General features: G+C 41.5%; 2 protein-coding genes and 1 long non-coding RNA gene across 3 annotated transcripts; all 3 read right to left on the reverse strand.

The window, feature by feature from the left end:
• Positions 1-18,640: 18,640 nt before the first annotated feature.
• On the reverse strand, positions 18,641-45,137 carry CYTIP (cytohesin 1 interacting protein). Its single transcript, XM_075117848.1, has 8 exons — positions 44,877-45,137; positions 40,028-40,077; positions 39,552-39,606; positions 32,648-32,750; positions 32,408-32,501; positions 29,717-29,786; positions 24,673-24,739; positions 18,641-23,929 (listed from the first exon to the last, which is right to left on the reverse strand). Exons 1-8 carry the CDS (start codon positions 45,045-45,047, stop codon positions 23,460-23,462), a joined length of 1,080 nt encoding a protein of 359 aa, XP_074973949.1. The 5' UTR covers positions 45,048-45,137; the 3' UTR covers positions 18,641-23,459.
• Positions 45,138-50,834: 5,697 nt separating this feature from the next.
• LOC142068447 (uncharacterized) lies at positions 50,835-55,056 on the reverse strand. The gene is made up of 3 exons (XR_012664278.1): positions 54,973-55,056; positions 54,102-54,169; positions 50,835-51,513 (listed from the first exon to the last, which is right to left on the reverse strand). It is a non-coding gene; the product is annotated as an uncharacterized LOC142068447 (long non-coding RNA).
• A 19,155-nt stretch (positions 55,057-74,211) lies between these two features.
• ACVR1C (activin A receptor type 1C) lies at positions 74,212-96,831 on the reverse strand. The gene is made up of 8 exons (XM_075117849.1): positions 96,607-96,831; positions 86,464-86,709; positions 83,341-83,571; positions 82,076-82,243; positions 81,003-81,159; positions 79,002-79,126; positions 77,994-78,124; positions 74,212-77,366 (listed from the first exon to the last, which is right to left on the reverse strand). The coding sequence occupies exons 1-8, from the start codon at positions 96,758-96,760 to the stop codon at positions 77,241-77,243; spliced, it is 1,338 nt and encodes a 445-aa protein (XP_074973950.1). The 5' UTR covers positions 96,761-96,831; the 3' UTR covers positions 74,212-77,240.
• Positions 96,832-105,973: the final 9,142 nt, after the last annotated feature.

The raw sequence follows: 105,973 nt of genomic DNA on the forward strand, positions 1-105,973 counted from the left end.
AAATCTTCTACTTTAAATGTCTTTTCATAGCAGTACTGTTACACCCTGACACCCCAATATTCACCACTGTCATGTAATTAGGATATGTCTTATACAAAGTATGCCTTGTGAGGTGTCATTCTAAATGTTTTGCTCTGCTAGACAGTAATAGCTCACTGGATTGTATGTGCTAGCATCGTATGTGAAGTTATGAAGTTTGGCTACATATGTGTTGCTGAAACATGTCCTGAGGTTGAAAACAACCACAAGCAGCATTTCAGGTATGACAGTAAAAAGGTCAAACAATGTTAAGGGCTTACTGAGGAAATGCACACAAGCACAAGGATTACCCCAGGAACTGTGTACAATAGAAATCTCTCAGAGATAGCACTACACAATGGGAACTGTTTGACGCAGGTCACAGCAAAAGAGCTTTCCAGCAAGTGGGGAGAAGATAAAAAAGGGAGGAAATGACATGATGGAGGGTACCTCACTCTCCCTACAACAACACACCTGGAAACGCCTGAGGAACAAAGACTGAATTGTGGGAAGTGATGGTCCCAGGCTAGAAGGATTTTAAGCCTGTGTATGGAAACCTGGGAAAGCCAAGGCAACTTGTGTCTTAAGAATCTGTCAGCCTGTTTATCACTCATGGTGAGAATTTGCTAATTTATATCTTACCTATGTAGTGTGTTAAGCTCAGTTTGCGGTTTTTGTTTATTTACTAAAGTAATCTGCTTTGATCTATTTGCTATCCCTTATAATCACTTGAAATTTACTTTTTGTAGTTAATAAACGTATTTCTTGTTTATAACATAACCCAGTTTGTGCAATTCATATCTGTAGGGGGGAGGGGGCAAGGAGCTCTGCACCTCTCTCCACATTGAGGGAGAGGCTGAATTTTTATGAGCTTGCGCTGTGCAGATCTTTCTCTACAGTGCAAGACAGTAGTATCTTGGGTTTATCTCCCAAAAGGGGTGTGCACGTGAGTGCTGGGTGAGTCCTCTCACACAGAGCTGACTTCAGTCTGTGTCTGCAGCTGGATGTGGCCCTTCCTGTGTGTGTGTGTGCTGCAAGAGGCCAGAGAGCCTAATTCGGCAAAACAGGAAGAGGGAATCAAGGCTGGTGGAACAGGAGAGGCTCAGTGAAATCCCAGTAGATCAGGTGGTATCATAAAAATGAGTTTGGTGTAAATGATTTGTAATTGTTTTAACTTTTCATGAGAGATGGCTACAGTATAAAATCTTGAATGTGGATTGAGCCTATGTGGGCATAGGTAGCTGTAAGGAAAGAAATTGGATACTTTGAAAATGGGTTGAGAGTGCAATAGGTCATTTAAAATCATACTCTGCTGTGCTGCTGTACCCCTGGAATTAAAAAGAACATTCATGTTTGTTCAAATGGCCTCCTTAAACCAGTGCTCTAATTTATGGCAATGAAATGTGACATGTTCTTATTTGGCAGTCAGTCTTGTTCCTAGTGCTTCTCTTAATGGGGCAACTCCACTGAACTGGAGGCAGAAATGGAGCTTACCTGAGCATCTCCAGTGTCTTGGTTTTCAAAATATGCTGTCAGAAGAGCAGTACTTCTCTGTACTAATGGACGAAACTACAGGCATGTCTTCTTCTGCCCACCTTTTAACATTTGTTCACTGTGATTGGAAAGGAACTATAGAGGTGGCCTTCCTCTTTCTCTGTTCTCTTACAGAACATGCTACAAGAAAAAAAATATATCTTCAAAGCTCTACAGCTATCATTTCTTGCAGCTGGGTCACACTGGTATCACTGTATTCGTATGGATGATGCCTGAGCTATGATAGGAAACACAGTGGCCTTGTCACTAGAATCCAGCCTTTTGCACCTCAAGATAACTGGGCACCTTGTTCAATTTGCTGGGAATAGTTGGCAACAAAGAGGATCCTGGTGGAAGTGAGAAAAATATTTGATAGGGCTGTAAAAGTTGCAAGCTTTATAAAAGGGAAGCTCAGTGCATAACCTCTTCCCTATTTTATTTGAAGAAATGGGGACTTGACATCATCACCTCCTTTTCCACACCAAAGTTCAGTGGCTTCCACATGGCAAAATTTTGAATCATGTGCTTGAGCTCAGAGAAGAGGGAAGAGTTTTCCTGGCTCACTGTGGCTCTCCCCTGCCCCCCCGGCAGAATGCTTGCTTGACCAGTATTGGCTTGCTCCAGATGCTTGTAACCAGAGCTGTGTTATAACATGGGTTTTCACCCTGGGGTCACAAACAGGAGTTAGAAGTTTACAATCACCTTTCCCATATTGCTAAATGGGAGGGAGTATTGGAGAGGGAGGTCCTGTTATGGAAAAGGTTAAAAACCACTAATCTAATCTATCTCTAGGATGCCAGTCACCATGGTATTTAGCAACACTTCCGTTGCCAAGGGCTCCAGGGTATCTATAATAACCACAACTGGTCAGAGGACTACAGGTTTGTGTCTGATAGAAATAATGGCCAGCCCAGCAGCACAGTGTGCCATTTCATTAGAAACACGACTGGCATCTTTGTAGTATCCTACATTTTTTATTAGAGCAACAGGTTTGATATTAGGAATGAGCACCCAGATCTGATTCAACAAGAATTGACCCAAACTTTTGTCCCAGTTTTCAACCAAAAACAAAAACCTTTTTCTAGGTTTCTAAAAGTTCTAGGAAGCCCTTTTACTCTTTCTCTAACTGACTGCAAAACTCCTATCCTTACTGAAATCCAACCTCGTGGCTTAGTATTTCCTGTACATTTTTATTATTAATTATTTTTATTATTATTATTTTCAGCAGTGCTGGTAGTGACTTCTGTAGTTAAGGTTGCCTAACACTTGCCATTTTACAGCCATTTTTCACTTGCTCAGATCTTTGCAAACTTTAGCTGTTTGGGCTGAAATTTTCCCGCACTGGCTGTCTGCCCCAGGCTGATTTTGTAAGTTTCAACAAAAATAGGTCAGCCTTTTCCAAGAATGAAGTTTGGGAATAATATGTTGTTTTGCCCACGTTAAACAAAGCTTATAACCATTTCATGGAGACGCTTTAGCAACTCCATGATTTGGAACAGGGACGTGAAATTTGACATGGGAATCGCCCTATTGTCTGGAATGTGTCTTTTTCTGTCCCAAATTTAACCAAATTATAAGTCTCTAAAAAAAAAATTAACAGTTTTCCCATGCTCAGAAAAGATTTATTAGAAGCTGGCAGTTCAATTCTCCAAAAATTCCACCCGCATTGAGCATACCTCCTCGCCACACATCTCCCATGTACCAACCATGTGTATATGCACATCCCCATAGAACGAATGAGCCTGCACCACTTAAGACATTGAGGGGCCTAGCAAGATCTCCCCTGCAATTGCCTCTCGTGGATGCCAGAGGCTGCTGTGTCACTGGACACCAGAACTGAAAGCACAGAAATCGTCTCCTCAGTGCATTGAGTGCCAGAATCCTGGCAGCCTGACTCAAATGTAGAGAGGTTGGAGGTAAGGGAGCCAAGGATAGGCAGGGGGGTGTCAGAGGCATAGTGGGAAAGGAACAGGAGTTGTGGAGGGGGAATAGGAGCCAATGGCAGAACAGAGGCAGGCGATGGGTGAGAGGGAAAATATGAACAGGAAGGTCTCCATAACTTCTCTCCATAACTTGGAATTGAACCCAGGAGTCCTGAATCTCAACATTCTTCTGCTGTCAGAAAATAACTGTGAACTCACTGGAAAAATGTGTGTTTCTTCCCCTCTACTTTCTGTTTTGTTCAGTTAGCTTTTTTATAAAATAGGGAATTATATTTTACAACTACTTTAAAAGAACGTTAAGTTGCAAAGTTGAGCACTCAAAACTTAGGAAGTGCTAGAATTAAAGTTGTCCATGCAACCTTAATTTGGCCCCCTTGTATGCATGCATACAGTGTTTAATTACATGATCACATATTGTTGTTTCCTCTGGACGCTTGCCTCAATCAGTGCACACTGCCTCATGGGTGGAGCTCACGAAATGACTCCGGGTTGTGTAGTGAAATAGGGTGGTGTCTGTAGGACCCCTGCTTCGTTTGTTGCAGAAATTGGAAGGTGTGCAGGGAATGAGACAGAGAAAGGATGATCTTGTGATTAAGACATTTGAATGCCACTCTGGAGAATTGGATTCTGTCCCTGCCTCTACCACAGAGTTCCTATGTGATGCTTGGAAATTACCTTACACCAAAATTTTCACAAGTGGCCACCAACTGTGTTCCTCATTCTCTGGGTGCCTGTAGTGTATAGGAATTGGATAATATCCCTGCAAATAGTTTGGGAGCCCTCTAGTGGGCCTCCCTGTCTTTCACTGCAGAAGCCATCAGATCCTAACAGAGGGTACCGTGACCATAGCTAGGCCTTGAATGTTGGATATAGTTAGTAAGCATGGTTATTTGGAATGCAACTTTACTTTCTTCATATTCTTAATGATGCATAGAGAGCTAAGAAATAGCAGTGCCCAACTTGAGACACTTGGGGCCCGATTTTCAGAAGTGCTGAGGAATGACTACTACTGCAAATGAAGTCAAAGGTGTGTACTTTAAACATAAAGTGCCTATAAAAATGCATGGTACTTTGAAAAATTAGGCCTTAGGTGTCTTCAGTTGGGCACCGAAGATTATGGATTACTTATGGCAATTTTCTCCTTAATCTCTCTGTTCCTGATCTCTAAAATACGGATAATATCACCATTTTACTGCACAGAGTTGTGACGAAGATATATGCTTTGATGTTTGTGAAGCACTCACATTCTACAGTGATAAGTGCCATACAAAACCCAGGAGGAAATTAATAATTCTGTCTTTGGCCCAGAGCCACGTTTACAGTATGCAATACTACATCATCACAGAGTCACTTTATAACTGTATCCTTGCTATGTGCTCAATGAAAAAGTGAGTATCTGAGTGTTCACTATGGACAATTCATACAGTGTATGCATTTCCTTAATTATAAAACCAGTTAGAAAGAAAGAAAGAAAGAAAGAAAGAAAGAAAGAAAGAAAGAAAGAAAGAAAGAAAGAAAGAAAGAAAGAAGTTTGGTGGGGCTTGTCTAGCTAAATTTCCAAAACCATTTGAAAGTTCACCCATCGCTACTTGTCACCAGTCTGACTAATAGCAAAAGGATACTATCCCACACTATTATCCTGGATTTGTGTCAGGAAGACACTGTTCTCATTCAAAGAACAAATTCTTCAGCTTCCTCTTTCATGTCCTCCCAGACAAAGCAATGACAAGATCATATTTTAACCTTCCCAGCTAAAGCATTTATTGCAGCACCTCTTAAATCTATTCAGCATTGCACTGTCGTTCTTTGTGAACCATTGAAAAGAGAAAAGGAGGACTTGTGGCACCTTAGAGACTAACAAATTTATTTGAGCATAAGCTTTCATGAGCTACAGCTCACTTCATTGGATGCATGCAGTGGAAAATACAGTGGGGAGATTTTATATACACAGAGAACATAAAACAATGGTGTTACCATACACACTGTAAGGAGAGTGATCAGGTGAGGTGAGCTATTACCAGCAGGAGAGCGGGGCCGGGGGGAGGGAAAGGGAAGGAACCTTTTGTAGTGATAATCAAGGTGGGCCATTTAATTGAAAAGAGAAACTCCGATTCCAGCTGGAGTTAAAACATTCAGCATTAAGGGCCTATTCTGACAAGGTGCTCATCCCTCTCTGCTCCTATGGACGTCAGCCAAGACTGAGGGAACACAGCACAATTCAGGAAGCTCTCAGAACTTTAAAGGGATAGTTCCCAAGAGCTTGTCTACATCCCAAAGGTTTCCAGAATAGTTAAAGCCTCACAATGCCCCCCTTCTCTCTCTCTCTCACACACACACACACACACACGAGGATAACCAGTCATACTGGTGCAAAGGTGCCTTATACTGGTATTGTTTATGCTTGTATGGAAAAGGGAATAAGTCACACTGGCATAAGGCACCTTTATACTGGTATAACCGTAGCCACTAAGGGTCGTACTAGTATAACTAGTTTGGTAAGAAATCACAGCTCAAACCGACATAGTTATACTGGTACAAAAGGTATGTGTACAAGGTGAACACCAAGGTAAGCTAAGAGCTCTTCACTTTCCTTTGCAGTGTTGTTGTAGCCATGTTGATCCCAGGATATGAGACACACAAGGTGGATGAGGAAATATCTTTTTTTGAACCAACTTGTGTTGGTGGACAGTACAAGCTTTCAAAACTCTTGAAAGAGCTCTGTGTAGCTCAAAAGCTTGTACATCCACCAACAGAAGTCAGTCCAATAAAAGATATTACCTCACCTTACCTACCTTGTCTCTCTTCATTTTCCTTTCATCTATCAAGGTGAGCCTAAAGAAGCTGGCCTCTGGCTGACCTAGCAGGATCTGTGGTAAGCTTGCCTCAGTACTTAAACTGGCAATTTGACTTAATGGGAAAGCCATTCTCCACCTTGAAACCAATCTGCTTTCTTTGCTCATAAATATTTCTTTTCCAGTCAATGACATTTGAAATAGAAAAGACTTTCCCATCTCCAGCTTATGCAGGATTGTTCCCTACAGTACATTCCCTAGTATTTAGTTCAGCCTGGATATAAAGGTCCCATGCAATAGGGATGCCATTTTGTGTTTCTTGCAAAAGGCTATTGTAGCACATTTAGCTATTTACTCGTGCCACCTGTTGGTGGCAACATTAATTCTGCCTTATTCACATTTCCCCAAATTAGAATATTGTATGAAAACCCTGTTTGAATGATCTCTGTTTACATTTAAATCTTTTTACACCCATCATTTTCTACTGGGAGTTTTTACCATAGGTGTATTTTGAATCTATTTGTTTACTTCAGAAATAGTCCCCACACTATGTCAGGTACTAGGACACTATGGGAATCTGAAAGTGGTACTCTTTCAGCTACTAACATAAAGCCAATCCTTAGAGTGGTATTAATCCAAACTCCTTTCAGGGATATTAAAACTAATCAGAAGGATATTTTGGCTAATTCTTTGATACCTGATTACGATTAATTCCCCCCGTCCCCAGCCCAATTTCTGGTTTTTGTGATAGGTTCTTAAAAGCAGCTCTTCAGTGAATCTCTCTAGGTTTTAAAGATCTTGCATGTTACCACACATGCCTCATCTGTGTTTGCTGAATATACCCTGGGAAAATGAGGAGAAGAGAAATAGCACCACTTTTTAAGTGAATCAGGGACATCTGTTGTATCATTCCTATCTGTACGTCCATAGGTTCAGTTTGTGTTCAGGGGATTTTCCTGTCTTGGTTCAGTGATCCCTGATCTTGGCTCCACAAAGCCCAAATATTAAGAAATAACAATGCACAGTGTACATCAGATAGTCATCCTTAGCTCTTCATCCATCCCTCAACAAGAGATCCACCAGTCTCCCAGTTTAATCCTTATTTTCTCTCAACCCCCCAACCTGCCTACAGCCCATCCCTTGCCAATTCACTCACTAATCCAAAAGAGATCTACTTGTATCTGCCCACCTCCCATCAGAAGTGCCCAATCTACAGCCTCATCAGTTCCATCCCTGACATTCCTTCCCCCACTTCCCACCATGACACTGGACTGCAACTTCTGGTCACAAGCTGAGGGTGTGGCTGGGAACTGGCAGTGGGAGTGAATGGCCAGAGAATTGGGAAGAGTTTCTAGCAGCGGGGAGACAGGGATTGCTGAAATGACACTAACACCAGACAAGATTCCTACCTCATCTCTCAGTTGCTAAAACTTACCATACCTGCCTTTACCCCAGTATCTAGATTGGTGCTCCCAGAAGACCTGTCTCCTAATGACCCAACTCATAGGTCTCAATGGAAAGTTTTCTGTTAATTTTAATGGGGGTTGGATCAGGCCATACATTCGGAAAACAGCAACTTTCTGAATATCACGTCCCTGCAAACTACTCAGTTTTCCAAGTGTAAAGATATTTGTCTATGGAAACCCTGTGCTTGGAGTTTTCCCCTCTGAGAGACTGTGATGTCGATGTAAAAATATAAGAACTGCCATACTGGGTCAGGCCAATGGTCCATCTAGCCCAGTAGCCTGTCTCCAACAGCGGCTAGTAACAGAGCTTCAGGGAGATGAGTGTACAGAATAAGGCAGTGGAAGTGATCCACCCTCTCTTCCCATCCTAGCTTCTGACAGTCAGAGGTTGCATCCCTGACCCTCTTGGCTAATAGTCACTGATGGACCTATCCTCCATGAACTTCTCAAATTCTTTTTTGAATGTAGTTATACTTTTGGCCATCACAACATCACCTGGCAATGAGTTCCACAGGTTACTGAGCGTTATGTGAAAAAAGTCTTCCTCTTATTTGTATTAAACCTGGTGTCTATCAATTTCATTGGGTGACCCCTGGCTTTTGTATGGTGGGAAACAGATGTAGCTTCTTTTAGCCTATCTTTAAGAATTTAGCTAAGATGCAATTCATCAAAGTGTAACGGAGGAAAATTCACTCAAACTCAATGGTCATAATAAATCTCCCGCCATATTAGAGCAGAAAAGATTACATTTAGATTGCTGGTCCACATTCACCTTCATCCAGCCTGTCTCTACATGAAATCACAGATTGCCTTTGAGGTCTGTGGATTCAGCTGCTTTATTTAATTACTCCAAACTGTGTGTTCTGGAGAGTAACACAATAATAAAAGTAGAGGAGAATCAATATTTCATTGCAACTCCTCTAAGTGGGACATCTCTCTCACTCTGTGTCACTAATGTGCTGTCACCATGGCACTGAGCAGTTAATAAATTCGGCTGTGAAAAGCTGATTGTTTCCTCTAAAATGGAAAAAGTTCCTGCATCTTAATTTACTCAAAGGAAGTTATCCCAGCCTCTTCCTATTAATTTTTTTACAATTCCTACAGATATACAGTAGGCTTTTGAAATGAAATATTAGTGCATTTCTGCAGCCATCTATTGCAAAAGTAAGGGTGATTTGGGGTTCACACAGGTATGCACCCATGAAGGTTTACTGTGAGGTTCAGTTTGGGTGAACTCAGAAACTCAAAGCAAAGTTCCACTGCTGAGTTTCACTGATATCAAGTAGCATGTCCCTGCTCTAGCATCAGCAGGGCAGAGAGAACTTAACCAGCCCTGCTCCCTTATGCTCAAAGAGTCCCAGGCGATGAAGACTGGGCTAAATCTCTCCACTGGGTCACAATAGGCCCAGGCTTTCCCTTACCTCAAGGTGCCTTCTTCGGAATGATGGGCTGGAAATTCCATCGTCTCTCTCAGTTTCTGTAGGAGGCCATGGCCATTCAGGGGATATCTGGTCTGTGTTTAACATCCTCTCCTCAATCTTTCCATCCCCCCTCAGTTTTGAAAATCTTCCACTCCCTCTTCACTCTGTTTGCTCCATTTTGGTTATTCCTTTTCCTTCTTTCTTTGTTTCAGACTTTAAAGCTTTCCTTCTCCAGTGCCGCCTGGATCACCACACTACTTTTTCATCTGTTCAACATGCCTTAAAGTGTGGTTTTCCTCATGAAATGGTCTCAGCGCAGATCATTTTGCTGCATCACATATTTTGTCCATTCTCTCCCCCATTACTTCTCTTTTACACTTCGGAACCTATTTGCAGGATAGGAGGATTTTGGTTTTCTGATGGACCCAAGGGACAACTCCATTAGGTAGAGATTGCCATAGTGCACTGATGCCCTGCCCTTTTCTCTAGCTTTGCCCAGTAGGCCAAAGGTCAAGAGAAAGGGTGGCACATTGACACTGCATCAGCCCTGTGTTACCCAGGAATTCCTCCACATTGGTGTAATTCTTAGGATGCTGGTTAGGCTGGCTTTCCCCACCATAATGGCACAGAGTGACTTAGGAGCATGCTGATTAGCTGTTCCTGGTACCCACTTAAAGGGCTTCATAAGCCTCCATTTGAGGCATAACTGATTGCTCTGAAACATAATTATTATGCATTAATAGCAATCAATGAGACATATTTATTGCCATAAGAATGGCCATACTGGGTCAGACCAAGGTCCATCTAGCCCAGTATCCTGTCTTCCGACATTGGCCAATGCCAGCTGCCCTAGAGGGAATGAACAGAACAGGTACTCATCAAGTGATCCATCCCCTGTTGCCCATTCCCAGCTTCTAGCAAACGGAGGGTGGGGACCCCATTCCTGCCCATCCTGGCGAATAGCCATTGATGATTTATGATGCAGAGCTGAAGGACACTTTTCCTAATATGTGGATAGCTTTAAGGATTCAGCTCATGCTGCTGCTCAGGAGTTGCAACTGGTGAGCGCAGCTTTTCAAAGCTCAGATCCATTAAGACATAACTTCAGTGAACAATTGCCTATCAGAGAGTGATATCGCTTGCTATTTTATCGCTTGAAAATGCCAGTGGCCAGTCTTTGGATTTCTCTGACACTGTTTCAGTTTGCGAGGGCAAAGGCAAGAAAAGGCACCTTTGGAACTAAAGGACAGGGTTAACATTCTAAGGCTGTCACGTACTGTAATAGTAATTAATACTGGGTCCACCCAATGTTGGTGAACAGTTCAATTGCTTGATGTTAGTTACATTTCAGTTAGTCTAAAAAGTTTCTATAAGCTTAAGAAAATGAATTTTTTGTTTGCTTTTATAAGAAATGAATAAATACAGATTTTCAGATCCTAGCATTCAAATTTATCGTCTTATATGACAGTGATAAATCATGCATGCAAATCGCACATCAAAGTCATAAAATAGGCTTCAAATGCAATAAAAAAGAAGGTAGATAAATCTTAACAAATGGGAGGGGAGCACCGAAGACATTCCTCGCCTGTGGCCCTCATTTGGTCTAGGGCTGGCTCTGAGCAAAGCCTTCTGGGGGTCATTAGTGCTATTTAAGCAAGGTGGCAATATGGACAACAAGTAGGCTCAGTGAGATCTGGTAAGATCAGGGACACTACAGCTGAACAGTAGGACAAGACATTTACCTGTGCTTGTTTAAACTTTTTACTCCAGCAACCAAACCCAAGTCTTGGGGGACAATTTTATCTACCCCCCTTTTGTCTTGTAAATGACACTCCTGAAGCAACGGGAGAAAAGGGAACCTGGGATTAGATTCACAAAGGGACTTAGGTACCTGAGTTCTCCGTTAGTGCCTAAGTCCAACCTTTAGGTGCCACTGACATTCACAAAACCACCATTCAGCAGCTACCTAACCTTGCAGGCACCTAAATTTCTATGGTGGGCATGTTCAAAGCCACCTAAGTCCTGACACCACCCTGCACTAACAAACTGCTCCAAGTCCTCGCTCAGGCCTAAGCCCTGTCAGGTTGCTCAAACTAGGTGTTCCTCTGCCTAGCTTACCTGTGAGACCTGATCTAGTAATTGTGCTCATAGCAAGCCTAACCCACACAAAAGGCAGCCAGAGGCAAGCAGGACAGAAAATTTGGGGGGTTGTCCAGGTGTCAACTGCCTATTCCTAGATTACTTAATAGCCTGGTGGTTAGGGCACTTGGGAGACCTAGGTTTGAATCCCTATTCTGCCTTGTTTGGAGCAGGGGCATGAAATTGACTCTCCTAAATCACAGTGAGGAATGGAACCAGAGAAACACAACATTCCTCCTGGAAATCATTGGTTATATGTTGTATGTTTCCATGTGGTTGCTAATGTAAAAAGTACAGCAGTTGTTTGTTTTGAGCTATTTGTCTTTGCCATTTTTACTCTTCAAAGTAACTTTGCACAGGAACTGATTAACTGTCCACCAGCTGGGTTTTAGTTGTCATGGTGACAAGTGGTAGGAAAGTTATGTTAGCACCTAAATATTCATAGCGTTATTAAACTCACATGGAGAAGTAGATTTAAGGTCTTTCCACCAAAAGTATTGATTTATAAAGTTAAAGGCTATATATCAGATCTATTAATAGCATAGCACTGCCAGTAGTTAAATTAGAATTAATTTAGAATTAAACAGATGTGTAGGTGCCCAAAGATGCACATAGGCACCTGGTGGGAGTCACAAAAACACCTAAGCAGGCTAGGCACCTAAGATGCATTGAAAGTCAGTGGGAGCTAGACACCTAACCTGCTTAGGCACTTTTGTGAGCACCATGAGGTGCCTGTCTTCAGGGCTGGCCTTACCATGAGGCGAACTGAGGCAGCCGCCTCAGGTGCCAGACTGTGGGGTGGGGAGGGCGCCACCAGGACCCAGAGTTTCAAAGTTTTGGCCCAAGTGAGCAGGCATGGGGACATCATTTGAGCTCCCTGCCTCAGGTGCCAAAATATTGTGGGCCGGCCCTGCCTGTCTGCATCTTTAGACTCCTACACACCTTTGTAAGTCTGGCCCTATATATTTATCAGAACTGGGTTGACTGGTTTCACCTAGGGTAAGCCCCAGACGCAGTGCAGCCTGATGGTTTAAGGAGGACACCTGAGACTTTGTAGGTTTGGCATATCTCAGGCTTCTTTAAGCAGGGTCACTTAGGGCGAAGATTTACTGTTAAGGCTGGCAGTGTTGTTCTGATCTTTCAACCCACAATCAGCAGAAGTGGGCATACTGTGGTGACACACATGCTGGGCTGGAATGGGAGCCTTTGCTTATTGTCAATGCTTCGCAATCCATGTAGTCCATCCTGTGATGGGGGTGGGGAGTGGCTGAAAGTAATATACATGAAATTTTAGTGTATCCCAAATGCTTAGAATTCAGAGCTGGCAAATTAGGGGCCAATCATCAGCGACTATTTCTTCTGGAATGCCAACATCGGAAAGTATGTCCTTAACTTTTCTATCACTTGTTGACTAGTGGGAAAAACATTTTCTACAAATCTGGAAAACTAGTCATTTCTTATCAGATAGGTATATTCCTTTCCATAGCATAGGTCTCATGCTGTTCTTTGTCAAAAGACCTGCTGATTATCTCTGTGAATCTGAGAGGTTGTTTGAGTGGGATTCTGGTCATTTTGCTCAGGGCTAGAAGACACAGTGGTAAAAGTGTATGAGCCCATTCTACATTGGTATTTCACCACTGCCACTTCACTGATGGTGGACTATGGGTCTGAATTTTGCTAATGTGCCATTTGCACCTGGGGATTTCTTCAGCTCCATTTTGTAGACTTAGGTGGACCACACTTGCTGCTCCCTGCTATGCACACAGTGTGGCTGCAGAAAGACTAAAGCTCCTATCAGAAGTGAAAGGACATGTGCACATTAGAATGCTCACTTCTCCATGTGATTCATTACTGTGTCATTTTTGGGTGGTTTCTTGGGCCATTTCAAATTATACTTACCCTGTATTCTTTCCAAAGTGCACATCAGAATGCTTTCTGCATTCTCCTTGATGGTGGATGAACATTTTGTGTGCATGATTCATCGCACAACTGCACTGGAAACAATTTCTCTTCTTTTCTGGCTATTACTGTGAAGATACAATTCAAGCAGGTTGCTGGCCAGTGTGGTTGCAACATTTTATGTTGCAGCAACAATTGGTTTTATTCCTAGAAACTGCAGAATTAGAGTAAGTGTTGCAGGCATATTGAAGCACTGTAATCTGCTGATTTGTGCGAGGTGATTATGCTGAATTCCAAAATAATCTCTAAGTGAGTATTACTATATCTAATGCTTGTGAATTTTTATATCTATAGACCATTGAGTGAAGATATCTGCCTGCCAAGTGATAGATGACTGTGTGTGGTACTTGTAAAACATCAGTACGAGGAAGGAAGTGTCGGGTGTTAAAGCCAAAATTAAAAAAACAGAAGTGAAAGCAGTAAGGTAGGTTATAGATACAGCAATCCATGAGAGGCAGGCATTTAAATGGTCACTGTAAAATGACGGCAGCACAATCAGTGGAAAACTGATATGGAGTAGCAACAAAAAATCTAGAAAGAAGTATACTCAGGTCTTTCAGTACTTCGTAAGATTGGATCTTAATTGTGGGAAGAGAAATAAATTTTTTTAGAAGAACATGTACACGGAGCCAGACTCATTTTCTGTTTGCATCCTTAAATGTCCTCATCAGAAGCCTGAGTCCATTTAGAGAGCTTTGGACAAACTTCAGTAATAGAGACAATAGACTGAAAGAGCCCAACAGGATCCGAGGGGGCTATGAGGGTCATGAGGAACATCCAGGCTAGCTAGAGAGAAAGAAGCTATTGCTGAGTGAAAAAAACCTGGGGACCAGTCTTATAATGGATCAAATGTGCTTGGGGAGCAACAGAAGGTGCTCTTACTATAGGCTTTGTCCTGTAAATTGATGGATGTCCATTACACAAAATGTAAAGACTCCTATTGACTTTAATGGGTTTTGGATGTCAGCAGAAGCTAACGTCCTGCTTCTCTTATCACTACAGAATGCACTTCAGCAAAGGCCTACCTGATGTGATACCATACAAATGTTTGATTTTGTACCAAGAAGGAAACCTTGTAGGGTGCTGTTCCTAAAAAATAAACTTTGTCCTCTGTATCCTTTAAATTTAGGCACTGATACTATTCTAGTCTGAGAAAAAGCCAAAAACTAATGTTTTGTTCTACAATCTAGCCCAAAAGCTTTAAGAACTGTCTATTCCTGCCACCTCTGGTAAGTCAGCCTTCTTCAGCCTAGTTGCCACCAAGTAACTGAAATCAGAGGCTATACACTATGATTCTGTCTCCCTCTCAGTTTTACACCAGGTTTACAAAGTAAAGTAAACAATGCCTTAGCTGAGGGCCAACAGGCTATAGCAGTTAAGCAGATGAGAACTCTTATAGGGTCAGGCATAGTAGCAACGAGCAAATTAAACAAACAAGTTTTCTATTTTATAGGGAATTTCATACTTTCAGACCAGCAGCTCTTATTTCCTTCTTTAGTAAACTCGAGTTGCCCTCTTTATGCGCAGAGGATAAGCAGAGTATAAAGTAATCCCTTAACTCTTAGGAAATCAAGCGAGCCATTAAAACCTATAATCAATTAAAGCTTCTCCTTTTCTGAAGACACACGGTGTGCCTTTCATACAAATGACAGCATCCTGCTGACCCTCTGAACTGCCTGGTCCTAATTCTTACCCCAAAAGCCAAGTAAAGAATCACTCACGGCTATGCGTTCTACAGACCTATAGCCAACCCCCATGCCACAAAACATTAACCAATCAGCTTAAACCTCTGGCAGGGAATTATAGGTGCAGTTCATACAACCTGTTTCTCTGGCATGCTCAATGGTTTTCCCCTGTGATTCAAGAAGTTAAAACCTTCACCCTAGCCGTTAATGCTTAACATGAAGAAAGTTTTCAATTTGGAGGTTCATTTGCTGGATGAATATCCCCTTTTTACAGCATCAACCACTTCACCTGGGTATTCACATCCCTGACACACAGGCATGCGTGCCCCTTTTTTTGCATTTGCTATGGAGCACTTGACGGCAGTGCTGGGACAGAATGTAGAATCCATGGTGAGAAAGTCTTACTGGTGGGAGAAAACAATGGGACAGTGTACTTTTTGTTTGATGTCCCTTCTGCTTTGTGTTTCTAAACTGGAAAACTGCTTTCAAGGTGTCATTATTATAAGCTGTTTTTGAGAACTTCAAAATAAGTTTTCATAAATCATAGGCTAAAGTTGGTTGATGGACTTCCCCTACCTAGCTCTCTACTTTGAAACTGCTACCACTATTTTTAGTTATGCTCTATGGCATTTTGTCTTTCATACCCCCTAATTCTTATATGGTATCTGCAAAGCTAGTTTGTCCAAACTATGGACATAGGTGAAAGCTGGTTTTGAACAGCTAGATAACCTCTGTTTTTTGTGTGTTCTGACAAATTCAAATGTGCTATTTCTCCACTATGTTTTCTAACAAGCTGCTCTTTTCAAACACTAGGGCAAATGATACTGAAAAGCTAAACAGGAATTGTCTAAAATGCATCACAAATAAAGTCAGCACTAAATTACCCAAATTACAGCTTCCTAAACTAAAGTTAGTATGCTGTGATACTGTACACCATGTGAATGTGAGTCCGTACAGCCTAGGACAGTGAATATGCCAGATCTCATATAACTGAGGTGGGTTATGCCTGCTTAGGACTTGAGCAGGAGATCTCCAAGGAACATCCAGCGTGTTGCAAGTAGTAAAAGCACAGTGGTGTTCTGCTCTCCGAGTCCATATTAATGGTGGGGGGAGCACTGTGCTGCTGGAGGCATTTTTTTTTTTCAAATAAAACTTAAAACCAAGGGTTTCGCCACAGTGATCTCATGACACATTTGAGCCAGTGAGCTCTAGTGCCCCAAGCTAATACCAATTTGGGTGATTATTATACTTTCTACCTTTTTCTCCTCGGTTTAAATAGAATAAATCAGGCAGGTTTCGCTTCCTATCCTAAACTGATGTCTGATGTTGCTAGGCACTGTTCACAGTGTTTGTGTCCCACCCAGAGGTGACTGCACTTCAGTAGTGGCTGAAGATGTGGTTCCTATGTGGTGTATGGTACATTGATCACTTGTTAAATGCTTTAGGATCCTAGTGAATGAAAGTCACTACTGTGCATACTATACACGCAATGACTATATATCAGTCATTGTCATTACCAAGTAACAGAGTTGCAGATGTAGAAGTAGTAATGTTTCTTGCAGAACATTAATTAACCTTGAAAAATTCCCTGGACTAGACCTTACCCACACTGATGTGACACCACCAGAGTAGAGAACAGAATGCCATTTAATATAGATTCTTTCATATTCAAGATATGCCAGATCACTTAAACTCACTCTGGTAGGTCAACAAAGCAACCATTATTTGCTCAGCAATCATTTATTTACAGATTAGTCAGACACATTAGGAAGAAGAGGAATGTCAGCAAATTTACTTGTGTTGTCCCCGCCTCTTTTAAAACACACACTACAGGATCTTTAACTTCTAACTTGGGAGTGACCTCAGCTTAAAGTATGGTTGCACTCTGAAAAGTGATGACACTGAGGGGCTCAATGCTTATTGTCTCTGAATGGCTCCTTATAAAACATGCTCAGTTTACAAATAAAAATATGTTTGTTTCTAATGGTCAGTGAGGAAAGGGCGGCACCATGGCGGGCTAGGTCAGGAAGGGAATTCCATGCATAGGGGTCAGCATGGAGAGGCTTGTAGGGGGAACAGACGATTTGGGTGTTCAGGATAGCATCGCTAGTGGAGCAAAAAGAGTGGGGGGAGTCAAGGAGAAAGACCAGAGAGGTAGGAAGAACTATGCAAGCCCTTGAAGTGGAGGGTCAACAGGGATGGGGAGGGATCCCAAGGAGAGATTCAAAGTGTGGGGTGATGTGGCCACATCAATGGGGTAGGAAAGCAATTTTAACAGCCACATTTTTAAAAGATGAGATGTGGGGATTGTACGGGGCACTGAGGTTTTCTGGGAGGCCAGACTGCACAAGGACAACTCTGCTAGCTGCTACAAAGGGGAACAGGCCATAGCTCTGCCCTGACCCCTCCCTGTCCAGTTTCATGGGGAAACTGGTGCTATGGGAGGTACAAGCCTGGAGTACCTCCAGATACATTGTACCCACTCTCCACAGAACGATGCCCAAACTAGCTCAGCGTGCTGGGGAATCCCAAGTGGCTCAATAGGAAGTTGCCTTTCCCTGTGCCCTGGGGAACAGTCCATTAGAGAAGTGTGTTATGCTTATAATAATTTCAGTAATGTATTCTACTGGCACATTACTTACATAATATAGGCTACAAACTCCTTCCAGATGCTATGAACATTTATGTTTGTGTGGGAATAAACAATAAATAGCAATACAGGGGACAGCCTCATGAAGAGCTCACAGCCTACGTAGAGAGGCTGCACTTATGTGTGTTTGGAGCTGAATCCTGAGCAACAGCCAGTTGGTGTGTGGCAAGTACTGCAGACTACAAGGGCAGTAGTGATCATGGGCTGCTTCTCTCTTTGTTCATGAGTATGTGTACTACTGGCCATGTTCCCAGGTCATCATCTTCATGTACCTACCCCCTGTTATTCAGTGCAAAGAGCCATTTCTGTTTTGTAAGCCTGTCAGTAGCTGCGTGAAGGTTCAAAACATGGGCTAAAATGCATTCTACGCGGAGAAACGTAGTCTAGAAAACATCCTTGTTTTCTTTGTTTTAGATTACATTTAGGTTACATATAGACTCTTTTTTCTTGTAATTGTCAGGCCATCTTTGATCTTCAGCAAACGCACGTAGGCAGCCTCACATGAATCTCTATCACCCACATCCTGTTTTTGATCAGCTGCACATCTTGTGGCCCTGAAGAGCTTGGTGTAAGTGTCAGATTGTGGTGAGAACCACCACCAAAGTTTGCTCACTATAGGCTTGGGTGTTTGTAACAGAATTTTCTCTTTCTTCAGCATGTTGGATTTCCTCCATAAGGCTTGGGTTGACTACATAAAAGGTAGACAATCATTAGACCTGCACAATGACATCTCCTCTGTTGCATCTAAAAGATGTACGATTAACCTTGCTTAGTTCACATTCAAATGCATATAAATACTATGGGCCATAGCGATATGCCAGTTTACAGCAGCTGAGGATCTGGACTTAAATATTTATGTCTATAGAATATTTTAAATAGACTTCTTTTTTTAATTATCATGCTGACATAATGCTTGAGCAAAACACCAAGCCTCTCCTTCTTCCCCCGCCTCTAGTCCGAATCATTCTGGACTTTGTAAATACAGTCAGAATGATATTTTCATTCAAAACATTGTTTATAAAAGAATTCTGGAAAAAGAGAAATAAAAATATATTTATTTTAAACAATTTCCATGGGTTTACTGTCTAGTCTATGTTCTTACAATACAAAGAGCTACAGTTTAGACTTTGAGGTTGCATTTGACTCAACACAAATAAAACGTCTGTTTATTGTCACAGGGCAGGGTTCCCTTATCTTGGATCCTTACTGCAAATAGTCCTCATACACACCAGTAGCAAGTTCAACACCAAGTGCTTTGTAAACATTTGTTCCCCACAGCATAAGACTTTTCCCCAGGTCTTTACCTAATACCAAGGCAAAGTGCAGGAGGGAGAGACAGATCTCACCTCTCTGAGATAATGGGCTCCTTTGCCCTGCCTTCCTCTCTCCCTCCTGTCTCTCTTTTAAACATCCTCACCTGACCAGCTGAATTCCCTAGCTGGTTGGTTAATAACTTAGTACTTAATATCTCGTCACTTTGGCTTATGAGGGGGTGCTTACCAAGTGCACACAGTCAGCCTTTAGCTACCCACATTATTTACAGTGCAAGGGTACAAATTTTCACCTTTAGGTCCAACAGGAAAGTCCGAGAACATCTGTTGCTTGTGGAGATGGTCTCAGACCAAAACCCTGGCTCCAAACACCCTCAAACCTTGGGGAGAAGGAGCTCTGATGAAGGTTGGGTTGCTCCATGTGGAACAACCTCTGAAGGACTTGAAATCCACAGTTGGATCTGAAATTTGTGGTTCTGGCCTAACTCTAGTTCGTCACTGCTGCTAAAATGCAGCACAGATTTCAGATCCATATGTTCTGTTAAACTGATCAAGCCCAAATTAAAAGATTGACTCAAGCCATTTTCATTGCTCTGATATATAACCACCAAGGATGCAGGTAAATCCCCTAAAGCATTCAGAGATCCACTGGGGAGAAGGGATTTAACTGCACAGGGTCATTTGTTCAAAGGGCCCCGATCCACGTATGTGCAAATTATCTTATGCAAAACCCACCTTTGCACATATCAGTTACATATTCACTACCTCCCAGTTTGCATGTACTTCAGCACAAATCAGAGGCCCTTTTCCTGCAACAATATTCTATGATTTTAATATAAAATGGTATTTATTACTTGAGAGTCAAATTTTAACACAGTTATGGAATTCCTGTTCCTAAATAGGGTGAGATCCTGGCCCTGTTGAAATCAATGTACTTCAGTAGAGCCAGGATTCCACCTACATGTACAGTAGACATGCTAAGAAAGAAAATATTTACTTCAATGCAGGATTTTCACTTAGGAACGTCCTATACTTAAAAGGTCTGATTTTCAGAGATGGCTTCTAACCTGGCAGGTGCAATTTTATATGCACAAACAACTCTGCCTGCATATTTGCACCTATACATTGGATTGTTAGATGTCTAGGTGCTACCATGTGCAACTGCAGTTATTTGCATGTGCAAGATGTGGGCCCAATTATTTGTATTTGCAAAATTGCACCTGAAAATTTGGGATCTAGGTTAAAGTGTCAGGTCCTATATGTTCTCAGAGTGGTATTATGGGCATGATTTTCAATCCAGCCTTCACTAGAGCATCACTGTGCCCACAGTCACACCTAAGCATCTAATTTTTCCCACAAGACCTCCTAGTGACATTGTGTCTAAAAATAACTGTGGGGAAAAACAAAACAAGAAAGCAATTTCTGAAAATACATGCGATGTATCTTAACTTTTTTCCTGTGATTTACTGTGTTGATTCAGAAATGGACTCCAGATGCAAAAATTAGATTGGATCAGGTGTGGGGTTATTTGAATCAAGGGGTTTGGTTTTGCTCAGGTTAAGGGCCAGTCAGAAAATTCAGAGCTCAGCTAGATCAAGGCTTGAACTCTGAACCACCAGAGACATGGGAGTGGGGTTGAATTTAAAACACATGTTCAATTTTTAACATAATAATAAACATATATGTTAAACTGAACAAACAAAAGAATGTGCTTCCTGTAATAAACAGAGCAATAAAGCTTCTCCCATGTTCATGTAATGTTTCCCTTCCCTCAACTTCACATGGAGAATTGCTGTACTACAATCTTTTTAATCCTCTTAGAAAAAAATATAAAAACTATCTGAAATGTTGGTTCACATCTCTTGTTGGCCTAGCAAGAGTTGGGTGATGAAATCACCTTGGAAGATGTGCCTTTGAAACAAAATTTATCAACTAAAGGAATATTGGGTACAATGGAGCATATTTCTTTGACTTTTTGTTTGTTTGTGGTGGCGAAAGTTGCTGGTTTGACTTTGATGTTTTAAACACAACTGAAATCTTGTTAGAGTAGAGTAAAGTCTGAAGTATAAACTACCTCTTAATGCTCTTTTTTTGTCAGTTAAAACCAAGTCATGTAAAACAAAAGATATTCTTAAAGATAATTACATTAACACGTCTTCCATCTATGCTATGTTTTGAAAAGTTTTGCCCACAGTTTAGAGGACTTAATTTGTGCTTGATCTATTATAAGTGTTTTGCACATATAATACCTGATATACACAAAGTGTTTCCTTTCCTTCCCATTCTATATCCAAACTTATTAAATAATTTCCTATAATCAATCTTGGGTAAACTATCCCTTCCATCTTCACTCCATATGCTATAGAAATCTTTAATCCTAAAAAACCTAGATAATTGCTGACCCTTTTGTTCCAGCAGCAGTACACCAAAATACTATATAGAGAGTTGTATACAGGGTTCCATGAAGTCCTTAAGAGTGCAAGCTTGTCTATGGGGTTTGAATCCCAAAAAGGCACTTCCCTGACACTGATTTGTAAAGAGTTTTCAAAGGTGAGACTGAAATCTTGCATTCCATTCAGAAACAAAACAAAATCCTATTGGTAACTGCAGGACATCCCATGAGAATGGCATAGGAAGGGATGTACTTATTTCTATGGGGCCTTGAAGAAGGAGAATTCATTTGATGTACTATATTTAGGTCTTGTTCGCTGATCAATATTTTCTCAAGACTGCTGAAATTCTGATATGCTTCTTTGACTGCAATAATCTCAACTGGTGACAGTGAAGAAGCATAACCTTTACATTACTTGTTACTGAGCCTGACATATGCACAGTACAGGGAAATATGTTTTCAATAAGCCTGATTAGAATTTCAGAAACAAGTGACAGGAGTTAGAGACATGTCACTATAAGCAGGGATAACAGGCCCACCTGAGCTGTCATAGCAGGGTCTTGAAGTGGAAGATACACAAAAGCAGTCAGACAATATCACTAGTTTCCCAGAACCTTGTGCTGCCATTCCATTTTTTCTTTCCTTTCCATTTTCAATCAGTTCACCCTGGAAGACTCCTTCTCATTCCAAACCACTGAAATCTATTTCAAACCTTTTGTTGCCAAACTACTGCAGTGGATGTTACTTTGCTCTGTACACATCTGTCCAGTATTTCTTTGGTGTTCACCATTTCAATGATCTTTGTCATCACTGCTGCTAAGTACAAGGCCAATTCATGTTACCGAAGGTAATGTCAATCCGATACCAGCAGCACCAGAAAACCCTTCCTCTCTCTTTCTAGACTACCATGCAGGTGCAGATCAAATAACATACCTCAGCTGAATACCTCCCCCAAACATACTCAATCACAGTCTAATGAGTGTGGCTCTGCAATCTCTCATATTTCAGATACCCCCTCCTTTTTTTAAGCCAATAATCCTTTATGCTTTTCTCTGCCGTTTTTTTTCTTTTTTCTTTTCTTTTTTAATAAAGAAAACTGAAATGTTTTGACTCCCAAGTTCATTTATGTTCAATGGCCCCAGTTTGTCCCCCACCCAGATGAATGAAACACACACACACACACGTTTTAAAAACTCAGTAACTCAGCTATTGTGGCCAGTCTAGTATAAAAACAACAGACAATGGTACTGAATGAGCTGCCATAGTAGAAAAGCTTTGGTTTGTTAGCTGAGGAATCATGTAAGTTTGTGGGTGAACCTTAGAGTTCAAATTCCCTGTGATGGTAAAGACTTAGCATGACATATCAGTGATTTCAGCCATGAGGAGCAGACAGGTCTGAAAGTGTGGGCCATAGGTCATGATGTGTGTTAAAATATAAATAGTATGAAGAGATAAGAAAAATTCCAACGATATCCTAGGAGTCACTGCTACGGTCCCTGCAGTGTCTGCATGCTGTCCTATGGGCGTGACTGACTGGAGAAACGTGGTCTCTAGCTTACTGACTGGAAATACAATTGCATTTAAATAAAAATCCCTAGTCTCTGCTACAGAAACTCAAGTATACCCTAGTCTGAGCCACAGCACAGGCAAAATATAAGGTTAACAAACATACAAGTAAATCCTTCAGACTTCTAGTTACTGCACTTCTTTTCACAGTTTTGTTCTTCTGTGGTGCGCACATTTGTATATGTGGGGCCTGATCCTGCTCACAATGGGACTTTTGCCAATGATTTCAGCAGCAGCAGGCCCTTTATTAAAGTTCTTTGAAGAATATAATATTTGGCTGGCTAACATAGGAAATAAATAGCTGTAACTCTCACACAGAGAGGACTACATTGGTAACACAAGGGTCGATGAGGAGGCACTGCAAAGCTTTTTCACATGCCAAAGTTAGTCCCTGAAAATCTGCTCTATACTAACAAAGCTGGGTTCACAATGTGCTAGCTGCATGTAGAAGAATGAAAAAAAAGCCAGCACTTTAACGAACGGCAATCCCATCGTAATGTTATGTTGGGGGGAAATGTGTGGCTGGGTGAGTCAGTATGAATTCCAGGCACCATGTGGTTTTACTGCTGAAGTTTCTGTCTATGGATACTAACACAGTCCTTGCTGAAGAAGATACTTAAGATGTCAGACCCGACTTTCTTCCTCTTCCACCGCTCGGTGAAGACCTGGAATGAATTTCAAAAGCTGCTTTCGGACACTTCCTCTCCTATTTTTCCGTGGGAGTGTTCCAAAAATATTTGAAAAACTGCCTCCCTCCCATGAGGGCGACATTGATCCACTGCTAGCCACACTAATGCTTCTGTTCCTCCTCAGTGAATATTTCCCTACTGCAGTATCATTGTCCCTTGAAAAGAAGCAATCGTCATCTGTGCTTGACTGCCTGCTCAAAGTCTCATGAGCAGAATCCTCAAAAACACCGCTCTGGTAGAAGCTATCCTCACTGTCCACCGTCATTGAGCTCAGACGGCTTTTACAGCTGCTTTCGCTGGAGAATCGGGGTTTAATTGGGAAGGCAGGCTTTGGTGAAGCACAACTACCGAATAAATTGGACTCCAATTCCTGGGTGTCAAACAGAGAGTTGTCATTCACCTCCCCTAGAAAAGAGATATAAAAGCAGCAGAATTATACAATGTAAATCACGTAAAGACTAGAGCACAGGAAATCTGTGTATCAAAGATAATCTACAACATCCCAATCTGAATTTCCCGAAGTGTCATTAGAGAGAGATGTTACTGGTAATTCACGCCTACATGTTTGGCTGATTGAAGAGATCTACACAAGGCACGTCAACGGTTTTATTTGGTCTCCCCTAGATTTCTCAGCCCTTCTCTGTTCTTCCTTACTGACCTGTCATCAGCTTTTTTCCAGCCAGGAAGATGGGGAAGACCCCCATGGATTTAGCATGCCAGTTTAGAACATTGATCTATCAAGTCCAGTGTCCTGTCTCAGGCAGTGGCCAATAACTGATACTTTAGAGGAAGGTGTATTAGCTATGTACCTATCACTTCCCCCTCAATAAACAGAATGAAGGCCTTTCCCTGGGTCAGTCAGTAAAGGAAGGGAGGAGAAAAGGGTGTAACCAATGCCAACTTCTGTTTTCTAGAATTCATGCAGATTACCTTTTGTTCTGCGCCAGCCAAGGAGACAGACATCCCCATTCATTAATCCCTGAAACAGTTTTTCCACCCAGTACCCTCATTAACAGGGAAAAAGAAGCCAAATGAAAACCAGACCCAAGCAAACACCTGCTTTCGACTGAGCACACAGAATTTCTGCAGAAGAAGCTGTGATGGTCATGAAACGTACTGTGGTTTCCTAACAGGAAATCAAAACTTACCATGCAGCAAGCGTTGTTCCTGTAATTGCAGAGATCGGTACTCCACCCATTTTTCCTGCATAGTTTGCTGTGAAGGGTAAATTATGAATGATGATTAGCACTAACTTTCACAATGTAAAGCTGGTTTAGAGAAATGGTGTATTCAGAAAAACTGCAGCTTAGTTCTAGGAAGCAGGTACTTTCAATAAAGCGTACATTCTCTTACCAGTCGTATTAACAGAGCTTGCTTGAAAATTAGTAAATTTCTCCCAGAAACAAAATTATTCTGTTAATTTTTGTTTGACTTTTGCTGATGCACCTAACACATGCTACTATGGAGTATTATCTGGGTTCTCTTATACCCATAGATATGATAACTCTAGTTATTGGAAGCCAGGCTTATCTCTAACAAGAAGAGTATGCAAAAGTTCAGAGGCATGATACTATAATTACCTGTACCAACAACATTTGAATACTATCTGCACATCCCATAATAGAAGCAGATAGCATCTTTGAAGCAAAAGCCATAACTGTAGTGCAGTAACTATGTAATAATCACTGGCAAGGACAGTATCTAGTGAAACTCATTTGCCAAAAGAAAGGCTGGGAGAGAGATTATCTAGTTATTTGGAATAAGAAGATCTTCAGAATTTCCAGCATTGGTTGCTGTATTCAAACTGCCAGTCATGTCACTGTGAGGCCAGGGTCATGGGCTGTTGGGCCCTGTGGTCTGGATATTAAAAAATGCTCAGCTACCATTTAGTCACCAAGTTGAAGAACCAGATTTTTCAAAAAAGCTCAGCAAACCAGGAGCCTAACGCTTTTCAAAATGTTGCCCTGTTAAGCGTCCAAGTGGGAACTGATCTCTTCTAGAAATCTGTCCCCAGTCGTGGGTGCTGAGCTCTTGAAAACAAGGCACATGTGCTTCTGTTGCTTGTTCTGCCATGAGCAATGTCCTGATGTCATGGTTAGCAACAACACTTTCAGTCTGATGCCTACAAAGGCTGGTCTATTCTGAAGTTGCTCAACATGCTGGCTTCCTCCCTGCTGCATGCTTATCTAGACACATCTCAAATGCAGTTACATATTTTAATTAAAACAATAAAACCTGTACCATTTTGCTTTAAGGTGGATGCAATACGGCCATCTGCAATGATATAAATGAACCCAGTGCATCTATAAATAGGTAGCTAGGCACGCCACTTCCTGGTTCACATATGCAGAAGCTTGATAGTGAATACAAATGCAGATTTTTGCTAATACCGCATGTGTGGAGACATTTGTGTGGACTGTTGTTTCAAGGGCAGTCACATTAGACTACCTCCTCCCTTCTTCATTACTGGAGCTGAGTGGATAACTGATTTTTAGTTTGGTGGCTGAACCCAAAAAACCCCAAATAAAATTAGTTTCAGGTCAACACAAACAAACTGAAAAATTTCTTTCTTGCTGCAGTGAAAAACCATGAGGAAAAAAAAAAAAAGTTTAGAAGCTTGCTGCTAACATTTCCAACTAGCACTACTGAACTTTTGCAAATGGCGATTTTCAGAGGCCTATAATTTGGCTAAATTTGGGTGAATTCTCAAGAGGGCAGCAAAAGACACCTTTGATTGATTGTTCAGAATATCCAAGATTTTCCTTATTCTCACTATCGCTACATCAGAGTCCCAGCCATCCCCTAATTATTGTTTCTGGCACCTAACTGAAATTTGGGAGCACTTGGACTCTCAAAAAATTGTTATGCATCCATCTGTTGCTGCCAAAATGTTAGCTAGACTTCTCTTCAGTTTGTTGGCCCAAAAGTTTAGAACACCTCTCAATGACAATGTGCTTACGTGTTCGGTCCCTGGTTCTGTAAAAAGGTTATTTGTATCAATCTGGCAGGTTATGTCAAAAACCCAAACAATTCTTAAACTCTAAATGTGCTTATTCTGTTTGCAGTATAGTTGTAGCCATGTTGGTCCCAAGATATGAGAGAGACAAGATGGGTGAGATAAAAGAGAATATCTTTTATTCCCTCACCCACTTTGTCTCTCTAATTCTGTTTATAATGACTCTTTATACTTGTAGTTACTTATCACATACGTGAGTAGAGTCTCATTTATAGAAGGCTTTTTGGGGACTGATCTTTTATAAACAAAAGTAGGTTTCTTACCACTGTAACCACACTAATAGGAAACCGGTGGGCCCAGGCCCACACTCTCACAATACTTTGATATATGACAACTATTTTGTGAGGTAGTGGTTTTGCACTTCTGGGAAACTAGTTGGTAAATTAACCCCCTTTTTGAAAACAGGGCATATGATTAGAGATGCAGCAATTTTGCTTTACCAGTGACTTAAGCTTAGAAATGCTGTGGTCTCTGCTGTGTGGCTCACAGGATGTTCAGAATGACCAGCCCTATTAGCACCATCATGGAGCATTACAATGTAGTCCGCACTGCAGCAAGGGGACTAGCCATTTTGGAAGCAGATAACTGCTTTAATTAAATTCTGAACGAGGGCTGAAAGATGGGGAATGGGGTTAGATTCTGAATCTGGAAGGGGAAAGGAGAGAAATGAATTTCATATTTTACAAATCCACTTAGCAGGGCTAGAGTTTGGCTGCTAAAACAGGTTGGGGATATTTTAAATCCATCACTGTAAAGTAGCTCTGTTCCACCTGCTGTTTGTCGAATCAAAATGTACATGGGTATATCACAAAGCAGAGTAACTTTATGATGTTTTTCTTCGGCTCAGATGCTTTTCAAAGCTTTTATCTGGGGGAGGGGGGGGAAGAGATCAATTGTCAGGCAGCTTATTCCAGCCTGTACAACTAACAGTAATGGAATCTGTAGCGGTACTAGTTACTGCCAACATAATAATCAACTACTGCAGTCTCAATCACAGCAATGAAATGCCTGGCTCCATGATTTGACTTAGTTCTAGTTCTTTCTGGACTAAGTGGTGGTGACTGCTTGCATACTTAGCTGATTTAATGAAAGTTGGGGTTGCCATTCCAATATTAGGGTCATTTGGAGGTCAAACTCAGGTGGTGGCCCCATGTGATGTAAGCAGCATGCTGGGCATGTATAGTTCCCCCACCTCCCTCTACCTTTCTAAATCTCCTAACACTGAGGAACAGGGCAGAACATGGTAGATTGCATAAAGGCAGCACTGTATATGAAGGAGCTTTGCCTCAGAGTCAGCCTTGCAAAGAACCACCTGGTAAATATTATTATTAGACTAGCTGCATTACATAACACCCAGAGGTCCCAAAGGAGAGTGAGAGACAGTCCCTGCCTTTATATTCTAAATGAAGACAAAGGAGAAACAGAAGCACAGAGATGTGCCCAAGGACACACAGCAGGCCAGTGGCAAAACAGGGAACAAAGCCAAGGTCTTCTGACTTTTAGTCCAGTACTCTATCCACTAGACCATCCTGCTCTGAGAATCCCAAAGAAAACCCAACTTTGCTGTAATTCATTGGGAGGTTAGGTGTATTTTTAATAGTTTTAAACAGGCGTTTTCTACTTACCACTTCTGGGACACTTTAAAAATTTAAATTCTTCACTAAAATTAATCTGTTTAAATTACAAAACACTTTAAAGGCCGAGTACTTTCCTTTTCCTTTCAGTGTCTCCACTGAAATCATTAGTTTCACTAGTGTAAGTGAGAGGTGAATCAGGCCCAGAATTGTTTAAAAGAAAAGAAAAACAGTAAAGAGGATGGGTCAGATTCTGCTCTCAACTACACGAACATCAACTCCAGTTATGCGGACACTAGTAAATAGTTTGACTACACCAGACAGGTATGTTAATTGGATCAACTTGATGTCTTAACGTGTACGCATAGGGTATGTCTACATTGCAATTAAAAACCTGCAGCTGGCCCGTGTCAGCTGACTCAGGCTTTCGGGGTGCGGGCTGTGGGGCTGTTTAATTGTGGTGTAGATGTTCGGACTCAAGCTGCAGCCTGAGCTCTGGGACCCTTCCACCTCACAGAGTTTTAGAGCCCAGGCTGCAGCCTGAACAAGAATGTCTACACTGCAGTTAAACAGCTGGAGGCCGACAAGTCCGCGTCAGCTGGCATGGGCCACTGCTCAGATCTGCCACGGCTCACTCAGTTGGAGTCAGATGTACGTACACACACACACACGCTTAAGTTCAGCATGTGGTTTTGTTTTGTTTTTTGTGGGTTTTTTTTTAAACTTTTTATGAATTCCATGGCGTGGTACAAAACTGCTGGTGGTATTTGCTAAATACAAATCAAATTAAAAATCATACCAACTCTGTTGATAAAGAATGAATCAAGGTCTGTGTCATAATACCTCGTACTTGCCCATTACTGACACTCACATAGCAGAGATTATTATAGGTTTACAGAAGTAGAAGTAATTCTATCATCTAGATATTTTAGGTGCTTATATGGCTCTTATCACCATAGTATTTGAATACCTTACAAAAGCCTGTGATGTAAGGAAGTGCTACTATCCCCATTTTTAGATAGGCACCTGAGACAGAGAGACTAAGTGACTTGCCCAAGGTACACAGGATGTCTGTGGCAAAGCGGAGTATTGAACCCCAATTCCCCAAGTGGCAGGCTAGTGCCCTAACCACAATACAATCCTTCCTCTCAATCAGTCTTGAAATCATCACCCAGCAGCTTTGGGCTATCCTGAGTCAGCCAACGTTCCTTAATTCTACTCCTCGCACATACTATGTATGAACAATGTCCCAAGCTGGATAACCTTACGCAGATGATGAAATGAGGGCCTAGGGTATTCTGGGGTTCCCCTTGTGGAGAAGCATCCTCTTCACAAAGATGGCCAACACACCTGGTATCCTCGCTGGCAGTAGAATTTGCAAGGTCAAAGACATAGGAAATGAACTAGCCTCTCAGCACTTGAGGCAGGAGGGGCTGATGCATATTGGCAAGGCAATGCGAGATGTTGCATTTCCATTGCCTGTTCCTTCTTTGTCTGCAGATAAATAGATGACTTTGGTCTTCAGGAAATCAATCTGGCACTTTTTACGTGCAACATATTTACAAGAGACATACTGCACTTAAAAAACACATATTAAATTACCTTCAATAACTGCAGCTTGGTTTCAAGTTCCATTCTCCTAACAATCCTGGCTCCATTAACAGTCTCTAATCTGTAAAGAACAATTGTTTTCATGACTGAAATGTACAATGACCATTTAAGCATGTATAGGTATTACATTACTACTATTAGGTAATGTTTATACTGCAGTAGCACACAGAGGAGTAGGCACAGTAAATACCCTAAAGAGTTCACAATCTAAAAGGCAAGTGGAATATGGAGGTCTGGGGAAAGGGATGCAGTTAGGATGTATTATCTCTCTTGAATCAGCTATTTTAAGGAGTGATGTATTTCCTGTGTTACAGAGGAATCAAGCCACTTGGAAATTTCCAAACACATGAGTGTGGAGAAGCAGGAGAGGGTGAAGAGAGAGTATTGGGCCAACTTCCAAAGAATAGTAAATATAAAAAAGGGGATCCTAGGGCCAATGGGGACAAGGAGGTAGGTGTCTGTCTTGACCAATTAGTGTTCCTATATGTTTTATGTCAACAAGCACTGAGAAAACTAATACTACTTACCATAAAGATCAAAAAGTGTGAGAGTGTGAGATGAGAAGGTCTTGTAATGGCCTGGGAATTCTTCCAATGTATCATTCTATAAGTGCCTGTGATAAACAGCTTTTTGCTGATCCACTGCAAAAACCTACTTACCTCATGCTCAATAGTGCTTGCAAGAGTAGGGTGACAAGATGTCTCCTTCTTAAAGGGACTGTCCCGTATTTAAGCCCTCCTGCAGGTGTCCTGACTTTTTCTTAAAAACAAATTGTCCCGTATTTTCTGCCTTCCCTCATCAGTATTGGCAGGTCCTGCTGCTGGCCTGATCCCTGCTTGCCAGTCACCCTCCCACCAGTGGTGAGTGGAGGGGTCCTGTGGCCAACAATAGGGGTGGGTGTGCAAGGCTGATGCGGGGGGTGAAGATTCAGTGTGTGGGACCAGCTACGCCCCTGGTGGTCTGTTAGTGCAGCCCACACTGCATGCTGGCTCTTGGCCAGCAGGGCCCTGCCCCCTGTTCCATTTCTGGCCAGCACTGCAGTGGCCGGCGAATGCGGGCAGGCACCAGGCAGCGCCTGGTTACATGTCACCTGTGCTGCCCACCCATCGGCCCTTTACATGCTCCCCCTCTCACTGTTCTCTCCCAGTTTTGCCCCTTCTCCCAACCCCGCTGCTACTCCATATCCTCCCAAGTGTCCCACTCCCAGCAATGTGCAGAGAACCAGCCACTGGTTGGAGCGCTCAGCTCACCAGCAGCCTGGCTGGCAATACGGTGACCAGATTTCCCAATTTTATAAGGACAGTCCTGATATTTGAGGCTTTGTCTTATATAGGTGCCTATTACCCCTTACCCCCTCCCGATTTTTCACACTTGCTGTCTGGTCACCCTAGCTGGCAGGCTCCTTCCTTCCCCCACTGCCTCTGGTTGGGCCAGCACCCCAGGAAAGTCCAAGACCCTCCTGCCCTGGGTCCTGCCCCCAGTGGGCATGAGGCTGCTCTGGCCCCTAGGCACCCTTCCCTGCTGACCCACATCTCTGGCCGGGCTCTGTGGCTGCTGAAGCCCCTGCAGTCAGGTTGGGCCCTGGTGCACAATGCATCCTTAGAGCTTAACCCCTTCCTGCCCACGCTATAGACGGGGGACAGGAGATGGCTGGGTTATGTCAGTGGCCAGCAGCAGCCTGGAGGTGTGAGCTGCCTTTTGACACTGTGTGGGCAGGAAGGGACAAGCTACTTCCAGCCACTGGGGATGGAGGAGAGAAGAAGAGATGAACTCTGCAAAGACACAGGCCAGGTCGTCTCTTCCCCGTCCACTCCTCCTCCCCTGCTGCTGGAAGCAACTCCCGTCCCTTCCCTCCAGCACAGTGCCAAAAGGCTGCTGCTGGCCACATTCTGGTATGAATCCTGGCAGAAATCTGGGGAGGAGGGGCATGGGACCCTGAGTGTTCCCCCCCAACGTGTTGCCTCAGGAAGATGTGGTGCCAGGTACCAGGAGAGGCGGGTGTGTCCCGAGGGCCCAGCCAGGCAGGGAGGGCAGAGAGTGCCAGGCAAGGAGGGGAGGGTCAGTCGGTCACCTGTCCCCCACCGTACATGAGAGGTGTATGGGAGTATGTGCACGTCACCTCTCCCAGTGTGTGTGTGGGAGGGTAGGGATTTGTGTGTCACCCCTCCCTGTATCAAACCTAAAGTCTTAAAGATAAGAAGATAAATAAAAAGACTCCAACTGCTTAGTATTTCTTTTTTAACAGGAGCTCAGTCAACTTAATGTTAATTTGAACATTTTTACTGCATCATTCTGATTGACTGCCGCTGAACTCCTTTGAATACGAGTAATTTTACAAGGTGTCCAATATTCAGCATAGGGAAATATGGTCACCCTATGCTAGAGCAGGGTTCAGTTCTAATTTGGGCAATTACATTCTGCATATTTGATGTGCTATGGTAACTTTGCATGTCTTGTCCTAAACTGTCGTGTAGTGTGGCTCTACGATTTTGAACTTGCTATTGTGTTCCTGCCTACAGGCAGAACTGTGGATCTTATTTCATCAGCAGAATTTGATTTAATCCTTTTTGTCTTTGCATCAGAAACAGCAAACTAAGCATCAGGAAACAAGTGAACATTTCTTCTTAGGCTCATAGTGTGAGAAGGGATTAAACTAAAATGTTTGAAAAAACACTTAATTACCTTAAATAATTCCCTGAAGATTTTATCAAGTCCACCATTTGCTTGTGACTAAAACCTTCAGTGTTTACTCCATTTATATTGGCTAGAATATCACCTGGTAAATTTAAATAAAAGTAAAATGAACATCTCAGGTACACACCATTCTTTCCACAGTCTCTAAAAACAAAAACTAAATGACACAGAAATAAATGGGAAAAGAAACAAACAGAGCCACAAACCATAGAAAAACATGATAGTTACCTGTTTGCAGGCCAGAAAGATGGGCAGGACTTTCTTCTTCTATTTTGCAGACATAAGTGCATATTTGCAGGGAACAAGCATTTTGGTGTTGTAATCTACGTGTCTATAAATATCAAATTGACAATGTTACCAATATTAAAACTTCAAAATCAATGTAAAAAGTTAAATATTGCCTTACAGCCCAATCAGTGTACAGTAAACGTTCATCTTATTTTCAAAAGGAAAAGGAGGACTTGTGGCACCTTAGAGACTAACAAATTTATTTGAGCATAAGCTTTCGTGAGCTACAGCTCACTTCATCGGATGCAAATGAGCTGTAGCTCACGAAAGCTTATGCTCAAATAAATTGGTTAGTCTCTAAGGTGCCACAAGTACTCCTTTTCTTTTTGTGAATACAGACTAACATGGCTGCTACTCTGAAACCTATCTTATTTTCAGTGTTTTCTTATTTTTTGTATTGCATATGTTTTTTTCTTACTTTTGTTATTATCGTAAATGAGAAGTCAAGAAGCCTGAGACAATGGGAATAGGATATTTCCTTCTTAGGAGAGAAATGAGTGGAAACAGAAAAACAATTAATAAATTATCCTTGTTCATTTTATTTACAATATGTACCGTTCCTACACAACATAGTTTTAAACCAAGATGGCTCTTAAACAGCAACAAGAAGAGTTTAGGCCTATTTACACATTAACTGTAGACAAGAACAACTTTCTGGTTCTAGCCTACCTGGACATAGATTATTCTCTTGTTTACACTACAACAATCTACCATCTTGTAGGATCCAGTTATAACACGGTAGAGTCTGACATAGCCTGGGAACACGGTTTTAAAAATTTTGGGCCCATCTATGCTACCGTATTTCAAATGTCATTTTAACCATCAGGTAATATTAGATGGGACAAGAGACTATTATGAGATGACTGAGAAGTAAGGAAAATTGAACCTGCTCTTGTCCTAAGTCATCTTTTAAGCTGTAAAAGCTCTGAGTCCCAAGGCATAACATTGTGTCCACACCTCCTCCAAGAAAAAAATAGCTGCCTCTTTTTTATTTTGAAATGAATATTCACTAAATAATGAGGAAAAATCAAGCAAAATCCATCATCTGTGTCACATGTACTTCGAAAAATAGCCAGACAGATCATGCAACTGTAAATACCTAATCAAAATCTCTGTTATCTCGTAAAGACATAAGAAATAACCAATCCTGTTGGTTGCCTGGCAATATCAATATTTAACCGCATCTTCCTACCACAAGTCAGGACTGGGGCTGTGCGAAACGTTAATAGTGAAACAACAACGACACTACCACTCACAATTACCATGTCCACTTCAGGGAAAAAATTGACTGTGAAATCCTTAACAAACCTCGCATCTACCATGATTTCTCCACCACCAAGAGGACAGCTAATCTAATCACCAGAGAGTGATCAAACAGTAGACAAAGGGGACACCGTTGACGTGGGTGGTGGATATAATAAGGCCAGGGGAGGCTCTGCCATGGCTGCTGGATGCCCAGTTGTGGTGCTTTGGGGGGAAGTTTTTGCTGTTTGAAGTTTTTATAGACATCACCTACTATAAAGAACTCAAAGAAGACCCCACACCACAATTTACCCAGGATATCATAAAATCCTTCCCCAAACAATTCCAAGCGTAACTCTACAAACTCATTTCCCACAAACTAATCCCAAGGACCTCCTACATGCTTCCCAAGATACACAAACAAGGGAACACAGGCAGACTCATCCTCTCTGGCCACAGCACTCTTACTGAAGGAATATCGGGACTCATAGGAAACCATCTTCTAACCACTCACCACAAAGGGCACAACTGACTTCCTTCACAAACTCTGCAACATTAACAACCTCCCTCAGAACACCATCCTTGCCAACACGGATGTCACTTCCCTATACATCAACATGCCTCACAATGTCAGCATCATTGCCTGCCTCAAAATATTTACAAGATAATGGACTACCCTCAGCTATCCACTCCAAAGTCATCAGCAAACTCATCCATTTCATACCCACCCATAACAATTTTACATTCAACAACACACACTGTGTCCAAACCATGGGAACAGCCATGGGTACTAGAATGGTCCCCAGTATGCCAACCTCTTCATGGGCCACCTTGAAAAAGAATTTTTGGACAAACAAAGCACAAAACCAGTGATATACCTGATATTTTCATCTTTTGGACAGACTGTTTCAACTCCCTCATAGATTTCCACCACCCACCCACTAAACTCTCTCTGGAACACTCCCATACTAACATCAACTTTCTGGACCACAACCAGCTTCAACAATGGAATCCTACAGACAACCATATACAAGAAACCCACAGACCACCACACCTACCTTCGTAGATCCAGTAACCACCTCAAACACACCAAGAAATCTTATCTACAGCCAGGCACTCAGATACAACAAAGTATGCTCTGAGGAAACAGCCCAGGATATATACACCTTAACACACTTAAAACCATCTTCACCAAACAAGGACACTCCACCAGAGAAGTAGATCAATCATGGAACAGGCCACCCAAATGTCCCAAGAGAATCTGCTTCAATACAGAAATAAAACCCTCTCTGACTGAATACCCCTAGTTGTCACCTGTCACCCTACGCTGGAACCCAACCGGGGTATCAAACAATTACAACCCATACACAATCGGGATCCCATCCTGAAAAAATACCCCATCAAACAGCCCCTCAACCTCTCCAAGCTCATCATCAGAAGCAATTTCCCCACAGACCGAGATACACCAACTCAAAGCAGCACCAGACCCCACCAGAACAGATGCAAAACCTGTAGACATATCTCCACAGCTGTGATGATCAACAGTCCCGACAACACAACTTTCAAGACCCATGGGTCCTACACATGCCTATCACAACAGGTGTTGTACCTCATTCAGTGCACTAAATGCGCGAACAATAATGTGGGTTAAACCAGATAATCAATACACTCTCAAATGAGCTCACCCAGGAAAATGCTAAAACACCCCATCACCTGTGGGTTAACACTTTTCACAAAAGCGGCAAAGAGTCCTGTGGCATGCATGCATCCGACGAAGTGGGTATTCACCCACGAAAGCTCACGCTCCAATATGTCTGTTAGTCTATAAGGTGCCACAGGACACACTGCTGCTTTTACAGATCCAGACTAACACGGCTACCCCCCTTTTTGTCAGAAGTGTTAATGCGCCACTTTGTCTTGACTGGTCCCTTACAATATGTGCTAACTCCTTTTGCTAAACAATGTGTTCCACCTTGCATTTAGCTGTCACACTCAGACAGTGCTTAATTTGTAATGAAAGAGATACTGGGGCTCAAGCAATTAGGTACCAAAGCTTAAGCAATTTTTTTACATTCACAACTGATGCAGCAAGCCCAGAGGTGCTGGGACTATGAACTGCCAAGTCTAGAGGTGCCCGGGCTCAGTCCTGGCAAGCCCTGGCACAAATTAAGCACTGCACTCTGTCTCAGAGTGCCTTTCTCAGACCTGAAGAAGAGCTCTGTGTGGCTTGAAAGCGGTCTCTCTCGTCAATAGAAGTTGGTCAAATAAAATATATTACCTCACCCACCTTGTTTCTCTAATAGTGAAACTAAGACAGCCAAAACCCACTCAATTTTGAGTTTCGTTACAACCCTAAAATCCTCGGCAGATTCACAAATCTTTCTAATCACAACATGGATCAAATGATGAGCAAATCTGGCATGAGTTTCTAGCAAACCTGGGCTGATTTACTTATTCATGAAGAAACTATGCAACTCAGTGATTTCAACATTAGGCACAACTTAATGCTTTCAGCTAAACCCAATATTCCAGAATCACACCAGTATATGCCATTTAACATTTTCCTACCAGACTAAAAGTTTATACCAGCCTGAGTAGTAATATCTAGCTATTTAGGCCTCAAACTTGCACATACATGTACGTACATTAGTAACTTTTTAGGCACATGCATGGTCCCATTACAACAGTAGTGATTGCTGTCATCTGATTACAACAGACTGAGGCCATAAATGGGAAGTACTGGTAGAATCAGTCAAATGGGCAGAAACTTTCAAATGCACCCACTGTAATTCTCATAAACCACCTGCAAATGGTAGCATAGAGAGATTCATATAGTCCTATTCAGGGATGTCTAAACTCATACTATAATAATGAAATAATCACATCTACACAGTGTAAACCCTTCAGGCCAGATTGCTTTTTTAAAAGATGCTTAGGTGTTGCTCCAGTCAGCGTTGCAAAGCCTAAGGGTATGTCCACACTGTAGCTAGAGATGCAATTTCCAGTTCAGGCAGAAAAAACACATGCTATCTCTAATCAAGCTACCGCACTAAAAGCGTAGCGGCGGTGGCAAGACAGACAAGCCACCCTGAGCACAATCCCATCTGAAACCCTAGGTATGTACTCGAGGCGGCTAGTCTATCCTGTGGCTCATGCTTCTACAGCTACATGTTTATTTTTAGCATGCTAGTTTAATCAGAGCTAGTTCTAGCATGGGTGTGTCTACCTGAGCTGGAAGTTACTCCTCCAGCTCAGACATGGCCTAGCTGGCATAGAAGCAGGAGTGCTGGGACAGTGGGGCCAGGGGGTCATGGCCCCATCACTTTTAAAAAGCCCTCCCACTTTTTACTGGCTGTAAAGGAGAGCCAAAGGGGGAGGGGGCGGAGACGAGTGAGCATGGGGTGAGGCCTCAGGGGAAAGGGGCAGCATGGGAGAAGTCCATGCTGAGGAGCCTAAGTCTCATGTGCAGAAGCGATTCGGGCTTTTAGGAGCCTACGTCTTATTGAAAGTCAATGGGATTTAGGCTTCCTAAGAGCCTAAAATCAATTCTGAAAATGGGACTTAGGTAGTGCAATGGCAAGTGGAGTTAACACCTAAATACCGTCAAAATCTGGAGCTAAGTCAACCTATTTCAATACCAAACAGATACTGGCTTTTTATAGACCAGGCTATCAAGTGAGAGGCTCACAGACAATGTACACTCAGGAGGAAGATATGCCAAGAATAATTATTTTTAATCTGAATGCCACAAATAATGAAAATCTGCCCTCTCAATTCATACAAAAGCACAGTAATTGACTCAATTATCTTCCCTTCTAAAAGCTCTCCACTATTCCTGACCCAAATACTTACACACTCATTAGTCACAGAACTAAATCAGAAAAAGTTATGCGTCTCCTAATACACTAATTTGGCTGAAAATGTTATTTATTCTCTGTGCATAAATTTGAGAAATGTTTCAAAGATGCACAACAACAGCACTGTAAATAAATGTGTGGTTTCATTCCTATGTATTGCAAGTGGGGAATCAGATCCTTATGTCCTCAAATAAGCCTAAAAACCTGATGTTTCCTTGAGAACATTTCTAAATGTATTATTTATATACTCTGCTAAATATCTATCTTATGTATCTCACATTGTTAACATCAGTGATTTATTTTAAAGCTACAACCAAGCCACCCAGAGTAATTATGCAAAATAATAAATGGACACAGATAAAGACTACCAGTATATAAACAAATAAATACTGTACAAATGTGTGTCTGTACAGATTAGAAATACAGTATGAGGAAGTGTTCTATAATACTTGTATTAGACAACTGTCCTGAAAATTGCATCAGTTTTGTTTTTCTAGTCATCAAGGTCAAAGTATTAAAGTAGTCAGCTGAAAGAGGAATAGCAAAGATTTATATCTCCCAAAATATATAAGAAATCTGCAAAGGCCTGCCCCTGTAATCCTAGAGTAAAGGTTACAGGATCAAGCTCTTGACTTATTATGAACCATAAGTAATTTTATTTTTATTATTTGATGTGTTAATATTAACTCTTGTATGTGTCTCTCTCTCCCTCTATACATAAAAACAGAGAGAAAGAAAGATACACACATGCATACATTGCAAATCTATATATACACACAGTTACTTTTCATGCGATTTACTTAAAAATAAAATAGTTGAACTTAGTAAATTCATTATTATTTAAAAATTTCTTAATGTATTTCCTCTGTACACTTACTTCCAAAAATATATCTACTTAAAGTTTAAAAAGATTTTAAAAAGATAGTACAGTGTTTTTAGAAGAGAGCATGTGTGTGTTATTTTCCCATAATGGACTCAAATATTTATATTCTATACTTGTTCTTTATCCCTTCCAAGTTTGCATTGGGCTCTGTATAAAGGACTTTTTGCTTCTCCCCCTCAATGTCCATGAGGAAATCCCATACAAGTTAGATACACTACACACATTGAAGCGATCCCTGAGTTGGGTAACATAAGTGTCAAGAATACTTGTATAGCAGCGTTAATCTAAAGCACTTTAAAACCATTAATTCTCACAACATCTCTATGAGGCAGGTAAGTGCCATAGTTACCCATTTTTCAGATGGGTAAACTTAGGCCAGCATAAATTATATGACTTGTCTAAAGTTACTCAAGAAGTTAATCACAGGGGTGTGAATTGATATCAGGAGTCCGAATTGATATCAGGAGTCCTCTTGCTTTCTAGCCCTCTATTCTAATCAGCTGACAACACCCCCTGCTTTTGGCAACAAGAAGCTTATTGTGGATTCAGAAGGAGGATTAAAACAACTATGTCATGGAATAGGAAGAGCCATGGAAGTTGAGGGTGTCTGGATCTAGAGTTTTGTTTTGGCCCGTAATAAAGATAGGCCCACCTGCAAATTTTGGATCTGGATTCAGATCTGAATCTCTCTGAAGTTCAGGTGTAGTGGCGGGTGATCATAGGGTTTGGTCTGTGTCCTTCTATATTTGTAAACCCTTTGAAGTCCATCATATTCCAGGTCCATCACTTCAATTCATCATGAACACAGACCTATCATAGTCAGTGAATTAGATAATCTATATTCACAGTGCTGAAGTCTCACCTCAATTTCAAATCCAAATGTTTCATTATCTTCTTTGACAATAGCAAGAAGGCGTCTGTAAGAAAAATACATAAATCTGCACATAAAGAACACAGCACCCTATTTGGGGGGGGTTATTTATTACTAAGAAATGCAAAATGCCGCTATTTATCCAACTGTGACATATCAACCCCATCAACAGTCTGGATTCATGGCATGCACATTTACAGACAGTCATACATCTTAGGAGCCCTTCCTCTCAAAATTCAAATTACTTTTTAAACCCACCTGCTCTACACTGCTCACTAGCTACTGTGTACGAACGAACCACCATTCTCTGCCTGGTATCTGTGCTGTACCTACTCTTGCTGTTAGATTGTAAGCTCTTCAGGGAATGGCTTTTATTTCATTTTCTGTTTTATCTTTTTACTATCCATACATCTACAGCACAATATAAAATCAGAGCAAGTATCACAGTAAAAAGCAAATCTCTTTACCTTTGTGGCCCAGAAGAGTCACCTAAGGAACTTGATCTGGTTAAAGCAAGCTGGAAACAGAAATAAAGTTTGCCATTGTTAATAGGTCCATACATTTAACTTTACGTATAAAATGAATAAAATCAACAAGTTAATAGAAAAGTACACCACAGAGAAAATTCCTTGAACCTTTGTGTGTTAGTGAATGTCTATTCCCAAGAGAATTATTTTGGCAAAGTTGCTATCACATGAGCATCGTGTGAAAAACCTGGTGTGTGGTGAGGGGGGACGGGGACAGAAGAAAGTGACACCTGGTAGAGTGTTTGCGCCACTTTTCAAGTGTATATAACTGCTGAAGATACTCTCTCGCTGACTCAGCAAGGTGCAAATTATACCTCCACTCATACCAGCCTGGCACTCTGTACCCTCCGGGAGAACAGAAGGTGTTACTGCTGTCTAACCTCCCTTGGTGTTCCCCCTGGTGTAGGAGCAGGTGCAGTGTTTTTAGGGGATGTGCTGAATCAGGGCATCTCACATCCACTCTCTCCAGCCATTCCTGGCCACTTGGGGATAGCATTGGCTGCATGCAGGTTCCTCAGTAGAGGAGAGAGTTTGTAGCCACTTTGCACTACTGCAACCTCTCCCCAGCAGTCTTCATTTTGCGGGTGCTGTACCTTAGGTAATGCCTAAAAGAAACAATATAAGCCTCAGATGAATCTAGTCCTAAAACTATATTGGGTAAGGGAAGACCAGAAAGGGGTATGATAGAGAGGTCCCGTTCAAGGCCTTGGTACCACCATCCTATGGTTGGCACTTGGGTGGTCTGTTCAGCATGCATGAATTCAACAGCAAGGTTCCATATTCTCCATAAATCTGTTATAAACAAAATCCCTCTGATCTTCCATACCATTCCCAGTCTCTGTGTCATTTCCAAATGGAATGATGAGGAAAGAGACATGTCTCTGGGATGTTTGGTAGACTGCATAGTGTTGTATCAGTCAATAACAAAGGCACTTCTGATGCCACAGTAATAAATACACAATGGCAAGTGGGAGCGGGTTAGACAGAAGAGATTTAATTTTGTTAAGCCGCCTCCAGGTCCATAGTGATGGAGCTGAATGACAGAAAGGTAAACTAAACAAACTGGGTTTAATTTGAAATAAAAGTTTTAATTAAACAGTAAATCTGGTCAACCTGATGAAAATGACAACTGTAGAACATCAGTTTTAGAAGCTAAATATAAGATTGTAAACCAATTTGCATTCCTCTTCAAATCCATCTTTTTAAAGCTGGCTGGCTAATTCTAATTAACAACTGTCAAATTAACAACTGTCAGTATATAAACCTGTCTGCTTTCTAGGGCTGACTTACCATTTCATGTGCAACACTCAGTGGTTTTACAGGTCAATCATCATACATTGTTTCAGTATTGTTATGATACAGAAAGTCACCGGTAGGAGCAACATTTCCAAATGGGTGTGAAAGTCACTTAGTATGATCTTTCCAGACCCTCTGATACAAAGTGGAAATACTGCACACTTTCTGAATCTACCATGTGAAAACATTTTGCACCTGATATATCATTATGTGACTCCAGTGTTATGCCACTGTAAAATCTGCAATAGTCCTCCACTGGAAAACTGCAGTGAATCAAGCCTTATTTAAAAAAAACTCTCCAATATCTGTATGGCCAAATGTCAGGCATGATCCTGCTGCTAATAGGATAAAGATGAAACCCATTGATACATTGCATTACCACTGGCCAATACAAGAATGAGGTAACTCACAGCACACTTTTGTACTGGGAATGGCACTTAGGACCTTTGTAATCCACTTTCAAAAGCTCGGGAACAGGTGCTCTAAAAACCAAAGCCCTGGAGGGGTATGTAACTTGGTTAAGCGATGACTGTGATACCTGCTGAAGAGTTTGAAGGCTGTAAACATAATGGAAGGGGTTGTTTAGGGTAATGCAATTGGTTGTAATTAAAAGTAATGGGGTGAGTCTATGAAGAGGGAAAATTGAAGCTGAATAATAAGAAAATCTTTTTGAGAGCGAGACTGGTTGACTGTGGATTCCACCCCGTAATTGAAATGCTGCGAATTTAATTTCTTGGAGCATTTTAAACTGGAAAGTACAATAGACTATACTCTGTAGGGGGAAACCCTGCACTGGTCGAATAGCTGAAGTGTTTCCTATGATTCTAGAACCTAAGAAAGAATGCCTTGTGACGGTATTTTGTGGAACTTTCAGATAGAAGACACTTAATGTTCACTGATATTGTGGAAGCTTTACTGCTGTGCACTATGGAAAATGTACAGCCTGATCGAAGTCTGAGCTGTGCAGGTCTGAACCCTGCTCTTTGTAATCAGGCACAGCCTAAGCCTACGCATGGCCGGAATCTATGGGCCCCAGACATGCTACCTTACCTCTAGGGGGCTGTAGGTGTATCACAAATGAATAATTTGGAGTGATGTTGGGAGGGAGGTAGTTCTAATTAGAGTTAATATTTTTATCGTGCCAACAGTGTATGTTAATAACACAAATACTGTTGAGCTCTTCTTCTTTTCATGGGCAGTTAAGTATTAATGTTTGTAAAATGCGTTCAAGTTCTCTACTGGAAGGTGCCAGAGAGGTGTAAAAAGTGTGTCTCTCTCACCAATACAAGTTGGTCCAGTAAAAGTTATTACCTCACCCACCATATCTCGCTCCGTGAGAAATTCAAGTAGAATGATCCCTGTTTTACAAACCGGGAAACTGAGGCAAAGAATTAATTGACCAAGATCACACAAGAACCAGCTGAACCTGCAGTAGGACTCAAATCTTTTTGACTCCCACTCTTGTGCCTTTACCGCAAAGCCACTCTTATCTCTGCCAGCATTCATCCATGAGTAGCCAAATGGGCCTGTTACTTTCTCCACTGACACCAACGAAAAATAAGATACAGCAAGAGAACAGACCACCTGGGTTGGGATTCAGAAGCCCTCAGGTTTGGTCTAACTCTGCTCCGATTGAAGTCAAATTTCCATCGTCTTCAACTGGAGGAGAGTTAGGCCAATGCAGAGCACTTTTGAAGACCCCACATTAGGAGTATTGCATCCACACAGCGGTACTTCCGGGAGTGCTGTGATACCAAAGGAAATGCTGATTTGCTAATGCTAATTCCAGCATTTCTAAAAGCAGACCTAAGTTTCACCGGGCGTTATTGGGGTGATTATTCCTGTAACGATGAGCGGTGTCACACAGACCCTCCATACCTGCTCACGCATGAGGATTACTCTTATCTCTATGCATGGTGGAATCCAACAACATACACACATTCACAATGCCAGAAAACCATAACTTGATATTTCAGGCAAATAGAAAAGTATTTAAGAAATCAGGAAGGATTCTGAAAAGGGCTAACATTAATTTTAAGCAAAGATTCTTGCCAAATGTAGATTAAAAATGAGGAACTACTGGCCTGTATCACAAAAATGTCTATGGACTGCAAGTTAATATAATAAAACATATGATACACACTTCAGAGGGATAAAACTGTGCCCCATTGTAAAACAACCATCTCTGTACCACTCTTATTTCAGAAACATGTATTTGTTTTTGGGGAAGAGCATTAGATGTACTTATAGCAAACTGTAGGCTGTTTGTGAGAGTTAAATATGCACATAACTTTAAACTGATCTACTTCTCTAAAGCGTCCATCAGATATGTAATTCTTTGCAGAGCGTGGTTCTCAGAGCAAATACATGTGTTGTAATTTATTTTTAACAAACATGGTCATGTCACAACCATTACTGTAGATTCTCTCTCTAAATCAGGCATGATTGCCATAGAAAACCGTGCCTATCACAAGCACTTGTAACTGAACAAAGAATCAACAACAGTATTCCACAGAAATACATTAATCTGTCTAATTCTGGCTCTGCTTTATCTTCTCCAGGATTGTACAAAGAGAAGGATTAAGTGCACTTATATTGTTATACAAAGTGAATGCGTAAGTGCACAATCAGTATGTACAAATTCTTTGATAATTTGTGTTAATATGTCTTATGTACTTTCAATTTAGACTGCTTTACATTAGATTGTTAGATAGATCCTATAAGTGCCTATTTGCCAATTCACAGCATTAGCAAGAACAGAAACGGGCTTTCTTAAAAGCCAATTGCAAACAGAAATCTGTCATACTCTGAAAGAAAAAGAAAGAAAAACAAAGAATATTGTATTGAGAAACAATTCAAATCAGAATCGCTTCTAGCAAAATACTTCAAACCAGATGGACACAACTAATGAGAGGTGCTTTCAGTCATAGATGGGGAAGGCAGTTCATGAGGGAACCAAAAGCCCAAACAAGCCATTATACTAGAGCAGAGTAAATTAAATGATCAGAAACACCCAGAAATCAAGAGAGTCTTCTCAACACAGCTGTAAACAGAACAAACCCTAATGCAGCACAGCTAGTGACTTAGAAGTTAGTGACTTCATGCATCCGATGAAGTGAGCTGTAGCTCACGAAAGCTTGTGCTCAGATAAATTGGTTAGCCTCTAAGGTGCCACAAGTACTCCTTTTCTTTAGCTGAAAAAGAACTTTATGTTGCCCTAAAAACTTGCCATTTTAGTGTTTTGTTTTAAAGGTTTTATAATCACAATCCAAGAAAACATGCCGGGCCAAATTCCCCCTGGTGTAATTCCACTGACTGTATTAAAGTTAAATCAAGGTTGAATGTGGCCTGCTACATTCTACAACAACCATTAAAAATCACATGTTGATAACCTTGTAGCATACATTTAGAAATAAAAAAAAAACACACAGAAAAACAATTATCTGTCCTGCAAAAATCGGACCTTCCACAATGTCAAAAACTGAAAACGTACCTGTTTGCGTCCCCTGGGTAATGTCCCCACTGTGTTTGCCAGACTCTGAACTCTTCTATTATCCATCTGGGGACTGCACATTGGATCCAAGTAAGGTGTGTAACTTGGACTAACACAGTAGCCCACAAAATTGGCATTGCGGTTTTGCTGAATGAGCTTTCTTAAGGACATGTTGGATGAAGGGCACTTAGACTGGCATTGCTAAAGAACATTGCTTGTAGAGGAGGTTATAGTTTGTTTCCTCAGCCAAGCAATCAAAAGTAGCAAACAGAAAGAGCCCATGTGACTTGTGGTTTAGGTGCATGTTACATAAATCACTTCTTGCAGATCGCAACATTACTCAATGTTTTTTTTAAGCTCATGGGAGAGCTAGGAAATGCATTTTGCAATTAAAGAAAACAGCTTGTTTTTCCACTCCTGGATACAAGCAGAACTCACATCATGCAGTTTTTATGTTCTGTGATGGTTTGTGTTTAAAAGACCATCTTGCTTTAAAAATGTCCCTGAATTTGACATTCATTCTTACATTTGCTCTGTGTCCCTTCATATTCCTCAAATTATCATTGACAAAAAAAATCATGCTTTTGCAAATGACGACTTCAGTGAAGAGTTAGGGACATCAGAAAGAATTAAAAGGACTTGTCAGAAAGTATTCACTGCAAGAAAGCACTATTCCAGCTCAGTGATGCTCTTAAAAGAGAAATTGCATTTTGCTTTTAATTAATTATCAATTCTGTTCCAAAAAGAAAAATTAACGTAATTCCAGGCAAGCAGAAAGGTGATACCGGGTAGCCCATAGGCAGAGCCATGAGGGGAGGAGGAGCATGCCAGTCAGTTCACAGTCAGAGAGGGCCATGGCATGAGGATGAAGTGAGGTATTTCACAGGTGACGGTCAATTTGCCAGTAGGTGGGGCCTCAGAAAGATGGTGACACCAGGCAAGCCAGACAGACAGACAGACAAGGAAGTCAGAAAACTGTTCCAAATTGGTCCCCCAGCAAGTGGGCTCAAATGGACAGGCAGCACGGTAGCTGATAAAGGCACTCCAGAGGTCCCAGAGGCAGGGGGGATGGAACAATTTGTATAGTGAGGGTGCTGAAAGCCATTGAACCAATCTATAAAACCTGTATGTGATGGAAACCACTTCAAGCCATCGGGTGTAACAGCAACCCCAACACCCCTAGTTTCAGCACCTCTGAGGAGGTTCTACCACACATATCACCCATCAGTCTGTCACTACACACACTGCATACTCACAAGATATTGAGCACCATATTGCAAACAATGGGTCAGACTCTCTCCCCTGATCTGACTCCTTTATACCTCTCTCGTGATACAAAAGGGCACGATACTGGTTGTATGTGGCCAGATGAGAATTCACCTGATAGAGAGGATGTCTCCGCTAGTGTAAAGTCAGAGCAGGACTGGGACCACCATCCATTCTTACGTAGGCCGCCACACAGATGGTTGATTTTTATAAATATCCATAGCTCGAAGATGGAATTCTATGACTGGTTCCTTTTCCTTGCACATTTTCCCTGGTATTGTTTCCACTTGCTGCTGGGACATGTGAATGGGTCACAGCTGTTTGGGGGGTTTTTGTTCTCTTTGTTGTTGTTTTTTTTAAAGGTCTTAGGGCAGCTTCTTCACTGCTTGGTTCTCCAAATATTTTATTCTATGGGCAAACAAAGAAGTCCATAGACCACAATTTCAGAAGTATGCCACAAATAGAAAAGGGGCAAATAATAACGTGCCATAAATCCAAATTTGAGAGAGAGACCAGCTACCATTTGGCTACAGTTAAACAGTTCAAGAAGAGAAAGGAGATAGAATACAGGAACTTTCCAAACACGCAGCTCTTTGTGTTTCTTATAGCTCCTGTATAAAAGTTGACATTACCACTTTCAGACATCAGCAAAGCAGAAAGATGGAGTGTGAAGATGCCAATACAAGTATAACACAAGCCTGAAATGCTTGCCAGATCCACCAGCCTCACCTCCTTTGACCCTAACAGCCTAAAATGAGTGAGAGAGAAAACAAGGAGTTACCTATGCTTCAGAGTTCTGAAGCTGATTAACACAAGAAATCCTATCTAGCCTGCCAGCACAGAACTGCTGCTGCTCTGCCAAGAATGCCATTTTCTGATGGCCAAAACCAGCCTCTGGGGGAGTCTGAATGGTCTGATGGAAGTTCTCTGAAATTCACTTTCATTTTCATTCAGTATATGAAGATGAACATTTGAGACTCATGAATGAGTGTCAAACGAACATTAAAGTCATCAGGATTTGTCATCTATAGTGTTTAGTACAGGCATGCTCTTGAGATCTTGAACAGAAGATTTAGGGCTTCAGACTATCACAGAATCTCAGAAGTTATATATATTTATTTCTCAACATGTCCTTCCTATGTACCTTTAAAAAGCTATATATGTCTTGAATTCCCAGCCACCAAAAGGAAATTCCAGCACATAAAATCACAGGAGTCATGGATCACACAGAATATGGATAGTGGTGGATATGGATAATTAAAGTGCAAGAAAGTTTAGAGGACCTCTGCCAAAACTTCAAAATAGGGCAGAAGTTACAGATTCTAATTCCTCTCATCTTCTGCTAGCCAGATGGATTTTCAGTGCGTTCTTTTTAGTGTCCATATTATGCAGGGGGGATAGGATACAGATCTGTTTTGTACTTCCCTTTTACTTGTTCAGTTTTAGTAAAACACCCTGGGGGTGGGAGTGGAGCGAGAGTGGAATCTCTCAAAAAGATAACTGACTCTAAATGATGCACTGTGGAGTACACAGCAGCCATATATTCATTTTTAAGCAGAGACCTGCTCCCTTTATCATCCTGAAAACTAGGACGACAAAACAGAAGCTTATAATCAATAACAATGTATTTGGGAAGTGGTGAAAGGGGCCCCCCTTTCAAAAATATAAAGCAAGTAGAATGTAATTGCTAGCACAATTCATTTTCTTAGCTGTTAATCTCTTTTCAGATGTAGAAGTCCATTTTCCCCCTGATACCGAACTCAGCTGTTTCCGGTGTCTAGCTCAAAAGGAGATTTGCCTTAGCTCTGGTTTCCTGTACAACTGTGAATCAACTGACAACTGGCCACAAGCACCAGAGCGTGAAGAGCAGTAAGGCCGCCTTCAAGATGTTCTTTGCACGGCAGCATGTATGTGAATTCTTCAAGCTACTCTAACACAGTGGTTCCCAACCTGTGGTCTGCAGACCCCCCAGGAGTCCACAGACTAATGTCTAAGGGGTCTGTGAAAGATAGACTGAAAACTGACCGAACGGAACTCAGCTCCACAGACAATAGATTTTCAAAGGGGTCCACACCTCCATTTGAAATTTTGTAGGGGTCTGCAAATGAAAAAAGGTGGAGAACCATGCTCTAATGGATAGCCAGGGAAACATCTACTTCACATAATCACCATTAGGGTTGCTAGGGAATATACTTATTCTAATTTTTAAAAAATAATATAGGGCCTGATCTTGCATTCCTTCTCAAGCAAAATTCCCAGTGACTTCAGGACAACCCCACAGTGTTCTGCAATAGTAGTACAAAACATGGCAGGTTACAAGTGTGTCGTTATATACTTTTGGACAATTACTGTATTGTTTTTAAAATTTGCAGCAATGTAGAGCACACAATCTTTTGTGCTAGGCAGGAAACATTGAATGGCTTGAAGTATGACCTGCACTACCTAGCATTCATTTTACGTACTGAAGAGGTTTGAAGCCTCACCCAGCCACTTCCCAGACATTATTCTAAAGTCCTTCACATTCACAAATCCTTTCCTGTGGTGCTTGTATACTGGTGCTGTTCAAAACGAACACCAGCAAAGGCAAGTTTCAGAAGCACAAAGTTTTTGAAAGGCAGGTGGTCAAATCACCAAAATAGGTCACAAAACCGTGAAATCAGATTTCAGACCCATAGGAATTGCCAGACTGGTAAAATTACCAGTGGGCTACAAGCGGCCTGTTCCTGATGCTTTGGAAAAAGGTGCCAGAATCCTCACAAATTGACTTTTTTATTTAAATCAATGTAAAATTTCTAAAAGGGCGAGATTTCCCAAGTACTAATAGCCTACACAAGACCATCCACACCCTTTAAAGTCCCATGCAGGGTCTGCACATCAGCTGCAAAAGGTGCAAAGCAGATCCCTATGTGCCATGGAAGAGGTCTTTATGCTGGCTCCAAACCCGACCCCAAATTTGTTTTTAAATGGTGGCATTATCATGACATTTGCTGCCATATTATTATTCACTCTGCTTGTGTGTTATACCCCTTCCCCCGTTCTGTGTCTGCTACTCTGTGTTTATATGGTGCCTAGTACAGTGAGGTCTGGATCTTGGTTAGTCCCTAACACTGCCAAAATAAACAAAAATAATGATAATGAATCTGCTCTTGACCCAGATTCTCCACACAGGTCCTGCTGTTCCAACCCCTAGGTTGAAACAGAGACCATGGAATAACTGTACTACAGTACCATGGCCTGCCCATGAGTTGGGGGTTGAACTCCATCATCCCAGTCCAATGTGAATTTTTCCACAGACTTTCCCTGGCATTGGATCAGGCCTTAAGTTTCCTGCACAAGCCCAGATGCTGGATCTGCACAGTGGTGAAATCCCACCAATTACTTGTGGGGTTTTGTTTTTTAACCAGTTTCACAAAATTATGCCCAAGTTTGCAGTTTTAATTCAGAACAATGTGTGAAGCAAATCAGATATTCCCCAGGTGCACGATACAGCTCATCTGTTTCGGCCACTTCATAGTCCCTGTCTTCTACAAGTTCCCGCTCTCCCAGCATTACAAAAGGGTGACTGTGTCACAGAAACCCTTCCTGCAGATTTAAGTTTCTTCATGGTGTTCTAACCTTGGCATTGTTGTACTTGGCGCAGATGGAATCTTTTCCCTTTATGTATAATGTGGAAAGAGATGGGCCCAAATCATTGCCCAGAGCAGAACACAGAACTTTGGTGGGGTTACAAGCTGGATCCAGATTGGATTGAGTTTTGCAGTGAACCCTTATCTCCATAGTGGGCTATACAAGAACCGGACCCAGATAATAACCACTTCATTCTCCCATCCATTGTCTGGTTCATATATTTAGACTGACAGCTCTTTGGGGCATGGACTTTTTCTTACTTGCACAGTGCCTAGAACAATGGTACCCTAATTTTGGTTAGAGCTGTAAGGCTCTACCATAATACCTACTACTCAGTAGCATAGTGGTAAAAGCAGCAGCAAGTAAATTAACCTAACCTAACCACCACATTCACCAAATGAGAAGTGGGTAAACTCCATGTACTCCAAACTCCAGAATTTAAGTGGTCCCAAGTAACAAACATACAGAACAAAGTAAGTTACCAAGCAAAATAAAACAAACACACAAATCTAAGCCTAATACATTAAGAAACTGATTACAGATACATCTCACCCTCACAGATGTTCTTCTTTCACAGACTGTACTCCTTCCTACTCTGGGCCCAATCCTTTCCCCTGGTACAGTTCTCGTTAGCTCCAGCTCAGGTGATAACTAAGGGAGTTGTCATGACTGGAAACTTCTTTGTTCTATTCTACCCCTTTTGGCACAAGGTGGGAATCTTGTGTCTGTCTCCTTCTAAATGGAAAAGCACCAGGTTTAAGATGGATTCCAGTACCAGGTGACATGGCCACATGTCCTGTGAGACCGCAAGCCTTCATTCTTCCTGGTCTGACTAACAGGAAGGCTTGCAAGTAAACAGAGCCATTTTCAACCAATTGTCCTAGTTGATGGGAGCCAACAAGATTCCAAACCACCATTAATGGCCCACACTTTGCATAATTACAATAGGACCTCAGAGTTGTATTTCATATTTCTAGTTTCAGATACAAGAATGATACATTTATACAAATAGGATGACCACACTCACTAGATTATAAGCTTTGTAATGATACCTTACAAGAGACCTTTTGCATAAGCATATTCCAGTTACATTATATTCACACTCATATTTTCATAAAATCATATGGAGTGCAATGTCACAATCTCTTTCACGGGTTTTATTTTTCATGGGTGCTTTGGTGACTGGAGTCTAATCCTTGAGCCACAGGCAGATATTGCAGGTGGTGTTGGAAGACAGGGTTGGGCCACGACTGCTGCATGAGAGTAGTCGGTCCTTGCTTTTCTAGTGTTTTTCTGCAACCAGGGCAAGGTGATTTTCCCCAAAAGTGGATGTTCCCTCTCTGTCTTTGCCAGTTATCCCTATCCTCGGCTGCTGTCTCCCAGTGTGTGGTGTCGATGACATTGGTTAGTCTCTAAGGTGCCACAAGTACTCCTTTTCCTTTTACATCTCTTGATGTTTATCTTGAGGATGTTTTTAAAGCATTTCTTTTGGCCTCCCTATTTCCTTTCTCCTTTGGTGAGGTGGGCGCACAGCAGTTGTTTTAGTAAGCGTACATCAGGCATGCGTACATGGTTCCCACTCCACCTCATTCGACGCAGGATAATCAGGGCCTCAACACCAAAGATGTTGGCCTCTGTGCGGATACTGACATTAGTGCGGCGATCCTCCCATTTTATGTTGAGGATCTTCTGAAGAAAGTGCTGGTGCTGGCATTCCAGGTTTTTCCACGTGTTTTCTATAGGTCTTAGCATAGTATTAATAGTTCAGATTAGAGAGATTTCTAGCAGTCTAAAAAAACCAGTCCTTTTAGTGTTCAGTCCTTGCCAGTGGACCAACAAAAATCAATGATAGGATGGATCTGAATGAATGCTGTTCTCTCAGTAGTGCTGGATTCTACAATTATCTAGACTGTAACATCTTTAGGGCAGGGACTCTTTTTGTTCTGTGTTTGTACAGCCCCTAACACAATAGGGTCCTGATCCATGACAGGGCTCCTATATGTTATCTTAATACAAACAGTAAATAGAAATAAATGAAACACTGAAAAATAACCAGTCAAAAACTAGTGGAAATGTAGGTCCATTAATGGCAGCAAACTGAACTAACAAATCCTGATTAGATCTTAATTTATCCCAGAGTACAAACATTTCATTCAGTTTAAAACCCATTAGATAATTAACCTGCTAATATTCTAATACAGAAGTGGCCTTTCCCTGACTATACTCTGAAAACAAGATGGAGACAAAGGGTACATCTGTGATTAAGATACAGCACTAGAATGCAGAAGGAGCGGAGGTCTGTTCCTGGCTCTGCCACAGTTTTCCTATGCAACCTAGTCAGATTTCACAAGTGATGCAGGATTAGAACAACTCATTACTTGGAAAACTTCTAACGGTCCTGTCTAACCTGTATTTTTGTGTTAATGTCTAACTCATAGGAACATACAAATTCCCTTACTGACTCAGATCTGAGATCCAGCTAGTATCAGTTCAGTATCTTGACACTAACAGTGGCCAGCATCAAATGCTTTAAAGGAAAGTGCAAGATAACATGCTATAGACAGATTTTAAATAATCTGTCCTCCAGGAGAGTCTCCACTTAACCCTTAATAGTTAGAGATTGATTTAAAACCTGAAGCATATGGGGTTTTATTCCTGGATATTCTTATTATCCATATAAATGTCCAATATCACTTTGAATCGTGCTAAGCGCAGGCTTCAGCAACATCCTATGGCAATGAGTTCCAGAGTCTAATCGTTTAGTGTGCATAAAATCATTTCTATTTATTGGTTTTGAATTTGCTGTCTTTCAATCTTATTGAATTTACTAATTTGATTCTAAATGCAAATGTAACACTCCACAAAGGTTTGTTCCTAGTTGAGAATCATCCTCATGCTTAGCTAGGGCCACATGAACCACAGACCCACAACAAATCTGCGTGTCATAGAACTAATGTTTGTAGACTGTCTACAATAGTGCTAGTTAACTGGAAATCAGTTAACTGGAGATAAAACATGACCAAAATTCTAGTCATGACAGGGCCTAAGGAAAACCCAAGTTATAAAGAAAACCGTGTTGGTGATTCACTAGATGGAAACAGAACTCTTCCCTCTAAGTCATTGCCAAAATAACATTCCAGATTGGTGTATGGAGGCTGTGTGCTGAAGGAAGTGCATCTCTCAAATGAAAAATAAAATTGAAGTCCTTCCTGTGTTCATTAATCATCCTATACATTCTTTTCCCAATACCAGGGAGTTAGCCTTAGTCTCCTGATCAAGTCCTAGTTTAGATAATTTTGCTTATCTAAATCTCCCTGAAGCTCCTATTGGATATCATTTTCTTCATGTCTTTTCTTAAAGGTTTATATAGTATTATTCTACATTAATAAGTTGAGGCGGCCAGAAATATGGTTGGTTTCCAATGGGAAATTTTTACAGAAATTCAAACAAACAATTTCAACTGAAAACCTAAATATTATGTCCAAAACCCAAAATATTTCAATTTGGAAGTGCTATTGCAAGACCTAGTGGGAGTTATAGTTCAGATCCTTAATTCCTGTTCTTCTCTATACACCAGGGTTCCTGGTCAAACTACATCTCCCAAGAAGCACTATGGGCTCCCTTTTGGAGAGGGGAAATGAAGTACCTTGGAGACCCTGGTCATGGTGGAAGATGCAGCCCAGCCCATAGAGGAGAAGGGGGAACATGAGGCATCCAAAGTAAAACTCCCCTGAGCCACTGCAGCTGCATTTCCAAATTGAAATATTGTTTTTCAGGTATTCAATTTTTCAACCAAAATACCTAATGTTTCCATGGAAAGCAGACACTTTTCCACACACAAAAATAAATTAATTTAGTCTAAATCCATTTCCTGTCCCAAAGCAGTTCCAATGGAACATTTTCAATCAGATTTACAATTCGGTGGTGGCTGTGTTCAACCCTAGAGGTTGCTGCATTTCATTGTATATCAATAGGCTATAAAGTGTTTGAGATCATTCCAAATGAAAAGCACTGTATAAATGCATCTGGATGGCTGATCAATGGCTGATGTGTAATGACTCACTGTGGTCTCTGTCCTTTTTCTAGCGGACAAGCGTGCACGTTATACAAAAAAACAAAATAAAATATCAGATTTAGGCCCTTCACCCCAGAAAAGGGAGGTGACAGGTATTAGGAGTAAGCATACTTCCCATCTCTGAAGTTGTTTCTCTAGATCAAGATTGGGGTTGAAGGGGTGAAACAACTTTCATCGTCACTGTCCATGCTGGCCCTATTCTGCGGTTAATAGAGTTCTTCATCCTAGTTCCTTTCACCAGCACTCATTCCACTTACATTTATTAAGAGCAGTTTACACATCTTCCAGTCTTCCTCCTCCACACCACTTGATTAGATGAATGCAGCTAGAGTAAAAGGAAACAAATTATGATAGACCAGAAAGAGCCTGTTTCTCTTAATACAAACTAGATAGTTATCTCAGCAATGACATCTCTTTACTTATCTTGCTTTTAGCATGTAATGTACAGTTCCTCTGTGACTCAAACCTCTTGTATTTTTCCTCTTTGTCATTATTTTGCTGATTATCTCTGCAAACAAACTGCATTTCAGTTCCTTAAGTGATTTTGTTTTATTTTACCTTTTTAAAACCAAGTGACTCATCTCCTGACACACAGGAGAAAAAAAATTAAGATCTGCCACCAGAAAAACACACACATAAGTTAGGTCAACTTGCAACTCTGGCAACTCAGTATTAACGGGAGACAACAAAATGCCCAGTAACTAAGCAACACAAATATACAGACATTAAGATTTTCAGAATCATTTAGTTTCATTGCTGTGTGTATGTGTGTGTTTGCGCACACACATGGTGGATCCTGAAAGAATTCTCTTTTCTAGAAGTTTTAGAAGCAAATTTCAGAGTAGCAGCTGTGTTAGTCTGTATTCGCAAAAAGAAAAGGAGTACTTGTGGCACCTTAGAGACTAACCAATTTATTTGAGCATAAGCTGTAGCTCACGAAAGCTTATGCTCAAATAAATTTGTTAGTCTCTAAGGTGCCACAAGTACTCCTTTTCTTTTTACGAGAAGCAAATTTGACATCTTAGCCCTGATCTGGCTCCACAATTAGTTTGTGTGTGTTGTTGCAGATTCCAACTACAGAGAAAAATCAAAATCAGTCACAAACATGTTTGTTTCCCCAAGCCTCACCCATTAACTACTTCTCTCTTTCACAGAGATCTGATTCTCCAGCTACACTTGTCTGGATGCTCCGAGGTTGTGTGCGCTCTCCCCCACGCCCTCCAACTTCTCTCTTCTCTCCACAGCCCTGGCTGTTTCACACTGTTTCTGCACTACCCTACTTCTTCATAATGATCCCTGACACACTGTGACCTTCCCATCAGTTCAGGCTTCTCTGAGTGTGTCTTCTGTGTTCAAAAGGCTACTTGTGATTTTTGTCATCTCCTGCTGTCCCATCTAGTCCTGTTTGTGGCCACTCCAATTCCTACAATCACCTGCAAGTGTTGCTAGCTCCTCAGGGCTCCTTAGATGCACTTTAAAGCAATTTCTTGCATCTGGCGCTTCCTGGGCGCTCCAGATAGTCTGAAGCTTTAAATCCTACAGACTCTGCAGTGCCAGAGGTCAGAGTCCAGTCAGTTGCAGGACCAGCTCTGATTTCTGTAGCCAGCCCTATTTTGGAGGGTTGGGGGCCAAATATAATCCTGGTAAACTATGGAATCTGAAACCTTTGAAATAATCTGATATTGACCAGTAGCCAGCTGCAACCAGCTGCTGCTCTATCACAAGTATATCAAAAGAACTATCATTTTCTTTCTCTGTACCATTACTTCTAGATCAGCTGCCTGTATTGTCCCATCCATATTCTATTTCTCGCTCATCCTTTTCTTTCTCCAGTGTCCTTGGTCTTCTTTACTGAGCCTTATTTCTAGTTGTTCCTCAACAAAGCTGAGAAATATTGGGACATTAGAGGCCAGATTCTGCATTAAACTTCTTAGGTGCAACTCCCATTGACTTCAGTTTGAGTTGTACCCTGTAACTGAAAGAACAATTCAGCTCCTAAGTGATCTTATTGGAAAGGTAAAATAAAAATGTCCCAGTTAGTTGGTCTAGTCTGAAAAATTCCATCCATTGTGAAACAAACAGTCTAGTTTTGCTGCAGTGGATATATGCTGAAAACTGCTGTGTAACATCAGAAAGATATCTATTTTCCATGTATCATGTTCTAAATGTAGAAAAAAAAAACCAACAGAAGTGTCCTATAAGGTTTTGTCTATGTATAAAATCTAAACTCAAACTGTCACATTTCAGCTTCAGAAGCACATTTTACAAAAAGTGGTATCTCGTCTCTTGGACCACAAAATTTTCCATCTCATAAGTAACATATGAGCTATGCAATGACTCAGAATAACGGTTTAAGTACCTAAATGAGTAAGTCAAGTGGCACGCAGTTCAGGCCAGAGCATGCCAACTAATTCTACAACAGATATTTAACATCTGCAGCCATATCTTCTTTCCCAATCAAGTTTAGAACTTTTCAACAACAGATATGAGTCAAATAGCCAGATTTTCAAGAGGCACAGAACACCCTCAATCTTATTAACTTAAATGAGAATTGCAGGTGCTCTGAAAATCAGGTCACTAGTCTCCACACAACTCTAGTTTATGTTTACATCTCAGATTTTCAAATATCTATAAAAGTACAAGCAGATGTTTTTGTCAGGTCTTTTATGGTAAGTGAATTTTAAACAGAGCTTTACATTTAAAAAGAAAGAACCAAGTCATTTCAAAATAAATCTAAGACGGGGTTTTACCAAGGGCTTCAGCAGCAATTCACACAACCCGTGTAATTCAGTTTTAAACTAATACAAACCAACTCAAGTGCACAACTTGGAGAAATAATTAAACTTCTGGATGATTTACACCCACAGGCAACAGCTGCATCAAAACGCAACCCCCCAAATCCCCTGCTGGTATAAATTGGTGTCACACCATTGAAATCAATCGAGAATCTAGATCAATGCTGCAGAGTGAAAGCTTGATCAGTGTATCATGATTTCACAATTCATAAATGATTTTAGAACATCTCATAGAAATTGCCAAGTAAAATATGTATAAAGCTAAAGAAAGGCTTCCAAAGTGGAGCAAACTAATACTGTAACAAATCTATAGACACATAGGAACTTCATGATTGTTGTCACTATGCTGCACGCCATGGCTACGTTGAACTTCAACAGAAAGGACGAGAGATTGTAACCATTTTGTTAACAGCAGGGATAGAACTTAGATCCTGGTCTAAAAGCACAGCTCCCTACCACAATCCGTGTTAGCGGTTGGCAGTATAGACCTACTGACACATGGCTTAACAGTTCTGATTCCACTCAAGAGCAGGCAAGAGCATGTGTGCACATGTACACCCCTCCACACACACATTAGTTCATTGCAATGTTTACTCAAGATGAATGTCATGAGTCAGTTTCAGTATTGTTGTGTTATATATAGTATCTGTATATTAATGTTTCAAAAAATATTTTCCTCTAGTGTCCACCTTCTCCTATTTGTTCTTGCAGTGTTGTCACAGCCCTGTGTCCCTGACATTAGTTCAATGTAAGAATATAATCTAATGATTCAGCATTGTGACTTGATTGAAAGACAAAACAGGAGAAGTTGAGTGATGAGGTGGAAATACAGTAAGATATGGGCCATGAAAATGATGGCAAAAAAATATCATGAAACATCTGAAAGGTAAATAGATTTATTTTTAACTCAATATATTTGAATTTTCCCCTGCTATGAAAGTCCATCTGAACTTGAATTTCATACCAACCCCAGTAATTTTTCATGTAACTTTTCTGCACCCCATCTTTCACTTCCCATATAAGTTTTTTAGCTGTTTCCTCTCCTGTAGTTATATTTTCTAGCACCTGCTATATAACACAATATTAAGAATAGAAAATGTGGATACTCATTTTCATTACTTAGTGTAGCACTTTTAAAAAGAAAAAAATTGCCCTCCATTTAGTCTCCTAGTCATTTGAAGTTTCACTTCCACAGCAGGAAAGTTTATATTTGTGTCTTAGCAAATACCTACCAGATACTCAAGAAGGAACTTGGAAAATAAAACAGGATCAGGAAATTGAAGATTTTACCATATTGTTAGGAGTCAACTGAAGGAGGAAATAGCTTTGTGTTCATGGGCAAATGCCAAAAAAATGTTTTTCATATGGTGTTCAGGATTTCCTTACCTGCTGTAGTGTACCTGTTAATGTTCTTTTCTGTTGCTAGTGAATCAGACTCAGCAATTCTGGCTTAATACCAAAAGGTGTTTGCCCTTTTATACATATTGGATCTTGGCTTATTTGACCATTACCTCTATTCCTTTCCTTGTGGGGTTGAAACGAAAAACCACATTACAGTCCAGCCTGTTGATGTTATTGTGGGTATTCAAAGAATGTTAATACCATTACAAAATGCATAATGAGCATGACTGTGCACAAGCCTTGCCTGTCTCATCTCACTTCTTTCCCTGTTGAAGCTAGTTTGAGCTAAACTCTTCTAACTTCTCTGTATAGAACTACTGCTGCAATGCCTGGGTCAATCCACCAGATGGCCTGCAGCTATCTAACCCTACTTTTTTTCCTACTGACAGGTTTCAGAGTAGCAGCCATGTTAGTCTGTATTCGCAAAAAGAAAAGGAGTACTTGTGGCACCTTAGAGAGACTAACCAATTTATTTGAGCTACAGCTTACTTCATCGGATGCATAAAAGTGGAAAATGCAGTGAGGATGTTTTTATACACACAGACTATGAAAAAATGGGTGTTTATCACTTCAAAAGGTTTTCTCCCCCTACCCCACTCTCCTGCTGGAAATAGCTTATCTAAAGTGATCACTCTCCTTACCATGTGTATGATAATCAAGGTGGGCCATTTCCAGCACAAATCCAGGGTTTAACAAGAACGTCTGAGGAATGGGGCGGGGTGGGGGGGGGAAGGGGTAGAAAAAACAAGGGGAAATAGGCTTGAATAGAGACTGGGAGTGGCTAAGTCATTATGTAAGGTAACCTAAGTTAATTGTATCCAATTCGCAAATGAATTCCAATTCAGCAGTCTCTTGCTGGAGTCTGGTTTTGAAGTTTTTCTATTGTAATATCGCAACTTTCATGTCTGTAATCACGTGACCAGAGAGATTGAAGTGTTCTCCGACTGGTTTATGAATGTTATAATTCTTGACATCTGATTTGTGTCCATTTATTCTTTTACGTAGAGACTGTCCAGTTTGACCAATGTACATGGCAGAGGGGCATTGCTTGCACATGATGGCATATATCACACTGGTAGATGTGCAGGTGAACGAGCCTCTGATAGCGTGGCTGATGTTATTAGGCCCTGTGATGGTGTCCCCTGAATAGATATGTGGGCTGAAGGTGACGGCTAGTGGCGTTCTGTTATTTTCTTTGTTAGTAGAGTAGGGGCATTAGGGGACGAGAGCTGAGGAAGCGTTGTTCTAAGTCGGCCATAAAAATGTTGGCATACTGTGGGGCCGTGCGGGTACCCTTAGCAGTGCTGCTGGTTTGAAGGTATACATTGTCTCCAATGTGAAATAGTTATGGGTGAGGACAAAGTCACAAACATTACCTGAACTTTCAGGCTTTGTCCTCACCCATAACTATTGCACATTTGGAGACAATGTATACCTTCAAATCAGCGGCACAACGCTTCCTCAGCTCTCGTCCCCTAATGCCCCTACTCTACTTGCGCTATATTGATGACATCATCATCATCTGGACCCATGGAAAAGAAGCCCTTGAGGAATTCCACCATGATTTCAACAATTTCCATCCCACCATCAACCTCAGCCTGGACCAGTCCACACAAGAGATCCACTTCCTGGACACTACGGTGGTAATAAGTGATGGTCACATAAACACCACCCTATACCGGAAACCTACTGACTGCTATTCCTACCTACATGCCTCCAGCTTTCACCCAGACCACACCACACGGTCCATTGTCTACAGCCAAGCTCTACAATAAAACCGCATTTGCTCCAACCCCTCAGACAGAGGCAAACACCTACAAGATCTCTATCAAGCCTTCTTACAACTACAATACCCACCTGCTGAAGTGAAGAAAGAGATTGACAGAGCCAGAAGAGTACCCAGAAGTCACCTACTACAGGACAGGCCTAACAAAGAAAATAACAGAACGCCACTAGCCGTCACCTTCAGCCCCCAACTAAAACCTCTCCAACGCATTATCAAGGATCTACAACCCATCCTGAAGGACGACCCATCACTCTCACAAATCTTGGGAGACAGGCCAGTCCTTGCCTACAGACAGCCCCCCAACGTGAAGCAAATACTCACCAGCAACTACATACCACACAACGGAACCACTAACCCAGGAACCTATCCTTGCAACAAAGCCCGTTGCCAACTGTGCCCACATATCTATTCAGGGGACACCATCACAGGGCCTAATCACATCAGCCACACTATCAGAGGCCCGTTCACCTGCACATCTACCAGTGTGATATATGCCATCATGTGCAAGCAATGCCCCTCTGCCATATACATTGGTCAAACTGGACAGTCTCTACGTAAAAGAATAAATGGACACAAAATCAGATGTCAAGAATTATAACATTCATAAACCAGTCGGAGAACACTTCAATCTCTCTGGTCACGCGATTACAGACATGAAAGTTGCGATATTACAATAGAAAAACTTCAAAACCAGACTCCAGCAAGAGACTGCTGAATTGGAATTCATTTGCAAATTGAATACAATTAACTTAGGCTTGAATAGAGACTGGGAGCAGCTAAGTCATTATGCAAGGTAACCTATTTCCCCTTATTTTTTCCTACCCCCGTTCCTCAGACTTTCTTGTTAAACCCTGGATTTATGCTGGAAATGGCCCACCTTGATTATCATACACATTGTAAGGAGAGTGATCATTTTAGATAAGCTATTTCCAGCAGGAGAGTGGGGTGGGAGGAGAAAACCTTTTGAAGTGATAAACACCCATTTTTTCATGGTCTGTATGTATAAAAACATCCTCACTGCATTTTCCACATTTATGCATCCGATGAAGTGAGCTGTAGCTCACAAAAGCTTATGCTCAAATAAATTGGTTAGTCTCTCTAAGGTGCCACAAGTACTCCTTTTCTTTTTTCCTACTACGTTTTTAATCCTTATGTCTCTAGAAATAAATTTCTAAACAGGAAATTTAATGCTGTTGTTGATGCCGCAACATACCTGTGCCATGAGAGCAGTTTTCAACAGACCATCCCTCAGTTTCTCAGACTGGCTTGAGCCAAATCCAACTTCAAACACTTCCCCATTCCCTAAGGCTGGATCTGGATTCAGCTCTGAATTTTTCAACTCAGTGGCATCATGATTATTTATTGAGTGCCAACCATGTGCTCAGAAACCTGCCTTTGGGAGATTATTCTATTAAAAAGGTAGGTTGTGGCATATTAAAAGAACACCTTTGCAAGACTTAATATATAGTATGTGGAACATTGAGTTAATTAAGTTATTACAGATTCACTTAATCTGGAAGAAATGAATATTACACTTTAGAAAACCACAAGTGTAGAAAGATTTTAAAGAAAATTCCTGCCTTCTCTTTCGAGTTAGTTTTTATTTCTTCTGGTCCCAAACACGGGACAACTATGGGCCAGATCCTGCTCTTAGTCACACCGGTATAAGTGAGTGCAGGATCTGGTCCTGTCCCTGAACTCTGTTAGTAAGTGACCAAATCTTAAAATGTAGTCACTCGACTCTAACTTCCAAAGTCATAGGAGAGTGTACTGGCCCAGAGACAAATTCATAAGTTGCTGTCTTGTGATTTATATTGCCGGAATAAGTTAAATTCAGCAAAGGATACAGAGGCATTTATAAAGCCCATAGTGAAATGCTACAATTCATTTAAAAGCAAGTGAAATAAATTTTGAGGAAAGAAAATTGAATCCATATCCAGAGCACAATAAAGACATCGTATAGACCCATTGGTTCTGGATAATTCTTGCTTTAGTTCTGCTCTTTTGTCCCTTTGTATTTTCTTTGGAGGTTTACGCCTCCTTCTTTTGCTGGCACTCTTAAGCTTGCACACTTCCCTAAATCCCACTATCCATCAGTCCCTGAAAAATCCTGAAAAATAAACCATACAAATTAAAAGAAAAACAAAAATGGCATTAATAATAGACAGTTTTTAAAACCTCAGGGTCACTGACAAATACATACCTGATTTGTGGTTGCATACACTACTTTAGGGCACACAATTGTACACAGCCCCTCAGCCTTTTAAAAAAAAAGCCTCTCCAACACCTTCCATCACAAACACTTTACATGCAGAACCATTAAGACCAGGTCTATACTTAAAACTTTTGCTGGTATAGTAATGTCTGTAGGTGTATGATGGTTTTTATGACATTTTTATATAGGCAAAAGCCCTCACTATAGATGTAACTATCCCACCAAAAATGTTTTTTCCAGTATAGATTATTTTGCTTTAGGAGCTATACTCATAAAAAACATTGTACATACATACATACGCTACAACAGCGTAGGGCTTCGTTCCACCACCGGCAAAGCTACTGTTTTTTCTTCATGGTAAAAAAAAATCTGAAAGAGAAAGAATTTACACACGCAGCTAAAGGGCAAAACTTGATTTCCTCTACACACAAGATTTTTTAATCCATCATTAACCCAACAGCAGTCTGAAAACAGATAGGATGACATTTTACTGTAGTCCAGCAGATGGCAGACTGCTCTCACTAACAAGCTACCAAAGGCAGATTAGACTGTTCAGAACTCCCATCTCCATTTAAGAACTTAAAAAACGGTTTTTAAAACAGAGGCATATATGGCAAGCAAAGAGTTCCCTAAAATATGTAGGGTGTGATTATTACTATGATTGTGTGGAGAGTGCCCAGAGCATGGTTGGCATTTTCCAGATATCAGAGAGAGCTATGTCCTGCCTTTTTGTTTTTATATACATACATATAAATTTGTAGAGCTGGTAAATATACAGACATACTGTGGCAAAATACCTTGTTCACCTCAGTAGGCTCAGTCCTTTTTAGCCTTGGAGACTCGGGTTTGGGGCAAGGTGAATCCTTATAGGTGGCACAGGGTTCTGCTACTCCTCTCCTCAGTCAGTCCCTTGTGCTTGTTTTCCTTCCCTTCTGGGGAGCAAGTGCAGCCTCCCTGCTAGGAAGGTTTGGTGTCTTGCTGCAAACAGCCCACTGGCAGCTCCCCTGCTCCTCTCACTCCCTGCCTTCTTCCACCCAGGGAAGGGTTTAAAAAGGTCCCAAGTAGCTGGAGTCAGCTGAACCTAATTGGTTCCCAAGCAACCCCTTTTCCAGCTGAACCTTATTGCCCCTTGGTTCTCTCCTCAGTGGATAGGGAAGGGTCTTTTAATCCCCTGGGACTAATTACTACCCCCCTTTTGTAGGTGTTTGTCCTGGGTTTACCACAATACATATTTACACACACACACACACACACACACACACACACACACAAGCTCTACAAATCTGAATTAGACTTTTTTAAAATCATGGATAATTGCAGCCAGTCACAATAGTTACTTAGGGGGAAATTTTCAAAAGTACCTAAGGGGCTGAAGAGCACAAATCCTATTGAAAGTCAATTAGACATGTGCTCCTAAATCCTGTGGCTATTTTTGAAAAACTTTGCCTTAAATGTTTTGACACCAGTTGCCTCTTTAACGTTGCTTAGTTCATGTTTGCCAGCAATTATGAAGTTCCATCATATTTTGTTGTCACTTGGAAATTGTGATTATTGTACCTACTCATCATCCTTACTCTCATGCTTCTGCAGATTTCACTGAATTCCATGCTAAATGTTCTGCATTTTGTTTTGGGTGATTTCATGCCTCATTAGTGTCACTCACTCATAGGCACATCCTCCACAGTCAGTAAATCAATTCCCTTTGTGGCAAGGCACTTCCTTCATCTCACCAGACTTTGCATTTCCCCCTCTGGCCGTGGCAGGCCTGGGGTAAATCAGCCCCACCTCTGGACAGTGTTTGTCTCCCCCCTTTTCGCAGTATTTTCAGGATAGGCATCAAGGTCGGCCTAAGGTAGGGTGACCAGGTGTCTGGTTTTCAACAGGAACAGCTGGTCAAAAAGGGATCCTGGCAGCTCAGGTCAGCACTGCTGAGCAGGCCGTTGACTGTCCGGTTGGCGGCACGGCACAGCAGGGCTAAGGCAGGCTCCCTGCTAGCCTCCTGCGCTGCGCAACTCCCAGGAAGCAGCCGGCATGTCCCCTCTCTGGCTCCTAAGCATAGGTGCAGCCAGGGGGCTCTGCACACTGCTTCTGCCCCAGGCACCAGCCCCGCAGCTCCCATTGGCCAGGAACCGCCGTCAATGGGAGATGTTGGGGCAGCGCCTGTGGAGGGGGCAGCGTGCAGAGCCACCAGGCCACACCTCCACATAGGAGCCGGAGGAGGACATGCAACTGCTTCCATGAGCTGCTTGAGGTAAGTGCCACATGGAGTCTGCACTCCTGACGCCCTCCCAGGCCCAACCCCCTGCCCCAGCCCTGATCCCTCCTGCACCCCAAACCCTTCAGCCCCACCCCAGAACCCACACACCCAGCCAGAGCCCCTTCACACACCACCATACCCTAACCCTCTGCCCCAGCCCAGAGCCTCCTCCTGCACTCTGAACCCCTCAGCCCCAGCCCAGAGCCTCATCCTGCACCCCAAATCCCTCATCCCCAGATCAGAGTCCACCCCCCCAAGCTGGAACCTTCACCCTCCCTGCCCGAACCCCCTGCCGCAGGCCTGTTCCCCCTCCCACCTTCCAAACCCCTCATTTCTGGCCTCACCCTGGAACCCATACCCCCAGCCCAAAGCCCATACCTCCTCCCACATCCCAACCTCCTGCACCATCCCAGAGTACCCTCCCACACTCTGAACCCCTCATTTCTGGCCCCACTCCGGAACCCGCACCCCCAGCCCTTACCTCTTCCTACACCCCAACCCCCTGCCTCAGCCCAGAGTCCCCTCTCATATTCCAAACCCCTCCACTCCACCTCCCCAGCCCAGAACCCCCTCCTGCACCCCAAACCCCTCATCCCTGGCCCCACCCCACAGCCTGCAACCCCAGCTGGAGCCCTCATCACCTCTCGCATCTCAGCCTGGAGCCCCCTCCCACACTCTGAACTCCTCATTTCTGGCCCCATCCCAGAGCCCACACCCCCAGCCAGAGTCCTCAACTCTCCCACACCCCAACCCCCTTGCCCAGCCCAGTGAAAGTGAGTGAGTGAGGGTGGAAAGAGCCAGCAGCAGAGGGAAGGGGGGATGGAATGAGTGGGGGGCATGGCCTCGGAGGGGTGGGGTAGGGCAGAGGTGTTTGGTTTTGTGTGAGTAGAAAGTTGACAACGCTAGCCTAAGGGGTGATCCTGCACCAAACAAAAAAGGAAACAGCCTCACAAACACAAAAACACAAGGGGATGTCTTTTCCCCTATCTCCTCACTGGGGGCAGAGTGTTATCCTGTTTGCCCCCGGGGTGTCAGTCCTTCCCATAACAGACACTCAGGCTTGGCTGTTTCCCTATGAGAAGGAGCACAGTCTCTCACCCTGGAGAAACTTATATCCCTGCTGCCACTAACCTGGCCACAGCTTGTCTCTCTCCCTCTCCTCTCACCAGAGGAGGGGTTTTAAAAGGTCTCAGGCAGCCCTTAATTGGATTCAAGTGTCCCTAATTGACCTGAGGTAACCCCTTCTCAGCTTGTAGGGGAAAAGGGCCTTTAACATTCTCGGGTTAACAGATTGGCCTTCCAGCGCCCTCTTGCAGCCTGACTTTGTCACATCTTCTTTAACCTTTGCTACTCCTGGTTCTCTCCTTTCCCACGGATGGGCTCCTTCTCTGCTTATTCTTCCTAGTACAAACCAGGGACAATAGTGTCAGAGTCCGGGGACTCATATGCATAAACTTTAAAAAGTGCTTCTAAATTGAGGCTAATTTCTGCTAAACAGACTCTTACTCCAGAGCAACTCCAGTGAAATCAATGGAGTATGCCAGATTTACACTGTTATAACTGAGAAGAGAATTTGGCTCATCAGCTTCATACTGAAGCCCAAACAATGTGCAAAACTCATGGGTGATGCTTTAGGGAAAGTAGAATACCTTGGCTAAAACAAGAAGCGCCTAATGCAAGACATTCTCCCCTCCACTTACGACCTACAGAGAGGAGCAAAGAGCCCTAATCACAAAGAAGATACTGCATGGAAAGGAAGGCAGATACAGGGTTTGGTCTCCCAAATGTGGAGCTGTCTGTCCTCTTGATGGCCACTATACAAATTTCCAGGTAAGAGCAGAGTGGGAAAGGAGTGGTAGAACCACAGGAACCTCCACTCTCTGCAGCACGTCGCCCCCCTCCCCAGAAGTGAGGAAGCAAAATAATAAGTTACTGCTGCTCACTGCATCAGTAACCCACCCACCCCCAGCATTCAGAGACCACAGAGAGTGGGCAGAAAGGCAGCCAGTGGCAATTTGGCAGCCTTTTTAGCCAATCTGCCACTGGAGCCTGGGGAAGAGCGGAGCGTTCCCATTTAGAGCCTAAAATCTATGGGTATGCACAGAGCATGAGCTTTAGGATCCACCAGAGTGAGGTGTGTGGGGCCCAATACACAATCTCCTCTATTAAAGAGGAAGCTGTGGCAAAAAGACAGGTGACACTGCACCTTATACAAATATTTTAATTTAAGTTTCCCATGCCAGTTTGCTCAGACTCCTAAGACCTTTGCCTGCTGAGTAAAAAGAAGGCTTCCAGGACCCATTATTGAAAGAGAATGCAACAACGCAGAAAGCATTATCCAAGCTCTAGACAATACAACTTTTTAAAATTAATTTAAAATAGAATTTTATGCTTCACAGAAACAATGGTGAAGTACTTAATTTATTACAATTGCCACTTTCTGAAAATCTAATATGTGAATTATGCAAATAAAATACAACATTTAAACAAACTATTTACATCCAGAGGCAGCTGCAATATTAAGCAATAACATTAACCAATTTTTTAAATAAATATTTGTACTTGCTTCAGTATATGCTAGATTAAATATTTTACAGTGAAGGTTGATTTAATCACTTTTAAGTACTATACCAAGTTCTAAAATATTCTGTTACTTCTAGATAACATATTAATATTTCTATAAAATGCACAGCTTATACAGAGACTTGTACATTGACAAATACTGCACATTTCTCTTTGGGGACTGAGCTCCATAAAAGTTAGTCACTAAAACTCAAGAGTTATGTTTAAAATGCATTCAGTCTATTTACCCACAAAATACATTCAAAGCCTTTGGATACAATTTATTGCACGTCACATACTGTAGAAATATTTTGTACTTTTTAATGCTTATTTCCCTGTACATTCATAACTGGTGCAGTCTAATAAAAGGAACATTTACATTCCTTTCTAAAAACTTCATGAAGACAAATGTGTCTCAAGAGATGATCCCGACCACAGTATTTCAAATCACAACTATGCAGCTTGCAATATGCAGTTAAGATGGTTTTATTTTATACAAGGTAACTAATAATTAGTTCTATTTCTTATATAGAACATACCATAGGTAGCATGATGCTTTAGAAACCAGCAAAAACAACTTTATAAAACTAGAACCTGAAGAATGGGGTTTTTGTGAGCCACAATCTTCACATATATAGAGATGTATTCTGCCGGCATCATTTTCACAGTAAATTCTATTTTATTTAGGTTGCAATCCTGAACTCTCTACTCAAAAGCCTCCCATTGGGTCTGATTCTGATCTTATACAAGATTCTGATTCTGATCTGTTAACTGCCATGGAATTGCTCCTGATGTATGCTGGTGTTACTGAGATCACAATCAGTCCCACTAACTTTAGTGAAAGATTTGCCTGAAGACAGCTCAGGTCTTTGGGCCAAACCTTGCTCACTGCATCTGAGTTACCTTACTGCAATCAGCAGGACTGGCCTTACCATGAGGCGAACTGAGGCGGCCGCCTCAGGTGCCAGACTGTGGGGGGGGGGGGGCGCCACGAGGTCCCAGAGTGTAGAAAATTGTGTCTGCTGCTGGTACATATGTATTCTCTCTGCTCCAGATGCACAGAGATGGTGGAGTGCTGTGCTGGAGGAAGGAGGGCACAAGAGACATAACAGGCAGGCAGGCGAAAAATTGAAAGGGAATAACAGAAAGCAGCAGGAGCTGCAGGGACAGAGAGGAGGAGGAGCCTCTTATGTACCTCTCTAGCACCCCCAGCAGCCTGGACTGATTAACTCCAGCTTCTCAGGGAGCTTCCTGTTTCCTGCTGCTTCCCTGAACCCACTTGAGGAGAACAGGTAGTCAACTGAAGTAGTAGGATCCAGTTAGGCCCTTAAGATGCTGATATCTTCCCTCACTCAGGCCCTGCTACCAGCCTGCTTATTTCTCCCCTTCAACTGAGTGTTGAGAGCCACTATAGCTGGCACAGAACAGTAGTCATGAGTGAAAGAAGAAAATGCCCCTCTGGGGAAGCATTCAAAAAAAGAAAAAAAGCAAAGGAAGCTTTTCTATCTAAGCAGGAAGGAGCTCTCCTGAGATACACAGACACAAATGTTCATGGTGAGCCTTCCGGCCCCAGTGAGGATATGAGTGGTGAGGAGATGCCTGATCTTCCAGTTAGTCAGAGTGCAGGTGACCTGGCAGCTACTGCAGCATCCATATCTCCATTTCAAATGGATGTAACCATGCACATTCCTGAAGCAAAGTGTAGATCAGAGAAGAGTGTGGTGGAGGTGCAAGAAACAGCTGCTGCTGAGTTTAGTTCCTTAAGTCTAGAAGATCCAGTACCCACTTGAGCAGTAGCCTGAGGGACTTCCTTGTACTGCCTGGGCCACAGCAAGAGAAAAAACTTCATGTTCCCCAAAGACAATGAAAATAGAAGTTTCCATCCAACACATTTCTGGTTTGAAATCCCCCATGGTGACAAAGTGGAGAGGCTATGGCTTATGTACTCAAAAACCCAGAATGCTGCATACTGTTTTTGTTGCAAACTCTTCCAGTCTAATGTTCCAGCCATATGGGTTCTACAGGAACAAAGGACTGGAAAAATCTGGCTAGAAATCTAGCATGCCATGGAAGGCAGCAAATCATCAGAGAGCATTCCATAGGCGGAAAGAGCTTGAGATGACACTAAGGTGATCAGCATCAAGAGAAGATTGCATCAGAGTCTCTTTACTGACAAAATGTTCTGAAAAGGTACATTGCCATTGTAAGAATGTTTGCTACCCAAAACCTAGCACTGCGTGGCACTTCAAATCAACCCTGTGCACCAAACAATGGAAACTTCCTTAAAATTGTGGAGCTGATGGCTGAGTTTGATGCTGTACTCCAGGAGTATCTAAGAAGAGTCACCACCCAAGAAATGTATACACACCACTACCTTGGAAAAACAATTCAAAATGAGATCATACAGTTACTGGCAACAAAAGTCAAACAGAAGATTGTGGCAGATCTGAAGTCAGCAAGATATTACTCTGTTATTCTGGACTGCACACCTGACATCAGCCATATGGAAAAAATGACTCGAATGGTGTGTTTTGTAACAGAAACTAGTGAAAATGCCCCTGCAATGGTGACTGTCAGAGAGCATTTTCTAGAATTTATTGACATTGATGATACTACAGGAGCTGGTATGACAAATGTGCTTCTTAAAAAGCTGGAAGATACGGGAATTGCGATAGCTGACATGAGAGGTCTGGGCTACGATAATGGTGCCAACATGAGAGGAAAGAACAGAGGAGTGCAGGCATGGATCCGAGAGTTATACCCTCAAGCTTTTTTTGTTCCATGAAGTTCTTATTGAACTTGGTGGTCAGTGATGCAGCATCAGCTTCTAGTGAGGCTGCTGAATTTTTTAATGCAATTCAAAGCATCTTTGTATTTTTCTCTGCATCAACTCATCAATGGCAAATTTTGAAGCAACATCTGGGAACATCCTCTCTGACACTGAAACCACTGAGTGCCACAAGATGGGAAAGTTGAGTGGAGGCGATAAAGCCTATCAAACACCAAATTGGGAAGATAGATGATGCCATAGTTGTCATTATGGAGGATAATGCTATGACAGGAACTGTTCGTGGGAGAACAGTGGCAGAGGGAAATGGAATCACCAGAAACATACATAACTTCAAATTTCTGTGTGGCTTAGTGTTGTGGCATGACATACTGTTTGAAATAAATGTTGTAAGCAAGAGACTCCAAGGTATTGACCTTGATATATCTGGCACAATGGAACAACTGGATAAAGCGAAGTCAGACCTACAGTCTTACCGGTCAGATGAGGGATTTCAAAACATTCTGAAGAGTGCACAGAAGTTGGCAGAGGAACTTCACACGGAAGCTATTTTCCCACCCATTCAAGAATACAAGAGTCACTGAAGAAGACAATGACATTTTGATTACGAGGCACGGGATAATCCCATAAGAGACCCCAAACAACAATTCAAAGTTGAATTCTTTAACCAGGTGCTAGATTGTGCAATACAGTCAGTTGAAGAACGTTTCATGCAACTCAAGGAACACAGCAGTATATTTGGGATGTTGTATGATATTCCGAAACTCCTCACTATACCTGAAGAAGACCTACACCAGCAATGCGGGGCACTAGAGACAGTGTTGACACATGATCACATGTGCAATATTGATGCAAGTGATTTAGGTGATGAACTGAAAGCCCTTTCAAAATACATTTCAGCAGGATCAACTCCAAAGGCTGTTCTGGAATATATGTGCACAAATAAAATGACCACCCTCTTTCCAAATGCTTTTGTTGCTCTGCACATACTTCTAACACTTCCTGTAAAAGTTGCCAGTGGAGAACGCAACTTCTCCAAGCTGAAGTTAATAAAAACACATCTACGCTCCACAATGACACAGGAGAGGCTGGTCAGCCTTGCAACCATCTCAATAGTGCATGAGCTGGACCAGACTGTGGACCTTCAGGAAGCAGTCCAAATCTTTGCAACCAAGGCAGCACGGAAATCACCACTTTGATTATTCAAACAGATAAAAATGCCAGTGTTTACTACGCAGACAAGATAAATTACATTTGCTGTTCAGGTGTTTGAAAGTTAAGTGTTATTTAAAATTTTTGAACAAGGCATTTTGTTAGTTCTCCCTTATTGGGGTAGGTAGCAGACCAGTACCATGAGAGAAGTAGGACAGGAAGAAGGCAGAATTGAGACTTTTCAAAGTTTTGGCCCAAGCGAGGGGACATGGGGGTGTAATTTGAGCTCCCCACCTCAGATGCCAAAATGGGCCGGCCCTGGCCCTGGCAATCAGTAGCAGCCTGATCCATGCCTCACTGAAGTCAAAGGAAAAACTCTTAAGGAATTCTATAGAATTGGGAGCTTTGCCCGAGGTGGGCAGGAGTTAACCTTTTATTTGTAATGTTGTAAACATCTGTAAAGTTAAACAGAGGGTGTTTTAAGGCAAGTCTGAGACCGTGTTTCAAATGCTGATGAAAATGGGGCCAGATTCTGTCCAATCTGCAATGTGAATATCTACTGTATATTCTACATTGTTTAGCTGCAGAGCAATGCAGACCTTTGCTATGGTAAAAGACACACACTACAAACTGGAGAGAAGAATTTCACATTATTATTGTAAAATGTTTTGATACAAGTTCCATACTCTTCATTCCTAGATTATTTATAATTACTGAAATGAGATAATAAAGAATTGTTACAGAGAACAGTGAAGTAACAAAGAGAAGGCTAGTATTTAATAAGGGCTGAAAGTATAGGCTCAACATAGGATTAATTCAGATAAATTTGGTTTAATACAAATAAAGATAGCAAAGTGGGGGGTGGGGGGGGAAGACCCACATTAAAACACTGTCAGGGTTTTAGTGTGTGGCAGAGTTAATATTCACAGAGGAAACTTTTTTTAAAAAAAGAGCCAGGTGCTGCAGCAGGTAAGATTTAAACCATGCAACTTTAATGTTGCATTGATGTAAGTTTTTACATTTCATTTTCTGGGTTTTTATTCAAAGGAAAATGAGTCCCTGGGTCCACAAACAGGCAGCACAAAATGGTAAATTGTGCCTCTTTATGTCAGCCACACTTTAAAAAAAATTTTTCAGTTGTGAAATATTCTACTTATTTGAGATAGTCCCTGTCCCAGAAATGTGGAATACCAGGAGAATCAATCATTTCCCACAAACAAGTAGTGTTTTCCCCACTGTAACTCAAAACATAATACACAATCGGCTCAGATTTAAAAACAGAGAGAGCGAGAGAATGAGCTTACCTTGGGGCAGAAACCAAAAAAGAAAAAAAGGTCTCCTCTTGGGTTGGAAATTTAGGAAAGTTGTATGGTTTATGAGTTTTAATGGAAATGTTTTTAAACCAATACTACAGTTATCAAAACAATTAATATGATGCTATTTGGCTCAAGGCCAGTTTACCCAGAACATACAATCAAAATAAATGTGATGCAAAAAGCAATTACATGCTTGAGTCCAAGGGAATGCTGAGGAGAGGCCATGACCCCATAGGCAGTGGGACCTTCATGGGAAACTTCTATATGGATTTACTAGGGATGAAATCTTTTTGAAGCAACCTATACAATTCTGTAGGAGGAATATAATTCAAATTCCAGGATAGTTCAATAATTCTACAGAAACGTTTTTAATCCTCTATTAAACTTTATAGGATTTTTCCATAAGGGAAATGGAAACAAAAAGGAGAAAATAATATAAATAAATAAAGGACTTAAACTGATAGGAGCAAGAGGATGAAAAACTGAAGAAGTAGGGAAACAAATAGAGAATCATGAAAATGCAGCTAAGAAAAGAGATAAACCTATATAGATAGATAGATATAGATATAATTTTATGGAGAGTGAGAGCATGAAAAAAAAATGAAGTGACATGACTTGGAAAACCAATTTTGAATAAAATGAGTTGGTAATAGGCAGGGCAATTTATTTTGCACATTGGAAGATGAAAGCAGATGTGGGAAAGGTAGAATTATATAATTATTTGTTTTTCTTTGTATTAAGAAATTTTCCTATCAAACTTGTTTCCTTTCATTTACTATGTCACGATAAATTCATTGTTGCCTATATTTTCACTAGGGCACTACAGAATCCCGCAAGTGCTTGGCGCCATCTGTAATCTTATTCCATGAATCACTGTAATTAATGTAGTCTAAATGTTAGGATTTTGTGGGGTAGCAATTAGACTGGGGCAGGTGAGATTTTATAGCATTTAGTAGTCAACCTGCAGCATAGAATTAAAAAGCACATAATATTTATAACAGAACTCTAACATGGGAGTTATACTTATGTATGAAGGACAGTTACTTAGAATAGAAAATCCTTAGCAGGGATACTATCTTCATTAGCTGTAGAACTCAATGCACATCTAAGTCACACTCCAAAGAATAGCAGCAGCAGCCTTGTTTCTTTAAAATTATCTCTGTGCATGATTTAATTCCATAGTTTAACTAAAAAATTAACTAAAAATACTGCCTAGCTTTGATGCAACAACAGGTCTAGCACAACCTCTTGTTAATGAAAAAAGGGAAATTGCAAGATCAAAACTTATGGGGAAGGCAGTTGTGGGTTCAGTTTTTATTTTAGTATCAGATACTGTACACAGAAGAGTAATATTAGTACAGAATGAATAGTAGGAATCCAAAATTGCATTGGAACCATTTTTTAAAGTTACTTCAAATAATTGGGTTTACACTGGATTTCAGAATACCAAAAGTGATTTTGAGTAAGAATATTAGACATCTTTTAAATATATTTTAATAGATTATTTTTATGCTATAGACCATTTTAAATTTTTTCACTTGGTGTAGGTGTGTTGCAGTGGAAATTCACAAGTATTTTGGTTTCTTTTTTATATGGATAACGCCTAAGGGAATAGTGAAAATAATAAATAGGAGTTGCTGGATGCTGAACACTTTGGAAAATCTAGCCCCAATTGCAGGCCCTGATCACTGTTGAAAATACAGCCTCATATAAATAAAAACGTATCTGAAAAGTAGTTGGAAGTACTTTGAGCTTGATCTAGCTCCCACTGAAGTCAATGGGAGCCTTTTCATTGACTTCAGTGGGAGGTGGATCAGGCCCTTTCACAAAGAAATTCCTTGACAATTTTTGTTTTTAAATGCAAGATAGTTTTGAATTACAGTATATGAGCTCATATGCTGGATTCTTCTGTTTTTGCACATTCACTGTTATTAAAAAGATCCAAATCATCTTTAAATTTTGTAAACAGATAAAACACAAGACTAACAAGATTATCTTGTAACAGAATTGTAGTGGTTGGTTACTTTTCATTTAATTTTCAAATAAATATTGTACATTAGAAAGTGTGTGTATGTGACAAAACTGCCTGGTATAATTTATACATATAGAAGATATAAAAATATTAAAAATATATATTCAGTTTGACTGTAAATCAAAACATACAGAAATAAAACTTACTAGCTATTCATTAGAGACAGGCTCAGATTTTTAAAGGTATTTAGGCATTGTTCTACTCCACACTGCAATACCCAACTGATTTAGGAGCCTAGTCCCATTGACTGAGTCATTTTTTAAAAGGAGACTTAGAGCTTATCTACATCGCCAGTTAGTGTGCAGCAAGCCCAGGTGTAAATCTACAATGGTCTAGCCTGCCATGCACTATCTGAGCATGTAGACCCTGCTACCTCATGCTAAAAATTATTTTAAAAAGTGACTTAGGCATTGCAATGCTGAGTGGAGCAACACCTAAATACCTTCACAAATCTGGGGTCTAACCTACAATCTAATTAAAGGGCCACAAATAACTATCTTCACCTGACTTTAAGCAGTGTAAAGTGACTGTATAAGTTCTACAAACATGTATGCTACATCTCACTAGTATCGATTTAAAGAACAAACAACATCCACTGCACCAGAAGTCAACATGTCAGGATAAAACATGGATCACTGACACTGCTGACTGAAAGCTACATTCCTGGTTTTCCACGTAAACCAGAAGTCAAAAGACCCAATGACAGAGATTAGTCACACTCACAAAAACTATCAAGTATCTATGCTATGTAAGATCACCCACTCTTGTAAAGACTTCCTCCTCTCCCTACACCATAATAAAAGACCATATTGCCCAAAATCAGTGATGTTGTGGAGAGATTTGTAGATCTAATTTTGTATTTCCTGGATTATGTGGGTTTGATATATATATTTTTAAACTGTGGTTATAGTGGGTATAAGAAATTATTTTTGTAATAAAACAAAATCAAAGACATATGAACAAAATCTGTCTCAAAGTGTATGAGAGTTACTTATCCACATGCCTGCCAATCCATTACAGGAAATCATGAAATACCAGAATATTTACAAACCTTTGAAAACGCCTATTGATACTACGCTTTTGTAAGCTAACATTATTGTGAAAATAACTATTTAGGGGTCGTTTTGATGTCCTGTTTACCTGATACCCTGGGGCCGTTAATGAGATGCATACTTGATTGACCCTTCTGAAGAAGCCAGTACAGCCTTATGTCAATGAGCACTTGTGGACAATGATGCCGGAACCGGGACAGGCAGGGGGCTGTGCCCCCCCTCATACTTTTTAATATGGGTGTAATTGGAGGGGTAGGGGTGGCATTGCCCCCTCAAAGGCAAACCTTGGGCAGGCTTGGAGCAGCACAAAGCGCAGCCCCTGCCAGCATTGCTCTACACCTGCACCAGGCTTACTGTGTGTGTGTGTGTTTGGGGGGGGGGTGAGAAATGCTGTCCCTGCCCCCCAAACTATACTCATGTTAAAAAGTTGGGGCGGGGGGCATGGTCCCCTGACCCTTCCAGTTCCTGCACCAGTGCGGCTACCCCCACACACACACTTCTGCAAAGGTTCTGGCACCCTTGTCTTTGGCCCTTTAAATCCACAGATTTTCTTCAACTGTTGCACATGCGTATTACATTCCTGTGCTAGAAACATTGAAAAAGTTCCTGTGTCTGCAGAGTGGATTGGACTTTTTAAAAATATTTTAAGTATGGGGGAAGTGGTCTGTGGGAGGGAAATACATCCCCCAAAGCCAGGTCAGAACACAGGAACCGCAATACAACCATTCATGAGTACTACTGCTCCAGCCTATAGTCTTGAACGTTTAGAGCCGGCACTAGGCTTAAACAGACTAAGCAATTGCTTAGTGCTCTGAGCAGATCAAGGGGGTGCCCCTATTCACTTTTTATTATGTGTTGTGTGGGGGCGGGCCAAAATATTCCTGCATAGGGTCCCCAATGGGCTAGCACCATCTCTGTGAGCACTGTCTATACCACTCACCCTCAGTGTGGGAACTGCTGGTTCAGAGTTACAAATCTTGTGGACTTCACCTTGGCCCCCCTCAAACACAACTATCTGTGCTGGTGTATACGGGGTACAGGTTAGCTTGTATGAGTCTCTGCATCTGGATCAATTTCACCCAATAAATTGTGCTTTTACAGCAAATAACTTTGTTAGATCTTCTCACTCTGCAAAATACCAAAAGACAATAAAACTTTGACTAATGGTCTATAAAAAGGTTGGTGAAAAAATACATGCTTTTTAGATTACACTGTAGCATTCCTATAATTTCCCCCCACAAATACCAGGAAATACTGCCCAAATTACTTTTCCTCCAATTTGATAAAAAGAAAAACTGGTCCTTGGTTGAGATTTTGAAACAGTTAGCTCAGAGAAGGTGTTTATGGCAGTTTGATTAATCCCTGAAATAGGGGTAGATAACAAAAATACTGCCAAACCTTAACTACGGTGTTGCAAATTGAGCTGTAATAACAAATCTTTAAAAAAAGAGAGGTGGGTGGGAGAGAGAGAGACTGACTGACTCACATGTTTAGCTTCACAGTACACATTTTCAGTGGAATATTCTTAATTAATTGGTTACTAAATGATTAATACAATATAAAAACATATAAATGCACTTCATTGTCATAATATTCTACAGGATTCTATGGGAAAACACCTAAGAAGCTCAATGAATTTGGTCAGGTTATAGTTAGAGGATAACACAGATGTGGTTTCTTTTACATACCTGTCTTTAAACCCATGCATTCCATCAACAGTGTATTTTGGTTTTAACTAGAATAAAAAGCTTAAGAATAATAAAATAGTTTAAATATGGAATGTTGTTTCGTAGTTCAGTTCTGCTATTTTCCTAATATGAACTTTCATTTAAAAAAACAACATGAGTTGGTGATTTGCTTTATAAAAACAGCAACACCAACCAAAAGCTGCAGCTGGTTGAAGCCAACTATGAAGTTATTTTTCAGTGCTGTGGTTTTGGCACTTAAATACTGCACTGTATATACGTGAGGTAGACAGAAAAAAAATTGCATGTAAAAAGATGGAGAGAATGATTCCTTCTTTTCCCCCAAATCACCCATTTAGGCTTTGGAATCTTCATTTACACAGAGCTGCGAAATGGTCTTCTTAATGCGGAGCGCAGTTAGTCGAGCCGCCCCATTAGCACACCAGCACTCACGCATTATTCTACCCATGATTCGGAGTGCCTTAAGACAAAGAAAAAGAGGTTTAGGATTAAAAAAATCCACTGCTTCAGTGCAGCATCAATTAAAAATACTCCAATGCAAGATATAATAGAATACTTTGAAACAATATTCCAGCAGAAATTACAGAAATGTAGAAAGGTTTGTTTTGGTTCGGTCAAAGAGAAAAAGAGTACTTTGATATGCAGTGCTGTCAGGCCCATTTCACCATATTCACCTTAAAAGTGCCCCTTTCTTGCACTCAGCAGGGGAGGGATTTTGAATGGGCATCAGGGGATGCCACACAGTGCCCAGCGGTGGGTATTTGTGGGAGGAGCAGGAGAAGGGGTACAAGAGTGCATGCAAGGTGGAGGTAGGACTGCCCACCTCCCTAAGGCCTGCTGCCTTCCCATACACTACAGAGCGGGGTTCGGGTTAGCGACTGGCTCCAGAGTGACCCAACCTGCACATTTAAGTTCTTCCAGGCTTTTCAAAAGCTCCTTGCTTTTGCCAGCTAAGAAGCTAGGCATTCAAATCCCACTGAAATAGAGAGGAAGTCTGGCACCTAACTCCCTTGGGCTACTTTGAAAATCCCAGCCTTAAAGAATAAATTTAAATATGCTTCTAAAAATGGGGGTTGGGGAAACTCACCTCACAACTTTGCCACTGGTTTGGGATATTTGGTCTCAGTTTCTGTTCACAAACTACCCTTCTCATATCTTCTATTGAGGGATCCGAAGGCACAACATCATAATAAGGCAACTGGTACTCCTCAATGATTCCTACAAGAGAAAAAAGAAACCATACTCCCTAACTAGGTTCCATACTAAACATCACTGTCCTTGTGCTCACTCATTTAGATACACTTGTGGAGTTCTAGGATAGAAGAGCCTTACCCCCTTCACCAACCCCCTTTGGATTGCAGCAGTGGGTAGGCCAAAAAGACCTGGTTGGAGGCAGCCCTGGGAAGAAGGCCACTAAAGATAACAAAGACAAGGTGAGTGGTCTTGGGGCCTTGGGAGAAGGGAGCTTAGGAGTAAAGAAGATCTGGTGGAAGTGCGGAGAGAATGGAGTTTCATCTTCTTGGTTCAAAACCATGTAAAATCCAAACTAGTAGAGGTTTCTTTGTTGCCAACCCTTGCGACCTAAACACTACAGAATGTGAGCAGGTCTACTGCATTCCCTGACAATATGGGTCCCTTATTTTCATATTGCCAGCACAAAAGTTCATCATCATCTGAGGTTAGTTTTGTGGATTTTTTCAGATCAAGATTTTGAAAGATAAACTTCCTGCAGACTGGAAACCGATCAATAGGGAAATTGCATGGGAGGAACTGGTTTTCTAACGAGTTCTACTATATACATTAGTTTCTTTGACAGGGGAACTGAAAAATAATTTACATATCTGTTTTGTTGCTTTTGATATTTCAGAATAATTAAATCAGATGGGCATTAACTGTACTTTATTCACTTGTTAACTCTTTCATATCAATAATTGCTCAACAGGAAATTTTTAAGTCATGCAACTCTTTCTCCTTCCACAATATGGAAAATTCAGTTAAAATTGGTACATACATTGTATGAACGTATTTCCTTTAAATTCCTTTAAATTATTTTTATCAAGTCTGGAATGCAACATAAAACAGCCAAAAATTTTACCTCCAATTGAGCATCTTCGTGATATCTCCCAGTACACCAGACCAAGAGAGTATATGTCTGCACGTTTGAAGGACTCAAAGATGCTCATGTTCATTACATCATCAAGTATTTCAGGAGCCATGTACCTTTAAAAAAGTCATACACATGTGCACAATTTACAAAAGTTCTAACAAAAATTCTAATATCTGACATGGAGAGGGTTTGGAACATGTTGGAGAGCCACCCTCAATTTCCATTGACTTGCATGGCATTGACTTGTGTGTCAAACAAGGGACTTTCTATGATGAAAATCCTTACATGTTGTTAAATGACTAATAGCCATGAAAGTGCAAGAGGTAGGTAGCTACTCCAGCCAAAGAGTTTTATTCTACCTCCATTTATATTTCATCTCAATGCTTATTTTGCTTTTCACTAATAAACTGTGCTCTACAAAACAAACTAATTGGATTTAATGAAATTAGTGTGGAAAAGCACCATCAAAGACTTCAGAGAGAATGAAAATGAATTCTAACCACAGTAAAGAGCGGAGTAAAGGTAGCAGCTGAGCATGCAGTCAAGGGTGAAAACGTGTTGCAGTTACTACCCCCAAGAGTGCTGACAGGATGCAATGTGGCTGTCATCACCATGGGCAGGAGGACCTAAAGATATGTGGTGTGCATAAGGCGGCAGCCCTGCCTGGAGCGTGGTCCTGCAACAGGCTGCAGCATGACAGGTACACCTGCCTCAGTTTCCCTTTTTAGAGTCCCTAACTCTACTTCAGGCTCTCTTGCTACACCACCACCTTCTTTAGGGTTGGTTATAACAAATGGTCCAAAACATAAGTCCCAAACATATAGTACATTTCTCAGGCCAGTGCAAGCAGTCATTAAAACTCCAGACATCTTGTCTCTTGATGCCCCACATATCACACACTGGCCCCTTTGACCATGGCTGGACTCCGTGTCAGCTCTCCTCTGTCCTTGTACCATGACAGCAATTCCAGGCCTTCAAAATGGAGTGCAACCCTGCTCTTCCCAGCAGGTACCCCCACACAGAGCCTCTCTGCTGGGAGCATCCTTGCCAGGGAAGCATCCCTCAATTCCCCTGGCTCGCTCCTGGCTCCTAAGTCCAGTCCTGGAGATGTCAGCAGGTAAGCTCTTCTGCTGTTCCCCCACCTTCCACCCTCTCTGGCCTGGCTCCAGCTCTCCAGCTTAGAGCTAGCAGGCAGGAAACTCCCCTCTGCTGTGGCTCCTGCCTTCAGCCCTGGCTCTCTGGCTCGGGGATGCCAGCCAGCAAACCCCTCTTGAGGCTCTCCTTGCCTTCAGACTTCCCCCAGGAAACACCTTCTGCTTCCTTCTGCGACCTTCCACAGACATCTCTCCCGTGCCCCTGACTCCCACTCAGGCAGCTTTGATTCACCAAGTCTCTTTTCTCCTTGTTCTACACCGAGGTGCCCTCTTAGCCCTGGTCAAATTGCAGTGTGCTGATAAGGCACAAGTGCACAGGCCTGGCTCCCACTTAAAGGACCAGTGTCACCGTGTAATAAGGTGTTTAACAACTAGTCATTCACTAGCTTTGGTATTCATATTAACTTTAGTATTTAATATTCATATTAACCAAATATTTAAAGCCATGGGGCGCACAGGCAAACCAGGAGCCCCTGACTACCTATAATTTGATGTCTGAATTTATAAACAGAATCATAACCAAGTCACTGGAAACTTTTACTTTAAATCCAGAGAGGTCCCAAAATACTCTTATGTCCACAAGAAGGGTTGGACCATTTCCACCTTGTGTTCTCTATCACAAAACATGGATATCTTAGATTAAGGGTTAAGATCTGCCCCAATTGGCAAAATGCTGCAGGCAGAGGTCAAAAAGAAAGGGGAACGGGCTGGGAAAAGAAGGAGCATGCCTGCTTCATACAGTGCTCAGAAATTGCACAGAAATGGAAATCAGGCTGAAAAGATCTTCCTAATATTTAAGGAAAAATACTTATCTTGTCTATTTAAGATGTCTTACCTCTTCGTTCCCACTCGAGGGTTCTGAGGTATGTCAATTGTGTTCAATACAGCATCATGTCTCACAGCAAGTCCTAAATCTGCAATGGCACAGGTTTCATTTTTTTTCACTAAGATGTTCTTAGATTTCAAATCTCTATGTGCAATAGCTGGTTTGCCTGTTAAGACAAAAAGGCAACTAAAAGCATTATTGTGAATCTTAAAACACAGCTTGTTTATTGACATCTCCCATCTCAACATAGAAAAACATTAGGGCTGTATTTAGCACAAGATAGTTTCTGGACATGTGCCAATGCTAACCAGAGGAGCCTAACCAAGGCATCTTTTGTTCATACATTCCGTTTATTCCCAAACTGTAGTCACGTTTCAGGAACCAAAAATATCCTGTTTTCCATGCTCCTGCTCTACTCAGATATGCATTGGCTGGTGCATGCCTCTTATATCCCAGCTTCTCCAATGGACGTGTAAAAAAAAAAAAACTAGTCAACATTGGAGACAGATGGACTCCACTTAGTATATTCCAAAACCTCAAGTAACTGAATTCTACAGCAAAATCCCCTGGATTCTGTGACACTCCAGTGGAGTGGACTGGAGAACTTGTGGCAGCTTCAGATAAATAAAAACCTCCATTGTGTAATTTAATTAAAATGATAATGACAATGAAATGAAAATGAAAATCAGTACAATATTCCTTACATTGTTTGATATTAAATTCAATTAATTTTATGCCACTCCAGAATTTTCTATTTTCAGTGTGCTGCAGAATTTGTACTGCTAGATGTTTTGGTGGCTGTGTAGACTGCAAGCACCACTAAAAATGTAATTTTTTAATTATATTATTTAATAATGTAATTTTTTGTAATTGTCTCTATTTATAAAGCACCATCTACATTTAGGGTTCTATTTAATTTATTTTACAATCTTTAAAGACAGCTATTAAGATAGCAAGCTGTTTGTAAAAGAAGTCTTTTACCGTTCCTTGTGACTAATAAGCTAAAGCATTTTTGTAAATACCACCCAAAGTTTCCACTCATATTTCCTAAAAAAGGATATATTAAAGAGAAATACAAATACCTTGTGTACCAACTATCTCCATATGAAGGTGTGCTAGACCACTAGCTATTGAAAGTGCCAGCTTAATCAGACCATCAATGGTCACAGCATTTCTGTTTAAATAATCAAATAAGGAGCCTTGCTCGTGGTATTCAGATACAAGCCACAGTTGAGTCCAAGTTCCGTTATCTACCAAAAGAAAATAATCTTATTTAACATTGTAAAGAACTAGCCAAATTTTATATATATATATATATATAACACAAAAGGATCAGAATATTCAAGGTGAGCTGATTTAAAAAAAAACAACCACCCCTATTTAACCACTCTTTTTTAGCCCCCATGCCACAGGAGTGGTTTCAAATCCAGAATTTCAAAGTGGATATGCATACCCGCTAAGGGAGGCTGCACTGCATGCATTTTACATTGTATATTTGGTATGTTATGCAGCACAGAGATCCCAGCAGATTAATGGCCCGAGTTTCAAAAGTGCTTAGCACTAGTCTTCCTGCTGAGAACAACGGGAGCTTCTGGAAGCTAAGTCCTTTTGAATATATGGCCACCAAAAATGAGGGGTGCTCTGTTTCCCCCCACAAGAGCTGGTGACAGTACCAACAACCAGAGAACCAAAGGAAATGCAGCTCATTGTTTTCCAGTGATAGCAAGATCATCATCAATTCTTGTAGCTCTTGGAATTAAAGATGAACTAAAGTTTTTACAAGGTTTTTGTACAGCAATCTTGAATTTCAAGACATTCTCATATCATACTTTACTTCCTCCGATGTATTGCCATATTTAGTTCTTTTCCTCCTATAATGTTATCTGTATAAAGTGATCTATTTTTATAGATGTATGGCTTAAAGTGGAGGGTATAAAGCATTGTTGCAGCTTGATTATCAAGTTGATAGCATAAATAGTCAATCTTTCAGTAATATTTTACCAAGCATTATTCTAATTAATGAACTACCTTATAGAAATAGGACTCATTTAAACTTTCACTTAAATCAGTGAGACCCTAATCCCACACTGAACTCCATTCAAGCCTGCATCTGAGCAGATATAGAGGTCTGCTTAACGAAGGACTGCAGCCTAAAAATTGTAAACTGATCTCACAATCCTAATGATCAGATTTAAAATAAGTTTTTCTAATCAGCTCCTCAAATCATTAAACACACATCCCTCTGTTTTAGCAAAATAGAGCAGGGGTTGTGGAAAAATCAACTTCATTGGGCTGCCATAGTGCAGAGAACAAACATTGTGAAACTAGGTTTGGAAACACTATATACCCTTGTTATCAGCAGCAATGAAACCCAGGATGTTTTCATGTCTCAGCATAATTGTCTGATAGATTTCTGCCTCACGAAACCAAGACCTTTCATCCCTTGAGGAGAAGATTTTCACAGCTACATCTTCCCCACACCATTTTCCACGCCAGACTTCACCAAATCGGCCTTTTCCTACTATTTCTTGAAGAACAATTGTTCTTGCAATTGTTCTTTGGACCAGTAGAGGTAAACCTAATGAACAGAATGAGGATAGTTGTAAAAGAGTGCATTAGTAATTATTATTAAATTCAAATTAAAAACATATATTCTAATATGTTGTAATTACCATGGCCTTACAAGTAACATACACATACTTTCCTGTGACTATTTTTTCCAATTCTGACTAACCAAAGTAGATAAACAGAGAAGGCATGAATTATGCACAATCCTTGACAGAGTGAGGGATTGTAAATCTACCTCAAACATTCCTTGAACTGTATGTATATTATCATGGTTCTTTACGATTTTCAGTTGAATCTTTAGTATAAGAATGTGAGCAATCTTCCACGTATGGACATAGGGATAAGCATGACTTCTTGCTCTAAACTATCCTAGCGATGTTACTAACTCCAGACGTCCACATGCTGAAGCAGCAATGCAATAAATCATTTGGCTCAAAAATAAGTAAAGCGGGTCAGTAATATTTCAATCAAAGCAGAAAACACTGATTCGTTGATACTAAACTTTTCACGGGTACATACCAGCTGCAACAAAACGTTCACAGAGAATGTTTTTTTATCGGAAATTCCATCCTGGACGTGAGAAAGGTTCAAGTCCCTGCTCTGCCTCATTTAGAGTAGGAACTTAAACCTGCCTTTTCAACATCCAGTGAGTGCCCTAACCACCAACCTGTTGGCTATTCTGGAGATGGGGCTTGCCTGCCTGCCTGCCTCATTTTTCACATAAATCTTCAAAAAGGTCTTGGTTGCGTCCTGGTGGGGAAAAGGAAAATTTTCTCTCCTCACCAGCCTCCAGTGCCAGTCTCCTCTACAAAACTCCATCTCCCAACCTTCTCCCCCTGTCACTCTGGTATGTCCAGCTCTTGTCCCCTTTGTATTCAAATCAGGCAGCTTCCTCCTCCATGTTGCCTGGGCCTAGTAGGGAAGTCACTGAGAGCAAGAGAGAAACAGTCTCCCTGCTCTCAGTGCAGGTGCCCAGACCCAGCATGGCCTGCAGCATATCCCAAAACTGCAACTGCAGGGAAAGTCCTGCTTGGCCACAGAAGATAGCACGCTCAGTGAGACAGACTCCTCCTGGGAATTTAGTAGTTAAAATCTAAGTCTCTTAGTATGTGCAAACTACAATATTAACTTGGCTAAATGAGGATGGATTTTGAAGGGAATGGAAAAGGCATGTCCCTCACATAAAGGCCATGTCCCTGCCAAATTTTAAGTCCCTGCTACAAACTGGAAGGTGGGAAGAAGCAGGGTTAGAGCTTTTCCACCCCAAAAAAAAAAAAAAAAAAAAGATGGCCACTTTTTTTTAAAAAACGTGGGCAAAACAATGTATTTTTCCCTAGCCACCTTCTTGGAAATGGCTGAACCATTTTGACTACAATTAAAAAAAAAAAAAAAATCAGCCTGATGGAGATACCCAGCATGGAAAATTTCAGCCTAAAATGATTAAAATCCAGCAAAAGCTATAAGCAACCAAAAACTGGGTCTTATAATGGGAAGAGCCAAACTACCTTAATGATAGGAGGTGCTACCTGGTCCGCCCATAATAAGAGAATGACAAACTGGTCTTACTGTGGAGCTAGATTTAAGCAATTTTAGTAATCTAAAACTATATTTATTTCAATACAGTTTTGGTTGTTTTGCTCAAGAAACACCCAAGAATCACCATCATGAGACTGACCTTTGAATTTAGGACATATATCCTTGATAAGCATAAGCATGCATACAAAAAGAATCACCTTACAAAGTACCTTTAAATTCTATTATTGTTTGGATCGTCTAACAGTGACTCCTGCTTCACTTGGTTTATTGTCAGATTTCTCTTGGATTATCAAAAGATTCACTCTCTCTGACAGCATTAATCCGACTAACCTCAATGAAAAACTATATTTTTGTTGGCAGTACACATAATGTGTTAATACATTTTGTACCAAGTATTCCAATCTTTCCAGAGGAACAGTATCAAAGGCCTGTTTTTAGAAACAGTGACATTTAGGTTTAAACAGCTGTAATTTTTACATTGGTTCAGATTCTCTTTCTTCTGCCTGTTCCCTGTTACCCCTGTATCCCGCTCTCATGCCATAACTGCTATGGCCTTACCTACACTCAAGATTTGCCCCCCGTTACAGCTGTGAGTGGCCAGCTACTGGAGAACACCCTATAATGTGGACAGGCAAAACCACTATTTGTTTGAAAGCGTGGTAAGCTGCACCAGTGTATACTGTGGCTCTCTCTGTGTTAGGGGTTTGCAATAATAGTTACACAACTAGCTAGCCAAAGCTAGCTGTAACTGTGACAAATCCCCAATGTAAACAAGGCCTAAGTCTATTGACTGCACTCAACAACGAGCTGTCTAAAATATATGTTTTATTAAATCTGTTTTTTTAAGCACCATTTATTTATTTTTAATTCTAAACAAACCATTCTTGTTACAGAAATCTGGCCCATACAGACAACAGCCCAATATGATAATTATGAAGTATAGCGTTTGCATTGTGGCATCTTTTCATATCACTTTAACTTAACAAGATCCCCACATCAATTGACTTAGCATACCATGCAATTACCCTGATAAACATGAAATCTCTTTAGGTAATGCTTTGTCTTGACAAACTCCTAAAGCTCTGACACACATTTCTTTCCATAAGACAACACATTTCATGCAGTGGGCACAGTTTTTTAACCTCCTTATCATAAGAAAGATACTATAGGTTCTAGTAGTACTTCCCATTCCAAGTGACAGGAATACCCACACAAACCAATAGTACTGTACTTGACAGTGGAAACTTTAACTGCCATCACTTCGCCTATTGAACTACGAAAAAGGAACACAATGTTGTGATTCTGTTCTCCTGGCTATTCATTAATAAATATAGACGTTTTAGTCTGCTTAGGAGTGCATACATACCAGATCCAGACCCAGATGTTGTCATATCATAAATAAGATCTTTAAGAGATTTTCCAGAGTTTACTAGGTTGCACTCAGATAGAGGTTCTTCAATATTTTGTCGCTTCTTCTTTCTGAACGTACAATGACGGCCTTGACATGTATATACAGTCAGCATTACAGCTATAGACAAGATACAAACTGGCACAGTAACTATCACTGTCAACACCACAGGTCCTAGGTTTGGTCTGCTTGAAGATTCTGAAGCTTAAAGAAAAATTACATTACAACAAATCAATATACAGTGTACTGTAAATGTTTTAAAATTTTACTTTTAAGGCATGACCCAAAATATACTGAAATCAATAAAAGTGTCTTTCCAAATTACTGAATACACAATGGGCAGTGGGTAAAAGCCCTACTTTCTATGGGTGTGTCTACACTGCAGTGGAAGCCCAGGGTTCAAACTCAGGTTCAGACCTAACCCCCTTTCTGTCTACACACAAATTACACTGACCCAGGGTCCTAGGACCCCATGAGGGTGGAGAGCCTGAGTCAAGCCCTATTGCTATGCAGTGTAGATGCAGCCCCACTGGACTCGTGTTCTGGGAGTCTACCAACAGGATCCCATAGTCCTGCTGGATGACTTTTTTGGTCCTCTGGACACTCATATTTGGTGGACAGTCAAGTTCTCCTACACTGCACCACAAAAAAAGGGCTAGAGCAGCCACATTTTGGGAGGGCACTGGGAAGTCTTGGAAATGGGTGGCTAGACTCAGACCTGCATAATGCAGTGTAGACACTGGAGCCCCAGGTGGGGACCCAGAGTTCAACAGTTCCTAACATAGGGTTGCAAATGAGTATAGACATTCAAGCCCAAGCTTAACAAACCCAGGGTCTGCTAACCCGAGTTCTACCAACCCGGGGTTTACATTGCACTGTAGACTTATATCCTATAGTTACATCATCACAGGTTAATGTACATTCACATGTAACGGTGCAGAAAAGTTTATATAAAATTACTGTCACTCATGAGGTAAAAAGTAAGGTGAAATTTAATCTGTCTCTCCCAACACCATTTTCATCTCCTATTTTGGATCAATGTATTAATCATTTTTATTCCAGAAAAATGTGTCTGTTCTCTAATTTACTCAGAATCAGAGCAAATACTTGTCTGGTTTAAAAAAAAAATCCAGTTCCAAATACAGAGGCAACATCACAATTTTGCATCTTCATAGGTTGTAGTTGTAACTCTAGAATTATATAAATCTTGGTAACCACAGTAAAAATCACTACAGCATGTGTATGCAAGCCAGCTGTACAGAATACTCTTAACAGCAAAATTCTCACCCTGGTTCCCCTCAGAGCCCTTTAATGTAGTGGCCAATTCTGACCTTGGATGTATTTACACAATTCCCTTCCAAATCAATGAGATGCGTCTAGCAGTAGAATGTGTCACACCAAGTATGTCTACACTGCAAATACCTCGCAGGGTCCTAAAGCTTGGGCTCCGGCCAGAGGCTGAACATCTATACTGCAATTAAACAGCCCTTTAGCCTAAGCCCCAGGAGCCAGATTCAGTTGGCATGGTTCGGCTGCGGTAGTCTAATTGCAGCATAGACATACCCTAAGCATTCGGACATCTGTGAAATTTATCTCAGAGCAAAACAAAGACGACGCAATCAGCAATTCTAACCTAAATGGACAAAATAAATGTGTAATGCTAATCTCTTCGGGAACCTAAGAAAAGGATTTTCTTCTTAACTGTTTAAAGCCATTAAGTGAACCTGAATCAAAAAGTTGCAACCCTTATTTAAAACAACTACTTACTATATAAAAAGAAGCTGTCTATAAATTAATATGTATGAAACAGAGCAGCACATCTGGCAGCTGCCTAATGATTTCAAACTACGCTATGAGGTATCTTCCCACTTTTGTTAACAAAGGGCATTTTTAAGCAACAGAAGAGAATGCTATTTTAATATTAAACAGTTGAAAATACACAATTTTTATTCTTATACTTTATAAATATCAAAAGCAAGTAAACTTCATAATGTACCTTTGAAGAATGTCCACAAAACCCTGAGGACTACAGGATTGGGCCCCAAATTTCAATATATTCAATATATCAATTAATTAAAGTTAATCAATACAAAGTGTTGGCTGCATGTACAAAAAATTCATTTAAAAAATCCATGCAACACAAACAGTCCACAAATAATAGCTTCCCAACCCCCCACCTCATGCTCACACACTTCCCACCATCTCATTCTGTGTATTCAGAGTAAACTAAGATAAAATCTCAGGAAACTCAACACAAATGGGTCCACTATAGCCACAGCTAGAAGTGTATCAGAAGAGCAAAAGAACTACTAAATCAGCTCTTTGTCCCCAAACCAACTCCTCACTGTTCCTTGAAACAACTGGACTTCTGGAAGTTCCTTCAGGGAATGAGAAATAGGATCCCATAGGAAATGCAGTAAATACAGTCACAACATTGCTGGATACTTCATAGGATCATCCATATATCAGTACATAAAGAGTAGGAGCATTCCCTACAATATTCCATCAAGCCAGACAATTAGAAAACTAGACTAATGGCATATCTACCCTGCAATAAAACACTAGCGGCCTGGCTAGCCAATGTCAGCTGACTTGGACTCTCAGGGCTTGGGCTGTGGGTCTAAAAATTGCGTATACAGGATCAAACTGGATTTTCCAGAAACCAGCGGACAAAAAAAGAGCTTTTGACATAGAAAAGCTGTGTGTTTAAACTGACTAATGGCCTCCCTTGTAATCCAGCGAATGGACAGAACCTTCTGGTCCAAGGAGGGTTCCACCCTTTGCCAAAGGGTTGAAAAGATTTTGACCTATTAGGGCCCCATAAGACTGAAGGGTGATTCCTCGTATGTTTAGTGTGGGTGTTTAAATCTATTATTTTTATTATGTATTATCTAAAATGCTTTTACCTTAAAAATAAATGTGCTTGCTTAGCAAGAGCTGTGTGGTAACTTGTAAATGCTGGCAATACACTGCTCATAGACCTCGAAGAGAAAACTGCACACAGGTTCTGGCTCATAGGCAGACTGGTTTGCAAGGGATAAAACTCCCAGTAAGAAGGGAGTGGAACAAGGGTTCCTGCCTAGAGACAGGTGATGGCTGGAACTCTTAGACCTATCTGGGCACTCCTAGAGTGGACCGCAGACAGGGCCGGCCCACAACATTTTGCACCTGAGGCAGGGAGCTCAAATGACGCCCCAGTGCCCCCTCACTTGGGCCAAAGCTTTGAAACTCTGGGTCCTAGTGGTGCCCCCCCACAGTCCGGCATCTGAGGTGGCCGCCTCATGATAAGGCCAGCCCTGTCCACAGAGGTGGTGATACAGGTGCAGTTACTGAAATTGTGACACTACTGTTATTTTAATCTCATCCAATAAATCCTCGTTATTCTATTCCTGGATTGTAGTACCCGAGACACAGGACAGAAAATGTAATTTCTGCAAAAAATCTGTTCCAAGCACGAAGTCTAGCTAGATATCCTGTCTCCCTTCAGTGCTTTGATGTCAAGCAAAAAAGTGCACATGAGAGCTGTCAATTTTTTCTGCACTCTTTCTCCCAGTTTCCCCCCTCTTTGAAGCTGGAATCCCAGAAGCATGTCTGGGGAAGAAGAAACTAAACATTTAAAAGTAGAGTCTGTATTTCATCATATGTGTGAGTTTGTCACCAAATCATAAATGGATAACATTACAAGCTGCATACATTGCCTAAGACCGATCTATCCTATTACTATGAACACAAGTATATTAGGTTAGGAAATACTAATATAACTTACCATGCCAAAAAGTTATTGGGTTTTTCTTTCTTGTCATCATGGAAAAGGGCAAGCCAGTCAATTTTGCACCTGGGCAGATAAAGTTTCATGACAATTTTGCAAACCTGTACACAAATCTGAGCATGAATTTCTCCATCGTAAACTGGGGATAATGGTGTTTACCCAGCAGCTTGTCACTTGGAAACAACGCCCACTGGACACACTGGGGGAAAAGATCATGGATGCAGCTTGCCCCTGAACCATGGTAGCAAGACAACCAAAGCCGTGTCTCAGTTAATATTCCAAGTATCTTTGATGATAGGGAATATGGGTTTTATTCAGTGAACACATCTCTAAGTACTATCAGTCCATGATCTGGTGACATATTTAGTACATCTGAGATGCACATTACATGGTTTCTCTTTCCTTTCTCCCATGTCACAGATTTTTTTCTTCCTCAATTATACATCAACCTGGCCAAAAGTCTCTCCAAATTATACACTAGCCTAGTAGCTGTACATCAACTACTGCAAAGTTGGAATATGACCTGATAAACTAGGAAGGTCAGTCACCTATTAACTGAGTTTGCAACCTGGGGGAAAAAAGCACAACAAAAATACCCCTCACAGATCTTATTAGCAACTCCTCAAAATAACCAGTTACACACTGAAAGTACATAGAAGCAAAAGAAGACCAATCAGGAAGCAGTGTACCAAGATTTGTTTGGACTCTACCTATTGGCAGAGAAAGGTCAACTCAAGTCACAGATTTGTGCAGGAAAAACTAGAATTAGAAATATTAAGCAGAAGCAAAAAACTCCAAGCAACATAAAAACCTAGACAATACTGATCAATGCAAATTAATTTTGCACTGTATTAACATTAACCCAGGGCAAATTTTATAAAGAGATATAAATCAAGTCACTGCCAGGAGCTGTTATTCTGTCAAAATTTAGCTATCCAGAATGTGTTAGTGTTTGCATATTTTTATTGTCACACCTTTACACTTCCTCAGGTGCAAAAGAAGAATTATTAGTCTTGGCTCATGCAAGAAAATCAAGTTGTCTGTCTCAGCCAAAAGGAAGAAAAACAATGAATTGACAAAGATTCTGTTGTTGAACAGTACATGCTGCCATTTTTGCCTTTACTAAGGAAATTCATGAACAGGCAAATTGCACAAAGTAAACAAACTGCCTTCTGGTAAGCATCCCTCATAACACATCAGTCATCAGTTAACACAATTTTTTAAAAAGCCACTTTTGACATATGTAGAACATGAGCTTTTGATGTAGGAAGTATGGCATACCCACATCATCAGTCAAAACTTGTTCTTCCTACTGAACTAATCTTACATTTGTGGGCAAAGTTTATATATTTCTTGAGCTCTGCTTTTAAATTTTTTGTTTAAATGAGAATTTGTTCACCCCATCCACCTTGATCTGAAAACATACCCATTTATGTGTTTGTGACATTGCATGGTTACAAGCAGGGCTATAATTTCAAAGAATACATTTTAAGTTTTCAATAAAGTGTAATTAAGCATGAAATTGTGCACACAAATATTCGCATGCAGTAAATGCCAAATGCCAATGGAAATAAGGTCTTGTGGATGCACAAGTTGGGCACTAAATCACATTGGCAAACCATTAAACTATCCCCAGTTTTGTTTTTTATTTTAACACTGTGTTCATAATTTCACAGCGATGACAGATTGATCATTAACATATGCCTGCTCCTGATTATGCTCTCATTTGCACTATGCAAACAGCTTCTTTTCCCCATTCATTTAAATAATAGCCTTCATAGTCAAAAAGAAAATTAGTAGCAGACAATGGCCAATTCCTATTGATACTGTGACAAAAATGTTAATTATCTTAAAATATTAACTACTCACCAAACTCCCTTTAAACTTCTCACAAGTATTTGTAAATTTTCAGCCCTCAACCTCTTAGGTACTTGTTCCTCAGAGTTAAAAGTTCTACTCTTTCAGCAGTGTAGGTTCTGCCATGCTCATGGGAGTAAAGACCAGTAATGTTTATTTTAGTCATGGAGGCAAAACAAATATTGCTTTGCATTCAGAAGTCTGCAGATCTGCTGAGTAAGAAGCTATTTTACACAGTAACTGCCAGTGGTTTCATTGTGTCATTATGGCAGCTGGAAATAGCTAAGATTCAGGGAAACTCCAGCAACATCCTTCCCCTGGACACTCTCCTTATGCCAGCCACAGGAACATGGTTGGCACAGAAGCCATTAAGCTTCCAGGCTTGTCTAAGAGCCAGGATAAATTCATAACTTTGCTAGACACTAAAAACTATGGTCTTAATAAAGCCACTGGTTTAATGACTTCTTATAACAATCTGAAACCCACTAACCCCCCATTTTTGTCCTATGACTACAGGAGTATTAATGGGCCACTTCACCTTGAATGGTCCCTTAGGATATGTCTACACAGCAAAGAAAAACCTGCAGCTGGCCTGTGCCAGCAGACAAAGGCTCCCAGCGCTTGGACTGCGGAGCTGTCCTGAGCACAGAAGCCTACATAGCAATGAAATAGCCCCACACTATGAGCCCTGCAAGCCCAAGTCGGCTGGCACAGACCAGCTGTGGGTTTTTCTTTGCTGTGTGGACATACCCTTAGAATACATGCTAACTACTTATGCTAAACTATCTGCTCCATCTTTTATTTAGCTGTGATCCTCTAAGGACCTTTCCCAGACCTGAGAAAGAACTCTTAGCTTGAAAGCTTGTCTCTCTCACCAACAAAAGTTGGTCCAGTAAGAGATATAACCTCACCCACCTTGTGTCTCTAATATTTCCAGGGACAGACACACCAGCTTTGGGGACACTCTGCACCAGAAATATGGAGCAAAGCAGCCCTAAGGGATCCAGAGTTTGGGGCCTACAAATCAGCAATTTCCAAGAAACCTGCTTTCACTTGGACCTAGACAATGTTCTTCCTGTAATATGAAGAATATATAAAAGGACTGTCAGAAAAGATTAGCAATCAAGTAACCTTGGCACTTCTGTAGTTGCAACTAGCATGAACTCTCCAAAATGTGTAGGGCAAAGGGCTCAGTTTTTAGCCCAAGTAGATTACCCTCACTGCTAACAGTAATAAGAAACCAAATGTTTTGCAACTCCCATTCAAATGTTGGAAAGACACAAAGGCTATGGAAAGCACATCTATGAATATATTGTTAAATTTGTTCCATTTTTTCAATAGCTGCACTTTTTATTAAATCAAGAGTATTTTGATTCTCTGTGCTATGTATTTATGTATGTATGTAGTAAAGCTGCTGACAAGAACATAATTACTACTAATAGCTATCTGCAAGCATCAACTGAAAAGGATCATTCCTGCAACATGTCGTTATTTAAGGGCTGTAAATGTTTATGTAAATTTAAGTAGATTTATCTCAGACTCCCAAAGAAGGAATATACTCTTTCTTCCAGAGGTTCTAATTTGAGTGATTGACCGGGAGCTGAGAAAAGTATACCCACCTATCACTTCTCCTCTTTCGTCAGTCAATCTCACCTCCCTCTCCAAAGCTCTTTTTCCTTCCCTCAACTCCAAATGAAAGTTCTCCCCCTAAACTACTGGGTAAGACAGCACCTCCCTCTTGCAAGACTCCTGCTTCCTTCTGGAATTTTCTACAGAATCCTGCCCCATCTTTCTCTCTTCTGCAGGTGAAAACTTCTGCAACAGCATCTGCTTTCCTTGTTGTCTGCCCAAACCCCGTCTCTCGGGAGACAAAGATGACCTGCAGGCCCAGATGAAATGGGAAAAACATTCTATAGGAGACATCTCCCAAGCACATAGACTACAGCTAGAGCCAGAAAGATGGTGGAGGTTGGAAAAGCAGAGGTATAAATGCTGGTGTGGAAAAGGCCAGAGGTCAGATTTGCTTATTATATCCTCACACATCTTTACGTAAGAAAACCATGAAATACTCCCACTCACCTTAAGTGTGTCCAAAATATTGCTACTAAAGTGATCACACACACCCCTTTTGATTGTGCATTAGCCTCATCTTACTGAATCAAATACAAGCTCCTCATCCTCACTTAGAAGGCCTTGCCTCTGGTCTTATTTCCAAGTGTCCCACTTTCTCCCTACATTTCTCCTACTCTACTCCTCCCTTCTATGTCACACACTTTCATCTTTGTCTTTCTATTATGCTGCTCCCTATACATGGAGCTCCCATTTCTCATTTACTAAGCCTCCCTGGAAACCACCCACCTTACTTCCTTCATACTACATCTTTAACCCACAGGTTCCAGGAATCTTTCCCTCTTTGTTCATTTCATCAGTAATTCCTCCTTCCTCTGCCTTCCCTGAAGTGCTGTCCCGTATCTCATTTTATGCTGGATTACAAAATCTTCCGAGCAATAGACTTATCCAACTCGCTGAGTAAAGTGCTGTGTAACATCACAACAGACATGACTAATTATAATACACACTATGAATATGTGAACATCTTGTATAAAAGTAACAGGCTTTACAAATAAATGCTATACTACCTGAAAGGTTATTGAAATAGGAGTGGATTAACTAAAAACTGAAGGGGAAAAGTACAATGTTTTTCTGTAACTAAATCCCAAATGGAAAAAGCAATAAATAATCTTTTCACTGTTAAATAACTTTTGAGAATGCCAGACTCAAATATGGCACCAATTTTATGGTATAGAGTTCCTAGAAGAGTAAACCTTTTTCCTCACGCTTGCCTCTCTAATTGGAACCACGAATCCATCCATATTTGGCAAGGTTCAATTATACCAATATAACACTGGCTAAAAACTGTTCAATCAGCTGCTACAAGCCTTTTGCAGAATTTGAAAACTCAAGACTTACAAACAAATTTGCCAATGCTATAGAAAGAAACGATTTCACTCTCATATGCTACACTATGTACTGAACAGCGAGGTCTTAGAATGTAAGGTGATTCTATTGTCCCAAATAAACATAATACACAAAACTGGCCCTGAATTGTACAGAAAGCAATACTACACACTTGCTCCCATCTTTGCCCTTCTGATCTTTATATTAACAGACTCCAACATGAGCTTTACTAATTTCTCAACCACATATATCAAATATGAGATACTACTTAAAATTACAGGACTCTAGAATAATGACAGGTTTCAGAGGAACAGCCGTGTTAGTCTGTATTCGCAAAAAGAAAAGGAGTACTTGTGGCACCTTAGAGACTAACCAATTTATTTGAGCATGAGCTTTCGTGAGCTACAGCTCACTTCATCAGATGTTTACCGTGGAAACTGCAGCAGACTTTATATACACACAGAAATCATGAAACAATACCTCCTCCCACCCCACTGTCCTGCTGGTAATAGCTTATCTAAAGTGATCAACAGGTGGCCCACCTGTTGATCACTTTAGATAAGCTATTACCAGCAGGACAGTGGGGTGGGAGGAGGTATTGTTTCATGATTTCTGTGTGTATATAAAGTCTGCTGCAGTTTCCACGGTAAACATCTGATGAAGTGAGCTGTAGCTCACGAAAGCTCATGCTCAAATAAATTGGTTAGTCTCTAAGGTGCCACAAGTACTCCTTTTCTTTTTAGGACTCTAGAAGTAACTAGTCAAAATGAGGAGAAAGATGTTACAGGTCCTGACAGCGGCCCGTACCAATGGCTAGAATAAAAAAACAAATGCAGATATCCCCCTGCCCAGAGGTGGGAGGGGACTTTCAGTCACAGAAGTAACAACTAGCAAAATAAAAATGGGTATCTAATTATCCCCGTAATTGGAAGCATACAAACATTTTCCAACCTCTCTATCCTGTTTGTATATCCAAGACATTTAATTCTAGACCTCAACCTTTAAATATTTGTATGTCCAGTTTAGACTGTAAAATCCTTGGGGACAGGAACTCAGTCTTACCATTTATTTGTAAAGTATCATCACCTGTGACACTATCACCCGTGACACAAATGAAATAATTTCTGCAGGGCCCATTCCCTTGACAAAACATACACACAGCTCTCTGTGACCAAGCAATCTTTAATTCACAGACAAAAAATAGGTTTCTTTGCTGCTACACAGTACAATGTCTCCATTATACTGGTTACAATTTTAGGAAAGGTCTCAATAGGACACCAGTAAAGCAGTTTGAATTCTAAACTAAGATACTCCATCAGAAAGATTTTTTAAGCAATCAAATTTCTTTTATTTCCTTCATCAACGTTCCACTGTCAGCTGTGCACACACCTTCCACTGGCTACGGTGAGAGCTACACAAGTGCCCGAGGGAAGAATGTGGACCTATTTAAAATTGCAATATATCTTTTCTCCTGTCATGATAATTCAAACACAGCCTATTCATAAGATACTGCTTACCTATGGGCAGGTGGAGTGTTATATTGTTGCAGAAGTCGGTGTAGCAGCATTCTGTTTTTGTAATGTTTTTAGAACTATGACAGAAGACTTGAGCATTCAGCTCTGGCAGGGATACACAAGACTTTATCACCTCTTCTTTGCCATTAGTTAGCATGACGGAAGCCCAGCATGCTCCTTCAGTTTGGCAGGTGAAGTTTGTATGCTCACACAACTGGCACACACACTTCAGACCTGAAAAATATTTTAAAAAGTATTATTTTTCACTAAACACAATAGAACTTCATCACATACAATGTACATTTATTTAGTAATTCAGAGCAAGGAAGATTGACTTTTGTTTAGATAAGGAGACTGGGAGTCAAGATTCCTGATTTCTATTCTCAGTTGTGCCATGGATTCATTGCAATACCTCTGCCAAGGCTTCTAAGCCATCACTAAGCAGAAGACTTAAGCACATGTTTAACTTCATACATGTGCTTAAGTACACTCACATTCAGCAAGACACTTAAGCCTGGGCATAGATGACTGGTGTCTCCCCATACTGGGGCACAAGCTAAAGGGGAGGACTTGTGACCTCCCCACGTGTCTCCGCCCCAGCCCCAACCCCAGCCCGGGGCCCCCGTGCTGTCCCCGCCCCACATTACCTGCTGGCGGGGGAAGAGGAAAGGGGCTCTGCCTTCCTACTGCGCTGGCTCCCCCGCGACATGGTCAGCAGCTCCCCCAGCAGCCGGGCCCGGGCAGGGAGCGGGATGAACTGCTCTCACTCACTGCTCTGTGCAGTGTAGCCAGCTGCCTGAGAGGGGCAGCAGCGGCTTCTCACTCTCTGCCAGGGCTCAGCTTCTGGGGACAAGGGCCAAGCATGCGGGGGGGAACAAGAGGCTCCAGTTCTCTCAGTCGTTGTCCCCAGAAGCTTGGACATCCTTATGCAAGTGCACTGGTAGTTAAGCTATGCTCTTTGTATCACAAGAACAATATGTTATGTTTGTTGACTTCCTTCTAGGGAACATGAGAATGAATCACTTCTTTCATGTGTCCATTTTGAACCTGTCTGGAGGATTGGTTTTTGCAATAGCAGGCCTCTGAAAGAAGGAGACCTCAAAAGGTCCAGGGCTAGATTAATCAGACCTGAGAGCCATAGCCTTTTCAGCCAGAAAGTCTGAAAGAGTACCACTATTTCTCTCTTTCTTATCTTTTGTATGGTCCTGGGGAGCACTGGAAAAGGTGGGAAAGGCATATAGCAGAGACATTGCCCATCTTTGCAGGAGATCATTCACCACATCACATCCCAGCTCTTGACGCATGGAGAAGCCTCAGGGCTTTTTACTGCAGTGTCCAAAAACAGAGAGTCAATCACTAGCCCATCAAATGGACTTACAATGAGTGAAGATAGTTTGGAGTACAGATTCCATTCTGCTTAATTCAACGTTTACCAGGTAGGTCTTGGTGTTCATCTCCTCCTCTGTGGGCACTACACATAGAGATAGCAACCTTTGCTCTACTCAGGATAAGAGAAGCTGATTTTTCTCAGTGATAGGGCAGATAGGGTTCTTCTTCTTTTGTTTATGAAAACTCCATCAGACACACTGATGGCATGATCAGAACAAGTCTGATAAACAGGGAGGGAATAATGCACCGAGACATCAGTGAATCATTAGGTTAGGGTGGATACTGTGCCCTTTCTGACACCATTCCCTGGATTGAACTGGGACTCAAATGAGCCCCCTCCACTGCCCCCAGTTGGCATCTGACATAAGAATAGCTCTGCCTTGCTCACTACAGGATAGACCTCTTTTAAAAAAAAATCTAATAATCCGAGAACATAAATGGAACCTTGATTTCTGACAACAGAGGTGATAGAGTGAGATGCAAAGGAGATAAGAATTGTTGGCTAAATTTCATATGAACTCTGGTTCACTGAAGCAGGTCTGTGTGAGATCAGCAATCTCAATAAACTTCAATAAGAACCAGATTTTTCTTTCTTTGATGTCACTTTTCTTTTATGGTCACCTTCATTTTCATGAGAGTAGTCATCCTCAGCCCCTGGCCATAACTGACTTCCTTGGCATTATATGTTTGTGTTTGTCCTGAATTCAAGATGCTCCAAGAACATGGTGTTTTCATTTCAGTGTTCTCTCTGTATGGAGGGCTGATCAGAAAAATTGTGCAGGAGGAAATACACGTGAATTTCCTTCTGCCTTAAAGCCAATATTAACTCAACCATAATCTTGGAAGAAACCCCAGTAGCATTTATCAGATCAAGTGGTAATGACTGAAACAGAAAATAAAAAAAGATGGCCTTCATATGCAAAATGAAACATTTGTCTGCGGGATTATAAAATGGGAATGTGAAAGGAAAGCCTTCTTTAGCAATTGATTCAGATGTTTCAGATGGAGCCCTGCTCTGTTTATTCCTAATTCTCTGAAGCTAAAAATAGGATGGGAACATGTTGTATTGCTGTAATCTGAAGTAGAGGATGGATGGTTTCGTTCATGTCCTGGCATTTCCATGGTTGCTTGATACTGGGAATGGGACAAAGCTGCTCCTGTGATTCTTGCAGTTCCCTTTCTGGACAATGTCCAGTTTCCTCCTTTTGACCAAAGTCTTGGCACCAGTTGGGGTATGACTCCAAATGCAGCTGGTTGGAAATCATGTAGATAGTTCTAAGGGCAGCTAAGGACCTTGCCTCAGCACTTGTTCTAGCTACTACTTGCAAAGTGGTATTTTCTATTGCCGTACTTCAGGCACTGCTTCAGTCTGCCATAGGACTAGAAATATGCAGGTAATTGTTTTCCTATCCTGCAAAAATGTCCAAGATTCCCATTCCACAGAGATGAACCAGAGACTTTCCAAAATATTTCCCAAAAAAGCAGAGACACTCACCCCAGAATAGCCAATAGCCTGTGGTTAGGGCACACAAGTAGGATGTGGAAGATGCAAGTTAATAACCCTGCTCTGAATTAGACAAACTTCTGACTTGCCCTGCCTCCATTTTCCCCACAGTTTCCTAGTCCCAGCCACTCTCCTTCTACTCCCCGAATCTGATCTCAACATTCTTACCCCAACCAACTGGATCCCAAGTCGTCCTCCCCAACTTGTTTTCCTCACTGGCTCTGTCCCAGTCTCTGCACTAGCTTCCAGTTCCAATATCTTTGCCAACCAGTTCCTTCCATCCCTTCTCCATCCAGCTCCCTGTTCCAGCCTCCCCTACATCCCAGCTCCCAGTCTCCCCTCACCACTCCTCCAGCTCCCAGTCTGAGTCTGTTTGCACAGCCGGTCCCAGTTTCTCTCCACCCTCTCCCCTGTCCCAGGCTCATCAGATGCCTTGTCCAAATCTCCTTTTCCTCTCCCGCTGTCCAAGTTTTATGCTGAATTCATTCCAATCAGACATCTTTCTCCTCTACGCTGCCTGTATGCCAGCAGGGGGGGGTCATAGAGGGCAAAGAGAAAGGACACCTGCCCCAACTCAGACCAGAGCATCTGGGAGCAGCCATTACAGGGAAAGTCTGGGTTCACCTATGAAGCCCTGACCTGGAGGAAGCATGTTCAGTCTCTCCATGAGGATGGTGCATGTCCAATCATATGTAGGAGCTGAGAGGTGAAGCACACTCAGTGAGGATGGAAGCTTCACAGATTTTAGCTGATGAAATCAAAGAAGTCTCTACTGAGCATGTGCAAACTGTGATTTTTCATAACTAGGCCAAACTTGGGTTGATTTTTATGGAGATGGCAAAAAGATACATCCTGACATAAAGGCCACCTCCTGCCAAATTTTAGGTCCCTGCTCCAAATCATGGGGGTCTTAGTGCTGTTCAAAGAAAAGGTTGCATTTTTTTTAACATGGCCAAAATAACTTATGCTTCTTAGCCTTGTTCTCAAAAACAGCCAAACAATTTGGACTAAAATTTTAAAAAAAGAAATAAAAAAAAATTCTACACCCACAGAGACTGAGGCATGCTGGCATCCACATTTTCATCCCAAATAGTTAGTTTGGCAAAATTATAAGTAACTGAAAACAGGGTCTTATAATAAGTGCTAGGCAACCTTAACAAAAGGTAGTTCAGCAGCCCCACGTTGGCCTATAATAATAATTCAATAGAATTACTAGAGGCCAGTAGCCCGTAACAACTAAAGTTATGGAAGAAAGGTTAATTCAGCTGTCAGCACTGTGAAGCCAAAAAATCAATTTCAACATCTTCCTGTTCAGGGAAGGGGAAAAAAATATCTGTGCTCTTGGTAGAAAACAAGATTCTAGCCTGCAGCTCATCCTTCCCCTCCCACCTCCCCTTCTTAAAGGGCTAGGGTGATGTTCTTGTTTTTTACCACAGTTAACGTTAGTTTTTGCTTTGTCTTCTAATCACAGGATTATTGACTAGAATTTAACAAAATACCCAGATACCAAATTGACACTTTTCATGGATGCTAAGGGCTGAAATTCTGGTCTCCCACGCAACAAAACCAGACTAAATGACCCAACACATGGTCTAGGAGAGGGTGAGTTAAATCCTGCCACCCAAGTTAGGGGCAGGGGAAAGGACATTTATGTGGCCAGGCTACAGCTATTACTACAGCCAGGGTTTGCAATTGTGACCTGTACTGATCCACTAGACCCACTTGGTATGTTCCAAACATACTGGCAGTGAGGTTCCCTGCTACCCAGTGAAATCACTGAAGACCTGAGTCAAGTGGCAGAACCTCAGAACATGCACCACAAAAGCGGCAGTGAGTGTCCAACAGCAGCAAGCAAGCAAGCAGCAGCTGACAAAAACAGCAGAGGAGTGGCAAACAGCAACTGCAGAGGCACTCAGCGACCAGAGAGACATTGCTCAATGCCACACACACACTGCCCCGCCACCCTTTCTGAGTTGGGAGGTGAACTCCTATGAACACGCCTCTGAACTCTGGGTGAAGCCAACTATGAGTGGGGTGCAGCGGAGGCAGAGATGGGTGATGTGTAAAAGGGATTTGTCAGACTCTCCCACCACAAGGTGGGAAATTGAGGCAAAGGACACTGCCCAATATACTGTGGGGTCAAGTTTTTGCTTATGATTGCATGCTTTTGAATGTGGTAGTGTTTTTTTCCCAAATTAATGTTTGGTTCCTTTTTGCTTCTAATCAAAGTTCCCTTTTGTTCTACACAGACTAGTGCCTGCGTGTGGGGAAGGTGGTGGTAAATTTTCCCAGATTACTGGATTGTGGCTCAAGCCAGTTCTGTTCTGTATTATTAAGAGGAACCCCTACATATTAAACCCAGCCCCGTTGCTGCCAACTCCACCTGGCAAAAGGCTTACATACAGAACTACAACAATTCTGCGACAGATTGTATCTCCTACTTCCACAGAGAGGCTGGGAAATTTTCAACACACATTTTCTTTAAAAATTCTAGGGGTGAGGAAGAAAGGGGAGAGAAGAGTTGTCTTCAAAATGGTTTGAACACGATGCTTATTTCCTCACTGCTAGCATCAGCTATATCTAGCAAACCCTGCACAATCATCCCAAGAATCACCCAAACGAATGCATAGCATTCCCCTACAACACAACTGCTTTCCCATAGATACTGATATGCATGTTGCTGATGGTGCACTGATGGAGATGTAAGCAAAAGAATTTTTGCAACATTAGAACTAACGTAGCAAAATAAGATACTTGTGAACTGGAAAAAGACAAATCCAAAGCAGGGGAAACTGTGTATTTAAGCTTTGATAGAAAAGATTATGTAATTAGTAATGGAAAGTGAGAAAGCAAGCAAAACAATGTGTCCTTAAAACTTTACATTCTCTTGTTCTTGGGAAATTAGGAGAAAAGCGACAAGACTGAAATATGTCCTGGCCTCAAACAGCTGTTTGGCATCTAGTCCTGGTTGCCCAATTCCTTAAGGATGCAATTCTCTAGCAGCACTTATCTACCAAGCCCTACACCTCTATGCAAATAAGGAAGTGCAGCTGTCATATAAAGTGCCTGTGCATCCCCCTCCACACCACATTCAGATTAGTACTATGGCCCAGCAAAGTCTGGTGGACAAGGCCACCATGGGGGGGCCGGCTAGAGAAGCATAAAATCATTAATTACTCTCTGAAGGACAACATTTTGTAGTCGTTAAATATTTGTTCTTCAGGACAGAGTTACTGATTTTATGCTTCTGGTTCACTGAGGTTAAAAAGACACCACCAACTTGAACTCTAGTTAATTTAGAAAAAAATAGTAGTTCACATACACCACCAGCTTCTCCATACCTCAGCCATTTTTTGCAGTTTTACAATAGCTTTTTTAAAATTATTAAAAATGGTCTCTCTTCTGCATTGATTTGTGAAAGACCCACACAAACAACGGAGAAAACTGACTACATGCCTACACAGGGAAAACAGGGAAATTGAACACACAAAAAATTCTGTCACATGCACAAAATGAACGAAAACAGAGAACAGGCTCTCTAATCTTTTAGGTATAGAACCATTGGAGGAACTTTTAACAAGAGCAGGGAAATATTTTCAGATAGAAGTATGATCTTTAAGGCAATTGTGTCCCTTTAATTTCAATGGGAGTTGAGGCACACAGCCATTTGTAGGCAAGTTTCAGAGTAGCAGCTGTCTGAAAATGGTGTGATTATATAGTTATTGTGTTTCTATGTTATTTTGACAATTAAAATATGTAGAACTTCACAGAATTTTACATTTTTTAATTTTTTGGTGCAGTATTCCCTCAAGAGTACCAGGGTTCTGTGTGGTGCAATGTGGGTGTGGGCAGCTTGGTGAGGAGTCTGGGTGCCAGGAGAATGAGTCTCTGCAGGGCAGTCCCAGAGAAGGTAGTTAGGGCTTGGGGGAGGCTGGGGTGGGCTTGGTAGGTTAGGGCTCAGTGGGGTGGGGTGCTCCTGAGGCAGGGGATGAGGCTCTGCAGGGTGGGAGTTTGTGGGGCTCAGTGGGAGGTTCTGGGGGCTCCTGACACAGGGGTTGAGGCTCAGCAAGTGCAGGTTTAGGGGGATCATGTGGGAGGTCACTGTACAGGGAGCTGCTCCCCTTATCCACCCAACCCCCGCGCATCCGGACTCCACCGCACCCAGACCCCGCCTTCCCCCCGCCGAGCCTCTCACACACACATACACACACTGTGCAGAGGTTCCTGCAGCCAGGGGAAGTTTCTGAGGCTTGATCTGTATAACCCTGCACGGATACAAAAATGTGAATCCGCATCTGATCTGCATTGTCAAAGTTTGACTCAGACTCACAATTTATCAGACCACTCTGTTTTATTAGCAAAGCTGCTCTGCTAATACATTTAGAAGTGAGCCCTCCGAGTGGGGCTTGTCTTTTAATTTATACAGTTTTTTGGAGAACAAGTTACAGAGAAGTTACAGACAAAGAAGAAAAAGATTTTAGTCACCACCCTTCGAGATCCCTGAGACCAGTCACGTATCTTCAATTACCTGCCACCCTTAACAATCTCCTTTAACAGCTTCCAGTTAACTTAACTAATTGCCCTTCACACCTTCCCTTCCGATGCCTGCTTCTTAGACGTGCTGGCTCTATCTTAATTGCTTCTCCATTCAAAAGCTAACTGTCCCTACGTGTGCTCCCTCAGATACTTTGTAACATGTTTTGGCATGCCCTCTCATATACAATGTATCCAGCATGTCCCCTTATACAACATTATACTTATACAATGTTATACTTCCACAATCCCCCCTTTTGGTCAAGGCTACGCCGATGACCAATGACTTACTGGATTCCATACATCAATCGTTCTTTTTCATTACTTTCACTGGTGACATTTAACAACATTAGATTAGCACTCTGGTTAGGGGTAACCTGATGGATGGTGTGTCTTGTGCAGTTTTGGATACAACAAGAAATCAATTGAAAACACACAAAGATTATTAGAATTCCAAATAGGATAGTCAGGATTCCTTGAAACAACCAGTTTCCCAGACTAGAGAAATTGAATAAGTTACTTATCCATTTCCACAAGGAACTTGGTTCTTCGTGGGGAAGGTATGCAATTTGCTCCAGATGGCTAGCACGATTTATTACCTCATTAGTATTATCAGGTATGTATACACAGCATTCTGTTCCAATTAGAGCACAGGTCCCTCCTTTGCCTGCCAGTATTATATCTAATGCCCGACGGTTTTGGAGGCCCACTTGTCGGACCGCTCCTGCTTCTTTGGCTAGAGCTTTTAAGCTCTCTCCTGTTTCATTGGCCATGATCTCAACCACCGCTTGTAACCTTAAAAGCCTTTTTGCATGGTGGATTACCCCCCTTACTGGGACTAAAGAAATGCCAACAGCTTCTTCCCAAGTTAGGGGACTTATGTTATCCACATACCATTTAGCATCTGGCAAGTCTCCTTTTTCGCCTGAAATTACGGAGGCGATTTCATGGGAGGGATTGAAGCACCCGGAATTGTGGGAAAAGCTGAGCAGGATAACAGATACCTGACCAATTTGCTGGTAACACAGTGTAAGCATTTTCCCCACAAACCCAATGATGTCCCATTAAAGCTGGGAAGGGTTGACTGCAACCCTTTGACATGTAAGAATTTACAAAGGAGGAATAGTATCCCCCAAAGGGCACAGGATGATTTTCACTGGGAGAAGAGGTAGCATTCACATGACATTTGTAGATGGTGCCGTTTTTCTCAGGGAGGCTATAGGGGGAGCAAGAGATTGAATCTTTGGTTTGGTCCCAGGTTGAGAGGAAGTTTATCTTTCCATACCCGGTTCGCCATTCTCCAACCTTGTTTGAATAGTCCCATACACCATGGGACACAATGTATTGGAGACAGCTGCTCCTCCCTAGATTCAGCCCTGTCCCGTTACACACCCAGCACCAGTGGCCCTTTCCTTTCACCACACTTATAAGTTTAGGAACATATGTTTTTCCCAGCCCCCAAGTGTCATTTTCCTTCCATGTCCTTTTAAGTGGATAGGGTTCTCCAGCAAGCTCTGAGGAATTCAAAGGGATTGCCATGGTGGGGATACTAGCTTGTGAATGAGCTGGGATGTGGCTGCAGACCCAGCAATTAGAAATATTCAGGATCTGGGCTATCTGCACCTGTTGTTGGATGAAAGAATTGTCACTGTCACTCTGGATTCCCCAGACCCTCAGGACACAGTAGCTGAGGATTAAGCTTCTCAAAGGACACATGTTGGAAGCAGGACCCTTTCTGGTTCCGACAACCCCTTTCGAGGGAACCGCAGTCACGGTTTTACGTCCACCAGGCAGTAGGCGCTAGGCTCACTACTGCTTCTTGTTTGTTGGGTCCTGCTGTCTGCTTACCCTCTGCTTCTGGCAACCCTTACGAGAGCGCAGATTGTAAGGTATTGCAGGCTGTTCCTCTTTGTCTTCTGGGGTTGAAGCTGGTTCTGCATGGTC

The sequence above is a fragment of the Caretta caretta genome, chromosome 11 (genome assembly GCF_965140235.1).
Source record: "Caretta caretta isolate rCarCar2 chromosome 11, rCarCar1.hap1, whole genome shotgun sequence".
Taxonomy (NCBI): Eukaryota; Metazoa; Chordata; order Testudines; family Cheloniidae; genus Caretta; species Caretta caretta.

What these genes read in the sequence shown, in the direction of transcription:
- CYTIP (XM_075117848.1), bottom strand. Translation starts at nt 45,047, where the DNA reads ATGTCCTTAAGAAAGCTCATTCAGCAAAACCGCAATGCCAATTTTGTG. An exon ending in GACTCTTCTGGGCCACAAAG is followed by an intron (nt 39,607 to 40,027) that starts GTAAAGAGATTT and finishes TTTTTCTTACAG; the next exon opens with ACGCCTTCTTGCTATTGTCA. An exon ending in TCTTCAGGGAATTATTTAAG is followed by an intron (nt 29,787 to 32,407) that starts GTAATTAAGTGT and finishes TGTTCTTTACAG; the next exon opens with ATTAGAGACTGTTAATGGAG.
- ACVR1C (XM_075117849.1), bottom strand. Translation starts at nt 96,760, where the DNA reads ATGCTAACTAATGGCAAAGAAGAGGTGATAAAGTCTTGTGTATCCCTG. An exon ending in AACACTCCACCTGCCCATAG is followed by an intron (nt 86,710 to 96,606) that starts GTAAGCAGTATC and finishes TTTTTCTTTAAG; the next exon opens with CTTCAGAATCTTCAAGCAGA. An exon ending in ACCAGTGGCAAAGTTGTGAG is followed by an intron (nt 77,367 to 77,993) that starts GTGAGTTTCCCC and finishes CTTTGTCTTAAG; the next exon opens with GCACTCCGAATCATGGGTAG.